The sequence below is a fragment of the Sceloporus occidentalis genome, unplaced genomic scaffold (assembly GCF_023333645.1).
Source record: "Sceloporus occidentalis isolate IW3139 unplaced genomic scaffold, rSceOcc1.0.p SCAF_1, whole genome shotgun sequence".
In the NCBI taxonomy this organism is placed as follows: domain Eukaryota; kingdom Metazoa; phylum Chordata; class Lepidosauria; order Squamata; family Phrynosomatidae; genus Sceloporus; species Sceloporus occidentalis.
The window spans coordinates 17,161,424-17,265,695 of NW_028316981.1; the positions used below are offsets into that span (position 1 = coordinate 17,161,424).

The window sequence follows — 104,272 nt, forward strand, 5'->3', positions numbered from 1 at the left end:
TACAGGTGATATTGTTCCTTACAATATCTTATTTTGAACCTTTGCCTTTGTGCCACTAGTGAGCTTTCTGCTTCCATGTGCTGAATCTATGGTGTGTTCACACTTGGAAAAATACTTTTTTTTTAACAGATCTGGTCATTACACTTCTAAAAAGATACAGGTCAGCTGGAAAGTTTCAGAAAAGTGTAACTAGGTTGCTGCCACATTGCAGATTTAATGCAGTTTGACACTGCTTTAATTGTTATGGCTCCATCTTATGGAATTGTAGGACAATTTTAAAAATGAATGAGATAAATTCATGAAGGATATTGATGCCCACTATACATTATCTCTAGTATCAAAAACAGCATGTCTTGTGTGTACCGCTTTGGGGAATGAAAGCAAGAAGCTGTTGGGTGTGTGTGTAATTAATGGGATTATTTTAATTGTATGTTATATTTTATCTAATGTTGTGAACTGCTTTGATCCTACAGGAAAGGCGGCATATAAATAAAACATTTATTATTATTATTATTATTATTATTATTATTATTATTATTATTAATGTCCGGCATATCCTGCAGGTCAGTGGTTCTAAAAACTCAGTCATCTCAATAATTTTGTCTTCAGTTCCTAAAATCCATGACCCCTGGTCATGCTGGCTGGGGCCTCTGGGAGCTGAAGTCCAAAATACACAGCCCAAGTTTGGGAACTGTTGTTCTAGGTGTCTAGTTGTCCACTGCAAGGAAACACACTTGACTACATAGGTTTTTGATCTGATCTTACATTTTTAAGTTATGAATGCTTCAGTGTTCGCTGGATTGAACATCTCTCTTTTCTGCTCTGTCTAAAATTAAAATTATTATTTATTTATAAAATTGTGTAAATACAACCTTTTGGGCCTTGTTGTTGTTAGCAGCCGAGTTGTCTTTGACTCAGGGCAACCCTGTGGATGAGACATATTCAAGACTCCATGTTCTCCACTGCTCTCCTCAAGTCCTGCAGTCTCATGCCTATGACTTCCCTCATTCAGTCCAACCATCTGATGTGCAGTCTTCCTCTCTTTCTTCTAACCTCAACCTTTTCCATTATTATTGTCTTTTCTAATGAGTCATGCCTTCTCATGGTGTGGCCAAAGTAGGACAAACACAATTTTGTCATCTTGGCTTCTAAGGGTATTTCTGGCTTGATCTATTCAAGGACCCATTGATTTGTCCTTTTGGCTGTCCATGCTATACTCAGCACTCTTCTCCAGCACATCTCAAATGAGTTGATTTTCTTTTCATCCACTTTTCACACTGTCCAGTTCACATCCATACATAGTGATGGAGAATACAATGGTTTGGATGATTCTAATTTAGTGCTCAATTGTGTATCTTTACTGGTTGACACTAATCTCTTGTGATCATAGGCTCAACTGTATTTAAGCCTAGCCACTTTGGCCACCTAGAGTATCACAATATGACTTTTGGTAATTTGAGAGACAGAAGCTGTGAGTTTTTAAAAAATAATCTTTAAAGGTTATTTATATATAGAGAAAGTTATATCTAAGGCCTCCAAGGTTGATTCAGCCTTCCATCCTTTTGAGTTGGTAAAATGAGTACCTAGCTTGTTGGGGGCAATTGGCTTATGGACTTTAAATTGCCTAGAGTGCTGAGTTCACTTTTAAGCAGTATAGAAATATAAGTGCTATAGCTATATAGTCCCATTGGCGTACTACTAATTATTTCCCTTGCTCCATTTCTGTTTTGGCTTTTGATGTCTCTTTACTTGTTCATTTTAAAACAATTTCAAAATGATTCTGCTTTAAATGAAAATCATTTAGAGATAAGCACCAGAATCCTGTTTTACTACCTACATTATGTAAGCTTTCCATATACTTAGCATAGACACTAAGAAACCTTGTTAGTGAATCATGCAGATGTGTAACAGGATATCGGCAAGAGCAATGTGCATTGGAAGTGATGAATGTTGAAAATCCTCCCGGCAATTATAATATTGTTACTAGAGCATGAAAAAGAAAATTAAAATCATGATGTGCCATTGAATTTAGAATGTTGTTGACTTTATTACCTGGATGTGAAAGAAACTTTTATCTTAATAGGTCCTCAGCTGTTTTCATTAACTGATGTTTTATCAGAATCTGTCGTAATTATGATTAAGATGTATGCAGCGTATTTCAATGTATGTATGGCATGTTTCAAATGTAATTAACATTTATATTTCAATTTAGAAAACTACTTAAATCACCATTATTTGTTTCTTTGTGTCACTAGTGTGCATGAAACACTGATGATTAAATACATTCAGCTAAAGCGATTAATCAGCCCAATTTTCTCCATGTGTTTGTAATCTTATTTTGTGCTGTTTCTTAGAGGTGCTCTGTGTATTTGCTCTGGTTTCAGCCATCTTTAATATTTTTTCTAGTTTGTGTGTACTGATATTTCTATTAAATCCTAAGAATGCCACTGTAACCCCCTCTTCTTATTATGCAAAGGCCATTTCAATTTTCAAAATCTTTTATTCTAACAAAACAAAACAAAACAAAACGCCAGTTCAGAATGTGTTCAGGTTTTTGGGAAAGGTGGACTCTCGTGCAATTTGGTAATGTTTCTCACTTGTCCATCTCCTGCCACATTCACATTTCTGGTCATAAAGAGAATAGTGAAGTCCCTGCAGCAAGGACTGGCCCTACCCTAAGACAGAGTGAGCAGTGTCCTCAGGCTACAGCTGCTGAGCGAGGCAGGCAGTGACATCACTAGGGGGTGCAGGGCGTGTGGATCACACTGGGTGACACCTAAACAGGGTTGTCTGCCTTCCAGTATGTACTGCCATGCCTCTCCACGGGTAGACCGGGACTCCTAGAAACTAAAGGTCTTGGTTCACCTGCCTAGGGCAACAAGGTGGCCAGCTGGGATGCTGCCTACACACTATGGTGAACTAATGGAGGTCTGTCCCATTGCTGAATGGTGCCTGGACCCCTTTGGGACTTGCAAGCAAGGTGAGTAGACCTGAAGAATCTGGGAGATGGGTAGTCCTTTTGGGTGTTCCAGTCCACCAGCCATTGGTGGCAAGTAGACTAGAGCCTTTCTCATCCATAGTGGCCTGATCTATTCTTTGAGTCTGGGGGTCACAGCATGACTTACCACATTGGAGTTAAACCAGCCCTAGTGATGCACTGGAAGCAGGAATAGCCTCCCAGATGATTTCCATAACCAGAGAGGTATTTTCCTTCTCTATGTAGAAATCAATTCTTCAGAAAGGAAAGAAATAACTGAAAAACTCATGAGTGGGGCTGAATCAGTGCTTGTAAAAATCTCTTGAGTGTTGGCGTCTTGGCTTCTTTCCCTTCCGACACAACCATGGAGAGACTGCATGTTTTGGCTTGACTGTATGTTTTTTAAAAAAAATGAAACACAAGTGTTACCTTTGAAACCAGACAAACTGTTCAAATTGTTCACCTGCATTGCAGAAATAAAGCATTTTGACACCACTTTGACTGCCATGGTTTAATGCTATGGGTTTGTAGCTTTTTTGTGTGACACTAGAGCTCTCTGACAGATGTGATTAAATATCTCACAAAACTACAAATACCAGAACTTCATAGCATTGAGCCATGGCAATTAAAGGGATGTCAAACTGCTTTATTTCTGCAGTACAATGCAGCCTTAAGCCTTCACAACAGGGGATCCCCACACTGAAATACTATTTAAATGACTGTGCAGCTGTGTGAGCTAGTCCTGTCTCTGGTGGCTGGGTGATTTTAGGAATTGCCTATGAACAGGCAAGGTAAACAGCACTTGTCTCCAGAATCCCTCACTGAGCATGTGTGAATAGCAAAACAGAGAGAAAACAGGAAAACAGATTAAGCCTAGCATGGTAACGGAGTATAATTCTGTAAGTATGGCCACCAAAAAAAAGGTAAGTGGAAGATGGTGAAAGAAAAAAATCATCCCTTGTGCATTCTCTAAGTTTTCAAGTGGTATCTAGAAGGTTCAAACTGTTTTTGTTTACTTGTGCAGGGAGTACCTAACTTCATTGTTTCATGTTCAGCTGGGCATATATGGTTATTTTTGGATAAAATGTATGAGGAAACACATTGAACCGCTTTTCTTTGTTTGGTGCAGGAACCTATCCCTATTCTTTCCATGTTATTTCTGCCTCTCATGCCACATTTTTTACTATAGAAGTAACACCTAGAAAGGCCGGAATCCTCTATCACAGTGTTACATAACTTTATGCGTGTCCTGATATGCACTGGTACTCCCTAGCTGTATTCCAATGCCCAACAGGATTCTCCCTAACTGTGTCTTGATGCACAAAGGAATAGTGCATCATTCTCATTGTCTGTTGGTAACATGCACATTAGTCACTTTGATGGCTCCCCTATATAGGATACAGATATTAGAATAAAAGAATCAAGGAGTTGTAATAGACCACAAGGGCCATCCAGTCCAACCCCTGCCATGCAGGACTGACAACAAAGGCATCCCCAACAGATGGCCATCCAGCCTCTATTTAAACCAAAGAAGGAGACTCTACCACTCTCAGAGGGAGTGCGTTCTATTGTAGAACAGCTCTTACTGTTAGGATGTTCCTCCTAATGTTTAGATGGAATCACTTTTCCTGTAGCTTGCATCCATTGTTCTGTCTTGTAGTGTCTGGAGCAGCAGAAAACAAGCTTGCTCCATCCTCAATATGACACCACTTTAAATACTTAAACAGGGCTATCATATCACCTTTTAACTGTGTCTTCTCCAGGCTAAGCATACCTGGCTCCCCTCATAAAGCATAGTTTCCAGATCCTTCATATTTTGGTTATCCTCTTCTGGACACACTCCAACTTGTTAACATTCTTTTTGAATTGTGGTGCCCAGAACTGGACATTTTCCCAGATGAGACCTGATCAAAGCAGAACCGTGGAACTATTACTTCCCTTGATCTAGAGACACTATCAATTGATGCAGCCTAAAACTACATTGGCTTTTTTAGTTGCTTCATCACCTTGTTGACTTATGTTCAACTTGTGGTCTACTAGGTCTCCTAGATCCTGTTCACACGTAGTCTCAGGTGTCACCCATCCTATATCTATGCATTTCCTTTTTCTGCCCTAAGTGCAGTACCTTACATTTCTACGTGCTGAATTTCATTTTGTTAGCTTTGGCCCAGCTTTCTAATCTATTAAGGTCATCTTGAATTTTGATCCTGTCCTCTGGGGTATTAGCTACTCTTCCTAATTTGGTGTCATCTGCAAATACGATAAGCATTCTTTCATCCAAGTCATTGATAAAGATGTTGAATAGCACTGGACCCAGGACAGAACCCTGTGGCATCCTAATAACTTCTTTCCAGGATGGAGCCATTGTTGAGCACTCTTTGGGAGCCAACCAATTACAAATCCACCTAACAGACACACTGTCTAGCCCACATTTTACCAGCGTGTCTGCAAGAATATCATGGAGGACCTTGTCAAAAGCCTTACTGAAATCAAGATATGTTATATCTACAGCACCCCATCGTCTACCAAGCTGGTACATTTATCAAAAAAGGAGATCAGATTAGTCTGGCATAACTTTTTGTGATTATGGCATTGCTTTCTAAATGGTCACTGAACTGCACAATTTAATTCCCGTGGATGCAAGTTCACTTAGTAAGATGCAAATATCCAACACGTTTACTGGCCATAGTTATTTTATTAGGTGAAGTATATTTATAGGAACTTTTCCCTAACCCCCCTCCCCAACACACACAAACAACAAATTCAACACAAGAAAGATTATTTTTGCAAAATCTTGCACCATTTTGTAATAATAATCTTTACCTCAAAAAGGAGTATATAAAAAAACAAAGTAGGTTGGGATCCATACACTTTCCACATTGGTCCACACTTTCATTACAGTAACTTTAGAAGCTTTAAAAGAGGGAACAATCTACAGTTGGAGATCGAATGATGGAAAAGTCTGCAGTTAATGAATTTGTCTTTAAAACATAGGTGATAACTGGAACCCTAGTAGCAAATTTGGTGCTGGCCACCAAAGTTTGATAGTACATTTAGAGGTAGTGTGGCCCAGAATATTTCAAGGGGTATCAATGCGACTCTCCACTAAACCTAAAAGTCTGAATTCCCTTCATGGATAAAGGGTGTTCTGCTCAGGATTCAGCAGATCAGATTAGCTCCCTGCCACAGCCAGAAATAGGGCCTGATCTTCCCAGAGAAGGTGACTGAATGGAAAGTGAAGATCATCTTGTTTGTATCAGCGTCAAAAAATTTCACGCATTTCTCATTGCAGTTGAGGGATACTCGGATCTTGCAAAGGTTACATCTCAGTATCAAAGGCTGCAGCTTAGGAGAAGTAAAAGCCACAAGGTGGGAAGGTGAGACACCCATTGGTTTTCCCACTGCCCAAATGCCCTCATCTGGACAAGGGAGGAAGAGTCCCTTCCTCCTGACCGACTCTCTAGCAACTCCCACAGCCCACATTGCCTTTTTTTCCTGCTGCATAGTCACTTCCACCTCCCACCAATGGCTTCCTGAACTGAATGCCTCACAGCCCAGTACACAGCGCATAAATTCAAATCTCTCTGGGTTGTCAGGCAGGAGGTCTTGAGTGCTTCCCACAATCACACTCTTCAGATTGCTGGACAGGATGAGTGATGGATAGGCTGTGTCTTTATCCAGAGTCACACTCACTACAGGGGAGAAGAGAGAGGAGAGGGATGAGTAACATCATGGAAAGATGGTGGTTCAGTGTTGGGTCATAAAAAATGGCAGCTTATCTTATGATGAACCTGCTTCGTTCCTAAGCTCTTCAGAGGAGACCCTCTAGATATAATTAAATATGAAGTCCTGTTTGACAACAGTCCGGCCAGAGAGAGAAGAAGGAGAGGAGCTGCTTGGCAGCCATTTTGAGACCGTGTGCTTGAGACCGTGTGCTCATTGCTGAAGGGGAGGAGCTTCTGTGAGTCACATCTGTGAGTCACAAGGGGGCGGAGCTAGCAGACTAGCTTTATATACCAACTTCCAGAGCCTTCCAGAACAGTCCGGCCAGAGAGAGGAGAAGGAGAGGAGCTGCTTGGCAGCCATTTTGAGACCGTGTGCTGGAGACCGTGTGCTCGTTGCTGAAGGGGAGGAGCTTCTGTGAGTCACATCTGTGAGTCACAAGGGGGTGGAGCTAGCAGACTAGCTTTATATACCAACTTCGAGAGCCTTCCAGAACAGTCCGGCCAGAGAGAGAAGAAGGAGAGGAGCTGCTTGGCAGCCATTTTGAGACCGTGTGCTTGAGACCGTGTGCTCATTGCTGAAGGGGAGGAGCTTCTGTGAGTCACATCTGTGAGTCACAAGGGGGCGGAGCTAGCAGACTAGCTTTATATACCAACTTCCAGAGCCTTCCAGAACAGTCCGGCCAGAGAGAGGAGAAGGAGAGGAGCTGCTTGGCAGCCATTTTGAGACCGTGTGCTTGAGACCGTGTGCTCATTGCTGAAGGGGAGGAGCTTCTGTGAGTCACATCTGTGAGTCACAAGGGGGTGGAGCTAGCAGACTAGCTTTATATACCAACTTCGAGAGCCGCGCGCCTAATGGCGCGCGAATTTTAGTTTTCTTTAACTGAACAACTCTGCTCAAGTGGCATCAGGTTAGAATCGGATATTGAAATAGAACCTTCCCTTTAAGTGTAAGATAGCAGTCAGTACATTCCTTTAAAGAAGTATTCCCAGTAGATTGACTGTTATACTCATTACTAAAGACTTTGCAGTATGGACAACGAGGGATCTGCTGCAGTCACCTGCAACTCTTGTGGGATGTTTCTCTTCTTGCCTACAGAAGTGGAGAACTTCACATGCACCAAGTGCAAGTTGGTAGCACTCTTGGAGGAGAAAGTGCAGCAGCTGGAGTCCAGAGTAGCTACACTTCAGCAGATTAGGGAACAAGAGGATTTCCTGGACACAATAGAATTAACCATCTTGGATGAGTACCACGCAGAGGAAGATGCTACGGTGGAAGAGGTCACTTGCCAAACAGAGGAGGCAGACAGCTGGAGGAATGTCACAAAGAGAAGTAAGCCAAGAAGGAATTGTTCGGGGAGCTTGCAGCTAGAGAATCGATTCCAAGCTCTTTCCCTTATCAAGGAGGATGAAGAAGAGCAGCATGGACAGACTTCAGGGACGGAGCAGGGGAGCCTGAGAGTCCCACCCGAGGGAACAGTCGCTGCTAAGCCTCGGAGGAGGCGTGTGGTCGTAGTGGGGGACTCCTTGCTGAGGGGTACAGAAGCAGTGATTTGTAGGCCTGACAAGATGTCTCGAGAGGTGTGTTGTCTTCCAGGTGCAAAGATCCGTGATGTGACAGAGAGGCTGACAAGACTGGTTAAGCCTACTGACCAATACCCCTTCCTTTTGGTCCACGTGGGAACTAATGATACTGCAAGACACAGCATTCAGAACATCAAAAGGGATTACGAGGCGCTTGGTAGGAAGCTGAAAGGAATGGATGTACAGGTTGTCATCTCGTCTCTTCTGCCAGTTGAAGGGCATGGTCCAGGAAGGGAGAGGAAAATAGCAGATGTGAACAACTGGCTTCGCAGATGGTGCCGCCGAGAAGGATTTGGATTCTTCGATCATGGGCTGCGGTTCCATGAGGAGGGACTTCTTGCAACAGACGGGTTGCATCTCACGCCAGTTGGAAGAAATGTTTTTGCCAACAGTCTCAAGAACTTGATCAGGAGAGCTTTAAACTGAGTTCCGAGGGGAAGGGAGACAATATTAAGGAAGGCGAAAGGGATGGCGAAAATAATCAAACTGACACAGAGGAAACAAGGCAAACAGTGCAAGGACCCAACAGTGGGAGGCAAAAAAACTTGCACAGGCAGCAAGTAAAAGGGAACCATGGTCTGCGATGTCTCTACACTAATGCACAGAGCATGGGAAATAAGCAGGATGAACTCGAACTCCTAGTACAACAAAGCAAATATGATATAATAGGCATCACTGAAACCTGGTGGGATGAGTCTCATGATTGGAATGTGGAAATAGAGGGGTATAACCTTTTTAAGAGAAATAGGCCAAACAAGAAAGGAGGAGGAATAGCACTATATGTCAGAGATATTTACACCAGTGAAGAGATCCTGGACATCAGTCATGGAAGCCAGGTGGAGAGCATCTGGATAAGAATCAAAGGGGAGGGAAACAACAAGGATGTCACAGTGGGAGTCTACTACAGACCCCCAAGTCAGACTGAGGAATTGGTTGATGCCTTTCTAGAACAGATGACCACACACTCAGAAAGGAGAGATGTAGTAGTGATGGGCGACTTCAACTACCCTGATATTTGCTGGAAGTCAAACTCAGCAAAATCCTCAAGGTCTAGCAAATTCCTCACTTGCCTGGAAGACAATTTCATGGTCCAAAAGGTGGAAGAGGCAACAAGGGGGTCAGCTATTTTAGATCTGATCCTAACCAACAAGGATGACTTGGTTAATGGGGTGCAAGTGGTGGGATCATTAGGTGGAAGTGACCATGTTCTCCTGGAGTTTGTAATACAGTGGAAAGGAGAAGCCAGGCATAGTCAGACACGCATCCTAGACTTTAGGAGAGCGAATTTCAGTAAACTTAGAGAAGTATTGAGGGCGATTCCATGGTCAGAAATACTAAAAGATAAAGGAGTTCAGGATGGATGGGAGTTTCTCAAAAGAGAGATACTGAAGGCACAATTTCAAACAGTTCCAGTGAGAAAGAAAAACGGGAGGTGTCTCAAGAAACCAGGATGGATGACTAAGGAACTTTCAACTGATCTAAGTTTGAAACGGAACATGTATAAGAAATGGAAAAAGGGGGAAATCACAAAAAAGGAATTCAAAGAAATAGCAGGCATGTGTAGGGGTAAAGTCAGAAAAGCTAAAGCGCAGAATGAACTCAGGCTTGCTAGAGAGGTTAAGAACAATAAAAAGGGCTTTTTTGGATATGTCCGCAGCAAAAGGAAGAAGAAGGAAACGGTAGGGTCACTGCGTGGAGAAGATGGCAAAATGCTAACAGAAGACAGAGAAAAGGCAGAATTACTCAACACCTTCTTTGCCTCAGTCTTCTCAGAAAAGGCAAAGGGTGCTCAACCTGAGGATAATGGAGCAGAGGACAGAATAGGGGAATTTCAGCACAGAATAAGTAAAGAGATAGTAGAGGAACACCTTATTAATCTAAATGAATTTAAGTCTCCGGGACCAGATGAACTCCATCCAAGGGTATTAAAAGAACTGGCAAATGTAATATCGGAGCCATTGGCAATCATATTTGAAAACTCCTGGAGAACAGGAGAGATCCCAGCTGACTGGAGGAGGGCAAACGTTGTCCCCATCTTCAAAAAGGGGAAAAAAGAGGATCCCAACAATTATCGTCCAGTTAGTCTGACATCAATACCAGGAAAGATTCTGGAGCAGATCATTAAACAGAGAGTCTGTGAACATCTAGAAGGCAATGCCATAATCACAAAAAGTCAACATGGGTTTCAGAGAAACAAGTCATGCCAGACAAACCTAATCTCTTTCTTTGATAAAATTACCAGCTTGGTAGATGAAGGGAATGCTGTGGATATAGTATATCTTGATTTCAGTAAGGCCTTTGACAAGGTTTCCCATGACATTCTTGCAAACAAGCTTGTAAAATGTGGGCTAGACAAAGGAACTGTTAAATGGATCTGTAATTGGTTGACCGGCCGAACCCAAAGGGTGCTCAACAATGGCTCCTTTTCATCCTGGAGAGAAGTGACCAGTGGGGTCCCACAGGGCTCTGTCCTGGGCCCAGTGCTATTCAACATCTTTATCAATGACCTGGATGACAGAATTGGGAGCATACTTATCAAATTTGCAGATGACACCAAATTAGGAGGAATAGCTAATACCCCAGAGGACAGGATCAAGATTCAAAATGACCTGAATAGACTAGAAAGCTGGGCCAAAGCTAACAAAATGAAATTCAACACAGAGAAATGTAAGGTATTGCACTTAGGGCGGAAAAATAAAATGCACAGATATAGGATGGGTGACACCTGGCTGAATGAAACTACGTGTGAAAGGGATCTGGGAGTCCAAGTAGACCACAAGTTGAACATGAGTGAACAGTGTGATGCGGCAGCTAAAAAGGCCAATGCTATTTTAGGCTGCATCAATAGAAGTATAGTGTCTAGATCAAGAGAAGTAATAGTGCCACTGTATTCTGCTCTGGTCAGGCCCCACCTAGAATATTGTGTCCAGTTCTGGGCACCACAATTCAGAAAGGACATTGAGAAACTGGAGCGTGTCCAAAGGAGGGCAACAAAAATGGTGAAGGGTCTGGAAACCATACCCTATGAGGAACGACTTAGGGAGCTGGGGATGTTTAGCCTGGAGAAAAGAAGGTTAAGAGGTGATATGATAGCCCTGTTTAAATATTTGAAAGGATGTCATATTGAAGAGGGAGCAAGCTTGTTCTCTGCTGCTCCAGAGAACAGGACCCGGAACAATGGATGCAAGCTACAGGAAAAGAGATTCCACCTGAACATTAGGAGGAACTTCCTAACAGTAAGGGCTGTTCGACAGTGGAATGCACTCCCTCGGAGGGTGATAGAGTCTCCTTCCTTAGAGGTCTTTAAACAGAGGCTGGATGGCCATCTGTCAGGGATGCTTTGAATTGGATTTCCTGCATGGCAGGGGGTTGGACTGGATGGCCCTAGTGGTCTCTTCCAACTCTATGATTCTATGATTCTATGATTCTATGATTCTATGACTGGTACATAGGAGGGCTCCTGATTTTGTTGTTCTGGCAATGGAATGCACTCCCATAAAAGTTACAATTAGCTCTTACCACTGCCTTTATGAAAAGATGCAAGGACATTTGTGAGAAGAGTTCCAAAGTCTGTACTAGTGCACTGTAACAGTGTTTTTAGACTAACTGAAAGGGTGCAGATATGTCCAAGCTTTCAAGATATTTTCAAAAAACAGGTGACTGAGGAAATGGGCAAGATGGAGACAGTTTGGCATTCATGAGTGAAATCTATCTTTTCAAAAATGGAGGGCCCCTATCTTTTTTTCTTCCAGCACTTCCAGGGATTTTTCTTGGTGAAACCAAACAACATGTAGTGGTTTGAGTGTTTGGACTGTGACCCTGGAGACGAGGGTTCGAATTTCCTGTAAGCCCACTAGGTGATTTGGGCAATTCACACTCTTTCAGCATCGGAGGATAACAATGCCAAGAAAACCCTGTGGTATTTTAGCCTTAGGGGCTCTAGAAGTTGGAAATGACTTGAAGGTGCACAATAACAACAACTAGAGCAAAACCCCTCACCTACTAGAGTAGAGGTGGGCACTTCAAAGGGTCCAGTGGCCAATTGTCTATCCTTGGGACTATCTATGGGCCGAACTGCCTATGAATGGAGTGAAAATTGGAAGTGAGTGGAAATCCACTACTGGTTTTGAAAAAACAGAAGCTTTTGGATGTCAAACCAGGCAGAGGGTCCTGTGACTTATATAAAAGGTGAATGCCCCCCCCCCCCCCCCCCGGGGCAGGCTTATAGGAAATGCCATTCACTCTTTTTGGTCAGAAAATACAGTTAAGGGGAAGAGGGATGGCAGCCTTAAAAGTAACTTTGAGACCCCACTGTGGTAGAACCACAAGAGAATTTCTTTGGTGGCCTCCTGTTCTTTGAGGCAGAAAATATAAGAAAAAGTCTGGGTAGTTCTCACTACCACACTTGATTTTTGTAACATCTTGCCTGAGATCTAGAACTTTTGAAAGTTTTCACATATTTTTGTGCACTTTCCTTGGACAAATACAGGAATTACAAAAATATAAATTTTGTACAACAGACTGCCTGTGTTCTATGTAGTTGATGTTTTAAAATAATGTTTTGTTATCTTGTATTTCTAAAATAAAATTTGTTTTCAGAGAAAGGAAAATGTGATCTCCCAGGGTTAACAGTTTAGAGTATTAAAACTGTTCTTTAGGTGAAAAAATTGGTACAGGTTGAGTTTCACTTATCCAAAATGCTTGGGACCAGAAGTCTTTTGGATTTTGGAATACCTGTATATGCATATACATACATAATAGAGATGGAACCCAATTCTAAATACAAAATTCATTTGTTTCATATAAACCTACACACACATAGCTTGAAGGTAATTTTATACAACATTTTAAAATAATTTTGTGCACAAAACAAAGTTTGTGTACACTTAAGCATCAGAAAGTAAAAGTGTCACTATCTTGGCCACACATGAAAAAGGTTTTCCTTTTTGGAATATTTCAGATTATTAAATTCTGGATAAAGGAGACTCAACCTGTATAGAGATAAACTTCAAAAACAACAACATTTCCCTTTTTCATTTAAGCCTAGAAAAAATTACCTTTGGTTGGTTCTGTCCCAATAGATTCCAAAGACTCTGTTATAGGAAGAAGACAGCAACAAATTTAATCAGACTCTCATACATGCAAACAGCAAAAATGATCTCAGCTTGACATTGCCCACAGGAAAGGCTGTGATTCCACCTTACCAATGTAACTATATTGATAGATATCTGTTGTTGCAGTTTTACTGACAATGCCAACCCCACAAAACCTACCTTTCCAGGCTATCAGTGTTCCCACCAAAGCATTTCTGAAATGCTGCAGATCAGTGCTCTTGCAAAAATGTATGGAATCCTGTATCACAGTGTTATGGTAGGTAACTTTACATCTACTTAGTATCAGTCGTCCCTCATAGCTCTCTCTACCGTGTTAAGTTAGCCATGCTGTAGTGATGTTGGGAGCATGAGGGTGCAAGGAGGGCTGAGCATCTGTGAGGGATTCTGGCAGGCTTATCCAGATGATTTTTAAATGATGAATTTTAAATGTGGATTGTTTTAGAAGGTGTATGTGTTACTGCAGAAATAATCCAATTTGATAACACTGAATCTGCCATGGCTCAGTGTGATGGAATTCTGGGAACTGTAGTTTTGTGTGACATTGAGACTTCTGTCTCATAGGGCTCTGGTGCCACAACAAACTACAATTTCCAGAGTTCCATAGCATTGAGCTATGGCAGTTAAAGTGGTGTCAACCTGAATTATTTCTGGAGTGCGAATGCAGCCTTATTTGTCCTTTTTAAACTGTTGCATGTTTTAATTAATGTGTTTTAACTGTTGCTGTGTATTGTTTATTTGTTGTTGTTCCCTGCCTCAATTCATGGGGAGAGGTAGGTAGGAAATAAATATTACTGTTGTTGTGTTATCATGTGTGAACCAAGGTCATATACTCCATGGGAAGGAATGTGGATGGGAGAAGCGAGGAAAGTTTAAAGGAGTTATAGAATTGAAATTTGGCTTGTTAATTCAGATTTGGCAAAAACTGTGCTGCTGTGCTGATCTTTCCAATGAACTCTTTCTGGTTTCATCCATGGAGTGTGTTCACTGAGTTAGATAGAGACAGGACATTACACTTAGCTATGTAGCAGAGGCACTATGAAACATGTTACTGAATTGTGAAGGTGTAATGCAACACCAGCAAGAAAGTTGTGATGTGCACTGGGCTCTACTAATGCATATCAGCGCTCTCTAGTTAGTGTCATGATGCAAAATGGTCCCAATGTGCGCTGGTAATTTTTCTGGCTTACTCTATGTAGTAACACAACAGCAGCATTTATTGGAAACAGACATTAGAGAACTGCCCAGTTCTAATTCCTGCAGAAGTCCACTTATGAAGACTTATGTTCCCAATAGGATTCCAGCTGACATCTGCAGCACTCACCTAGTTGTTGGTTGCACAAAGACCAAGCAGCTGAAGAGACACCCCTCAGGGTCTTGCCACAAGTGCTTGTCCCAGCACATCCCATTACCAGGAGAGTGTTGTTGACATCATCTGCCAGTGCCCCGATTTGCAGCACTTCATGAATGCTACCAGCCTGAAAGATCTGCTTTTGGGGTCACATTCAGTCATTCACAACTGCTAATTTAAATCCTCAGCAGTTATAATACCGTAATTGTCAATGCTGCAGTCTTCTCATAGCAACTTACCCCAGTTCTCAACAATAAAACATTTTTCTTTTTTTTTAAAAAAATCTGAATGCTTCAAGTAGTATTCCAAAGGCACAACATACAGTTGGCCCTCAGTATCCAAAAATGATGCTGATGCTGTCCAAAAAGTGGACATTGGATTTGCCATTTTATATAAGGGCATTATTTTATTACCCCGTTGTACATAATGGGACTTGAGCACCCACAGATTTTGGTATCCATGGGACGGTCTTGGAACCAAACATCAGTGGATACTAAGAACCAACTGTACACTCTTCCACCCACTTTGTCATTGCCTCAAGCTCCCACAATAGAGTGTGATCCAGTGGTATAAGGCAACACTTGAACTAGATGATACCTTTTAATAACTATTTATTGAAATTACACTTCTGTTACTAAAACAATGAGTACAGTAAATATGTAATGAAGGCATGAAGTTATCTCTTAGTTGTGTTTGTTGGAATCATCAAATCTTTTTTGGAAGATGCTACAAGGACCATTTAGTCCAATTACCTGCCATTCAAGAATACATTACAGCACTCTTAGAAGATGCGCATGTAACTGTAACCATTGCTTAAAAACCTCTAAAGGAGAGTTGTTCCCCCTGCCACTGAGGCAATCTATTCCACTTTCAAACAGTTCTTATGGTCAGTAAGTTTTTCCTAATGCTTAGGTGGAATCTCTTTCCTTTTAATTCAAACCCAGTGTTAGATCGTGTTCTAGTTTCAAGAACAGAAAGCAAGTTCACTCAGTGACATTTCTTCAGATATTTAAAAATTTATCATGCTCTCATGTCACCTCTCAGTCTTCTCTTCGCCAAGCTAAACATACCTAGCTTTCTAAATCGTTCTTCATAAGATTTGGTTTTCAGATCTTTATTAATCTTGCTCTCCTTCTTTTGATATATTCCAGCTGGTCAATATCCTTCTTAAACTTCTTGCAGAGTGCCTTCAATTATTTTCTGACATATAACAATCCTAAGGCAAACCTATGACGAGGCCTTCTTGGCAAGATTTGTTTGGGGGGGGGGGTTGCTATTGCCTTTCTCTAAAACTGAGAGGTCCAAAACACACTGCAGAAATAATCCTGTTTGATACACTTTAAGTGCCCTGGCTCAATGCTAGAGAATTCTGGGAACTATAGTTTTGTGAGACATTTAGCTGTTTCTCTATCAGAGAGCTGTGGTGTGACAATAAACTGTAATTCCCACGATTCCCCACCACTAAGCCAGGGCAGTTAAAGTGGTTTCAAACTGGATTATTTCTGCAGTGTGCTTTGCATGCCTAAGGTGGCTTCTGTGGCTGCTCTCAGGCTGTGGAACTCTCTTACACAGGATGTCCAGTTGGTCCCAGCCTATCTCTCTTTCCGCCGGCAGGTAAAGATATTTTTATTTAGGAAGGCCTTTTGAATTTTAGTTATGGAGTTGTAGTGTGTGTGTAATGGGGTGTGATGAAAATTTAAATTATTAAATGAAATTGTAGTATAAATATGTTCTAAGTGTTTAAAATTATTTTAAACCATGTTTTTCATAATACAGTGGGCCCTTGGTATCTGCAGGGGTTTGGTTCCAGGATCTTCCATGGATACCAAAATCTGTGGATGCTTAAGTCCCATTAAATAAAATGATATTTAGAATTTTATTTTTAAAAAAATATTTTCAAGCCATGGGTGGCTGAATCCATGGATGCAGACTCTGTGGCTACAGAGTGCCAATTGTATGTGTGTGTTCTGTTTTCCTTCAAGTAATTTCTGACTTATGGTGACCCTAAGACGATCCTACCACAGGGTATTCTTGGCAATCTGCTTCAGAGGGGGTTTGTCTTTGCCATCCTCTGAAGCTGAGCACTCAAGGTCACCCAGTAGGCTTTCATGGCCAAGTGGGGATTCAAACCCTGTTCTTCAGAGTCATAGTGCAATGCTCAAACTACTGTGCCACGATTCTCTTTTAGGTTTTGTGATAAATGTTTTAGCTGTTATGGTTTTTAAACTATTGTAAGCCATCTTGGATCCCATTTTGGGTGAAAGGCAGGATATAAGTGCAATAAAATAAATAAATAACACCACCCAGTGAGTTTCTATGGCTGAGCACAGATTCAAACCACACCCAGCACTCAAATCACTATGCCACACTGGCTCTCTACCTCATTAAGTTATCCTTGTAATGTACCTTCATTGCTAGGAAAATAAACAAATTACAAATAACTCTTCATTTATAATTAGCTACTTCCAAGTCTTGACCTGAGCTGTCTTTGATACCTTTGCAGTTATTCATAACTGTTTCTAAAGCAGATGTCTTCTGAGAATAAATTCTGATTCTCTCTTGCATTTGGAGGGGAAGGTGCACCATATAGCCTACTGGTTTCTTCTTACACCTAGAAATAAGAAAGTTATAGTGAACATATGCTACAGATGATTGGCTCTCTCCCACTGTATAAATATCTAGCTTCTCCCCTCCCCCCCCCCCCCAAAAAAAAAAAAAAATCAATTCAGGAGGAAAACATGAAATACTGTAGGCGGAGGCTGCCATTTGCTAATTTAATTTGATTTAATTGACTTAAGTTGCAGTCTTAAGTCTTAGTAAGGGGACCTATGTCTGGGAATTAGAATTGAGCAGTTCCATAATACCTGTATCCAATAAAGGGCTGCTGTTACACTACTACATAGGAGAGCCAGGAAAATTACCAATGTGCATTGGAATTGATACACAATGGAACCAATGTGGACTGGTCCTCTTGTTCATCAGGACACCAGTTAGGGAGTTTCAATGTGCACTAGGAGACGGTTGCTGGTGTCTTATTGCAATTCACTAACAGGGTATCTTAGGGTCACTGCTATGCAGAAAAGCATGCATAAAGTTACACAATGTTCACCATGACAGGATTCCGGCCATTTAATGCCTATCTTTCTTCAAATACGAGTTCCAAGGCGGCTAACAACGAGTTGAAACGAAATACAGTTAAAACTATGGAAATACAGTTAAAACTAACTGTATGAAACTGTACAGTTAAAACAATGAGATGAAAGGAAATACAGTTAAAACTATGGAAATACAGTTAAAATTAACTGTATGAAACTATAAAGTTAAAATAATGAGTTGAAACGAAATACAGTTAAAACAGATAGTCACGTTAAAATAATTCAGTTTTAAAAACCTGAATATATTTTAGAATATAAACTGTACAGTTAGAATATAAACAATTGACTAGTTATACTAAGATATGAAAATGCAAAAATGCATCCCAAGGCTATACTTTTGGGGTCCAGTGCTTCCTGGCCCCTATTTTTTAGGACTAAAGTCAATCAGTCACACCCCCTGAAGTCTCTAAGGGGCACAAAGCAGCCATTTTGAATTACTGTATATACTCATGTATTAGTCTAGAAATTGAGATCAAAAAACTGACCCCAAAAACCTGGGTCGACTTATCCATAGGTCAATGTAACTACTGTACTTTAACTCTTACATACATAAAAAAGAGCCATCCGGAGCAACCAAAAAGAAGAATAGAGCCCCTCTACTCTTATCCACCCAGCCTTTAGGATGAGCACAAACAGTTAAGCCTGCCAGAATGTTCTGAGTTCTTTGGCATCATTTTCCTTTGCATCATCCTTCACATCCTTTGTTACATGCCCTAAGTTTTACCCTCGACTTATTCACACATCATATCAAAATCCATAATTTTGGCCCCCAAAACCTATCCTCAACTTATACATGAAGTCAACTTATAGTTGAGTATATACAGGTATGTATGGTATTGAGGGTGGGGAATAGACATGCACTCACTTTTTTCAAAAGTAGAAGTGACAAGAATCACTTCCCACTTCGGAAAAAAAGGCCTCCTGAACTAAAAGGAAGCCTGCCTTCCCCAAAGAAGATCCCAAATAGCCATCTGGCCAATTTCAGGCCAAGATTTTTGGGAGGGTACTGTGGGTACACAGTAGGCCAAAAATGGCAGGTATATGATGAGTGTGGCCCTTCAAGGTCTTAAGGAGAGCCAAGCCACAATCCTGTGTGGCTCAGACTAGCCTACTACAGTCAGCCCTTCTTATACACAGATTTTTTATACATGGATTCAAGCATCCACGGTTTGAAAATGTTCAAAGAAAATATAAATTTCAAATATCAAAGCTTGATTTTCCATTTTTTACAAGGGACACCATTTTGCTATTTCATTATATTTAATGGGACTTGAGCATACACGGATTTTGTTATACACGGGGGATCTTGGAACCAAACCCCAGCATATAACAAGGGTCCACTGTAGCTTGAGAGGCAGAACTAAGCTATCCTGAGCCATTTACCACCCTCTGAACCTGTCAAGAGAGACATGAAGGTTCCTCTAACTGCCTTTCCATGCCAAGTGCAGAGTGATGGGTTGGAAGCACATAGTGACTGGCTATGTTCCCATAGCCAGATGTGAAGTGACTACATCATTCAATGAGGTCCACTCTGGAAATCTCTGAGGCTGATGTAATTAGCTGATGTGGCTAAATCGAGGGTAAAACTTAGGGGCATGTAACAAAGGATCAAAAGGATGAAGCAAAGGAAAACAATGCCAAAGAATTCAGGCAAACATAACGGTTTGTGCTCATACTAAAGGCTGGATGAATGAGGTAATAGGGGGTGATGTCAGATTACGCTCTTGCCTTTCACCAGGTGATGGTTCCTTAAAAAAAAAAAGTTAAAGTACAGTACATACACTGACCCATGGATAAGTTGACTCGGGGGTTTTGCGTCAATTTTTGACCTAAATTTCTACTTATACATGCCTTATGGATAAGTATGTCTTATTTTGGACATTGTGCAAGGGACTATTGACTAATGCCTACTGCAGCTTCCAAAAACCTCTCTCCCTTTGAACAGCTGTCAAGGTTACTACTGCAGCCATTTACTGGCCAGTGGCCAGCTACCAGGCAGCACCTTCCAGTTGCAGTTGCTGTCGTGGAAGAGAAATTAGGTTGTGTCCAGGATCTCTGGAATCTGGAAGAGTGACCACTTTTTTCCCCCTGGGCACTGTGGTACTGCCTTGTTTCCATCCCCCCTCCTGAGGTTTGAGAGATGCTGGTGGGGTGGAGTGGGGTGCGAGAAGCAGTTGTATATACAGTTATACATGCAGAGCATTATGTTCTGCACTCTTCAAAGTAGTCTCTCACAGCAGCAGAAATAGAAAGGTGAGTGAGAAAGTGTCCCATACCTGTTAAGGGTGCTTCCAATGTCCTGGGAGACAGAAAAAGAGAGTAGTGCACATTAGCTCCTCAAAGAGAATACACAGTGGCTACAACCTGGCATGGCACAATATAATGGCTCAATATAATGCAATAGTTTTGCATGTTACAGAACTGCTGAAAGCCCTCTCAGTCAGAGACTGGGGAGGATTACATTAGTATCTGGCTATATCCCTGTAACCAGATGTGAAGCAATTACATCATCCATTGAACTCTGCTGGGATCCTCCAGAAGTCTTAGTGGTAAAGGAATCATTTCATGTCTGGCAACAAGGATGTAGCCAGACAATTCTGTGATCTGCCAGGCTTTCTTCAGCCATATAATAATAATAATAATAATAATAATAATAATAAAATTTTATTTCTATACCGCTATTCCAGCGATCACACAATTATCATAGAATGCTCTATGGTAAGTCTGGGAAGGGCTTTTTGATCACTGCAGAGGAAGAAAGAAAGTATCAACCTCAGCAGTGATCACAAATATGCATATGCAACCATGAAGTTAACTTAGGTCCACATGCCATTAATAGGATACCATTAAAGCTTCCTTGGTCTAATTAGAACTTGGAATAATGCTTTCTGGAGTATAATTTCCAGAACTGGCCGGCATGTTAACAAGCCTGATGTACCTTATTCAGCACACATCCTAGAGCAGTGGTTCCCAACCTTTCTAATGCTGCCACCCTTTAATACAGTTCCTTATGTTGTGGTGACCCCCAACCATGAAATTATTTTCATTGCTACTTCATAACTGTAATTAAATAGATGTTTTCCAATGGTCTTAGGCGACCCCCATGAAAAGGTAATTCGACCCCCAAAGGGGTCCCGACCCACAGGTTGGGAACCACTGTCCTAGAGGTCTTTCTGGAGAGGAGGCGCCTACTGTTCCAAATTAAAAGTCATGGTACAAGTATTCTTTTCTGTTTTTTTTTTTTAAACTACAGTGGACCCTTGTTATCCGCTGAGGTTTGGTTCCAGGAACCCCCGTGAATAACAAAATCCGTGTATGCTCAAGTCCCACTAAATACAATGGCATAGCAAAATGGTGTCCCTTATATAAAATGGAAAAAATCAAGGTTTGATACTTGAAATTTTTTTGGGGAATATTTTCAAGCCATAGATGTTTGAATCTGTTTATAAAAAATCAATGTATAAGGAGGGCCAACAGTACATTGATGCAAGAAAAGATGGAAGCAATAAAGGAGAAACATAAGAGGGTTCCAAACTGAAGATGGTGTCATGAGTCCCATAAAGTACCATGAATGAGACAGTGGTACAGCACTGTGACATCCTGATCTGGAAATACCTTTTCAGTCTCACCTGCAAAAATTCACTTGGTAGTTGTTGGCACTTTGTCTCAACTTCTGTGATGAGGTCTGTGAGATGGGAACTCTCTTCAGAGAGCATGGCAACTCTGGCTTTGTACTTCTCTTCAGTCTCTTTCTCAAGATCTGAGGTTGGTCAGACTGGTTTTCAATTTTTCTTCAAGAAAGGTGTGAATTTGGTCAAAGGGAGACTTGATTTTCTTTTTTTCTTCCTGCAACAGAGCCTGAGGAAAATATAGACCTACAGTGAAATGCCAACTCAAAGATGCAGTGGCTGCCTGTGGTCAGGCACCAGCTTCTTTCTTATGATTGATCTCCCAGATTGAGTTCTGCAGGCTAAGATTCGCTGGCACAAGAGCCAAAATGGGGGTGTAAAAATAGGGTCAGGGAAAACTTGGTTATGCCAGATGCAAACGTCATGTAGCTAAGAGACACAGTCACAGTACCAACATAAAATTACACCAGGACACAGGTAGTCCTAAGTAATTCCCAACAATTTCCTAGGCTGGGAGGGGCTTTGGTTGTCTATTGTTGTTATTGTTAATTGTTGTTATTTGCTGGGGGTACTGGGGTTTGTGATGTTTTTAACTGTTTTTTATCTCTTGCTGTGCACCGCTGTGATCCTTGGAATAGCAGTATATAAATAAAATTATTATTATTATAATTATTATTATTGTAACATAATACTAATACTAATACTAATACTACTACTACTAATAATTGTATTCAGCATACCTTCTGCTGAAATAGTACCTTTTCACATTTCACAGTAATAGCATTATGATTCCACTTTAACTGTTTTCCATCCTATAAAAAAGTTCCATCCTGGGATTGTCAATTTAGGGAGGAATATTTAGAATCCTCAGCCAGAAGGTGCTAGTGCCCCACCAAACTATAGATTCCACAAGATGGAGCCATGGCAGTTAAAATGAAACCACAGTGCTATAAGAGTGTCATGAGAAAAATTAGATTACACCTGCACTGATGATCTGGGAAAAGCCAGCACTTGGCCTCTCAATGCTGAACTGATTGATTCCTTTGAAAGGAGTCACATGTCTAAGGTGATATGAGATGTATATCTCTGGTGTCTTATTTGAAGGAACAGAAAACAAGCTTGGTTCATTTTCAATATGACATCCTATCAAATATTGTAATATTCCCAGGCTAAACATCTTTCCAAGGCTAAACATACCCAGCTTCTTACATCGCTCCCAATCACTCACCCTGCCTAGCCTCTTCGCAGTGGGGCTGAGCGAATGCCCTGCCCAGCCTCTCCAAGGCCAGCCCCTCTCCTCGGGGAAAAAAGCCTGGCTCCAGAGAGGCTCCTGGGTGTGCGATTGTGCAGCCCAGCCTCTCCAAAGCCAGCCCCTTTCCCTGGGGAAAAAGCCTGGCTCCAGAGAGGCTCCTTGGCACGCAATCACCCTTCATAGCCTTTCCCTAGCTGGACTGTCCCTTGTGGATGCAGCCTGGCTGGGGAGAAGGTCGGGTCAATTACCCATGGACCTGTGTATAAGTCGATTCAGATTTTTTGGGGTCAATCTTTTGACCTAAATTTGTCGACTTATACATGAGTATATACGGTACATACAGTTTACACCTTCATGGGTGCCTTTCCATCTTTCTTTGCCTCTGGGGAGTAAACCTTCAAGTCTAAATTGGCAAAATTTGGGTGCTTTTCACTGGTACCTGTGGCATGCATTCCAGACACAGAAGTCACCATTTAGCTGGCTTTGTTGAATAAAATGAAAAACATGCAACTTTGAAGCTAAGCAGACACTCAGAGTTGTTACTAAATCTGAGTATACCCAGAATTTATCTCCCACTTACAGAACTGGAACGAATCCTTGCTGAGTGGGGTGGTCCTTTCAGCAAACCCCAACAAATATTGATACAATGTGCAGGAAAATAATCTTTTGCAAGTCACCTGAAGAAGGCTTTGACTTGAAAAGCAACATACAATTGCATGAAAGAATTTAATGAACATAAATAGATGGGGTAGGCAGAAACAATATGCATGTGGGTCAAACACTGAAGTATCTTTTGGATCATCTCCAAGCTCACTTCCAGCTTATCAGGTGTAAACAGGAGGCACCTACCAGACAGGCTTGTCTCCCCAGTTTTTCATCTTCTATCTGTTTTAAAAGATGTTCTCTTTTTTCTTTCAGACACTTCAGCTGGACCTGCAGTTCTCCCTAAACAAACAGGAAAAAGGGTCCTTCACTTCAGACTGCTGGGAACCTTTTTGCAAAATTTATACCAGGGTTGACAAGTTTAAACCAAATAAAAACAAAACAAAACAAACAACACTCTTTCTCACTGATTATTAATATATGTATTTTAAAGGTCTGGCTATCATTACTATTTTCCAACCCTGTTACTGGAACAACAATGACAGTTTGAATTTAAACATCTTAACTTTAACAGTATTACTGTTAGACCAGTATTCAGTGTCTAACAATGAGCTTTGCTCAAAATAGCTAACACAGCAACCTTGAATTTTTGGAACTAGATAGCTGCCAGAAGCTTCAAAGGCAAGGCCTGAACAAGAGATAATTTGCTGAGCTTGCTAGCTTCAAAGTAAATAGGAGATGCCCGAGTTTTGGGATGGAATATTGGGTCAGCTTGACCAAGAGACTGGTTTGAGCCAGAAAGATAGAAAGGGAAGTGTTTGATGGGCGACAGTTGTAGAAATTGATGTGTTGGAGCAAGTATAAGGCAAGGAAGTTGTGAAGATAGGATGGAGACATCAAGAGGAAGATGTCAAGTTGACCCAAACAGTTGGCGAAGGTGTGGATCTGGGGTGACAAATAAGTTTGTGCATGTCAAGTAGAAGTGTAATATGTAATTAACATAGGAGTTGAAACTGTAGCTTGTAACCAGTCATAAATCTGGATTATGCATATATTATTGTAACCACAAACTAACTATATAAAAATATCAGCTTTGCAAGAACAAAGAATGTCTCTTTCTTTGAGGCACCTGTATGCATATGTATCTGGCTCTGGAAAATAAACTGCTTCCTGATCAAGAAAACCCATCTCTTTTACCTGTCTGTTGGCGTCCTAAGAGTGCCATCCCAAAGAGAGCTGGGGTAACACAACCCTGTTTTATATCCTAACCTTCTTCATTGGAGGCATCTAAATGCCATTTGTTGGCATTTCGTTAGTGGCACAGGCAAGTGGAAGTCCACCTTATACCTGCATATGTATTTTTTGGGACACTGTGGAGATTGGCATCCTCTTTCTTCCTTCACAATAACCAAGAATGACCCTTACAGAGAAGCGTTCCCAGGCATTGCATAACTGTCACTTTCTATTTGATGTTCTTTTGTTGCCTGTTTTATTGAATCATTTCCTGTATTGCTATGTATTTTATATGTATTATCCTACTAGAGAGGCAGGCTAACTCCAACAGGCCTCCTTGGAAGAAGATTAACCATCCATTAAGAAGCTAAGCCCTCCCTCCAGTCCATCTGCCTTGGTCCAGGCCTTGGAGGTAGAGAAGAACTGCTGGCCCTCATCCCCTTCCCCTCCACTACTCCCTTCTCCTTTTGTGTCGTGTCTTTTTAGATTGTAAGCCTGAGGGCAGGGAACCGCCTACATTATTTATAAATAAAGGATAATAATAATAATAATAATAATAATACATTTGAGCTGCTCCATGGCTGGTGAAATGTGTGTGATCATAGAAGTATTTGATTATGTCTCTGTAGCCAAGTACAGAATTATTACATCAATTAAGACCTGAGGAGGACCCCAACAGATTTTGGCAGATGATGCAATCTTTTTGCACCTAGTTACAGTAACAGAACCAGATGCTTCTCTGATTCGCTAAGATTGTGGGGGACGGCCTCAAGTCTAGGGGTGCTGAATGGCCAGCTGTAAGGTAGTTCCATATGTGTTCCACCTAATATGCTTTGTTGTTATTAGTTGCCTTCCAGTCACCCTCGACTCATGATGATCCTGTGAATGAGACAACTGCATGACGCCCTGTCCTCAGCCTCTCTGCTCAGGCCCTGCAGGCCCAGGTCCATGGTCTCCCTGATTGAGTCTAATCATTTGGCATATGGTCTTCCTTTTTTTTCTACTGTCCCTCCACCTTTCCTAGCATTATTGTCTTTTCCAGTGACTCATGCATTTTCATGATGTGGCCAAAGTACATCAACCTCAATTTAATCACCTTAGCTTCCAGGGAGAGTTCAGGCTTGATCTGTTCTAGGATCCATACAGAATTTCTGCCACTGAATGTGCTGCTACAGAACAAAGCATGTGTGTACACACACTCAAGGAACATACAGAGGTGGGTTGTAGCTATGCACACTGGGCATGCACATTTTAGTCACATACCTCTGTGAAACGATTCCATTCCACCACTGAAAAATTCCTGTGGATATTCTTGTCTCATCTGGCCAGTCACTGTATGGAATCCTGGGATTTGTAGTTTGGTGAGATATTCAGCCTGGTCTGTTGGGGTTCTGGTGCCTAACCAAATCCCAGGATTCTGTAGGACAGTGTCATGGCAGTTAAACTGGTATCAAGGTGCTCTCATTCTGTTATGTGCATGCAGCTATAGCCATATTAGTCAGTATGCAAAGGGATCTGGTAGCATCTTTGAGACCAAGTGTGCAAAAAAAAAAAAGTTGTAGTATAACTTTTCCTAGACTTCGGTCTCCACACATCTGAGGAAATGACCCTAAGTCTATGAAAGCTTATGATACAACTTCTTTTGCACGGTTAGTCTCAAAGTTGCTACAAGGCCACTTTGTTATTATTATACTTTATTTATACAGCACTGTAGATTTACACTTATGCTGTAGATTTACATCAAACTATGGCTGAGTGTGGAGACCAGGGTCCAAATCCTGGCTCAGCCATGAAAACTCACTGGGTGACCTTGGGCAGGTCACACTTTCTCAGTCTCAGAGGATGGTAATGGCAAACCCTCTCTGAAGCAACTTGCCAAGGAAACACCATGGTAAGTAGCATCACCATAAATCGCTATGGGCAAGCAATTCCCAATGTTTCCCTATGGGTAAGTAATCCCTATGTTTCCCTATGGGCAAGTAATCCCCATGATTCTCTATGGGCAATATGATTTCTCTATGGGCAAATATGGTTTCCCTACGTCCCAGCAACTAGAGGTGTCACTTAGAGAGGGATAGCTATAAGCAACAGAATGGTAAACTGGGCCTTATGCGGAATATATGTCCAGGGTTGAATGTGAAGCCCAGCCTGCTGTTGTTCTAATATTATACAAATTACTGTCTGGACACAGGTTGGGTCTTGCAGGCTCTGGAAAGAATCCCCCTGTGAGTCTTTGGCCGAATAATGTCTGTTTTCCTTTCCTACCACATGGGCTTCAGTTTCCAGTCCTTTGCACCCCTTACCTGCAACACAGGAAGAGCATGACCTATGTGTAAAGTCAGCCTCTCATGTTGACAGTATCTGAGTGTGCCTCTTCAGGCAGGACCTTTCCTCTGCTGCCCTGTGCTCTTCTTTACAACATGGAGCTTATTACAGATTCCTCTGTCTCTAGCTGCCTGACGTGCAGAAAATAAAAGCTAAAAACACTCGGAGAACTATACATCCCTGCTTCTTATCCAGGCTCCAAATGGAGGGCCTTTTGGCGTCCCTCCTGGGCAGAGGGCTGGAAATGGAGGACCCAGACTGCCCACACCCTGCCCCCCCCCCCCTTACCTGGTAGTGGCCCTGCACCTCTTCCAGCTGCACCACTTGGTGGAACTCATGCTCCTTGGCTTTGCTGCAAACCCAGCAGAGAGAGGTCTGGTCCTCTCTGCAGAAGAGATGGAGGGGCGCCTGGTGCTGGGAACACCTGCCCCTCTGGGCTTGCTCTGCTTCTCTCCTTTGGGCCTCTTCTTCTTGCAGCCTCTGGGCGATGCCCACGATGCTGGCCAAGGGCCAGTTGGGGCTGAAGTGCCCCTTGGGGGGCTGGCTGCCAGGTTTCTTCTTGCACCAAGGGCAAGCAGAGGAGGTGGAGGCCCACTGGGCCAGGCAGGGGCGGCAGAAAGTGTGGCCACACTGGGCCAAGATGACTGGCTCCTGGAAGAAGTGGAGGCAGATGGGGCAAGTGGCTTCTTCACAGAGCTCCCTCAGGGCGCCCCTGGATGCCATGATGGCGGCCCTTGGGGCTGGGGGTCTCCCTCCTTGCTTTCCCCCACAGAAAGAGAGCTCCAGGGGACCCTCTTTTTGCCCTTCTTCCCACTTGAGGGGAGAAAAAAGCCAGAGCAATTGTTGTTGTTGCACAGCTTTCAGTTTCCTTTTCCCAGGCCAAAAAGGGAAGTAGAAACTGTTGAACAAGAGAGAAGGGAGGGACTGAGAAGAGGGAGGGCAACTTTTGTTCCTCTTCTTGTTCTTTCTTTCTTTCTTTCTTTTCAATCCATGTTTACTACATTTCAAAAACAGACACGGTTAATCCTTCAAAGAAAAATGTCAAGAAAGAAACATACACACCCACAGGCCTACAACTCATTTGGTTCTCTGGGGCCTCGTTCCCACTTGCAGATCATGGGTTCTTGCATCCGCAGGATCCAACCATCCATGGGGATTGAAAACATCCCCAAAAAGCAAAAGCCCCCCAAAACCAAAGCTTGATTATGTTGTTTTATACAGTATAAGGGATATCATTTTACTACACCAATGTCTATTATGGAGACTTGAGTATCCATGGATTTTGGTGTCCATGTGTGGTGCTGGAACCAAACCCCAACAGATACCAAGGCCCATTGTACAGTGCATATCCTTGGGTTATATTCATATTCTCAGTGTATTTTTCCACCAGGTTTATTCTCAATATTCCCCCCAATGCTTCTGTGAATTAACATAGGCATAAATAGCCCAATGCCTCCACCTCATGGCCATTACTTACTACAGCCAGCAGAAAAAAGAACAAGATGATAATACACTGGAACTGAGCAGAAAGAGAGAATCCTTTGAATGGAAACAGTTTTGTGCTATTATTATTATTATTATTATTCAGACAGGGTTTTAAAACAAACAGTTTATAAAGAACCCCCTGGGATGTTGTACTGTTTTAAAGTGTGTAGTTTTTAAGTGCTTTTATCTTTTTAAATTGTATTCTACTTTTTTAACAAGTGATTTTTAAAAAAAAATATTGTAATAGTTTAATTCTATTTTAATGGCCACCTTTGTATGTTTTTAATCGTGCTGTGCTTTTACATTGTAAGCCACTTTGAGTCCCAATTTTGGGGGAAAAGTGGGGTAATAATGATAATAATAATAATAATAATAATAATATAATTTGGTTTTCCTTGCAGTTTCATTGACGTTGTATATATGATGCTTGCTTCTCTTGCTTCGTTTGCATGAACTGCTTTGTCTGAAGTCTGGTTTGAATCCCAAAGTGTAAAAGATATATGATTGAATATCAAAGACAGACTCATCCATGCCAAAGTATTTGCAGTTTCTATGTATGGGTGTGAAAGCTGGGTAGTAAATAAAGCTGAGAGGGACAGAATACTTTCGTTAGAAATCTGGTGCAGTACAAGAGTTGTAGGCTGCTGTCATACTGCAAAATTAATGCAATTTGACATCACTTTATCTGTCATAGCTCCATTCTTTGGAATCCTGGGATTTGTAGTTTGTTGTGGCACCAGAATTCTCAGACTGAAAAGGCTAAATGTCTAATAATAATAATAATAATAATAATAATAGATTTTATTTATATACCGCCCAATCACTGGGAATCCGAGCGGTTTACAATAGAGGGGATAACAGACAGTTCCCTGCCCACAGGCTTACAATCTAAAAGACACGACACAAAAGGAGAAGGGAATGGTGAGGGAGGGAGGGGATCAGGTCCAGCATTCTTCTCTCCCTCTGAGTCCTGGACCAAGGCAGATGGACCGGAGGGAGGGCTCTGCTTCTTCAGGCTAGCACCTGATGGAACTGGGCCAGCCTTCTCTCTCCCTCAGAGGCCGAAAGATGACAGTTAGGGAGGGAGGAGCCTCTTTCTTCAGTCTAACAAAACTACAGATCACAGAATTCCACAGCTTTGAGCCATGGCAGTTAAAGCGGTGACAAATTGCATTAATTCTGCAGTGTAGATGCAGCCTTAGTTTCTAGTTTCTGGAACTGTTCATTGTATTTTTTTTCCATTCCAGATATGTCTATATGAAGGGAATAAATGTGCAAGGTAATAAAACAAATTGTAGGCAAATTTTTGTGTACAGTCAGCCCTTCTTATACACAGATTTTTTATACACAGATTCAAGCATCCACGGTTTGAAAATGTTCAAAAAAAGTGTAAATTTCAGATATTGTGATGTCCTGCCAGGACTGATTGAATTTCCCCCTGCATTTTCTTTCGTGTTGGTTCAGGCCATAGATTATTTTAGTGTAGAAAAGTCATTGTATTAGTTGTGGGAGGAGCTGTAGGATTCCCCTGCATTATTTCCAGGTTTGGTTTGCCCTTTCCCAGCATGCTGTGCTGTAGCTAGAGGTTTTTAGTTGGGGAACAATCTTTGCTGAGAGCAAGCAGAGAGCTGTCTTTTGGTGGCAAGCAGGCCCAGACAGCCGGAAAGGGCATTTCTTACACCTCAGCCAAATTAGTTACCATCAGCAAGAAAATAGAGGAATTCAGGAGCTGAAAGACCCTGCACCAGCTCCATTGAGTGAGGAGAGCAAACCATCAGACCCAGAAAGATGACAACCTGAAGATTGCTGCAACTGTAAAGTACCTTTTGTTTAGAGCTGGGGAGGAGAAAACTCTTTATTTTGTCCTTTAAATTAAATTTCCCCCCTTTTGAACTTTACATTCAGCTTCAGAGCCTTTTTTGGGTAGAAGAGTTTGATCTCACCAGGGTACCGGCGTTGCACACCCAAACCTGCCACCACCTTTAGTTGGGTGTGTCTTCACAAATATCAAACCTGGATTTTCCATTTTTTATAAGAAACACCATTTTGCTATGTCATTATATTTATTGGGACTTGAGCATCCACAGATTTTGTTATCCACAGGGGATCTTGGAACCAAACCCCAGCATATAACAAGGGTCCAATGTACAGTATATATGTTTATGTGTATTTCTTGGGGAGCAAGATTTCCATAGCATTCATCAGATTCTCAAAGGAGCGCATTGCCGTTAAAAGTTTAAGAATAATTGGACGAATGAGTCTCCATATCAGGAGAAAGGTGGGATATAAATAATTAAAACAATACACTCATCCCTCCACATTCACTGGGGTTATGGGCACAGGACCTCTATGAATATGGAAAAACAGCAAATAAGAAAAACACTATGTTTTTACCTGAGAGAACACCTCTCTAGGAAGTGTTCTCTCTAGGAATCTCTAGATCCTCCAGTGCAACTCTGCGGTCAACATTTGACAGACATTGACCATAGAATTGCACTGGAGGAGCTGCAAATGCCTAGTGGAGTGTTCTCTCTAGGAACCTCTAGGTCCTTCAGTGTGACTTTAGGTTAAAGTTGACCATAGAATTGCACTGGAGGACCTAGATATTCCTAGAGAGAACGTATTAATAAAATCTGTGAATAATCAAATCTGCAAACGTGGAGGGACGAGTATAATAAATAACTATAATAAAGAAAGGTCTACTGGACAAGACAGTCTAAAGGGCAAAACAGACGGCCCCGATAGAGTGGTTTGCTGCCGGCCCTTTGAGCGCTGGATTGGGGCTGCAGCAACTGCATGTCATGACCCCAATCTAGCGCTTTTCTGGTGCTAAAAGAAGCAGCAAAATGCCACTTCTTTTTAGAGCGGCAAAAAACTCTTGCTGCCATGGTGGTGACTTTTTGGCATTTCTTTGGTGCAGCACGTCTAAACACTACACCAAAGAAATGGCATGATGCTGGCGTGACCCCGGCACATATTGTGTGTGGTTGCCATGCCCTCTCCACCCCAATGTCAGCATATAATGCCGGTCTGTTTAGCCCCTTAGAAGCCCATTTAAAAGCAGCCAAAATTCATCTCATTGAGGAAACTGCTCTGTAATTTCGAATCTGATTTGTGGGACCCAAAATATGTTTGTAGAATATGCCACCAATTGGCACCATATATGTATCCTCTTGACAATTCAGCAGAAACTGACAGCCAGTGGCTCAAAGAGTGGCACCATCTGAACAACCCCCTAGTCTGCATCTGATTTCTTTTCTGAGTTTCTGTTCTGATTAATGACTGAGCCAAGGCATGGAACTATTTCAATGTCTTCATTATCCATTTAAAGTTATGTAAACCATCTGTGGTCATTATTTTTGTTTTCTTAAGATTCAACTGTAAACTTGCCTTTGCACTTTCTTCCTTGACTTTCTTCATTAATTGTTCCAAGCCACTGGTACTGACAGACTATAATGCCAGAATTTAGAAAATCTTTGGTCTTCACTCAATCTCTTGTGAAAAGACAGACTGATTCTCAGGGAATATAAAAATGGTTTTACTCCACAGAAATAAATGCATTTCAGTCCCATCAAAATCTGCACAGGGAACAATATATATGTTTTAATAGTTAGAAGCAACGCATAGACTAAAGAGAAGGAAAAAACTATATGTGCATGTTTCACTCATATTAATTTGTATAAAAAGTATAATAAGGAAATAATATATTAACCCAAATCAAGTTATATGGCAGCAGACTGCAATGTCCTCATGGCGGGTTTGTGAAGGGTTGAAGAAATGTTATGAGCTTTTACAGTTACAGTAAAAAGAATGAATGGACGAAAGGAAGAAAGAATATTTACCTAATTTTTTTGTGTCAAATATCAGCTTAATTTGTCAATTGTATTAATTTTACTAACCTACTGCCTCCATTAAAAACAAACAAAAGTAAAAATTTATAAAAATAACTGATAGCAAAAAAGGTACTCAGCACTTGCTACTTTTGTATGTGGTGAGAACATGCAAGTGAATGATGTTGAGTGGCTTAGAGAAAGCATGCTACCATGCATATAGGCAGAAGCTGCCTTTGTAGCTGCACTGAACTCTAATGTTGTTCACTTTGTGCCACCACATGTTCAGAATACCTATTGCTTTCCAGAATTCTGTTGACAATGTTCTTGAAGAAATTCAGATATAGAAGAAGACAGTGTTCGTGGGACGAGAGAGTCAGTCATTGTGCATGAGTGTTCAGACAGATTTCGGAATGATAAGTGTGTATAATTAAAAATGATTATATTTCTTCTTAGAGTTTTGTGAATAAAAGCATTTGGTTACTGTTATCATGGTGAACTTAACCATAGATATTTGCTGAGCCTCAGGATGGTTTACTAAATCTGAAAGGTACTGTATGTAAAAGTATTGATGTTGTTGATAAGGGTGCATCATCTTCAAAGCAAAATAAATTTTCTTCTAGTCATTTTAAAAAGTGCTGCCATTATAGTAAGCACTATCTTTTGACTAGCTTCATGTGTAGACAAACAATTACCACAATGTGTGTTGTGCTACTATATATTACCCCATGAGGCCAGGAGCCATCAAAATTTTTAGGTTTCATCATGATATGTTCCTTTACATTCGGGTGAGACCTTATTACAATAATGTATCATTTGGGGATAAAAATACAACCCAGATTGCCTTTTTTGACCTTATTAATTTATATGTTTTATTTATTTATCGTTCTCATTGCATTACTAGTATAAACCACTAAAATAAATTTAAAGTCAATATTTCTATTGCTTGTGTTTCTTATAAGAACCATACATTCATTTCCCCTCTCATCACCATTAGTTTATTTCATAATTCATGAGAAAAGAAGAGGCATAATTTCAATATAGATAATTCATTACAAATATGTCACATTCATTGCAGCCATATAACACAAAGCAGAGCAATAATAATAATTATAATAACAACAACAACAACAGCAATAATAATAATATATGCAGAATCAGGTACCACCTTGAGTTTTCATCATCAGATGTTCCTTTGTATTCAGGTCTGGCCTAAATAATATAATGTAGCATTTGGGGATAAAAATACAACCCAGTAACCCCAGACTGGAGGACAAGATGGAGAAGACCTGCACAGCTACCATGTATTTCCCTTTGGTGCTCAGGTAGGTGGGCACAAAGGACACCCAAACACTGCAAAACACCAACATGCTGAAGGTGATCAGCTTGGCTTCATTGAAGGCCCCTGGTAGCTTCCTGGCAAAGAAAGCCAGAGTGAAGCAGATGGTGGCCAGAAAGCCCATGTAGCCAAGGGCAGAATAAAACATGACTGCAGATCCTTCATTACACTGAAGTGTGATCTGTCCAAATTGGGAGTGCATGTCAGCATCAGGGAAAGAGGGAGAGATTCCCAGCCAGATCATACAAATGGCCACCTGAACACCTGAACAAGAAATGACAATGGAGTTGGCCAAGGTCTTCCCCAGCCATTTCCTCATCTTGCTCCCTGGCTTTGTGGCCATAAAGGCCACCACCACCATGACGGTTTTTGCCAACAAGGAAGAGACAGCGACTGAGAAGATGGTGCTGAAGGCAGTTTGTTGGAGAAGGCAGGTCACCATCTGTGGTTGACCAATGAAGAGAAAGGAGGATAAGAAAGAAAGGAGGAGGGAGACAAGGAGCATGTAGGTGAGATCACGGTTGTTGGCTTTGACCATGGCAGTTTCTTGGTATTTAAGGAAGATTCCTAAGACAAACCCTGTGCTTAGGGATAAGAGCAAGGCAAAGAAAGCTATGGTGATTCCCAAAGGTTCATTATAGGAGAGGTAGCTCAATACCTTGGCAATACATTCCATGTGATCTTTATTTGAATAATTGTCATCTGGACATTGGTTGCAGTGGTCAGCATCTGAAAAGAGCAAGAGGACCTCCGGTATTACTATAAACTAATATGACTTATGATCTGCAGTCTTTACAATAAGATAAGTGCAGAAAAGATGGGGCCCTTCAGATATGGTTGGACTGCAACTGCCTTGGCCAATATAGTTAATGGGGGATGGGAGTTGCAGTTGTTGCAGTCCAACACCACCAACAAGGCTACATATTCTCTATTCCTCCATCCCTCCTATGCTAACTAATAGCTTTATAGTTTTAGTTATTTCTATCCTCCCATTTATCCATAAGACTCTAGGCAGCACAAATGCAACTTTAGTCTAAGCAGTAAGTTTTATACCTGAGCAAGATTTGAACTTGGCTGACTCCACTGTTGACTCCACCCTTCAGCCACTTCACTACACTGGCTAGTTCAAAAATAAGATTCAAAGGAATCATAGACGCAGTACAGACCGCCAGAAAATGGTGGTCTGCAGGCACCCGTTTTAACCCTGGAGAGATGCCACAGCCACCAGAACGTGTGATGTCCCTCCGGAGTAAAAAGAACCCAGTTCTTCTGGGTTGTTTCAGCGGCGCTTGTATTATGTGCAGATGCTATGCATCTGTGACGTGAAGATGGTGGTGGTTGCGTGGGTGGGACACTGCCGTTAGGCTGTCTCCGATATACCGTAGGGTTCAGGAGCATGCAGTTAATGCGCGCTCCCGACTGTAGTATTGCCGCCACTATGCGCCTTTTGGCCCACGTGTTAAGGGCAATATTCTACCTTTTCAGCCTGCTAGTGTTTGATATCTTCTGGGAAGAGCATTTCTCTTTGTCTCACCACATTCATTTCCTTTGTATCCTGATAACCAGACACAAAAACGTGAAAGGATCCAAGTTCAAAAATATATTTTACAAAGCTTCAGACTTCATGAGCCTAGATCTTTGCCCCTCTTCTCAGGGGCAGTTCTTTGCTTTGTGGTCACTTACCTTCCTGTGTGGAGATGGTTCCTTCTGAACATGGGGCACAATCATAGCAGCAGATAGGTTCTCCTTCCTTAATCAGCTTGGAGTATCCAGGGTAACAACTTTCAGTACATCTAGAGAAGGGCACCATCTACCCATAAAGAGTAGGAACATCCACAAAAATGTGTTAATTTGGAGGTTTATCAGAGGAAATACATTAAAAGGACAGAATTGTATGTATGAGCAGAAAGAGGCTTCAGGGCCGTGCCTGACAGTCAACACTTGATCACCTGAAGATTGTCTAATGCCTTTCAGCCATACAAAGGGCCAAACAAGGCCCCAAAACTGGTCTGCACCTTTAAAACACCAATGATATATGCTCTCCCAGTATCATTGTGGTAATCTGGTTCAGATATTGCCACTCTGATCCTGGGAAGGCTGCAGCTGGATGACCAGCATTACCTGGTGGAACATCCTTCATGCACATCTGATACATGTCTGGCTCTTTTAGCGCAATAACCGCACTAGAACACACTCAGCACATAGTAGTGAGACAGTTTTCATGGGGGGGGGGTTAGGGATAATGGAGGGGCAAAACAGTTTCTATAAAAGAGGTTTTTGGAAAATGACTCAAAAGGTATCAAAAACAAAAAGGGCATAGGTAATGATAAAAAAAAAATCCCAATTATTGCATTAATGAGCGAGGACAAGTGTAGCTACCTATGTATGTTTATTCCAAAATGTATTGGGATTTCCAACTGTTAAAATGGTTGAGAATAAGATTACTATTCAGCTATAATCCTGTATCCTTTCTTTCCTTTCATCAATAGGGATACTAAATCTTTGCTAACTGCATGTTAGTAATATGGTATCATCTGCCTGTCTTAAATCACTAATATTTATTTCTCAAATTTTCACACCTCTTTCCTCCATGTCTAATCTCACTACAGTAGAGTCTCGATTATTCGACATAAACTAGCCTGACTGATAGCCGATAATCCAGAGGGTGATTTGTCCCCAATGACTGTGCGCACGCACCCGTGCCTCCATTGAGGACCCTCCAATCCTCCCCTCCCTCTTTCCCTGCTTACCTGCTGAGTCTTGCTTCCTCTGCGGCGGAGAGGACTGGGCCGTGTACCCAGGCCTCCTATGAAGCTGTGGAGGAAAGGACTGGGCTGACCACCCAGGCCTCTTCTTGGCGGCTTTGTTTTCTTCAGCCCGAAGGGAATCTGCGGACTCCCTTTGGGCTAAGGAAAATGAAGCTGCGGAGGAGAGGACTGGGTCAAGCGCCCCAGTCTTCTCCTCCAAGGAAGGAGGGAGGGAGGGAGGGAGGGAGGGTGGGTGTTGGGGAGGGGAAGTGAGGGACATTTATACCCAATTATCCAACGTCCCCTGCTTCTTTGTGAGTGCGCCGCCTGTGAGGCGTGCTCACAAAGAAGCATGGGATGTCGGACAATCTAGAAGGCTGGATAACCAAAGGATAGATAATCGAGACGCTACTGTATTTGTATGACATGGTCTGCATAAAAATTAAAAAGATAGGGTGATAACCATGCCTGACCCTCTTGCCAATTGGAAACCATTCTGTTTCTCCATATTCTGTCCTCACTGCGGCCTCTTGTCCTGAGAACAGGTTATGTATTCTATTTGGGAGCAGCCTTGGATCTCATTCTGGGAGAAAGGCAACATACCAAATGGTTTTGGTTTTCTGCTAACCAAATCATTCCCACCTCATGTCCAGTTCCACATATTTTTCTTCCCTTTTACTGTTCTCTTTGCCCTCCATTCCTTCTCACACTTACGTATTCCTCTGGTCCACAAACCTATCTGTTATGAGTTGACCTGGACTGCAGAAAGTTCTCTCTTTCTTCTTCATCCAACTGCCATGTTCCCAAAGAAATCACACAGATTGGTCTAACAACAGAGCCATGTGATGCATCCCCACACACTAATTCTAATATTATAATAGCATCAGGCCTTCCTATTTGGCACAGAGAGAAGCCCCACTTTAATTAACTCTAATGAATTCTAGAACTTAATTCACCAAAGTATCTTTTTAGCTTCAGTATCTAGACAGTTAGGTGAGATGGCTATCATGATTGCAGAAACAATAATTTATCAAGTTAACCAATTAGTTAATCCTAAACTTTGGGTTCATCATAAGTATGCTGTATTTTTCTTAATGTCTAGTTTGCCCTTGCCCTGTCTGTCTGTCTGTCTGTCTGTCTGTCTGTCTGTCTGTCTTCTGCATTTGAAGTTTGCTGACTCTTCTCTTTGAATACTCATTATAAAATTATTTTCAGCCAGTTGTTAATTTGTGAAATTTGTATTTACACAAATACTGTATTACTTTCATCCTGGCCCATTAGAGCATGTTGTGGTTTTGAATGCTGTGTGGAACATAAGCTGGTTTTCCCCTTTCCTTTAATGTTCATGTGGTTACCTATCATGACATCTGATTATGGACAAAATCAGATTTTTAACATGTAATATTTACAAAAAACAATCCAGAGAACAAATTTTGCAAGTCACAGTAAACAAACAATGGAGCAACGATTGTTGGTTTGTTTAGTTTCTAAGGACCTTGTGGTACTCTTCCACCCATTTACCAAGTGGTAAAAACATTTAAAGTCAATAGAGTAGAACTCAGAGTAGATGTGGCTGGGATTTCCTGATAACGGATATTAAAGAGAAGAAAAGAAATTTTCCTCACCTGATTAAACCATTTGGACCATACAATGGCATCCTGGTCAATGGTGACCTTGATCTCTGAGGAGGTCTGTCTCTTTATGCTCCCAACTTCCACGCCACCAGTGGACTTGTTGGGAAAAACTACCCAATTCATGATATGAAAATCAGCTGCCAGGTCCCCATTCTCATCCAAATAAATTCCATCCATGGAAGTATTATAAAGCTCAAAGGTTCTCAGGAGAGGGTGAAGCTAAAATGAGACAAGAAAATGTGTATATATTTCAGACAGAAAAACCTGTTGTATGTCATGGCCCTGCCTCTTTGGAGCTTTCATGTCCAGTGATCTTTCTTTTTCATCTGTAAAAAGTAATCTTCGGCAGTTGAAATTGTATCCAAAAAGATTTTGGCCACTAGTGCATTTGTTACAGAATGGGTGCAATATGATCCTTAGGTGAATGCCCATTAACATCCCCGCTACCACATTCCCACTCCCTGAATTTTACAAGAACAGTTCATTACTAGAGTTATGTAGACCATACTGAAGCAATCCCTTCTGGGTCACAGTTGCTGATGTGTCTTATCAGGAGTGGGCCTGACTGATTCAGGCCTAAACCAGGATATTACTCTCAATGAAACTAATGTTTGGAATCCTCTTGGTGTATTACATGGTTGCAATGACACTATTATAGGCAGTGACAGCAGAAGGGAAAAGTCTGGAAGCCCTGCGGCTGACAAAAAAGATGAAAGGTACTGTAGGGGGACATCCGTTCACTAATGCCTCCATCATTGAACGCAAACAAGAACAAGTTCCCCTATTCCCACATCAGACACATGTCTATTCTGGCTACCACAGAGGAGCAAATGATAGTCAGTGAGCTGGTTAGTACATCAATATAATGCCAGGTCAGTCTCAGGTGGGAAAAATATTTCAGAAGGTTGTGTTACTTATTGCCTTATATCTTGGGATCTATTAAATATTCAAACAACATTTCTATTGCTTTCTGTTGTTCTAACAGCTGCCAGCACTAGCTGCAATATTTTATTCCAACTGCCAAATGAGTTTCTTTTTAATTTCAGGGCACATTGGAACCAAAAAGTACCTTCACTCTTTTCTTTTTTCATTTTTAAAAGAGTTAGGGTGCATCATTGTACCATGGAATTTTGTATTACAGCACCAAAACAAAACAAAACAATCAGGAGAGAGGGAGAAAGGAGAAAATCACCATCACTTTGAATTATACTCACATACTGGAATGAATACAGTTGTTTCAAAATAGGTGTAATAGGAATGATTTTATGGGGGAATGACCAGAAACACAATACCACATCACACACCAAGTGAAATTTCCAAAAACCATTCATAGGTAGCTTTAAGTAGAGCTAATTGGAGTAACCCAATCCATACCACCTGACTTCCCAGGAATGGTCTTTGCTGGCTCACTTCTTTTAACTGTGATATTGCACAGCGGTTAAAGCATTCCATTTAATCAAAGGACATTTGAAAGCCAGAGACATGTAGCCATAGAGGATCCAGGAACCTGTCTCACCCCTTTCCCTCAATATATTTGTTTTCAGCAGAGGTCTCAGACAGGCCCCATCTGAAGGCAGCATGGGAGTACAACTTGCTTGGACTCCTCTCCTTGCAGAATTACCAAAGGCTGCTCTGGACACCTTAATCAGCCAGCATGGACATTGATCAAGGCTGAGAGAGGATTTCCTTGGATATTTCCAAGGATCTTCCACACAAATTGAAAAATATCCATCACAGTAGAATATGCTCCTACCCAAAAGTACTTTACTATGTTATATACATAACATGAATGATGGAGTGGAGGCAAGGAACTTTATCTAGTAAAATGGCAACACTTTGCTGAAGGAAGTTCTTCCACCCCAATTTGTCAAGCCCTTGAGAGATCAGTCCCGTAGCTGGTCTGCAAAGTTCTGGTGGACAATTTAAGATCAATACAATGGTGGTGGAAAAATAATATTAGTTTTCTGTCATCGTCATCGTTATTACAGAACAGGACATGTCCACCACCTATGTTTGGATGCAATTGGTTTGGGGATCCCCATCACCACTGCTAATTTAGCCACTGTTCTTACTATTCCATCACCTGAAAAACTCTGGAAAATGAAGCAGCCAGTAGCATTACATCGGTAGGAAGACAAGCTGTTATGTCAACAGCCTGACAAGTACACTAGAAATCCAGGGCCAATGTAATGGCAGTAGAAAAATAGCATTAATTTTCTTGCATCAGAATCACAGAACAGGCTATCACAAAATGTATCCCAGTATATTGAGTTGCAGTTGATCTAGATATCTCCTCCACTGCCATTCTCATCTATCACTATCTTTCTGTCACTGCAAGCACTCTAAGAAAACCAGGAACTCCCCAGCAAGCAGAAGACACCTATATAAGCCATTGTATCAACCACCTGGGTAAATGTCCTATCCCATGAATCAAGCAGAACTTCTGTGCAGGGTTTTACCATCAGGGTAGCCAATAACTCTCTAAGAGCAAACCAGTTGTGGGCCAATGGAAAAATGGAGGATGCAGTTCTGACTCACATAACTCCCTGCTCCCTTCCAATCCAGAACAGAAAGACTGAGTGATTCGTAATGGGATTCTATGAAGGCAAAAGAATACCTGCCATGACTGGACCCTCTGCCTGTCTCCATCTGTCATTCTCATCCACTTCAATTGGGAGGAGTATGCAGCATGCAGGGTCTGTGCCACAGCCTGGATAGCATTGTAAATACTGTAGGCGTCTTGAGAAAGGATCCTCTCAATCATATCCCGAGGAAGCTTCTTCAAGGTGTCTTTTTCTGAACATCTCTTCCAGACTTTCACGGACCTCAATGACCTTGAATATAAACAATGAAATGCTGCTTCCCCAAATTGTTCAAGATAAAGCATAGATTGGTCAAAGTCATCATAGTGTCTCCTTTTATTCATCTGGACGGAGAAGGACAAAGAAACGTGTTTGTGCTGGAGATCCATCACTCTGAACAGCAATCTCATGTCCAGGTCCTGCAAAGCTGTTGCAATCCAAACTTTCCCCACAGTTGATTTTTTAATCTTTTCGGCTCCTTGAATTGTAACCACTAGAGTAAGCATGGCCTGAGTGTCCACCTGACAAACAGTTACATTGGCTTTGGTCTTTATAATATACAAAAGCATGTTGAATTTGTCACTGCTTAAATATGATCCTTGAGCATTTAATGCAGGAATTGTTTCTGAGAAGGCAATACAAACACCATTCTTTGTGGCTATGGACATGAAGGTGCTCAGGAACATTTTACCACTGTCATTCTCTGGAGCAAAAAGACCAATCCAAGTCCACCTGAAATGCAGGAGCAGTTTGACTATGCCCAGATAAGGAGGTTCTTGCTTTGGGACCATTCGGTGGAGGAAAGGGAGCTGACTTTTTCTGCTAAATGCATTACTAAGGAAGCCGTAGCTAACCTAGTAAAGAAAGGAAAGGATTGCTGCTCTGATTTGATTTTAAGAGGAACCTAAAATATTTGTAATGTAACTGTATTATTAATTGGCTTTAACATTTTCGGTCTTTATTATGCTAGGTACGTTTAAGAATTTTTATGTAAAGCTGAACTTGATACTCTCTTTTGCTTTCAAATACAAAACTGAATTATTTGTTCATTTAAGATTGTCGTTAAATGATATAATGCTAAACCTGGAGATTTGCTGGCAGCTTGCACAGGATTTTGTTTTCCTCCCTTCCCACCTTTCAGTTATCAAATTAGGATCTGGAATAAGGAAGGGATTCACTCCACTTGGTTTTGCAGTTGGAAGTCCATGACTGGATATCTCCCACACTCAGATTTATAAAATTAAACCAATATGCTATAAAATAATTAGTACAAATACTAGTATTCTGAGAAAGAGCAAAAAGTCTGGTAGATCTATGGGGATAAAATGGGGGGGGGGGAGCAAAGAGGTTTTAACCTTTAAAACTAATCTGGAAAGACATCACCCATTGTTTTTGTTGCCAGGCTTTCTAAAGTTCTTGGTGCTGTCACCCTATACATACTTACTCAGGAGTAAGTCTGAATGATCCCATCCTGTGTGTGGGACCTTTCAAGTACAGAAGCAATACACTCTATCTAACCCCATACTCTTCTCAACTTTCCCTGCTGTCCTCACTCTATTCTCCTCTCCCTCCTATCTCAGAGCACTTCACTTTTACCCCATATCCACATAAACACAGAACCCTGATCATTCACTACCCACATCAACACTTATGCACACAAACACACACCCTCCTCAGTCATTTGACTATACTCTTGGACTCCCATACAAACACATGTGATGCCAGTTGTCAGCTTTTCTGAGCTCCCAGTCTTTCTTTTGATCAACAACATCGCTTGCTCCTCAGGCCACCCAGTCTCTCTCTTCATTCTCTGTGTGTGTGTGAGTGCTTTCAACTTGCCTGTCGATCTATGGAGACATATGTAGACCCCATTAATTTCATAGAGTTTTCTTAGGAAAAGAACAGAGGTCATTTTGGCAGTTTCTTCCTCTGAAATACAGTCCATAGCACCTGGTACTTGTTGGTGGTCTCTCATACAAATACTAACCAGATATGACCCTGTGTAGGTTCCAAGATCAAACAGGATATGATGCCTTTAGGGTATTTAGGTTCTTCTTTCCTCCACAGTATTCTCCAGCCCCCAACCTCTATTTACTCTCCCAGCTCTGCTCTCTAACTCTCTCCACCCCCATACCATTCTCAAATCTTCTCTGTCAATCTTTTTTTCAGATAAAGTTTATTAATAGTTTAAAATATTACATTCAAATTATAAACATATTACATACATTCGTTCAATATTGACCCTCTTGTGACTAACAGGCATGAAATCCCCTCTACCCACCCCCCTCTTCTTCATATCTTCTTTGTCTTATCTTATCTATCCCCATACATCTTCAATTACCATTACAACAACATGTCCATAGGGCTGGGTCCTGAGTGAGGAGGTACTTTGTTGTCATTCTTTCTTTGGGTTCCCTTTGGAGTTTATCAAACGAGAGGAATTTATCTTAAATTTGAATGGAAAGAAAGTGAGGCTAGAATGCATTCACTTAAAGTTGCTAGTTTCGCACAATTACATGAATACACATTGCATTTGAACTGGCTCCCCCTTGCCCGAAAATGGCATGCCATTGCCCGAATTTGTGTGTGGCGGTCTATCACGCAACAACGTTAAACCTCATAATTGCGTTCAGATTGCCATTGGATTACACTTCCAATTCCCATTGTCTGATAAAATCCTTTCTTTCTGACATTCCCTAACTTCCTTATATTCCCTTGTATTCCTTCTTCCTTATCCCTTCTAGCTTCTTACTCATCCTGTACCCTCTCTTCGATCCTTATCTTTTTAAAACCTGCTATTATTCAGCATCTCTCCAATGACAACACTATGACCCAATCCACCCAAGCCTCATGCAAATGCAAATAAATATATTTTTCATTGCTGCAGGAACAGATCCTCCTCTCATTGTGGAAGGGGTTTCCTGCTAGCAGAAGAATGAAAGATGATTGTAGTAGGGATGTGTTACCCAAAGAAAGGTGGCGGGGACTGGGGGATCCCCACCAATGGTGTTAGCTTCTCTTTAAATGTTGGAGGAATTTGCTTAGCTCAAAGATGTTTGTGAGAGGCTGGGTAATCGTTTTAGGCTTGCAGATTATTTTCACCTATGGATACTATTACTAACTGAGGAGGACTCCAAGTTTGGGTGAATTAAAAAGATTTTTATTCAGAAATATGTAAAAGTGCAAACAGACACACAGCAATAGTTCAAACAGACCACACAGACCTAACCACACAGAGCTAACTGAAGGAGAGCTATGGAAACCAGATAGCAGAGTTTTAGGGGCATAGAGAGGCAATATTCCTTCATGTGAAGAATAGACTGTGGAAAGCAGGGAGGCGCATTACAGACCGCCCCTTTGGGGCGGCCTGTAGGCACGCCTTTCCCCGGTGTATCAGGGCCTCAGTGGCCAGAACGGCAGCCGCTGAGGCCCCGATCCACCGCTTTCCAGGCCGTGGGGAAGCAGCAAAAGGCCCCTTCCCCACAGCCTGGAAAGGGGTGTCCTTGGGGCTTCAAGCCCCAAGGACACCCCGCGGTGGCAGGGAGGAGGAGAAAGGGGCCGCTTGGCCCCTTTCTCCTCTGCATCGCTGGGTGCAGCCGTCTGAAGGCTGCGCTCAGCGACGCAAAGCCAGGAAGGAGCTCCGAAACGGAGCTCCTTCCGGGGCCACGGAAAGGGCGCACTAGGCGCCCTGGCACAGCCCCACTATGTCACAACCGCGCCGCCTCGTTTGGAGGCGGCGTGGTCGTGATGTAGTCATGGCAGCGGCCATGTGAAACGGCTGCCACCATTTTGTACGTGCTGAGCACGTACTAGGGTTGCGGGGTGTGTGGAAGCGTCGCCGCTTCCTAACCCTAGTACGTGCTCAGCACGTACTTTAAGGCCTGTCTATAACGGGCCGGAGTGGCTCAAACAGAGTCTGAGAGAGACACAGTAGAAGAGTCTTTCCATGCAGACAGTCTTCTCCTTGCACATGGGGGTCTCTAGGTATTCAGTGTTTTGAAGAGGTTAGATTCAGGAACTATTTATATTTAAGATCTTAGCCTGAAAGAGGTCTTGCATTGTAATAAAGAACTGATGGATCTTTCCAGGTTCGGCAATGGGATTCTGGAACAGCTGATGGCTTAAACTTTGGAGTAATAAAAACAGTGATTAGATTTAGGACAACCCCAGAATAGAAGTTGGCTGGGAACATGGAGAAGGGTAGGTTGGAAGCATTAGGTTACTCACATTTGCCTTTGTTTTTGGCTCAAGAGGATATACAGAGTGTTAGGGGTGGAGGAAAAGGAGTGATTAGCAAACACATTTGGCTTTCATTTTGGTTTTACCTCCACCTTCCACCCATAGTCTTTGGGTCTATGTGTGCTTCCTATGGGAAAATCTTCTGGTATTCAAAGCTCATTGTGACCTCTTAAGAGCATGCCCAGTTCCAGATATATGTCTTTGTGTGGTCTCTTTGAACTACTGCTGTGTGTTTGATTGCACTTGGTCGCTTAAAAAGACAAATGAATGAGTTCAAATCAGGCCTGAACTTTCAACTAGAGGCCAAAATAGCTAAACAGATGTGAGCAGATATATCAGAAGACAACATGGCTCTTCAGAAGATTATAATGCTCAGTAAAAATGGAAGGCAATAGCAAATGAGGAAGGTCACATTACAGATTGGTTCCAGAAAGGAAGTCATGGCCATGAGCTTGCAAGAGCTGAATGAAACTGTTGATGAGGAGGGGGGCTCTTTCAAGTTTTTCATTCATAGGCTTACTATATCAAGAAGCCTGCTTAACAGCAAATAACAAGAAATTATACATATTTCTCCAAGGGAAAGATGCTTGCAGAACTTTATCTCTCAGGGTGGAAATAATCTATAGGGCCCTAGATAGGATGTACCTTGACTATAGGGCACTAGGATGGGATGTACCTTGACAGGTAAGGATGCTATTTGCTATTGACTCTGATGTCCACAAAGCAACATGACTTCAGTTTACCCTGAGTCCAATGCTACTTCTTTATAGAGAAGCTCATCCTACAAATATCCAAACCTCTTCATACCTGTGGGGTTTTGAAGATGCCCAACATGCTTGAAATCTGGCTGGAAATATCAGAGTTGCCCCCTTCAAGAACCGCCAAGAGGTTACTCTGCCTTTCGCAGCTATAATTTGGAACCTTCTGTTGTCCAGGTGAGAGTAGGTCTATCATGGCCTCATAAGTCATTCTTTCATTGAAATAGCTCTCATAGACATTGTAGCCCAAGGTGATGTTGGGTAAAAGCCTTGGATTCTGATTGACTTCATGAATTGCAAACAAGAAGGCCAGGATCTGCCAGTAGTGCATGTTCTTGATACTACAAGAAAATAGAGGTCATCAGATATTTACCCTCTGTTTAGTGAAAAGATATGAAATTCCGGTCTTATTTAATAAAATAGAAGATCTGTACTTCAGTACAGATTGCACTACTAAGCGGCACCTTTGGTTGGGGCATTTTTCAGAGAAGGAGTAGAATAAAGTTCCCCAACCGTCTGCCTAGAAGCCTTGAGCCGAATCGTACTCCTTCAGTCACCACAATGCCCAACATATGTTTCTCTTTTATTTCTATGAATTGGAAATTCAGAAAACAACAATGACAATAACTTTATTTCATGTCATCCATAGTTTGTCTCAAACTCCGGTCCTGAGAGTAAAGCACCAGAACTGAATCCCAGCATTTTTGTGTGTGTGTGGAAGATGGGACCTTCTCCTTGTGAAAAGACACATCGACATTTGTCTGCTAACAGCAAAAGTCCCATGGTTTGCAGGGAGAATCCTGTCTGAGAAGGTGCTGTCATACAGTTTTGCCTCTTAAAAACAAAAACAAACTTCAGAGGGATGCGGGATTAGTTTTCTCCTCTGTAAACATAAGCCATAAACTCTGTTTTTGTGGACTGCATCAAATGAGGGATGATGAAATGGACTGCAGTTCAAAACAGTCTGTGCCAAATAAACCTTGTTAGTCTTTAGAAAGCTATGAAACTAGGCTGTGCACATAGATACATGTCATGGTCAGCATTTAATCCTGTTTGTTTTTAACATACTACAGATCTCTTTGGTGGTTTGGAAGAGCCTATCACCCCCCCCCCCCCAATTAAAAACTTTAAACATTAAAAACTTCAACTATGCCATGTAGTTACAGTAGTCTCACAACAACCCACTGTATTTGGTTAGGCTGAGTGACTGTCATTCTAGCATTTCCTGCAGAAAGAACTGCACATTGTTATCACTCTTTCAAATAGCAAACTCTGCTAAAGACTGAAGGAGAGCAAAGGTTAAGAATATGAAGTAAATTTGCTGATGGTGGAAGATATGAGTAATCGTTGACTATATGAATGTGAAAGGAACAAAAATATCAAAATGGGGCAAATTTCTTTGTATTTTGTACCTTTTAGAATTTTCCAGACTAACAACGGTGAAATGCATTATGGGAGGTTATGGTACCGATAAAGTGGACTGCTACCCATTAAAGCGTATGCCAGAATTAACCTGCTGATCTTTAATGCCACACAGGCATTTTGTTGTAATTATTAAATAAAGACGATGATCTGTTAATAATAATGCAAGGATACTCAAACCTGATAATATAGAACCTGTTTTGTTGAAGTGATTGTTCTATTATGCATCTTCATTGAGATTAAAAACCAAAATGACTGAAATTTTTATTTTCATTTCCTTAAAAAATAAATTCAATTGGTGAGTGCCAAAAGAAATGAAGTTCATACAGTGCCTCTGGGGGAAAAGAAGGAGTTATCTGAAACTTAGGAGTTTATCACATGTGAGGAATTTCCCTTAATTTCGAATGAAAAGAAACTGGGGCCAGAACGCATTCCCATGAATTCGCTAGTTCAGCGAATTTACGTGAATTCGGATTGCGTTCAAACTGACTTTCCATTACCTGAAAATAGCTTGCCATTGCCCAAAATTGTGTGTTATCATCTCTCACGCAACAACGTGAAACCCCATGAATTGCGTTTGGACTGACTTCCCATTGCCCGAAATTGCGTGTGGTAGTCTATCATGCAATAACATTAAACCCCATGATTGCGTTCGGATTGCCATTGGATTATACTTCCAATTTCCCTTGTCTGATAAACTCCATAGTGAAAGCCTCAGCTTGGAAAAAGTACAAAAGTGGCAGACTGTGCCCCACCTAGATGACACTTTAGTAGTTCTTTCCCCTGGAAAATAACAGCCTGTCTTAGCCACAAAAAGCACAACTGAAGCATATGAAATCGGACTCACAATTTCTTACCTAATAAAATTTGTATGAGGAGGTTGGAAGAAAACATATGGACGAAGGATAATATTTGCTGTCGCTGTGATTCCACTAATCATGTATTCTCCCGGCCTGTAATAATTAAATGGGTTTGTATGATCAGCCATCCATTTCACTGGGCATTTTCTCTTCAGTTTTCCATAAACATCACCGTGTGGCACCATAATCATCCACCATATCATGTGGGAGACACTTACCCATTTAAGGTTCCCCATCTTCACCTCCTCTCTCTCTCTCATCTGCGCACACACAAATGCTTTGGATCAAGTCTCAGAGCTCAATAATTAGAATGCAAAGCCTTTCACAAGAGCAGGGCTGCAACTAGCAACTTTACTAAAACAGGTCAAGTCTAGTCCTGGCCTCAGATGTGAATGGAAGGATCACCCTGTCTTCCTTTAGTCTCATCTCTCAATGGGACAGCAGGTATTTAAATGGTCTAGCTTGTGAGATTCCCTAGATGCAGAATGGCCAAGTGTTGCTCTTGTTTTGAAGTTGCTCATATTAGTTTCAAAGGTGATCTTTGGACAAACATCCCTGTTTTTGTCCAAATATCACTTTTGAAACTGATATAATAGCCAGTAATAACACTACAAAATCTATAACCAACCAACTAACATACAACCAAGAGGCAGAATAAATCATGACCATTTTGATGATTCCCAGGGAGCACAAATCACTCTTGTGGCATAAGAAGCAAATTAGTAATTAGTGATTCCAAGTGGAGATGTGCAGCCAAGGAAAACATGCTTGTGGAGCTCAGCGGTGTAGCTGTTTTTCATTTGCCAGAACAGTTTGGTTGAGCTTTGGTTAAGAAAAAAAAAAGCCATGCCATATACAATGTTTTGATATGGGGAGAGGTGGGTAAGAAATAATAACAATAACAATAACAATAACAATAATAATAATAATAATAATATGTCACACTTCCAGTACACCTATTGTGATACATACACTCATCTGGTAAAGAGCCAGTCATGTTTCTCCCTGCTTCTGCTCTTAGGTAAAGTCAAGTGCCTCTGTCCTACAAAGAAGGCAATGGACATTTGTCTGAACTTCAGCCAGATCTCTGAAGAGTGGGTCATGGAGAGTAACCATTCTGTAATCCCCAAAATGGGAGTTCTTTAGTCCCCATATGAATAAGCTGAACTTTGGCAGCTTTAGTTGCTGCAGTGAATAGGTGTCAGTAGTCTAGTGATCAGCAGGCTGACCCAAAGAAAAAGGGCAGATATTAAAGCCTATATACATTTCCATTTGATAATCACAAAGTATCTTATATCTAAATAGCTATGGTGTCACTAATTAGCAGGTCACATTTCTGGAGCATGTGTACTGGCAGGTCACATACTGCTATCCCATAATGATTGTTGGCATGGTAATCTTAAAAGAGAGGAGGGTACCTCTGAGCAGAGAGGTGTATTTTAGGCCCTGTGACATCAATTTGTTGTTGTCATCGTTGTGCGCCTTCAAATAATTTCTGACTTATGCCAACTCTAAGGTGAATCTATCATGGGGTTTCTTGGCAAGATTTGTTCAGAAGAGGTTTGTCTTCCCCTGAGGCTGAGAGAGTGTCACTTGCTCAAGGTAACCCAGTAGGCTTTATGGCTGAATGAGGAATTGAACCCTGGTCTCCGTAGTCATAGTCCAACACTCAAACCACTATGCCACTCCTGACTTTCAAAATTCAGAAAGTTTCTATGACTTTGGGGGGGGGGGGGCTATTGATTGGTGTCAGGCATCTTCTATGCATTGGTGCCAGTCATCTACTCCCCTTCCATTAGGCTTTGTATTTCACCCACAATCAAGCATGTACAACACTTCCTACTTTGTCAGATTGACACTATCCAGGGTCTCTAGTTATATTCTTGTAGGCCAATAGGAGTGGATGGGAAACACACATACTTTTTCTATTCATATTGGCATTATATATCAATACTCATTTCTACATATTTTCTATTTTTCCCCAGCATGACTTATTAACTGTGCCTCCCAGAAAGCAGTGGCATCATGGAGGGTGTATGGGAGGTGCAGGCTGCACTGGGTGATACCCAAAAGAGGGTGACACCTGGTTGGGACCTCCTTCCCCTTTGGGGTAGGAGGAGGGATTTAACCTTGCTCTTGCACTTCTTTCCTTGACTTTCCTTAGTAATTGTTCTAAGTCCATGATGTTTTCCACAAGTAGTATGGTGTGATCTGCATTAGATTGTTCATGTTCTTCCTCCGATCTTTACTACTACTTCTTCTAACGGGTGAAACACATGGGCCAAATTAAGCAGTTTCCAACTGATTTGAAGGCAGAGTGTTTAGATGAAGCACACCTCCAAAGTGGGTGGAAACTGAAGCTGTGCTCTGGGGTTAAAAACTGGAGCAAAAAGAGCCCAAGATATTCCTACTTAGTCCAGAAAATGTGCATCTTCCACCTTGCATATAAATGCCCCAACCTGAGAGCAGTTTTGAAAGACTGATCCATCCTAACCCTAACCCTAACTCTAAAGCTGTCTATAAATGCACTGGTGCAGGTGCACGTTAAAAAAGGATGGATCCAGAATGGGATGGTGGCAATGCAAAAAAGTGAAAGATATAAGTACAACATACACAAACCAGACAGCTCAAGAGGGGGCTTGGGGTGAAGGGGGCATGTATGGGGAGCATGATTATGCTCTGCCAGTGTTTTACTGGGCACACCAATGCTCTGGTGACTTGTACCAGTGGAGGATCGCAAGTGTGGCTGATCAAAGATGAGGCCATCCAATGGGATGGTATCTAGGCAGCAGGCGGTCACCGGCAGTGTGTTTGTGTGACAGCATGCATGATGGGTAGGTGACAAAAATTCTTTACCCAGCCTGATGCTGTACCATGTGGTTGGGCCATGTGCACACGGGCTGCCTTGGGAGCAGCTGGTGTGGATGGTGGGGTTTCGGCACACTTCCAGAAAATGCAGGCTGGAGCCATTTTTACCTACTCATCTGTTCCACCCCTAAGTCTAAACCTGTTCTTTGAATGATATTGTATGCAGAAAAGGAAGTGTGCCGAAACCCCGCCATCCACATCAGTTGCTTCCAAGGCAGCCCATGTACACATGGCCCAACCACATGGTACTGCATCAAGCTGGGTGAAGAATTTTTGCAATGATATAGACACTGAACATCATCAACCCTTTGGTCAGCTGAAGGAGTCACATTTGAAATTCTGAGTGTTCGGGGTATCACCAAAATGACTGCTGCTAGCAGTAAGCATGGCTAGTCACAAACTCACGTTTTCTAGAAGGCAAACTGTGAGGACTGAGAGATAAGTAACTTTGGCCCGTTCTACACGGGCCTTTTAGTACGTACTGTGTATGTACTAGGGTTGCCCGGGGGTGTCTCTTTCAGACGCCCCCAACCCTAGTACGTACACAGTATGTACAAAATGACGGCGCCCATTCTACATGGGTGCTGCCATTAGGACGTCATGGCCATGCTGCCTCCAAACGGAGTGGCACAGACGTGATGTTCTGGCGCCGTGGAAGGGCTCCTGTGACGCCCTTTCCACGGCTCAGGAAGGAGCTCCGAAACGGAGCTCCTTACTGGTTTTGTGTCGCTGGCGCAGCCTTTACATGGCTGCGCCAGTGACACAAAAGAGAAAGGGGTTGAGCGGCCCCTTTCTCTTTTCCCCACCGCTGTTGGGGTGTCCTTGGGGCTTGAAGCCCAAAGGACACCCCTTTCCAGGCTGCGGGAAGCGGCCTTTTGCTGCTTCCCGCGGCCTGGAAAAGCAGCGGATCGGGGCCTCAGGGCTGCCGCTGTGGCAGCTGAGGCCCCGATCCATCGGGGAATGGGGCAGGTACAGGCCACCCCAAAGGGGTGGTCTGTAAACTGCCTTTCTTAGGAAACTGAGCATAAGGCAGAGGTGAACTCTCAGGGCCAAAACATAAAACTACTCATATTAATCTGGTTTTGTGGTATATCTGAACATTTATGTCACAGAACCCTATGATAGGCTTCCCCTATGATATAAACACGCAAAACTGGGAAGACAAAAATGTCTACACTGACCCAAAAGGAGAGAAAATATATTCACAGTATGTGAGGAAAAGATAGAAAAGTTCCACTCTTCCCCATTCCACTTTCTGCCCATGAGGGTTCTTCTTCCTTGTGTCCTGCCACACCCATTAGAATAACAATGGTCTTCTGCAACACAGGCCAAACATGAATGAGAGCTAAATTAGTGCAGACCCAAACAATAATTTTAGTTGGGATTTTTTTAAGGGGGAATGGTATTTGTGTGGAGAGAATCTGGTAATCTGGAGGCTGTCATTGTAGAAAAGGACTACCATAGTAGTGCACTTGTCAACTGCAGGGAGTTGACTATATGGTCCCTTTGAGCTCAATGATTGCTTTTATTACTGTCTTGCCATAACAACTATTGGCTAAGAAGTCAGATGCAATATTTAAGTTTCATCATCAGATGTTTCTTTACATTCAGGTGAGGCCTTAGTACAGTGGGCCCTTGGTATCTGCCGGGGTTTGGTTCCAGGATGCCCCCTGGATACCAAAATTTGTGGATGCTCAGGTCGCATTAAATATAATAGCATAGTAAAATGGCATCACTTCTATAAAAGGGCAAAATCAAGGTTTCTCTATGATAATTTGTATATTTTAAAAGTATTTTCAAGCAGTGAATGCTTGAATCAGTGGATAAAAAATCCGTGAATGAGGAGGGCTGACTGTACAATAACATAATAACAACTCAGATTGTCTTTTTGGAGAGCAGAGGAGGTCTTAATGATGTATACGTTTTGCATATTTGTTTTTCTCATAGTGTTACTTGTCTAAAGTACTGAAGTAAATTCAAAATCAATATTTCTATTTCCTGTGATCCTTCTAATGTTGCAATACATTCATTTCCACCCGATCACCATTAGTGTGCTTCATCATTCATGTGAAAAGAAGAGACATACATATGCTTTAGTATCTGTTTAAATACTTCATTCAAAAAGGAGATCTCAGGTTTATTGCAGTCACATGGTACAACGTGGAGGCAACATAATAAAAAGAACATAGGCAGAATTGACAGGAATTATCTTAAATTTTCACAATCAGACATTCCTTTCTATTCAAATCTGGCCTAAATAATATAATGTAGCATTTGGGGATGAAAATGCAACCCAGTAACCCCAGACTGGAGGACAAGATGGAGAAGACCTGCACAGCTACCATGTATTTCCCTTTGGTGCTCAGGTAGGTGGGCACAAAGGACACCCAAACACTGCAAAACACCAACATGCTGAAGGTGATCAGCTTGGCTTCATTGAAGGCCCCTGGTAGCTTCCTGGCAAGGAAGGCCAGAGTGAAACAGATGGTGGCCAGAAAGCCCATGTAGCCAAGGGCAGAATAAAACATGACCACAGATCCTTCATTACACTGAAGTGTGATCTGTCCAAATTGGGAGTGCATGTCAGCATCAGGGAAAGGGGGAGAGATTCCCAGCCAGATCATACAAATGGCCACCTGAACACCAGAACAAGAAATGACAATGGAGTTGGCCAAGGTCTTCCCCAGCCATTTCCTCATCTTGCTTCCTGGTTTTGTGGCCATAAAGGCCACCACCACCATGACGGTTTTTGCCAACAAGGAAGAGACAGCAACTGAGAAGATGATGCTGAAGGCAGTTTGTTGGAGAAGGCAGGTTACCATCTGTGGTTGACCAATGAAGAGAAAGGAGGATAAAAAGGAAAGGAGGAGGGATACAAGGAGCATGTAGGCGAGATCACGGTTGTTGGCTTTGACCATGGCAGTTTTTTGGTATTTAAGGAAGATTCCTAAGACAAACCCTGTGCTTAGGGATAAGAGCAGGGCAAAGAAAGCTATGGTGATTCCCAAAGGTTCTTTATAGGAGAGGTAACTGAAAACCTTGGCAATACATTTTGTGTGTTCTTTATTTGAATAATTGCCATCTGGACACTGAAAAGAAAAAAAGGTAGGCACATCATCACTTTATGTTACAGTATTTGATAATTTGTGGTCTGTTATACATCTTGAAAATATATGCATGTGATGTGGGCTATATATGCTATCTTAAGTTATTGTAGCACAAGGATTGGCAAGTCACACCCAATCAGCCCAAGAAAACCCCATGATAGATTCACCTTAAGGTTGCCATAAGTTGGGAACAACATGAAGGCACACAACAACAACAACAAATAGGTTTTTATCTTTTAAAGTTATGACTAAGTGTGCTTTTAATTGGTGTAGGTTTAATGTTTTAATGGAACTTTAACAAAATATTTAATTTATTCATAGTCTGCCATTCTCTTGCTTTAAAGGTAAAAGGTAAAGGTAGTCCCTTGACATGAATGTCTTGTCGTAGCCAACTGTAGGGCGTTGTGCTCATCTCTGTTACTAAGCTGAAGGGCCAATGTTTTCTGAAGACAACTCCGGTGGTCATATGGCCATCATAACTACATCGAATACTGTTACCTTCCTATTGAAGTGGTACGGTACTTATTTATCTACTTGCATTTGCATGCTTTCCAACTGCTAGGTTGGCAGAAGCTGGGACTAGAGACAGGAGCCCACTCCATCACTTGGGCCTTGAACTGCCAAGCTTCCAATCTCCCGATCGTCAGAATTGGCATCTTAACCACTAAACCACTGCATGCCATTGATTTGCTTTAGGACCCATTTATTTGTCATTTTAGCTGTCTAAGGCTATCTATAAAATTCTTCTCCAGTACCACATTACAAATGAATTGATTTTCTTCCCATTTGATTTCTTCTCTGCTCAGAGAATTTGGAACTATTTCAATGTTTTCAGGCATCTGCTTTAAAGTTTAGTCAATTATCTGTGCTTATTATTTTTGTTTTCCTAAGGTTCATCTGTAAACCTTCCTTAGCACTTTTTCTTGACTTTCTTCAGTAACTATTCCAATTATTTGCTATTTTCTGCTAGTAGTGTGGTGTCATTTGCATATCTTAAATAACTGAAATTGTTGAGGTTCCTGCCTCCAATCTTCACACTTCCTTCCTCTGAGTCTAATGCTGTTTTACGTATCCTATGTTCAGTGTTCCAGTTAAGTAGATAAGTGATAAAACGCAGTCCTGCCTGACCCCCTTGCCAATTGGAAGCCATTCTGTTTCTCCATATTCTACCCTGATGGTAGCCTCTTGTTGTAAGTCCAAGTTATACATCAGGACATTCAAATGATGTGGCATAGTCATTTCGTTAAGAGCAATGCATAGTTTGTCATGGTCTAAACCGTCAGGTGACCTCTAGATAGCATTTGAAGTTAAAATACATTCAGAGTAGATAGAGCGATGAACATCTTTTTTTTATGTTGGCGGTATGTAACTTCAAGTTCAGTACAGGGTGCCCTTCCCTTATGCGGGGAATCCATTCTGGATCCCCCGCATAAGGGAAATTCTGCAATGCTGAAGCCCTATTTAAAACAATGGGGCTCGTGCATGCAGTGTGGCATGGCACGTGCGCCACATGTGCATGCACCATTGCCTTTTATGGTGAGCAGCTTTCAGCATAAGCTGAAAGCTGCGAAAAGTGTGCCTGTATATGACGTGGACATGCTGTAGTAGTAATTCAGGCTACTGGGCACAGCAAGAAGAGGAGCCTTTACATCTTGTGCATGCCCTTCCTTAAGAACCATAGTTGGCCACTGTGGAATATAGGTTAGTGGAACAATGGCTTGATCCTATAGGCATATCTGTTCAGTGGTAAGGGACATGTTCTACATGCAGAAGGTCCAGGTCCAACCCATGAATCTCCCATGATTTCTCCAAGGTCTCCAGATTAAGGACAGCCCTTTCCCTGAAAAACTGAAGGAACTCTGCCACTCAGAGTAGACCGCATTGTTCAGTTGACAAATCTGGTAGTAGATTATTAGGAGGACAATACATCAGCAAAGGTAATTAATATTTCTAGTATAGTTGTCCCTCTGTATCTGCAGAGGTTCTGTTACAGACCCCCTCCTGGGATAGTAAAAACGTTGGGACCTTAAATCCTATTAATGTCAATTGATGCTCCAATCTGTGGATGTTTAGCCCGTTGATATGGACTGGCATACTCCTGTCCCGGGAATACATTATGAATGTGTACTTTTATTAACCACATCTGCTAATCCCATAGTTAATGATTTTATATTTTTATCCTGCCAATTTCCCCCAAAGTCCTAACATCATAAATGAAGTGTTCCCTTTTTAAAAATGATCTTCTTAGTCATGTGGTCTGTAAAATGAAATCCCTATTTCTCGCTCTACTCTCTTCGACTGTTGAAAAACACCTCTTATATAGTCAGGTTCAAATTCCTTACCAGAAATAGTTATCCTACCTGAGTTCTTCCTATCTTATTAGGACCTGCTACATATGACACTTTTGGAAAATTTGCCACCCATAAGCGAATGTTTGTTCTATTCCACAGGAGCAGCTTTTTTGGATTCGAGACACTTACCTTCTTGAGTGGAGATTGTTCCTTCTGTACATGGGGCACAATCATAACAGCAGACTGGCTCATCTTCTTTAATCAGTTTGGTAGATCCAGGGTGACAGCTTTCAGTACATCTAGAGAAGGGCACAGTCTAAGCAAAAAGAGAAAGTGGATCCAGCAGTATGTGATAGCTAGGGTTCAAGGACATAGCTGTGTTAGTCTTGAAAATCAGTATTTGCAAAGAGATCTTGTAGCGCCTTTGAGACTATGCCTCTGAGGAAGTAGCTCTAGTCTATAAAAACGCATGCTACCAGTTTCTTTCATTAGTCTCAAAGGCGCTACAAGAAACCTTTGCATACTGATAATTGGGATATTTTACTTATTCATGGAAATAAATTAGGGTTATTTACAGTGGGGTCTCTTTATTTTCAGACTTGCCCTAATGGTGGCGTGGACGCGTGAATGCACCACCATTGGGAACAATAGGACTTGAGGTCTCTCGCATTTTGGTATTTGAAGGGGGGATGATCCTAATCACGCTAATAATGTGAATTAAGCATGGGAGGAGGACACTTTCGTCCAGTGTGACAAGGATGGGGCTTGGACGTATTCTTCTACAGTGCCTCCATTCTTTCCGGGAGGGGTACTCTCAGAGGTTGGTGCTGTCTGACTCCTTTGCCATTGGCTTGTGGGGTCCCTCAGGGTTCAGTCTTATCCCTTATGCTATTTGAAATTTAAATGAAACTACTGGGGAGTGGATTCAAACCGATTGGTGGCTTGGAGTGGCCTTTGGCAGCTCCAGCCTTGATTGAGCCCTAGCAGAGCAATACTGCGCTGACTGGATCCTGTGGTCCCAAGGCTGGTTGCTGCCACAGTCCAGAGTGGATCTCCAGCAGTTTTCCCCACTCCTTTTGTGGTGAGTTTGGGCCACATTAGCTAGCCTCGGTGCAGCTTCTTGCCAATCCAGGGTGTGCGTCATCTGCACACCACACTTCGGCATTTTTTTCCCATCTGTTTCAGGCCTGGGAGAGTTTTTCCAGTGTTATGGTGTTAGGTGTCACTAGCATGTGGATGATACATACCCACCTCTATTACTCCTCCCCACCTCTTTCAAAGGAAACTGTTCCTGGGTTAAACTGGTGCCTGGCCGCTGTAATAGACTGGATGAGGGCAAACAAATTGAAGATTAATCCAGAAGAAGATAGGCAGTCAAAATAGAGATTTGGTTTCAGCCATGTTAGATGGGGTTACACTCCCCTTGAAAACATAGGTTTGCAGTGTTACTGAGCCTCACTGCCTTCTGTTTAATATCAAGAAATTGGGGTAATAGCAATAGCAAGTACATTTCTATACTGCTTATCAGTGCACTTAAGCACTCCCTAAGTGGTTCACAAAATGTAAGCTACCCCAGGCTCTGAGCCAGTTATCCTTCTGGCAGCTCAAATGGTTGCTACACTCTCATGAGAATGAAGCAAAGTTTGAAAGGCTGTCTGTCTAGCGCTACAGCACCTAGATGCCATGCCTTCGGTGAACTCCAAGTCTCAAGTCTTCCACAATGAAGTGGGTCTCTGAAGAGATTGCGGCAGGATAATTTTCCGGCAATTTCCCCAGCCACCTCATTCTTTTCAATGTCATTTTCCATCATAGTGACCCGTGTGAGACAATGCCAGATTTGGATTCCCCTATCTAAACTACAGTGAAACCCCGGGGTTTCCAATAAGAGAAGTTGCTAATTTGGCTGATTTGGAGGGGTTTTTGTCTAAATTTAACCTAATTTGCATACCCCCCCAACATTCCTGGCAATGGGGAAGTGAACCCGGTCAAGCCAAAAAGCCGCTCCGTTGCCTCTTAACGGCACATGAACCTGTTTCTAAAAATCCTTATTTCTCCGCTTCCCTTCTTGCTATACAGGCATACAGGCTGGGACTCCTCCTAGCCCACACCTCCATGCAGCACATTAGCCCCCACCATCCATGCATCATGCTCACGCTGTAGCCCCACACACCAATAAATATATCCTTCCTCCTAAATGTGCCCTCTCTCTTTCTCTCTCTCTTGCTCATGACATGATTTTAAAATATAGTGCCTGGGGCACCTGATGCCAGATGGCTCGCCCCCTGAATCATGCCAAGGGTGCATGATGCACCTTTTGATTTTCTTGCACCCCCTGATGGATACATGTCTACCTGGTATTGCATGATGCCAGGTGGGGAAGCTCCCTATTTCTCAAGGGATTCACCAGCCTTGTAAATAATAGAGTAGTGGTTAGTGTTAGATTACAGTTCATACCACCTGGCATGGAAAAACTCCACTTTTTCTCTTTTCCTAATAATCCACACATAGGATGCCCTTCAGTCTCCATATATCTACTGTCTGTCTGTCTGTCTGTCTGTCTGTCTGTCTGTCTGTCTATTGTGTGAAAAAAAATGAGATCCAGACACCCGAGGTTGCCCAGGACCCCAGGAGGGGGTTGCCATTCTCCAGATGTCCTCCGCATTTCTGACAGACCGCTGCCCCACAATTACTTTTCTTCACGATCCTGATGGAAGCGGGATGATCCTCCACAAAGGTCCAGGTACTGCTCTTGGTGCCCTCAATGCTGCCAACGGACAGCCATTCTGCAATTCAGATGTCCTGGATGCTGTTCCTGCTGTCCAAGAACCTCCACAGTTCTCCAAGTTCCAGACACATTGTGCCCCAGCCAAGATCGCATTCCTGGTTCAGCCTTGGCATCCCAAGTCACTGGTCCTTCGGTTCCAGATCCCATCCACTCCTGTGGCTGGTCATAACTAAGTCATGATATTTTCCCGGACTCTCAGCAAGGCTTGTGCTGGACATTTTCTATACTCTTTTGCAAGCCAGATACTGTTACGGGACAGTTCTTTTGACCATTTTGCCAGAGGCTTGAACTCAAAATCACATCCTCCTGCATAGAATCCTGGGTTTATTGTGGCCAATGCACAGTGATACTATAGAAACTATGGACTCATTTACAACACTACTTCAAAGACTCTTTCTATATGTTTCTTTTGCTGTAGTTTAATAATGTATATTATTGATTGATATTAATGTACATTATGCTTGTGCTTGCTTTCTATTGGATTTATGCTCATTACTATCATGTGGTGTGATTGAGAGTGATGCTGAATGAGAGAGACATTGATAAAGATGTTGAATAGCACTGGCCCAAAACAGAGCCCTGTGGGACCCCACTGATGATGAAAAGGAGCCATTGTTGAGCACCCTTTGGGTTCGGCCAGTCAACCAATTACAAATCTATGTAAAAGTTACCTTGTCTAGCCCACATTTTACAAGCTTATTTGCAAGAATGTCATGGGGAACCTTGTCAAAGGCCTTACTGAAACCAAGATATGCTATATCCACAGCATTCCCTTCATCTAATAAGCTGGTAATTTTATAAATTAAAAAAAGAGAGAGATCAGATTTGTCTGGCTTTAGCAAAAAAGAGATCAGATTTCTATACAGCCATTTTGGAGTGCTCCTGGATTCATGGTTGAGCCTGGAGGCCCAGGTTTCAGCAGTGACCAAGAATGCTTTTGCACAGTTAAAGCTAGTGCACCAAATATGCCTGTTCTGGAGAAATCAGAACTGGCCACAGCAGCACATGCCTTGGTTACATCCTGTTTGGTCTACTGTAATGTGCTGTATGTGGGGCTGCCTTTGAAAAGTGCTGAGAAACTTCAGTTGGCTCAAAGAGCTGCAGGCTTCTATTTGTTCTGATGCTGCGTTTCAGGAAAACCCTTCCTCATGAGCTGATTCTTCTAGTTCTTTTTTTCTGTGGCCAAAGTTGAATCAACACAAGAAACTCTGACCTCAGAAAAAGAGAAACAGAAGGTTCAGTTTGTGAAGAAAGGTTTTCTTGAAACGTGTCAGCAGGACAAATAAAAGCCCTTTTTTGAAAAACAGCATAGCTTAACAGCATATTGTTCTGTAAAACTACCGGAGAACATCTCTTATTTTCCAGCATTTCATGGTCTTTTGTACTTCAGCTCCCTCTCCTTTCTCATCAAAGAGCTGTAGCCAAGTTGTCAACTGGAGCTGGCTACAGGGAGCACATGGCTCTCTTGTAGTCAGTGATGAACACTCATCCCTCCATATTTTCTGGGGTTAGGGGCACATGACCCCCGTGAATGTGGAAAAACCACAAATAACAAAAATGCCACGTTTTTACCTGAAAGAACACCTCTCTAGGTGCTCCAGTGCAACTCTGTGGTCAACAACTGCTAGACATTGGCCATAGAATTGCACTGGAGAACCTAAAAATGTCTAGTGGAGTGTTCTCCACTCCAAGTAATCTCTAGGTCCTTCAGGTGACCTTTGGTAAATGTTGACCATAGAGTTGTGCTGGAGGGCCTAGATATTCCTAGAGAGAACATATTAATAAAAGCCATGAGTAATCAAACCTGCAAAAGGCAAAGATACAAATGTGGAGGGATGAGTGTATTCAAATCTCAAGTTGAGTCTCAAGTCTAGGAGCCAGTTTTAACAGACAAAAAAGGAGGTGATGGAGGGATGTGTATCTGTGTGGGGATGGAGTTTAAATAACTATAAAATCAAGGTGATGGGCACAAAGTGAGGTAAAGAAAATTAAATTATGTATCATAGATGTTGAATTACTGGGTTCTGGTCATAGGTTTAAAGAAATCGTATATTGTATATTATTTGTATTCCTATTCTCTTTCCTTTGACTATAAACTAATTGAATAGGAGTTATTTATATATGATGCAGTACAACTTAAACTTGCTATCCTATACTGATTTAATATGAAAAAGAATCAAGTGATTTCCCCACCTGGTTAAACCCCTGCGGCCACACAATGGCATTCTGATCAATGGAGAGCTTGATCTCTGAGGAGGCCTGTCCATCTGTTCTCCCAATGCTGATGCCAGCAGTGGACTTGTTTGGAAACACCACCCAGTTCACGATATGAAAGTCAGCTGCCAGATCGCCGTTTGCATCCAAATAAACTCCTTCCATTGAAGTATTATAATGCTGGAAGTTTCCCAAGAAAGAGTGAAGCTAGAATGACAGAGAAATGCATACAGTGAAGAAACAGGGCATCCTGGTATGGGCTCTGTCCATTTGAAGCAATGGATGTAGTGATTCATTCACTACTGGAAGTACTGATTCTTTCAGAGTGCCTAAAGTAAATTTCTTCATTGTTATGGCTATATCTGTTCAAGGCCTCAGTTTTGTTGCTAAGATTTTTCTTTTGCTTTACAAATTTTGAGGAAAACAAGACTTAGAATAATTAGATATGTAATTTGGAGGTCTGATCTGCACTACAAAAATAATGTACAGTACTTTGACACTGCCTATAAACAGATCCAGGCTGATTGCCACATGATATAGCCAACAAAATCCCCATTCTGTCTCAGCCACCTTTTCTTAATAACCACACGAAAGTGCAGGATGGATAATGACAGCACTTTACAGACCCCCCACTTGTCCCTCCTCTTGATTTAGAAATGAACTACTGATAATGCTATGCCATGTAACTGTCTGGAAAAAGAAAAGTGATACCTGCCATGCCTGGATCCATTGAAGTGCTAACCTGTAGCCAACCACCATCCCCCTCTGCTTCCGTTGGGATGAGTATGCAGAATGTAAGGCATATGCAACAGCCTGTATGGCATTGTAAATACTGTAGCTATCTTCAGACAGGATTCTTTCAATGGCATCATCAGATAGATTTTCCAAGTTCTCTTTTTCTTTGCATCTTTTCCATAATTTTACAGATAAAGTATGCTTTGAATAAGAACAGTGAAAAGCTGCTTCCCCAAATTGTGTGTTGTCAAAGAGAAATTGATCAAAATTGTCATATCGTGGCTTTTTCTTTGTTTGGATTGAGAAAGACAGGGCAGCATGAGTGTTCTGGAAATCAACCAGTTTGTAGAGCAACCTCATAGTGAGGTCCTGCAAAGCTGTTGCAATCCAGACTTTCCCCACCAATGATTTTTTAATCATAACAGCTAGAGGAATGATGATCTGAGAGTCCATCTGACAAACAATTACATTGGCTTTAGACTCCATAAGATAAAAAATCAGCTTGAATGTCTTTTCCCAGTCCAGTCTAGGGATCTGGTCTGAGAAAGCAATGCAGATATCATACTGCTGGACCAGAGTTGCAAAGGTGCTCATGAACTTTACCCCACTGTCATTGTCTGATGCAATGAGACCAATCCATGTCCATCTGAAATGCAGGAGCAATTTGACAATCTCCAGGAAAGGGGGCTTTGGAACCATCCGGTAGAAAAATGGATATTGGTGTTTATCTTTAGGAACTTGATTTAGAAAACCGTAACTGACCTAGTAATGAGAGACAGAGATGATATTTCAGTTATTTAGCATCTAAGGCCAACTTGTGATGAGAAAAAATGTCTCAGGAAATGCCAGATTTTATCCTTGTACAACTAGATTTTATTTTGGAGAACTATATGATCTTGTCCTTATCTTGAAGTAAATTCTGGGAGCTTCTGGCATTACCAAATATTTTTAAAGTCCCCCTCCCAGTTAAATTTAAAATACCCCAGTGCTTTCCAAAATGAAATGAATTGGTTATTTGTAGTGCTTCTACTATCTCAGACTCTGTAAATATGGCCACCAAGTAAACACAGCTATTCTTTCCAAGACACAAATGGGCCAAATGTAGACGCCCCCCCCCATCCTCACAGAAACCTGTCTTCGTGGCACAGGGCCAAGTCTCCGAATTGTGGGTGGGCTGTTTTCATGAAGCATGGCCAGTTCTGAACAGAATCTGCCCAATCCCTCCCTTAAATCAGCTTTTAAAAAGTTTACTTTTGCTCTGTTTTTTGTTGGAAAATCCAGAGGACTCTGCAGTGACGCCAGGCAGATATCTAAATACGCATCCCTGCTGTGTCACCTGGCACCACCACTGGTGACAGTGGTCCCTCTGAGGTCTTAATGAGGCACCATCAATCACAAGGTGGGCACCTCATTGTGATGTCAGAGAGAGAGAGAGAGAGAGAGAGAGAGAGAGAGAGAGAGAGAGAGAGAGACCTGTGCCAGCAGTGGCACTGCCAGGCAACACAGCCAGGAAGCATGTGCAGACAGCTGCCTGGTGTTACAGAATGTGGGGGTAACATTGGCAATCTGGAACAGCTCTGGTGAAAAGTACTGTGAAAGCAGCCTAGAGTATTCTGACTGGTGTAGATAAACAGAACGAAAAAGAAAAAAGAAGAAGAAGCATGTATTCACAGTAGAATTAATAACGAAAACAAAGTCCCACGTACTCTTTATAGTCCACAAACGTTATTATCTTAAAAAGCCCAACATGTTTTGGCCTTATCACAAAATGGCCTTTTTCAGGGGCTTTTACCAGCGATTTAAGAAGTTGTAGTCTGCACTCTTGTCAAAGTGGACACTCTGAGTATTAGACGGAAGGTGTAGATGAGCCCCAAGTGAGGAAAACCTTAGCAGTAAACCTTAGCAGTAATTTGTTGCCTCAATCCATGGAGAGAGGAGGATTAAGAAATAATAATAATAATAATAATAATAATAATAATAATAATAGAGGTTTGGCTCCAGCATGGATTCACATCCAGGGATCGATTGGCCTGCCTGCTCATAGATGGAAACTGACTCACCCAGTCTGCCTGCTTTGGAATGCCATATTTGGGATTCTACATGGACTCACGGTTCCCCTGCTACCTGAAGGTAGGGCAGACCATCTGCCCTGAACTGGGCATGACCCTGGTAGCCCGCACCCCAAAGATCCCAATTTTGCCTCCCAAACTGGATCTGCCTGGCACCCATTCCTTGTCTACCCCCAACTGTATCAACTGGGCCATAACAAACTACAAGTCCCAGGATTCCTTAGGATGGAGCTATGACAGTTAAAGCAGTGTTGATATCCCTCTGCATACTAATCTAGTCTAACATGGCCATGCCTTTGAATTCTAATGGCCCCTCAAGTTATCGTGTCAGATTGCAAAAGTGGATGTATGTATTTAGGCAGGCGTTTGGTTGCTAGATTTTATTTGAATGCTGTCTTAATGTTTATTCTTGTTTTGAATTAGGCTGTTTTATCAATGTTTTAGTTATTAGTGGTGTTTATTTTTAACTTTTGTATAAAATGTTTTAACCTTGTATTTTTTAAATATATTGTAAACCACCTTGAATCCCACTGCGGGAGAAAGGTGGGATATAAATCTTGTAAATAAATACACCATTTTCCCACCCTCCAAATTCATACCTGTGGAATTTTGTAGCTGCTCAACATGGTTGAAATCTGGCTGGAGATTTCAGAGTCGGTCCCTTCAAGAACTGCCAAGAGGTTATTCTGCCTCCCGCACTTGTAGTTTGGAAGATTCTTCTGGTCAAAAGACAGCAGATCTATTAGAGCCTCATAAGTCATTCATTCATTGAAATAGTCCTCATAGATGTTGTAGCCCAGAGTGATGTTGGGCAACAGCCTTGGATTCTTGTTGATCTTATGAATGGCAAAAAGAAAGAGCAGGATGTGCCCAAACCTCATTCCTTTTATACTGCAACAAAATGTGTATCATAAACTTTTATTCTCCAGTTAGAAAAAAAATATATGACAAATTCCTGTATACTTTAGTATACGAGCTACAAATCAGAGAGGGGACCCTCCTCTTTTTTTAAACCAGTTTTTTGCATTAATGTGTAGGACTACACCAATATAGGATTAAACCAGAAAATTAAGTAGCAAAATACAGGTCAGATGTTATGGTCATTAACTTTATATAATAATTGTTCATTATTTTTAAAAAGTGCTAAAAAGTTAGTTTTTGTTTGAACTTATGTTAACTATAGGATTTATTTCTGAAAGGCATTTCTTGCACTTTTAAATAAAGTGATTAAAAAGAAGCAACATACAAGGGGTACTGGTCTAACAACAACAACAAAACAACTGCCAATAAAGTCTTATAGTTAAAAGGCTTATAGTAAATTCAAACAGTCCAGTTGTGGTTCCAGTGAGAGAGTTGGAGAATAGTAATAATAGCCTACAGTCGATCCTGCACATTTGTGGATTTGACTTTGGTGGATTTGATTATTCGTGGATTTGATTAATATGTTCTCTCTAGGAATTTCTAGGTCCTCCAGCGTGACTCTGTGGTTAATTTACATTAAAAGTCTCAGTGGAGGACCTGGAGAAATATACAGAGCACACTTCTCTAGGCATTTACATGGTCAATTTCTGGCAGATGTTGATCATAGAATTGTGCTGGAGGACTAGACAGGTGTTCTCTCAGGTTAAAAAATTAGGGTTTTTTATTTTTGTTTTTTCCACTTTCACAGGGATCCTGTACCCCTAACCCCAAGAAATGTGGAGGGCTCACTGTAAGTGTGTTATTATGTATGTGTGTGAATGAATATTCAATTAAAAAAAAAGAAATGTTTTTTTAAAAGTCATTTGGTTTAAACTAAGGAGTAAGCCATGGTTTAAACCACCCAATTCTGCATGTGAAAATCATTAGCACAAATGCGTGCTTATCCGGGATGCAAGCACTTCAATCATTTTCGGGATGCAAGCACATAGGTCCCCGTGTGTAAACTCCCTAGAGCAGTTTTTTTATGTAGTTCAGTGTTTATGCAAATGTTCTCTAAAATTGTGATAACCAATTCTAACCAATGAATTATCATTTAGCTTAAAATTCTAGGCACAGTCCTTTGGACATTTAACAGTAGCTTATTATGCTATGAACAGTATATTATTTCATTCAACATAGATAATATTTTAAGCTGTAATATGTGATCATGAACACATTTGCCCAGAGGTAATGCTACATTATGCCTGCAGTTTCTAAATGTGAAACAAATTCACTTTCAATAGACCCAACCTATGTCCTATGACCATGTTTCCACTATTATATGTTCTCATGCTTAGGGTGCATGAATGAAAGCACTCTTTCTTTATTAAACTGATTAAAAACAAAACAAAACAAATTAGGTAGCTAACTTAATTCATTATAGATATTCAACTCCTTTATGCCAACAATGGGGACATCATACATAGCTTTGAGTACATCACATGGAGTTTTCAGGTGGTCATTCATTTCTCTTGCACCCAGAACCACACAACCTCAGTCATATCTGAAGGGTATTTTTAGATTTGGAAAACCGAATGCCAAATGTTTGCTGGAGATCACTAAAGTGTTGGATTGCTTTTAAACCCATGCTTTTTTAACATTTCATAAATGCAAATACAGTATTGATGACATTCTTGTTCCTAAATGCACAAAAATGCTGCTTACACACACACATACACAAACACACACATATACACAAGTCCATGCACATACACATCCTTCCATTACTACAAATTGCTTAAGGCTCTTGGCTTGCTTTTGACTGAAGATACTCTGATAGCCTGTTCTGTAGTGATTTCCAAAGGAGTATGCTACTAAATTGATGACATGTCTCCAAACTTTAAGGGCTGATAACATAAAAGAGAATGTTTAATGTCATTATGCAAGGGGATCTTGCAGCACTTTTGAGACTAACTGAGAGAAATTGGTAGCATAAACGTTCATAGACGTAAGGCTACTTCATCAGATACATGGGATGAAGTGCCTAGGGACTGACCCTTAGGAGCAGGCTATATTTGTGAATAGCAAAAGAAATGCAAAACTTGGTATGGTGATGAGGTTCACAGTTTTAATTAATAATTTTGGGCAAAGGTGGGAGGAAAGATGGTGCTTCAAGCCAAGGTGAGTAGATAACCACAAGAATGATGATGGAAGTTATTGGAATCTAGTGTGATGCTATCTGAGAACCAGAAAGGAGATGTAATATACAGGCCAAGAGATCCCTCATGATGGTGGGGTGTTTACTACTGTTATAATAGGGATAGTGTGCCAGGAAACCATTGTCTCTGTTCAATCTGCTGTTGTGGACCGGAGTTTGTGGATACATTCCAATTCTGCTGTTTCTCTTTCCAATCTTTACAGCACTATATAAATAAAGGTTAATAATAATAATAATAATAATAATAATAATAATAATAGTAATAATAATCTCTTCCCCACCCTCCATTGACTGCTGTTTTGAGGTCCAAGATGGAATGCCTAGGAAGGTTGAAGTATTCTGCAATTCTTTTTGTGTAGTCCCATTCCTAATGTCTGATTTAGGCTTAATGTCATAACAGAGATGGCTAAGGAACTGTATCAGTTGAAACAAAATAAAGAAAATATATAAATCAGCAACTACAGCAACTCAAAACACATTCAACAGTATTAACCAGTGCACAACCCACTATCCTAGGAATAATCTAGAAAAGCAGTACTCACAAATAGAACTTAGTTTTGGGTGGTTTGAAGAAATCATAACGTGGAGCTAATATAGCTGTTGTGGATATGACACCACTGATGAGATAGTCCCCTGGCTTATAATAATTCAGTGGGGCCTGTAGATCATTTGCTATGTTTGATGGGCATCTTGCCTTCATTGCCCCACAGAAAACCTGAGACAGCAAGAGCATAAAGAGCAAGAGAAGCATCATTCCAGTGTGCCTGTCACAATTACCATTTCCACGACTGCTTTCAGCCCCAGAGCCCTTAATAAAAAGAGGCCCAAAGAATCTTCAAACTGGCATTTTTCATTAACTGTAGAAAGTGATTGCATGTTGTTCTTGATTATGATCCTTATTTTTTTTAGTTTCAAAGCTGTTTGTTGGAGCAAACCTCAGAGCACTTGCAATTTGTTTACAATAACTATGATTTTGATAATTATAAAGATCATGCAAAATCCGTGTTGCTTTCTGTTGCTTAATGCACCAGTGCACAGACTGAGAAAATATTTTTCCAAGACTTATCAGTGGTGTCCTGTGCACTTTGTGGGGACAGATTTGTGAGCTTGGAGTGAATCTCATCTCCATATGTGTGCATATATATATATTGCATTAGGATGCACATGATTGATTTAGTTAATATCCCTTATTTATTTTCAAAGCTTATGAACAGAAAAAGATGGGTTCCCACAATTTGTCTGGATGGATTTCACTTGGCCAGTAGCAACCAAGCTTTTGTAACCAATCCAGTTCCAAAGTTACAGTCTTGCAGTGCAATCATTAATTAGTTTGTTTTGCCAAGGTAGGCTATGCACAGTTATTAAGAAATTATTCAGGGCACATGGTATTAGCTTTGCCCAGATACTCTCTCTCTATCAGTACTGTACCACTCTCCGCAGTGTTGGGACTGAAACAATTGCTAAAGTTTACACCAGGCCTTCTTTTTGCATATTGTTGACAAGATGGGAGGAGGGTATAAAAAGCATAATTCCACTTTTCTTTACTGCACAGAAGCAGCATCCTTTTGTCTTGGTGCAATTATCATGATGGGAGGGTCTTATTGGGATACAAGTGTAGCATAGGCCATTGAAAGTTCCCAATTTTGGAGCTTCTCCATAGTATGCCTTTGTCTTATAACTTGGCCAAGGACTGCCACAGTAACCATTGTTGCTCACTTCAGAATCCTAAGGTTAGGCCAAGAGAACTGAGCAGAGACAGGCTGGCGCTGCTTCAGCAACATGGCTGCATCATGATGGTGGTGGGAGGTTGTTCTTAGAGACAAAGGGCCCATTCACACTTACAATTTTGTACTGAGGAGATCAAATTTTTTATTGCCTGTTCACACTTGTGGTCTGAAGTTTAATCATTTTTAAAGAACTGTGGAAAAATAAGTAATATATGAGCAAACCCACTGCAGCAAGTAAAAACACATTCAATAGTATTAAGTAGCACAGATCAAGAAGCAGTGTGTGCTTGGTGCTTCGTATCTTGACAGTTGAACAGGTTGAGTCTCCCTTATCTGAAATGCTTGAGATCAGAAGTATTTTGAATTTTGGAATATTTACATATACAGTACATAATGAGATACCTTGGAGGTGAGACCCAAGTCTAAACACGAAATTGATTTATATTTCATACACAGTTTACACACATAGCCTGAAGGCACTTTTAAACACAATAATTTTAATAATTTTGTGCATGAAACAAAGTTTGTGTGCATTGAACCATTGGAAAGCAAAGGTGTTACTATCTCACCCACCCTTATGAACATTTTTCAATTTTGGAGTATTTTGGACTCAACCTGTATAGGGAAGGGGTAGCTGTGTACAGAATGGAATGCTTCTAAAACCCTATAATTACTCCCACATTAAGAAATTTTTGGATGGTTTGAAGAAAGCTTGTGGTAGGACTGTAATATGCCCAATGGATATGGCAGCACGGATAATGTAACTCTCTGGTTTATAACCACTGAATGTCTCTTTTCAATTTCTTATCAGATTTGACTGTTTTGCCTTCACTGCCCCAAGGGAGGTGTGGGTCAGCAGGAGTGGTATCTCTCCAGTGTGCCTACCAGCATGACCTTTCATGTGACTGTTAGCAGCTCCAGACCTCCTTTGTTGAAAGAGTCCTAGAGAATCTCTAAGCTAGCATTTTTTATTGTAGTATAGAAAGTTATTGCGTGTTGTTCTTAATTATGATGTTTATGAAATTAGTATTCTTTAAAGTAAACCCCAGAGCACTGACAATTTACAGTGACCATGATTTTGATAATTACAAAGGACAGAAACAGAAACTCCTTGGTGCCCTTTGCCACTCCATGCACAGTTAGACAGATGGAGAAAATACCTATTCAAGGCTCATCATTGTGGCTCTGTGCACTTTCCTGAGCAGATCAGTGAACCTTTGCAAGAAACATCTCCTAGATAAACACTTTTGCATTAAGATTGGTATGAGGTGCATGCTGGCCTTGTGGGAAAGGCCAGGGTGCAAAAGAGACTTCTCAGTCGCTGCTCAGCCAGCTTCTCGGGGGAAGGGGACCAGGTGCAAACAGAAAAGCTTTTCCTTGTAGATGAATGACTCTCAATCCTTTGTCCTGTTGAAGAGGGGGGTTTGCAGTGCATATACAATATAGGGGCTTTGCAGAGACCACATACTCTGGACTGGAGATTGGCAGGCTGTGCTTATCACCGCTAAAGTGTGGCCTGCAGCCGCCGGGGCTGTGGCAACTGCAAGTTGCAGTCCTGAGCTGGCATTTCCGGGGCGCAAAAAAGAGCTGCAAAAGTGGCTACTTTTTGCACCCTGGAAAGAGGCAATAGCCAAAGTGTTGCAGCTTTAAGGCGCTCCTTTAGTGCTGCATTGTGTAAACGCAGCACCAGATGAGCACCGTTATGCCACGCATCATGTGGAGTGGCTTTTGGCATCATGCTGCCATGGGGGTGGAGTTAGGGTTGCCATAAGTCAGGACCTCCAAACCGGGACAAATGTAGGACAACATTTTCAGATGTAGGACACTTTTTTTTAATGGAGGACACGTGAAAAAATTTGATGCTTTTTTAAAAATGTTAATATACATGCATGTTTCTTAGGCATGCTCAAAATGGAGGACATTCTGGCATTATTCCTAGACAGATGGCAGATATGTACTTTCCTTTCTGGCTAACCCCCTTCCCCCCATTCCAAAACACACACGAAGCACATTTGGGCATTTGCAAACTGACTCACACAGCTAGCTCTTTGCATGCTAATAATAATAATAATAATAATAATAATATTGATAATCATGGAAGGTCCCTTTGCAAAGTGACTCACACTGGGGGAAGCTGAAAATGTTCCCCCCCGGCCCAGAGGCCTACCTTTGGTCCTCTCCTCTGCTGCCTCAGTCTGCCGCTGTTGCTGCTGCTGCTGCTGCAGCCCGCTGCCCTCCTCTGCCCGCCACCTCAGTCCCTTGCCGGCCCATGTGGCTGCAGGAAGTAAACAGAGGAGAGCTCCTCCTCTTTAAGCTGAGTGGCCAATGGGGTCAGAGAGCTGGAACAGCCCCGCCCCCTGCCAGCAGTCACAGACTCCTGAAGCAGGGGGCAGGCTGTTCCGCTATTGGCCAGCCTGCTGGCCAATAGGAGGAGCTCTAGCGTCCGACAGAGCCCTACGCGCGCCCACGCAGAACTGTGAGTGTGGGTGCGCGGGACACAGGGCCCAGCTTGCGGAGCTGAACCGCGGTGGCAGCTAAGGCCGCGTCGATGGCGGCGGCGGCCAGAGGAGTGGCTGCAGCAGGCCACACAGCAACAGCTGCATTGGTGGTGGCAGCGGCCGCAAGAGCAGCCAAAGGCACCGCCGCAGCGGTGCACCAACAAAGCCCGGGGGCGGGTACAAACCCGGGACAAACGCCAAACCAGAGCAGGACCGTGTAGAATGGTCCAAAACCGGGAAATTCCCACCCGCCGGTGGGTTATGGCAACCCTAGGCGGAATTGGGGTGTGCATTGTATGGATGCCACGCCAAGACTCTGCCCCTAGGCCAGCCTTAGTGACCAGTCTTCACAGCCCCTGGTATAGATAGGAAAGGGATAGATTTTAAGTACAAAATTTACTCAAAGGCAAAGGATTCTTCCCAAGAACTGACCCTAGATACTCCTCCTACTCCATCCCCAGAGACATGCCTCCCCCACACAGTTTCAAGTGTTTGCAACCCCACCAACATTGTTTTTTCTGCTGCCTCTTCTCTCAGCCTGTGTGGTGAAAGAAAGCAGCAGCAGCAGTGGTGTCACTAGAGGGGCATGGTAATGAGGACTGCACTGGGGGGTGACACCCCAGAAGATGGGTGATACAAATTTGGCCTCTCCCAAAGTTGTGGGCTGAGAACCACTACATCGGGTGCTTCCACCACACACCTCTAGACTCTGTTGCCAAAGAGCCACTTTCCTCCATAGGAGAACAGTGCTGTGGCAGTGAAGGAGAAGGATGGGCATGGCCCTCCAGACCTCACTGTCAATCTATCACTCTGGACCTCTCTGTTGTGGTGCCTCAGCACTGCAGCGCTCCAGACCTTACTGTCAGTCTGTTCCTCCGTAACTCACTGTTGTGGCACCACTTTCCTTCTGTGAGAAATGGTGCTGTGGCAGTGAAGGAGGAGGCTGGGTGTGGATGTCTGGAGCTTGCTATTGCGGTGCCACAACAGTGCAGCCCTCTGAACCACGTTGATGTGGTGCCACAGCAGTGTGGCTCTCCAGGCCTCACTGTGGTGGCACGGCACTGCAACAGTGCTGCTTTCCTCCTGAGGAGAATGGTGCCATGTCAGTGAAGGAGAGGGTTGAACACAGCCCTCTGGACCTTGCTGTCACACTGCCGTTATCCTCCTGAGGAGAACAGTGCCATGGCAGTGAAGGAGAGGACTGGACACGGCCCTCTGGACCTTGCTGCCGCAACGTCACTTTCCTTCTGAGGAGAATAGTGCCACGGTAGTGAAGGAGCAGGCCAAAAATGGCCCTCCAGGCCTTGCTTCTGCAGCACCACTTTCCTCCTGAGGAGAACAATGCCACGGCAGTGATGGAGAGGACTGGACATGGCCCTCCAGACCTTACTGCCACAGTGCTGCTGTCTTCCTGAGGAGAATGGTGACATGGCAGTGAAGGAGAGGGCCGGGCATGGCCCTCTGGACCTTGTTGCCACGGCCTCACTTTCCTCCTAAGGAGAGCGGTCCACAGCAGCAGCAGCAGCAGCGGAGAAAGGGCAAAGGCGCATCTTCACCCCCTTGGACCTTTCCACCATGCTCTGGTGCGGGGGGGGGGGGGGGACATAGCCAGTTTGGGAATCATTGCTCAAGAGGGTTTCTTTTTAATTTGAAGACAAATTGGAACAAGAAAGACTTCTCTTACTAGTATACTGCACCAGTTCCTCAGTGACAAGTCATGTTTGCTCCATAATTTAATTCTAAGGGAGGGGGGGCGAGGGGGATAAAAAATAACAGGGATGAGAAAATTTGCCCATAAACCATACGACCACCAGAAAAAAAATACTCCAGTAAAACAAAACAAAACAGTTGCAAGAGCCATAGTGCAGATCAAAGAAAGAGCTCAAAATAGCCTCCTAAAAGAATGGAAAGAGTGGAGGTGACAACAACTGGCAAAAATGAAGGATCTAATCAGGTTATTCCAATCCCTCCCTGCACCAGGCCCAGAAGGTGGAAAAGGAAAGCAGAGATGGCTTTGTGTTGTGTGGTGATTGTGTCAGCAGCTTGAGCCTAGGGCTAGGCTGCATGGTGGAATTTCACTTTTAACCAGCCTCTGCGGCTACTTGGAGGCCTCCACACCAGCTGGGGCAAACAAGAAGGAAAAGAGAGCTCTTCGCTTGGTACTGGTACTAATACTGAGGTTGAAACTTAATGGTAGAAACAGTGCAGTGATGAACGGGTTGAATTTGCATGATCAGAGCACAAATTAGTAATATGCATGTTTATAACAATTTGCATAACATATGTTCTTTCCTCCTTTACGTTTTGCACAATAATTTGCATAACATGCAAATTAGATTCCAGGGTATGAGGGCTTGAATATGGTAACCCTAACAGGGAAGAACAGGTGTGTTTGTCCATTTGGACATCTCCCCCCTTGTATAGACAGCCCCCAGTATAGGGAGCAATGGATTTAAAATACAGGGAAAAAAAGATTCCATCTAAACATTAGGAAGAACCTCCTGACAGTAAGAGCTGTTTGACAGTGGAATATGCTGCCTCCAAGTGTGGTGGAGGTTGTTAAGCAGAGGCTGGTTGACTGGCCATCTTTCAGCAGTGCTGTGATTGTATCTTCCTGCATGACTGGATGCCCCTTGTGGTCTCTTCCAACTCTATGATTCTGTCAATGATCACATAGAAAAACTGATGGAACACCCTGGGCACTCTCTATGGCTCCATGCACAGGTGCATAGATGGAGAAAGCATGTTTGTGAAATTCAACTCTTTGGTAATATGGTTTTTAATGTGTCCACAAGGGAGAAGATTAGTGAATGTACCACATTTTAGGAACTAAAGAAACAACTCCAAATGAACATCCAAATGTCCTCCTCAAAGTGGTGCAAAGACACTATTATACTATGTGTGCACATCCAGATGCACAGGAACACCACTGGAAGCCTGTGTAGTCATACGGAATCAAAAGAGGCTGCCTAGCCTTCTGGTGCAAGGTCTTGTCTTTGTGGTGTTGATAGAGTGTATCTCTTTGTTGTTTATGCCAGAAATCATTTTTGTCTTTCCAACATAACACACTCACTTCAGGACATCCAAAGTCCAGTTCATACAGAAATTGTTTCTGTTCTCCCGCAAAGTTGCTACATTGAAAATTAGGCCCACTGAAGTATGATTTCTAGAATACTTGAAAGCACAGATGCTCTCGCTACTTCAAAGTACACAAAGTATAGTTGCCTAAGAGCATAAGAATGCATTTGAAAAGTGTTGTGTAAGGTCAAATAAATGACTTAGGCTATTCGCTCAACAGTTGGTTGAAAAAAGAACTGAGAACAGGGAATCAAATTCAAAATCAAAAGGCACATAAGACAGTGATAACTGTAATGCCATCTTCTATTTTCTCACTTCTGAAACACAGACAAACCCATATTCATCTTTATTTAGCACATCAGTTTCCATTTCCAGTCCTGGCCTGTGTAATTAGACATTATTTTTTAATATTACTATCACTTTATCTCTTATGTAGACATTCAAAACCAAAACTTGTTACCTCCAGCACCATGTCCTGATTTATAGAAGGAAACCTTAAGATAAATTCTGATCAAGAGTTACTCACCCCTTAGTCTACATTGTTCTTTTTATCCTTTATAAGGTTTTACTGATTTATATGTTTTGTTTCTTTGTTTTTCTCACTGCATTCTTTATATCAACCAATAAAATAAGTTTGAAATCAGTATTTCTATTTTGTGTACTCCTTCTAGTTTTTCTATATCTTTATCCCACCCATCACTATTGACTTGTTTCATAATTCATGTGAGAAGAGGAGACCTATGCTTTAATATTGGTTTAGATAAATCAATCAAAGCGGAAGATGTCTGTTTCATTCTATGGGACAAAGCAGAGGCACAATAATAAAAAGGGAACAAAGAGATTTAGAAACCATATTGAGTTTTCATAATCAGATGTTCCTTTGTATTCATGTCTGGCCGAAATAATATAATATAACATTTCGGGATGAAAATGCAACCCAGTAACCCCAGACTGGAGGACAAGATGGAGAAGACCTGCACAGCTACCATGTATTTCCCTTTGGTGCTCAGATATGTTGGCACAAAAGATACCCAAACACTGCAAAACACCAACATGCTGAAGGTGATACATTTGGCTTCATTGAAGGCCCCTGGCAACTTCCTAGCAAAGAAAGCCACAGTGAAACAGATGGTGGCCAGAAAGCCCATGTAGCCAAGGGAAATATAAAACATGACTTCAGATCCTTCATTAGACTGAAGTGTGATCTGTCTAAATTGGGAGTGCATGTTAGCATCTGGGAAAGGGGGAGAGATTCCCAGCCAGATCATACAAATGGCCACCTGAACACCAGAACAAGAAATGACAATGGAGTTGGCCAAGGTCTTTCCCAGCCATTTCCTCATCTTGCTCCCTGGCTTTGTGGCCATAAAGGCCACCACCACCATGATGGTTTTTGCCAACAAGGAAGAGACAGCGACTGAGAAGATGGTGCTGAAGGCAGTTTGTTGGAGAAGGCAAGTTACCATCTGTGGTTGACCAATGAAGAGAAAGGAGGATAAGCAGGAAAGGAGGAGGGAGACAAGGAGCATGTAGGTGAGATCACGGTTGTTGGCTTTGACCATGGCTGTTTCTTTGTATTGAAGGAAGATTCCTAAGACACAACCTGTGCTTAAGGATAGGAATAGGGCGAAGAAAGCTATGGTGATTCCCAAAGGTTCTTCATAGGAGAGGTAGCTGATAATCTTTGCAATACATTCTGTGTGTTCTTTATTTGAATAATTGTCATCTGGACACTGATGGCAATAGTCAGCATCTGAAAAGAAATAAAGGCAGGTAGAACATCACTACATGTTATTTGATAATCTGTGGTATGTCATATGTCTTGAAATATGTAGCCATGTGATGTGTTAAGTATGAGAGCGTACATTATTGTGGCACAAGGATAGTTTTTAAATGGCACATGGCCCCAGAAAGCCACATAATAGGTTCGCCTTAGGTTTGCCATTAAGTCGGAAATAACTTGACGACACACAACAACAACAACATGTCTTTATGTTTTTAAATTATGATTGAGTATGCTTTTAATTGTTGTAATGTACTGTTTTAATGGAACTTTATTTTTCTATATTTAAATTAGTCATAACCTGCCATTCTCTTTGTATAGGGATACAAGACACCTAACAAATTTTAAAGAGTACAACTTAAAATAATACAAACCTAATTAAAATGTAGCTATAGAGTATCAAAATCAATTATTACACAGAAAAATTTAAAATGTATTAATAACCATATACAAACTTTGACATCAGAATTACACAACATTTAAAAGCCCAACTTTCATCCGTTTGAAAAAGTCTGATGGCACAGACTTTTTAGCTGTGGCCGAAATGAGAGCAAGGATGGGGCCTTCCTGGTATTTTTAGGGAGGGAGCTCTAGAGTCTTGGAAGGAGCCACTGAGGAGGCCTTTTCCTTTGTTCCCACCAAGCGATCCTGAGAGAATGGTGGGACAGAACAAAAGGCCCTCTCTGGATGATCTTAGAACTTTAATTGGCTCATAAAGGGAGATATAGGCCCTCGACAGACGGGCCTTGTAGCATGGAATGAATATGTGCTAGGGTTGCCTCGGGATGGCTCTTACAGACGGCCTGCAACCCTAGCACGTATTCCGTATGTCAAAATGGCGGCCATTTTGACATGATGGGCGCACAGCACCCAAACAGCACAGCGCGGGCATGCCATCTTCGCACCACATCAGGCCGTTTGTGGCAGCTGAACCGCAGTGCAGGAAAGAGCTCCAAAACGGAACTCTTTCCCGGAGGGCACCTCATTCCCGTGGCAACTAGCGGGAACTCCCCCCCCCCCTGGATGCGGCTCCCAGGCTGTCCTGGGGCATGAAGCCCAAGGACAACCCTTTTTGGAACCAGGGAGAAGCGGTATTTTGCCGCTTCTCCCTGGTCCCGAAAAGCACCATATTGGGGCTTTTGGGCTGCTGCTGTGGCTGCCCTGGCCCCAATACATGGCGCAAAGGGGCAGCTGCAGGCCGCCCCAAATCGGCGGTCTGTATCCCGCCATAGTTCTTTGAATAACCTAGACACAAGCCATATAGGGCTTTAATGGTAAAAACCATCTGATTCCCAACAAGCCTAAACCTGACCAAAAGGTGATCTGTCCATGAGAATGGAGCAATAATAATAATAATAATAATAATAATAATAATAATAATAATAATAATAATACTGTTTATTTATAGCCCGCTTTTCCAAAAAAAAATGATCAAAGCGGGGTACAGCATAAATATAAGCAGTATACAATATAACGACATACAATATAAAAACATGGGGTAGAAAGATGCTACATTCCCAGATTACCATCATCCCCTCCTGTACAGAAAACAAGGTCTAGAGTGTGCCCAGCAGCAGGAGCGGGGGCAGATACCACTTGGGAGAGACCCATGGTTGTCATGGTAGACATGAAGCCCTGGGCCGGTCCTGACAGGTTAGCATCAGCATGGATGTTGAAATCTCCCAGCAGCATAAGAGATGGAGACTCCAACACTGCCTCTAAGACCATTCCAGCTAACTCAGAAAGGGAGACAGCACTGCAGCAGAGTGATACACCAACAGAATCCTTAATTTGCCCTGGTTTCCCACCTTTAAAGAAACACACTCAAACCCTGCAGACTGAGGGACAGGGTGCCAGGTCAGGGAGATATTATTCCCCTAGATGAGTACCACTCCCCTTCCTCGGTCCCTAGGTCTTGTCTGCTGCTTCACAGAGAATCCTGGTGAGCAAAGCTGAGAGAGATTAACCCCGAACCGCAGCCTCATCTATCCAGGTCTCTTTAACACATGCCAGGTCAACATCTTCATTCAGGACCATAGAATCATAGACTCATAGAGTTGGAAGAGACCACAAGGGACATCCAATCCAACCTCATTCTGCCATGCAGGAACTTTCAATCAAAGCATCTCCGATAGATGGCCATCCAGCCTCTGTTTAAAGACCTCCAAGGAAGGAGATTCTACTACACTCCGAGGGAGTTTGTTCCACTGTTGAACAGCCCTTACTGTCAGGAAGTTCCTACTAATGTTGAAGTGGAATCTCTTTTCCTGCAGCTTGCATCCATTGTTCTGGGTCCTGTTCTCTGGAGCAGCAGAAAACAAGCTTCTTCCCTCCTCAATACGACATCCCTTCAAATATTTAAATAGGGCTATCATATCACCTCTTAACAATCTCTTCTCCAGGCTAAACATCCCCAGCTTCCTAAGTCGTTCCTCATAGGGATTTGTTTCCAGACCCTTAACCATTTTAGTTGCCCTCCTTTGGACACACTCCAGTTTCTCAACATCCTTTTTAAAGTGTGGTGCCCAGAAAACACAATATTCCAGGTGGGGCCTGACCAAAGCAGAATAGAGTGGCACTATTACTTCCCTTGATCTAGACATTATACTTCTATTGATGCAGTCTAAAATCGCATTGGCCACATCACACTGTTGACTCATGTTCAACTTGTGGTCTACTTGGACTCCTAGATCCCTTTCACACATAGTCTCCTTAAGCTATGTATCCCCCATCCTATTTCTATGCATTTCATTTTTTCTGCCCAAAGTGCAGTACCTTATAGTTCTCCGTGTTGATTTCCATTTTGTTAGCTTTGGCCAAGGTTTCTAATCTATTCTAATCTATTCAGGTCATTTTGAATTTTGATCCTGTCCTCTGGAGTATTAGCTATTGCACTTAATTTGATCTTGTCTGCAAATTTGATAATTATTCTGTCCTCCAAGTCATTGATAAAGATGGTGAATAGCACTGGGCCCAAGACAGAGCCCTGTGGGACCCCACTGGTCATTTCTCTCCAGGATGAAGAGGAGCCATTGCTGAGCACCCTTTGGGATTGACCAGTCAACCAATTACAAATCCATGTAACAGATGCCTTGTCTAGCCCACATTTCACTAGCTTGTTTGCAAGAATGTCATGGGGAACCTTGTGAAAGGCCTTACTGAAATCAAAATATGCTATATCCACCGCATTCCTTTCATCTACCAAGCTGGTAATTTTATAAAAAAAAAGAGATCAGGTTTGTCTGACATGACTTGTTTCTCTGAAACCCGTGTTGACTTTTTGTGATTATGGCATTGCTTTCTAGATGTTCACAGACTCTCTGTTTAATGATCTGCTCTCGAATCTTTCCTGGTATTGATATCAGACTAACTGGACAATAATTGTTGGGATCCTGTCCCGCCCCCCCCCCCCTTTTTTTGTGAAGATGGGGACAACGTTTGTGCTTCTCCAGTCTGCTGGGACATCTCCTGTTCTCCAGGAGTTTTCAAAGATTATTGCCAATGGCTCTGATATTACATTTGCCAATTCTTTTAATACCCTTGGATGTAGTTCATCTGGTCTTGGAGACTTATATTCTTTTAGGTTAAACAGGCATTCCTGTACTATCTCTTTATTATTCTGTGCTTAAATTCCCCTATTCTGTCCTTTGCTCCATTATCCTCAGGCTGAACACCCTTTGCCTTTTCTGAGAAGACTGAGGCAAATAAAGTGTAATCCTGCCCTTTCTCTGTCCCCTGTTAGCATTTTGCCATCTACTGCACAGAGGGGCCTGCCATTTCCTTCTTTTTCTGTGGACATACCCCCAAAAGCCCTTTTTATTGTTCCTAACCTCTCTAGTAAGCCTGAGTTCAGGACCAGTCCTTAATGGCAGCTGTTTTGTCATTCAGCAACCAACAGCAGCATTTTCATCCTCTGGAAGAGGAGGTTGTTACCATGACTATCCTGATTATTTGGAGATGGATTGGGGGTGACTAACACCTTATCATAAACTCTTATTGCTATTCTCTCATTACTGGAGTACACTGTGAATACATATTTTTTATTAACTATGGGCCTGAACAAACAGGCCAAAATAAAGCTGCTTCGGGTCACTTTGGAGGTATGCTGTTTAAATGCTGCATGTGTCCTAAGAGGCCGGAAGCCACGGCAAAGCCACACCCCAGTACTAAGGACTGGAGCGTGACATTGACACAACTTCTGGCCCCTTAAGATGTGTGTGTCATTTAAACAGCATACCTCCAAAGTGACCCAAAGCAGCTTTATTTTGGCCTGTCTGTTCAGGCCCTATAGTCCAAAACACACTGCAGAAATAATCCTGTTTGAGACTACTTTAACTACTCTGGCTCAGTGGTAGGGAATCCTGGGAATTGTAGTTTATTGTGTCACCAGAGCTCTCTGACAGAGAAGACTAAATGTTTCACAAAACTACAGTTCCCAGAATTTGCTAGCATTGAGCCAGGGCAGTTAAAGCGGTTTCAAACGGACGATTTCTGCAGTGTGTTTTGGACCTGCACCTGCTAATCCTGTAGATACTGATTTTATGTTTTTATCCTGCCATTTTCCCCAAAGTCTTGACATTATAAATGAAGTGTTTCCTTAAAAGTAAAAACCTTCCCAGTAGAGTGGTCTGTAAAATAAAATCCCTATTTGTCTCTCTATTCTAAGGCCCACACTCCAGCCACTTTACTATATTGGAGAGTTCAGAAATCCCCTTATATTGTCAGGTTCAAACTCCTTGCCAGACATTGTTGTCCTATCTGAGTCCTTCCTATCTTATTGGGACCTGCTACATTGGACAGTTTTGGAAAATCTGTCAACCATAAGTGAAAGTTTGCTCTATTCCTCAAAGGCAGCTTTTTTGGATTTGAGACACTTACCTTCTTGAGTGGAGATTGTTCCTTCTGTACATGGAGCACAAGCATAACAGCAGATTGGCTCATCTTCTTTAATCAGTTTGGTAAATCCAGGGTGACAGCTTTCAGTACATCTAGAGAAGGGTACAGTCTAAGCAAAAAGAGAAGGTGGATCCAGCAGTATGTGATAGCTAGGGTTCAAGGACATAGCTGTGTTAGTCTTGCAAATCAGTATTTGCAAAGAGATCTTGTAGCACCTTTGAGACTATGCATCTGAGGAAGTAGCTCTAGTCTATAAAAACTCATGCTACTAGTTTCTTTCATTAGTCTCAAAGGCGCTACAAGAAACCTTTGCATACTGATAATTAGGAAGTTTTACTTATCCATAGAAATAAATCAGTTATTTATATTGCAATTATAATTTATTTGTAAATATTTATTTTCAATATTTGTGCATTGGGAAAGAACAGCAGAACATTCTTTGCATAATTTACAAACAGAGGTTTAAAACTATGAAATAAAATGCAAAACAAAATGAAAAGGACCTCAGAATACACAGAATAAATCCACAGCACAAAAACAATCCCCAACCATCAGCACCACTGTTAAAAATATATGATAACTGTAGGTGTTTGGGAAGACACTCCATAATGAATGGCAATGCATAAAAAGCCTTCTCTCTAGTAACCTCTGTCTGTTGGCCTTTGCGCCGCCCTCGTCATGTGCTAGGGGTTGGCTGAAGACGCAGCATCCATACTGGCTTCACCCCTAGCACGTGATGGAGGCGTCAAAATGGCAGTGCCCTGTACAGACGGGCGCCGCCATTTTGACGTAACGGCCGCGTCACATCCAAACGGTGCGGCACGGCCGTTATGTCTTGGTGCCGCTGAAGGGCGCTTGTGGCGCCCTTTCAGTGGCACCAAAAGGAGCTCCATATCGGAGCTCCTTCTGCCGCGGCCTTTAAACGGCTGCACCAGTGATACATAGAGAAAGGGCCTGAGCAGCCCCTTTCTCCCTTTCCCCACTGCTGTCAGGGTGTCCTTGGGGCATGAAGCCCCAAGGACACCCCTTTCCAGGCTGCGGGGAAGCGGCGTTTTTGCCGTTTCCCCAAGGCCTGGAAAAATGGCAGATTGGGGTGTCTGGGGCTGCTGTGGCCGCTGAGGCCCTGATCCGTCGGGGAAAGGGGCTGGTGCAGGCCGCCCCAAAGGGGTGGTCTGTATCCCACCTTTGTTTACATGTGCACTTCAACATGTGTACACAGGTGACTAGAAACATGGGTTTAAGATACCTCTACCAGAAATGTGGCTTACAAAAAACAGATTTATGCACTGTATTTCAGTAAAAAAAGGGAACAGCTACTTCTAAAATGCAGGTTCTGTTGGTTCTGCTCTAGGGCTTTCGATACATCCAACCATGGCATCCTCCAGAGGCACCTCTCTGGGATGGGGCTTGGAGGTACTCTTCTACAGTGGCTCGATTCTTTCCTGGAGGGGCGCTCTCAGAAAGTGGTGCTGGGGGATTCCTGCTTGACTGCTTGGCCATTGTCCTGTGGGGTCTGTCAGGGTTTAGTCTTGTCCCCTACATTTTTAAACACCTAAATGGGAGAGTTTTTCTGAGTTATGAAGTCAGGTGTCACTAGTATGCTTATGATACCCAGTTCTATCACTCCTTTCCTCTTAATTCCAAGGAAACTGTTTCTGTGCTAAATTGGTGCCTGGCGGCTGTAATAGACTGGATGAGAGCAAACAAGTTGACGATTAATACAGAAAAGACAGAGGTGTTTGTGGCCAGTCAAAAGTCATCTGGGAATAGATCCTATTAGGGTTTCGACCTGTATTAGATGGGGTTACACTCTCCTTGAAAACATAGATTTGCAGTTTTGGAGCATTCCTGGCTTAATCTCTGAGCCAGGTTTCAGCAGTGACCAGCCCAGGAGTGCTTTTGCACAGTTAAAGCTAGTGCACCAAACGCGTGGTATGTGGGGCTGCCTTTGAAAAGTGCACAGAAACTTCAGTTGGCGCACAGAGCAGCAGTCAGGTTGTTAACTGGAGATGGCTACAGGGAGCATACAAGTCCCTTGTTGCCAGTCATGTATTCAAGTCTTTTACTCCAAGTTTCAAGTCAAGTCTGAAGTTCCTACCTTCAATTCTCAAGTTAAGTCCCAAGTCTGGGAACATATTTTAACGGGGGGGGGGGGGGGAGGTGATGATGGTGGGATGTGTATGTGTTAGGCAAAGAAAATTAAATTATATATCATAGCCATTGAATTACTGGACTCTGGTTATAATTTTAAAGGTCAGAAAAGTGGATTGTGAAGAAGTGAAGGAAAGCTGCTTATTGGGCCTGAACAGACAGGCCAAAATAAAGCTGCTTCGGGTCACTTTGGAGGTATGCTGTTTGTTACCCATGCTACAATATAAATTTTGGAATCAACGATAATCCTTGGATGACCCCTGGCCAGACTCCAAGCCTGTCCGCCATTACTGGCAAAGCGAGAGGACATGCACACCTCCCCTAAGGGAGTTCCCATATTAACATCTCAGAGGGTCCAGGGAAGTCGCATGAAGGGATTATCTCAAGGCTGGGAAGAGTGAAAGGATTGCCTTCCCTGAAGCTATCAACCTCCTCCTTGAACCTATTGTCCAAGTGGCATAAGCCCTTTATACTATCTAAAGCAGACATCCAGGTGAAAAGAAAATCTTTAGAACACCTTTGTTTCGGCCAAGCCAGCCTCATTGCCTCAGGCCAGATTTGGCCTATAAAAAGTCCCCACTTTGGCTGCTCAGTGCACCATTTTCAAGGTCCACTTGCTCCACGTCAGTCAGACCTCTGTTTTGGTAGCCGGCATTTCTGCTCAAACCCAGGTTGCGGAGCAGACTTGTCTCACTGTCCATCACTCCATTCGCTTCCCGGAGGGAATCTACATTCTGGTAAGCATCTCCATTAGTAACGCCTGAAATCTGTTCCCATTTTCCAACCCTAATTTTCCTGAGTCCTGAGTGTGTGTGTGAGTGTATGCGCAACACATGTGCTTTTCCCCTGCTTTAATAAATTAGGCATCTAGTTATTAATATCCGTCTCAGCTTTATTTATTGGGATCCCCTGGTCTACTCCGTATACATATTGGGAGGGCGATTTCGGTGGGCTCTTGTGGCCAGCGCCTCTTGCAATATTTGAGCTAATAACAACATAATAAAATTCCCCTACGGACCCTTGGCTACACTGTTTAAATGACACTTGCATCTTAAGAGGCCAGAAGCTGCACCAAAGCCTCTTAGGATGCATGCATCTTTTAAACAGCATATCTCCAAAGTGACCTGAAGCAGCTGTATTTTGGCCTGTCTGTTCGGGCCCATTGTTTCTATTCCTATTCTCTTTCATTTGACTATAAACTAATTGAATAGAAGTTCTTTATATACGATGCAGTACAGCTTAAACTTGCAATCCTATATTGATTTAAAGTAGGAGTAACCTCAGTTAATTCAAGGTGGGATATATCTGTGTGGAAATGTGTAAGATTGTCTGATAAGAAACATGAAATGGAATCAAGTGATTTCCCCACCTGGTTAAACCCCTGCGGCCACACAATGGCATTCTGATCAATGGAGAGCTTGATCTCTGAGGAGGCCTGTCCCTCTGTTCTCCCAATGCTGATGCCAGCAGTGGACTTGTTTGGAAACACCACCCAGTTTACGATATGAAAGTCAGCTGCCAGATCACCATTCTCATCCAAATAAACTCCTTCCATTGAAGTATTATAATGCTGGGAGTTTCCCAAGAAAGAGTGAAGCTAGAAGGACAGACAAACACATATAGTATATTGAGGAAGCTGGGCATAGAATCATAGAATCATAGAATCGTAGAGTTGGAAGAGACCAGTCCAGCCCCCTGCCATGCAGGAAATCACAATCAAAGCATCCCCGACAGATGGCCATCCAATCTTGATTTGGGCTCTGTCCAGTTGATGTAGTGATTCTCTCACTATTTCGAGAGTATTGATCCTTTCAGAGTGCCTCAGAGTAAATATCTTTTCATTGTTATGGCTATATCCGTGCAAGGTTTCAGTTTTCCTCCTAATATTTTTCCAGTGTGCTTTATGCAGTCGATTTGAAGCAGCATTAAAATGCAGGAATCTGACATTTATTTTCTGTGAAAATGTATATTTTTACTGTGCATGTGGTCATGGTGGGAATTAAGATTTTCTGACACAGGCATCAAATTGCAGGATTGACAGGCATTGCTTCATCAACAGCAGTGACAACAATCTAGCTATGCATAAATATACTTTGGATGGAACAAATGCAATTCCACCAGCATCACAGTATTCATAGCCTGATACTCTGTCACCATCACTGAGAGAAAAGAGGTGCATAGGCTGAGTGAATGTTGCCACATTTTCAGCAACAGCTCAGTCGAGCAGAATACAGAAAGTATCCCTTTGTGCCTCATTGCATTCTGTGGGTGACTCCCAAGGATGGAACAGAACCAACAAAAGAATATAGTTTCCCAAATTTATTCCAGTCCAGGAATCTACCTATGTCTAGACTCAATTTCCTACACAGGAGAATGAGAGAAAAACCTTGGCTGAAAAGCCATTTTCACTGGGTGAGGTGTTTATTTCCCCCAAACTTGGAGTGTCTTTATTCCTGAGTGGTGGGGCTTTGGTGAGTCATAGTGATGGAACTGACAGCATAGCTGTTTAGAACTGTTTCATAGGCGCACACCTAACAGTGTGTGAATTTTCACATTGAGAGAAGACTCAGAGCACAGAGCAGAAGGAGACCTGGGCGCTGTGTTTGAGGGTTCTCTGTTACTTTTCAACTGTTTTTCTTTAAGGGGCTAAGTGGTGGGCTTTTAGTTAGAGCAAGTGAGTCAGAGACTTGCTTGGAGGAGGAAGCCCAGAGTCCTGTTTCATTGACCACTTTAGAGCTCAGTATGGACAGTGAGGGAGCTGCTGCAGTCACCTGCAACAGTTTTGGGGTGCTTATCTTCTTGCCTATGGATGTAGGTAACTTCATCTGCACCAAGTACAAGCTGGTAGCCCTGTTGGAAGAGATGTTCCAGCAGCTGGAGGCCTGGGTAGGGACACTTCAGCATATTAGGGAGAAAGAGGTTTTCCTGAACAGCAAGGAACAGATGGTCCTTGATAGGAAAGACACAGAGGAAGTTTATACAGAAGAGGTCACTTCACATACACAGCAGGTAGGCAGTTGGAGGAAGTAGGGAAACCAGGGATTGTTCTGTGAGCTTGCAACTACAGAATCAATTTGAAGCTTTCTCCCTTATCATGGAGGATGAGGAAGAGCAGCAGGGACAGTCTTCAGGGACTATGCAGGGGACCCTGAAAATACCACCACAGGGAACAGTTGCTGATAAACCTTGGAGGAGGCATGTCATGGTGGACTCCTTGCTGAGGAGTACAGAATCAGTGGTTTGTGGGCCTGACAAGATGTCTCTGGAGGTGTGTTGTTTCCCTGGGCAAAGATCCGTGATGTGACAGACAGGCTGACAAGACTTGTCAAGCCTACTGACAAGTTACCCCCTTTTTTGGTCCATGTGGAAACCAATGATATTGCAAAGCATAGCCTTCAGGATATCATAAGGGATTATGAGGCTCTGGCTAGCAAGCTGAAACAGGATGCACAGGCTGTCATCTCATCTCTTCTCCCAGTTGAAGGACATGGTCCAGGAAGGGAGAGGAAAGTTGCATATGTGAATAACTGGCTCTGCAGATGCTGCCGCTGAAAATGATTTGGATTATTGGATCATGGTCTGCGGTTCCATGAAGGGGGACTTCTGGCAAGGGATGGGTTGCATCTTAAGCCAGTCGGCAGAAACATTTTTGCCAATAGTCTCAAAAATTTGATCAGAAGGGTTTTAAACTGAGTTATGCAGGGAGGGAGACAGTACTTTGGAAGGCAGGTGTTCATCGAGGGCTGGAGATAATAGTCAAATGGTTATAGAGGGAACAAGGCAAATAGTGCAGGGACCCAGCAGTGGGAGGAAGAAAACTTTCCACAGGCAATTAGGAGGGGAAATCAATGGTCGTCAATGTTTGTACATTAAAGCACAGAGCATGGGAAATAGTCCAGATGAACTTGAACTCCTAGCACAACAAAGCACATATGATATGATAGGCATCACTGAAACCTGGTGGGATGAGTCTCATGACTGGAATATAGGAATACAGGAGTATAATTTTTTAAAGAGAAATAGGCCAAACAGGAAAGGAGGAGGAATAGCCTTATATGTCAGGAGTATTATCCAGAACATTGATCCTGGAAGCCAGGTGGAGAGCATCTGGATAAAAATTAAAGGAAGGGAAACAAAAGGGAGGTCTACTATAGACCTCCAAGTCAGATTGGGGAACTGGATGATGCCTTTCTAGAACAGATGACCACACACTCAGAAAGCCTCTTTTAGATAGACTAAAAAGAGTTTTGATTAACTGGATACATATGAACCAAAATGGCTTTTTCCGTAATACTAAAATTAAGGATAATATTAGAAATTTGTTAAATTTGATTGAAATACATGAAAAAGCTATTGACAAAAAATGGCAATGATATTTTTAGATGCGGAGAAAGCCTTCGATAATATTAGATGGGATTTCATATTTGGGGAGTTGAAAAAGATGGAGGCAGGGGGAAACTTTGTAAATTGGATTATGAAGATATATTCTACACAAGAGGCATGCGTATTGATTAATGGGGATAAAACAAAGATGTTTAAAATATCCAAAGGGGTTAGGCAAGGATGCCCGCTTGCTCCATTATTATTTATCTTGACTTTGGAGATTATCTTGAATAAAATTAGAAGTGATGTGTTAATTGAAGGGGCGCGGATCAAAAATAAAAATATGCAGAAGACCTTGTTTTGACTATATCTAATATTGTTGAGTGTAGTGATTGTTTAATGCAAACTCTTAAAGAATATGGGAAAGTAGCGGGATATAGAATCAATCAAACAAAAACAGTGATGTTAACAATGAAAATTACGGACAATGATATAAAGAGAGTGGTGGAAAAAACGGGGTTTCAGAAAAAGAAACAAGTAAAGTATTTAGGAATAACTTTGACCACAAAGAACACAGAATTATTTCAGAATAATTATAAGAAAATCTGGAAGGAAATTAAAACAGATTTAAGGAAGTGGCAACACTTACAAATTTCATGGTTAGGAAGGATAGCTATGGTAAAAATGTCAGTACTTCCCAAGATGTTTTTTTGTTTCAAAACATTCCCATTATTACAAAGGATTTGGTATTTGAGGAGAGGAATAAAGATATATCTAAGTTTATTTGGCAAAATAAAAAACCTAGAATAAAATTAAAAATTCTTCAGGATAAAATTGAAAATGGTGGGTTAGGCCTCCCCAATCTAAAATGGTACTTTTATGCATGCGTTTTGGATTGGATGATGGATTGGTTTAAACTTGAAAATTACAGAAATCTAACGACGGAAAGTTTTGGACTGAAATTTGGATTCCATGCCTACCTATTCTATGATAAGAGCAAAGTAGATAGAGAGTTTAATAATCACTTCATTCGTAAAACTTTGCTGCGTATTTGGTTGAAGTATAAAGCAAGATGGTGCCCAAAAATTCCCCTTTGGGCATCCCTGGGAGAAGCCTTTTTGAGGAGAGAAGTGTATAGTGAAAATAAATGGATCCAATACAATTATATAATTAAGCTAGATCATGGAGAGCAAAAAATAAAAACACAAGAATAAATATCTAGGGAGGGTTTCCCGTGCAATTGGTTTGCATACAGGCCATTAGTTGAAAGGTTTAAAATGTATCAAAAGGTAATTGGCATTGGTACATGCATTCCGGAATTAGAGAAAATAGTTAAGGAAGAACCAAAAATAAAAATGATATCTAAATTCTATAACTTGATTTTGAAATGGGAATTGGAAAAGGAGGTTGTTAAAGAATTTATGATTTGATGGGCAAGGGACCTGAACCAAGACATTATGGTGGAACAATGGGAAAGGACATGGCGAAGGAGGATTAAATATACAAATAATGTGGAAATTAAAGAAAATTGCTATAAGTCAATGTATAGATGGTACTTAACACCCTATAAATTAGCCAAAATGTAGAAAGGTTCTAAAGGAATTTGTCGGAAATGTAATATAGAATTAGGAACTTATAAACATATTTGGTGGACATGTGAAAAGGCGAAAAAAATTTGGAAAATGATTCACAGGGAAATGAAAAAAATATTTAAATTCAATATTCACAAGGACCCTAAGATGTATCTTTTGAATATAGTAGAAGAACAGGATTTGGAGAGACAGAATGGAAAGTTAATATTTGTGGCAATTACAGCGGCCAGGATTTTATATGCAAAATACTGGAAATCGGAAGAAATTCCGTCACTAGAAGAATGGAAATTAAAACTCTATGACATGTATGAAATGGATAAATTATCATTCCTCTCGAAAAATAAGACACTAGTAAATTTTTATAAAGAATGGAAGGCTTGGATGATATATGTTCAAATGGAAGGAAAAGAAACTAGATATATAGCGTTGGGGGAGTAGGATATAAATGGTCAAATATAAAGGCCACCTAGGTAGGTTTTGGAAAATAAAAGGAAATTATAGAATGTAAAGATAGATGAAAGATAAACTTGTTGAAGGTAATATATGTTTCATGTTTCTGTTTCTGTTAGTATTAATCCTGGGGAATAGAATACATGTAATATGGTTGAAGGACATGATAAAGATGATGAATACGGTAAACCAGATAAGGCTTGACAGTCAGGTATATTTGAAATAAGGTTAAGATTCTGAAGTTATTAAGTTTTAACATTATTAAGAGTTAGGTAATTAGTTAACGATGATCCTTTTTGTGAATCAGTGAGCAGTTGAGGAAGTTAAGTTTGTATTTTGTATTTTGTACATAGTATGTATTTTATGTTTGTATGTTACATGTTTTTAATGAATAAAAAATTAAAAAAAGAAAAGAATGCCTCTGCCAGGAGGTATATAGGATTAGGTTTCTAGCTCCACTTCCCAGTGACCAACAGAAATGGCTCATAGTTTTAAAAGTTTGAGAACTCATCCCAGCAACATGAGCACAGAGAACCAGCCACCCCCTTTCCAGGGAAAAATCATCCACCCTTTTGTTTCCTAAAATGTGTTTGTATTTCCCAAGCAGGGGATGACATTTAAACAGGAAAAGGACTCTAATACTGTGAACTGCAATAACATGTATTAGGCGCTGGGGGAACCAGAATGCATTTTACTTTGTAAAATTGAAATATCTTCTGCAGAGGGAATTACAGTAATGTAACATGGTAGCAAGGAGCAGCACAGTGAGTTGCAAGAGCAAAGAACAACATGACATCAGTCTATTGTACCATTACCGTCCCCCCCCCCCAGTGCCCAGAGTCGAGTGGGCCTTTGGTATCCACCGGGGTTTGGTTCCAGGACCCCCATGTGTTACCAAGTTTGGTTTTAATAAAATTTTGGGTATATGTGGTCTGTGCTATGACCCCTGACTGACCTCATAGAAGACCCGCCATTAAGCCAAAGGAGAGGAGACCACATAGGCAGCTCACCTTGCAGAGGCAGAGTTCCTAGAAAGAGATGGAATTGGAATTTCCCCACAGGAAGTTTGGGAGTCGCCAAACCAGAATCGCCACTGGTACCCAAATAAGACAATAGACTCGGCTTCACACCTGATGAGCAAGTGATCAGCTTAACGACTCACTAATCAAGTCGGATGCCCCTCCAAATCGTGTCCAGACCAAACTGCATTGTGCAAACACATTACCTGCTCTCGGCTTAACAAAGCCCAAGCAATCAACACCTTTGTCTAGCAAGTCTTCCTAGCCTCCAGCTACGTTTTGCCCCATATAAACCCAGGGTTTTCGGACCCTCCTTGTGCTATTTCTTGGATGCAAACTGGTCCATGCCAATTTGAACTCCGATCTTAGCTCCCACGGCCCTCCTTCCCCCACGCTCCTGCGGCCATGAACCACTATCCATCCAAGCTTCATCAGACTTCCCGGAGAAGACTTTTAAGGTAGTATTCCTAGTGGTGCCTCTCTTTCTCAAACCTATCTCCCGAACTTACACCCCCCCTGCTGTTAGTATTGAATGTGTATGTGTGTGTGTATGCTCCCCTTTTGCTGTGTGGTTTTCCCTGTGCTTTAATAAACGTTATCCCTTTATTGGACCTAGTTGATATTAGCGTCTCTTTCTCTTGGGGCTTGCTGGCAACCTCTGGTATATACTATTGGGACCCGATTCTGGCACGTGGGTTGTTAGGCCACCCTCTCGGCAATATTTGAGCTAATTAAAATTCCCCTAATTAGATCCTTCCTAACACATGGATACCAAAATTTGTGGATGCTCAAGTCCTATTATATACAAAGGGTCAGTAAAATGGTGTCCCTTACATAAAATAGAAAAATCAAGGTTTGTTTTTTGGAATTTTTTTTCCATTAATATTTTCAAGCCATGGATGATTGAATCCAAGGGCGAAAAATCTGTGGATATGGAAGACCAGCTGTAATGCAACAAATTAAATTTTTCCAATAACATTCTAACCTCTGTACTTGTTGCAGTGACGAAACCACTACCTTGAGTGGTTAAATGCCAGTACTGCAGCCACAAGGTTGTGAGTTTGATCTCAGGGGCTCCAAAGTTGACTCAGTCTTCCATCCTTTCCTACTTCAGTAAAAGGAATACCAAGCTTGTTGGGGGCAATTAGCTTACAGACTGTAAACCATTTAGAGAGTGCTGAGTTCACTGTTAACAGTATAGAAATGTACAGGCTATTGCTACTGAAGCATGGATTCTTGCTTCAAGGAAGGACAGGTTTGGGTGGCAGCTGTGTATGCTCAGATTTCCACCTCCAGCCCAATGTTGTTTCAGCTAGCTACTAGAATATGCATGTATGTATATTTAAAGATGCTTGAGTTTAAAATTTAAATTAATTTGGAGAAAAATTAATGACAGGACTGTGAAACATTTTCAGCACAATGCTGCAGAATCCTTCAAGGCTAGATTGGCCTATTCACACAAATAAAATATGGTCCAGAAATCAACCAGGGCTTTAACAAAATTAGTAGGAAGAATCGCTGCCAACAATAATTTAATTAATTTAATTTGTTTTATTTATATACCGCTATTCCAAAGATCATAGCGGTGAACAGCAAGTAAGCTAATTAGCAAGTAAGCTAATTTGCCCCCAACAGTCTGGGTACTCATTCTGAAGTAGTCAACCAAATCCCCATTCTGTCCCAACCACCTTTTCTTAATAACCATGTGACAGTGCAGGATGGCTAATGGGAATATTTGACAGACTCCAGTTTATCCCTGCTTTTCGATTTAGAAATGTTAATGATATGCCATGGACCTGTAAGTGAAAAGAAAAGGGATACCTGCCATGCCTGGATCCATTGAAGTGCTAACCTGTAGCCACCCAGCATCTCCCTCTGCTTCCGTTGGAACAAGTATGCAAAACGTAATGCATATGAAACAGCCTGGATGGCATTGTAAATACTGTAGCTATCTTCAGACAGGATTCTTTCAATGGCATCATCAGATAAATTTTCCAAGTTCTCTTTTTCTTTGCATCTTTTCCATAATTTTACAGATAATGTATGCTTTGAATGAGAACAGTGAAAAGCTGCTTCCCCAAATTGTGTGTTGTCAAAAAGAAATTGGTCAAACTTGTCATATCGTGGCCTTTTCCTTGTCTGGACTGAGAAAGAGAAAACAGCATGGGCGTGCTGGAGATCAACCATTTTGTAGAGCAACCTCACAGTGAGGTCCTGCAAAGCTGTTGCAATCCAGACATTCCCCACCAATGATTTTTCAGCATGTTTCAATATAGCTGCTAGATGAAAGATGACCTGTGAATCAACCTGACAAACAACTACATTGGTTTTAGTCTCCATAAGATACAAAATCAGGTTCAACTTCCTTTTGAAGTTCGGTGTAGAGAACTTGTCTGAGAAGGAAATGCAGATGCCATACTGCTGGACCAGAGTTGCAAAGGTGCTCATGAACTTTTCCCCACTGTCATTGTCTGGTGCAATGAGACCAATCCATGTCCATCTGAAATGCAGGAGCAATTTGGCAATCCCCTGGTAAGGGAGCTTTGGGACCATCCGGTAGAAAAATGGATATTGGTGTTTATCTTTAGAAACTTGATTAAGAAAACCATAACTGACCTAGTAATGAGAGAAAGAGATTATAAAGCATCACCTTGTGATGAGAAAAAAAGTCGCAGGAAATGCCAGGTTTTATACTTGTACAACTAGATTTTACAACTCTTGTACAACTCTTGGAGATCTATATGACATTATTATCATCATATCATCTTTTTCCCCTTCAAATTTTATGTACATTGTGATCAGAATACAAATGCATTATTTTAAACTCAAGATAATTCAAGATTTTAATGATCATATTATGAGGAAAGCCCTATTTAGAGTCTGGGTCAAATTTAAGATGCATATGGACTTCTAGTTGGATTGCCGAGCCATTAGGAGGCGAGAAGCACTGCTTTGTCTCCGTTGGTTTGTTGCGGGATCTGTTTAAAGTCTCCACCAACATCAGCTGGGGGCTAGTAGCATACCCAAGTCGGGTGAGACTTGGGGTGAGGGTTGGAAGGGGGCTTGAGAACCCTGTCTTTCTCGACTGTGCCGGGGAGCTGTCGCGGGGGGAAAGAGAGGGTCCTGCGAAAGCCGCAAGACAGTCACGGCGGCAAAACCCGGTCCTAGGACATCAGACTCAGCAACAGCTTTTCAAAGGCAAGGAAAACCCTGTTATTGACTCAAACAGGGTAGCTTAAGCTGACGTTTGTGTCTGGGATGGAGAGGAGTTCAGATTAAGCACCATTTGATTTTGGTCTTCCCAAGGGGGAAGGTTAAAAACTGACGGAGAGACTCTCAAAATTAAAAAAAGAATTCATTTGGATGCTGTTGACAATTATGGAATAATATATTCAGTTGCTGTTGAAGATCTTTAAACTAGAGATGATATAGTATTGCATTATTTATTGTGGAGCAGCAACTTGAAATTGAATTCTCCTAAAAAATGAGAAGGGAATATACTTTTTTTGTAGATTTTGTAGATTTCTGGAGGAAGAAAGATACATTATTATGTATGAGCTGGACACAACAGGGAAATTGAAAAGGCTCCACGGAGTGGGGAAATAAACACCAGGACCTGAATGCAATCATTTTGGAGGAATTATGGGAATTTAAGAAAAACTTTAAGGCTGAGATAAGGGAAGAACAAAAAAAATTGAGAGAAGAAATTAGATTGGACATGCAAAAAGAGATACATGGATTAGCTAAAAAGATTGATAATTTGAATAAAGACCTCTACGAAATTAAAGAGGACGTTCCGACATTGCTAAAAAACCGAAAGATCTGGAGAATAAAGAAGAGGATGTAGAGAAAGTCCAGAGTAGAGGGGAACGAATGCTCCTAAACCAGGAGAAGAAACAGAGAGAGAAGGCAATTAAAATTAGAGGTTTATCAGAAGAAGAGAACGAAAACCTAGAGGAAAAAATAATTCAGGTTTTAGCAGACTATTTGGAAACCTCACAAGATTTGATTGATATACAAATTGATAGACTCTTTAGAATTAATTCAAAAGTAGCAAAAGAAAAGGGATTACCAAGAGACATTGCAGTATGGTTCAATGGAAGAAGAATTAAAGAAAGAATTATACAGAACAATTACATGGAAGGCTTAATCATAGATGACGTGGAAGTAGAGGTTTTTAGAGACATCCCATTATACATATTAAAACAAAGACAACAATATAGATTTCTAACATCATTGCTACAGAAAAACGACGTAAGCTATAGATGGGGGAACCTAGAAGGAGTAGTCTTTGGCTTCAACCAAAAAAGATATAGGATTAATACACTGCAAAAGGCCAAAGACTTCTATAGGAAATTTTTGCAAAACGAATACAAAAATGATGGAGAGAATAAAGAAGGGGAGCTGAGACTCGTGAGAGAATTTGTACCATCTAATAAAAAGAAAGTGGGTCAAAGCTGGGACGGAGGTGAAGTTGCAGAGGAGGGAATCATAAGAGAAGAAGGGAAAGAAAAGCAAGCAGAAACACCAACGGATATAAACGATTTGGGATAGAGGAAATCTATTAAGGTGCAGAAATTAATTTAATTTACAGGGGGTCATTCAATTCTATATTTAATTCAACGGGGACAATAGTTGATCATGATTACGATTGCATCCTGGAATGTGGGGGGCGTTAATAGGGAAAAGAAGAGGAAACAAGTTTTTCACGTATTGGAGAAACGTCATTATAGATGTGGTTTGTTTACAAGAAACAAAAATTAGAAGCGGGATTCAAAAATATATTAGAAATCCTAAATTAGGCAGTTGTTTTGAGGTTTCCTTAAATAAAAGAAAGAGAGGGCTAGCAATTTATGTTAACAAGAATTTTTTGGTGAAAGAATTAAGGAAGGACCCAGAAGGAAGGTTTATAATTTTGGAAATAAATACAGGAGAGGAGACCTTAATATTGGTAAACATGTATAGACCCTTAGAGAGAAAAGATTTTTTCCCCAGAGATTAAATGAAGAATTAATGTTAGTAGATAAGGGGAAATTGATCATTACAGGAGATTTTAATGGGGTAATAAAATCCAAGAGAGATAGAAAATTGGATAAGCAGAGGAAAAAAAGAGATCATGGCAAACTGCCAAAGAGCTGTTTCGATTTGATAAAGGAACACGATTTAGAAGACCTCTGGGTTTATAAATACAATGATAAACCGGGTTTCACATATTATTCATGTGTGCATAAAGCTTGGTCAAGGACTGACCTCTTCTAAATTTCCAAAGCTTTAGCGGTTAAAACAAAAAGGATGGAACTAGATCCTAGATTGATCTCGGATCACTGCTTAATAGAAATGGAACTGGAAATAAAAATCAAGAAAAACTTTACATGGAGATTACAAGAAGTGCTACTAAAAGATGAAGATTTTGTAGAGAAATTCAGAATAGAGATCAAACATTATTTTGAGATTAATGATACACCTGAGATTCAAACAAAGGTTTTATGGGACGTGGGGAAAGCAGTCTTAAGGGGCTTACTTATGAAAAGAGAGAGAGAGATTAAGAAGGGGAAACTGGAAAAGGAGAAAAAGCTTATTGAAGAATTTAAAAGTAAAGAGGAAAAAATGAAAAAATTCCCATCTGACCAGAAATTAATAAACCAAGTGAAGGTCCTAAAAATGCAATTGCAAAGCAGTATTAACGAGGAGATTGCTAAAGATTTAAAACGGACTAGACAGAATTTTTTTGAGAATAGTAATAAAGTGGGTAAGTGGTTAGCGAAAAAACTGGGGAAACAGAAGGAAAAAAATTAATTACGAAAATTAAGATAGATAACAAAACAGTCACTAGACAGGAAGAAATAATAGAAGCTTTTAAGGATTATTTAAAAGCTCTTTACAATCACAGTGAAGAGGCTAAGGCTAAAAATAAATTGAAAACATATTTAGATTCAAAGATGGTTAAAAAAATAAATGCAGAACACAGAGAGGCATTAAACAGGGAGATAACTAAACAAGAAGTTATTAAGGCAATAGGAAAATTAAAAGAGGGGAAATCTCCAGGGGTGGATGGATTCACCGCACTTTATTATAAAATATTTAAACCAGAGTTACTAGATCCAATGATCAAATTATTTAATACCATAGAAAAAGAAGGAATACCCCAAACTTGGCAACTGGCAAGCATTACGTTAATCCCCAAGGAAGGGAAAGATAAATCTCTAGGTTCGAATTATAGACCAATTAGTCTACAAATGTAGACTATAAGATTTACATGCAAATTCTAGCCTCTAGAATGAAAGAAATTTTAAATTCGATCATTAGTAAAGACCAGAATGGCTTTCGACCAGGAAGACAAATTAAGAACAACATTAGAACCATCATAAATTGTTTAGAATATTACCAAGTTAATAGCGAAAAGAAATGTGCTTTGATAGCAATAGATATGGAGAAAGCCTTTGATAGTTTAAGATGGGACTTTCTAATAGAAGTACTAGAGTGAATGGAATTGGGAAAAAGATTTATAAATGTAATAAGGCAGATTTATAGGCAACAAAAAGCCTTTATAACGATTAATAGAGAAAGATCTCAAGAATTTGCTATAAAGAGGGGAGTAAGACAGGGATGCCCCATTTCCCCCCTCCTATTTATTATGGCAATTGAAATACTAATATCCGCAATTAACAGAAACGAAAAATTGAAAGGGATTAAAAGGAAGGGGCAAGAAATAAAAACAAAGGTTTTTGCGGATGACGTGGCAATAGTATTGGAGGAGCCCTTAATGAGTATAGATATTTTACAACAGGAATTAAATGAGTTCGGAAAAAATGCAGGGTTAAGGATAAACAAAGGAAAAACAGTAATGATCACCAAAAATATGAATAAAGAGGAAGAAGAAAGGTTGGAAGAGAAATCAAGATTTAAAGTGGAAAAACAAATTAAATACTTGGGTATAAGATTGACAAAAGACAATTTAAAATTATTTGAAAACAATTATAAGGAAATGTGGAGAGAAATTAAGGAAAACTTAAGAAGATGGAATAAAATGAACCTCTCATTATTAGGCAGAATTGCTGTAATTAAAATGATGGTTTTGCCCAAATTAATGTTTTTATTACAAAACTTACCAGTAGAGATAAAAGATAAGCAATTTCAGGAGTGGGAAAAGGAATTAAAACAGTTTGTGTGGGGAGGTTATAAACCTAGAATTAAATGGTCCGTTCTGAAAGAGACGTTCTGAAAGAGACGAAAGAGAAAGGGGGATATGCACTCCCAGACCTGAAGATTTATTATTGGGCCTGCAGTTTGACCTGGATACAGAACTGGATCAAACTAGAAGAGAAAGAGATTTTGAATCTGGAAGATGTGCAGCTGAGGTTTGGGTGGCACGCTTTTTTGAGCTATGATAAGCTGGGAAAAAACAAGGATTTTAACAACCACCCGATAAGGAAATCTCTTCTGATTACCTGGAAGAGGGTCAAAAACTATTTTATTTTAAAATAAACAGTGAAAATGTAAGAACCCTACTTAGTTGTTTTTGTTGTTCCCTGCCTCAGTCCAAGAGGAGAGGTGGATTAAGAAATAATGATAATAATAATAATAACAACAACAACAATAATTATTATTTAAAGAGGGTTGGCTCCAACATGTATTCACATCCAAAAATTCGTTGACGGGTCTGCTGACTGATGGAAGCCAATTCATCCAGCCTGCCTGCTTGTATACCTTTGGGATGCCAGACCTGGGATTCAAACTACTGCATGGTGCCCCTGCCTCCTGGAGGTAGGACAGACCACCTGTACCCAAACTGGACATGACCCTGTTAGCCCACACCCCCAAGATCCCACTATTAGACCCCCAGCTGGATCTGACTAACACCCATTTCTTGTCTGCCCCAACTGTATCCACTGGGCCACAATAAACTACAAGTCCCAGGATCCCATAGGATGGAGCTATGACAGTTAAAACAGTATCAAACTGCATTAATTCTGCTGTGTGGCAGGAGTCTCAGTCTCAAAGGTGCTAACATATCCCTCTCCATAGTAATCCAGTCTAACATGGCCATGGCTTTGAATTCTAGTGACCCCCTGAGTTATTTTGTCAGATTACAAAAACGGATGTAGGCCTACACCACTTTTTCACCCTCCAAATTCATACCTGTGGAATTTTGTAGCTGCTCAACATGGTTGAAATCTGGCTGGAGATTTCAGAGTCGGTCCCTTCAAGGACTGCCAAGAGGTTATTCTGCCTCCCGCACTTGTAGTTTGGAAGATTCTTCTGGTCAAAAGACAGCAGATCTATTGTGGCCTGATAAGTCATTCGTTCATCGAAATAGTTCTCGTAGATGTTGTAGCCCAGAGTGATATTGGGCAACAGCCTTGGATTCTTGTTGATCTTATGAATGGCAAAAAGAAAGGGCAGGATGTGCCCAAACCTTATTCCTTCCATACTGCAACAAAATGTGTATAACCAACTTTTATTCTCCAGTTAGAAAAAAATATGACAAATCCCTGTATATAGTATAAGAACTAAAAATTAGGGTTGGCAAAAAAGCAACAATTTTTTTACTCCTCCTTTTTTTCTCTTTTAACCAGGTTTTTTTTATTAATGTGTAGGACTACATCAATATAAGATTAAACTAGAAAATTAAGTAGCAAAATGTAGGTCAGATGCCTAAATAAACAAGCCTTCAGTTGCTGGAGGAAAGAGAGCAGGGAGGGAGCCGACTGCCTGCCTGTGGAAGAGAGCTCCACAATCTGGGAGAAGCCATGGAGAAGGCTCTCTCCTGAGTCCTCACCAACCTTACCTGCAAAGATGGTGAGACTGAGAGAAAGCCCTCTCCTGCTGATCTTATTGCTCGGGCTGGTTTGTATAGGGAGATATGGTCCTTCAGATAATCTGGATCCAAGCCATTAAGAGCTTTTAAGGTCAAAACCAGCACACTGAATTCCGCCTGGAAACAGACTGGTATCCGGTGTAGCTATTTCAGCATGGGACTGACTTGATCCCTGTAGCCAGCCCCAAAACAACATTTTGGACCCTTAGCTGTTTCCGAACAGTTTCCAAGAGTAGCCCCATGTAGAACGCATTACAATAATCCAAATGGGATGTAACCAAGGCATGTGTCACTGTAGCCAGATCCGAGTTCTCAAGGAACGGGCACAGCTGGCACACTAGTTTTAACTGTGCAAATGCACTTCTGGCCACAACTGAAACCTGGCATCCAAGCTCAGATCTGAATCCAGGAGTACACCCAAGATGCAAACCTGAGATTTCATGGAGAGTGTAACCTCGTGCATCACAGGCTGGATACCTATTCCCTGATCTGCCTTATGATTGACCAGGGGCAGGATTAAGTTTCAATTTGTTCACCCTCATCCAATCCATTACTGACAGCAGATACTTGTTTAGTACAGGGACTGCTTCCTTGGAGTTAGATGGGAAGGAGGGGATAGAGTTGGGTGTCAGCAGCAGTTTGGTGTCACTGCGTCCCAAAACTCTGGATGACCTCTGCCAGCAGTTTCATGTAGATGTTAAATAACATCGTAGACAGGACAAAACCATGAGGGACCCAACAGGCCAACGGCCAAGAGGCCAGATAGGAGTCCCCCAACAGTACCTTCTGAGTTCGCTCCTCCAAGAAGGACTGAAGCAACTGTAAGACAGTGCCCCCAAGTCCCATCTAAGAGAGGTGGCCCAGAAGGATACCATGGTTGATGGTATAGAAAGCCGCTGAGAGATCCAGCAGGACCAACAGGTACACACTCCCCTTGCTCACCTAGAGCAGTTTTATGTAGTTCACAGTTTATGCAAATTTACTCTAAAACTGTGATAACCAATTCTAACCAATGAACTGTCATTTAGCAAAAAGTTCAAAGCACAGTCATTTGAATATTTAACAGTAGCTTAGTCTGCTATAAATAATACATTATTTAATTCAACATAATAATATATTCATCTGCAATATGTGATCTTGAACACATTTGCCCAGACGTAATGCTTCATTATGCCTGCAGTTTCTACATGTGAAACAAATTCACTTTACATAAACCCAACCTCTTGGAAAAGTTATTTAATTACTTGATTATAAGTAATTCTTCCCCCTGCAAGCATGTATGTTTCATGCACATGTTCTATGACCATGTTTCCCCTATCTTATGTTCTCATGCCTTGGGGTGCATGAGCAAAAGCACTCTTTCTTTGTTAGACTGATTAAAAACAAAGCAAAACAAATCAGGTAGCTAAATTAATTAGCTATACACTATCTAATCCTTTATGGTAACATCGAGGGCATCACATGTGGCATCACATGGAGTTTTTAGGTGGTCATTCATTTTTGTCACTCCTCAATCATATTTCAAGGGTATTTTCATATCTAAATAATTGAATGCCAAATGTTTTCTGGAAATCACTGCAGAGTTGGATTGCTAAAAATTTAAGATTGAAAGCTTTTAAACCCATGCCCTGTCAACATTTTGTAAATGCAAATATTGGTGACATTCTTATTCATACACAAAAAATGTTGCATACACACAAAACACACATACACACATCCATGTACAGACCCATACTTCTATTATTATAATTTGCTTAAGGCTCTTGGCCCACTTTTGATTGTAGACACTCAGCCTGTTCTGTAGTGATCTCCAAAGGAGTATGCTACTAAACTGATGTGTCTCCAAAATTGAAGGATTAAGTACAAAAAAGGGAAGGTTTAATGTCATTTTGCAAGGAGATCTTGTAGCACCTTTAATACCAACTGAGAGAAATTCACAAGATAAGCTTTCGTAGATGTAAGTCTGCTTCATCAGATGTAGTAGGCTTTATGCGTGAATAGTAATAGAAATGTAGGCTGTATGTATGAATAGCAATAGAAATGCAAAATTTGTGGGTACGGTGATGAGATGCATTTTTAACTATGGTCATTGGGACAAAGGTGGAAGGAAAGATGTTGCCTAAAGCCAAGGTGAATGATGGTGGGAGTTACTGGACTATAGTGTAATTCTGACTTGGAATAATAAAGGAGATGTGATAAAATGGGCAAGAGACCCCTCATGAGGGTGGGGTGTTAACTAGTGTTATGATGATATGTGCTGTGTCTGGAAACCCTTGTTCTGTACAATCCACCATTGGTGCATTGGAGTTTATGAATATATTCAAATTCTATTTTCCAATTGTCCTTGTTTTTTAGTTCAAGGACTAAAAATAGTTTTTTGGTTCAAGGACTAAGATCCAAGATGATATGACTAGGAAGGTTGAGCTATTCTGTAACTGGTTTTTTATTTAGTCCCATTCCTAATGTCTGATTTAGGTTTAATATTATAACAGAGATGGCTAAGGAACTATATAACAGCTCTGTTGGTACAGAGGCTAAATGCCTGTACTGCAGCCACTCACTCACAAACCACAAAGTTGTGAGTTCAGTAATAGCCAGGGACTTTGGGTCAACTCAGCCTGGCATCCTTCCATAAATTGCTAAAATGAATACCCAGTTTGTTGGGGGCAATTAGTTTACACTTAGTAAACCGCTTAGTACACTAGTAAGTGGTGTACTTGCTATTGCTATATTAGTTGAAACAAAATAAATTATATAAATCAGCAACTATAGCAACTCAAAACAAATTCAGCAGTACTAACCAGGGCACAATCCACTATCCCAGCAATAATCTAGAAAAGCAGTACTCACAAATAGAAGTCAGTTTTGGGTGGTTTGAGGAAATCATAGGGTGGAGCTATCATATATGTTGTGGATATGACACCACTGATGAGATAGTTGCCTGGCTTATAATAATTGAATGGGGCCTGTAGATCATTTGCTATGTTGGATGGGCATTTTGCCTTCATTGCCCCATAGAAAACTTGAGTCAGCAAGAACATAAAGAGCAAGAGAAGCATCATTCCAGTGTGTCTGTCACAATTACCATTTCCATGACTGCTTTCAGCTCCAGAGCCCTTAATAAAAAGAGGCCCAGAGAATTTCCAGGCTGGCATTATTCATTAACTGCATAGAAAGTAATTGCACGTTGTTGTTGATTATGGTGCATATTTTTAGTTTCAAAGATGCTTGTTAGAGCAAACCTCAGAGCACTTGCAATTTGTTTACAATAGCGATGGTTTTGATAATTATTAAGCTCCTGCAAAATCCTTGTTGCTCTCTGTTGCATCATGAGCAGGTGCACAGATTGAGAAAATGCTTTCCCAAGAGTTATCAATGATGCTCTGTGCACTTTGTAGATAGTTATAGATAGATATTCTTGAACTGGGATGCACATGGTTGATTTAGTTAATATTCCTTATTTTTTTTCAGATCCTATGAACAGAAGGAGATGGGTTCCTACAGATCTTTTGAACGGATTTCACTTGGCCAGCAGCAGCCAAATCTTTACAGCAAAACCCAATCCGGTTCCAAAGTTCCAAAGTTACAGTCTTATAGTGAAATCATTTGTGTGAACTTGTTTTGCCAAGTTAGTCTATGCACAATTCTTCAGAAGTTAGCCCCTAGGGCAGGTGGTATTAGCTTTGCTCTTTCCATCAGCTCCCCACAACATTGGCATTAGGTCTGAAACAATTGCTTGGGTTTACATCAGGTCTTCTTTTGTTTGGTTTTTGTTTAGTCTCATTCCTAATGTCTGGTTCATTTTTTATGTCATAACAGAGATGGCTAAGGAACCATATAACAGCCATTGTTAGCAAAATGAGAGGAGGGCATAACAGCATAATCCCACTTTTCTTTACTGCCCCAAACCAGCACCTTTTCTCTTTTGTCTTGTGGCAATTGGGAGGGTCTTATTGGGCTACAATTTGGGCATAGTACCCATTTTTGGAGCTGCTGCATAGTATGCCTTTGTTTTGTAATTTGCCACAGCAGCCACTGCTGCTCATTTTAGAAATTAAAGGGAAGGCCAAGAGAAATCTCTGTTCTTTCTCCCAATAGGTAACAATCCATCATGTTATTAAAGAGGCATATCAAACCTTTTCTCCCTGTTCTTTCCCTCTTTTTGATAGGGTTTCCTTATGTCATCCTTTTCCAGGACATGCTATCCTCTTTGCACAGTCTCTCTCCAGGCAGAATTTAAAAAAAATGTCTGAGGCGGCCTGCACCCGCCCCTTTCCCCGATGGAATGGGGCCTCAGCTGCCACATCACCAGCCCTGAGGCCCCCATCCGCTGCTTTTCCATGCCCCAAGGACACCCCGACAGTGGCGGGGAAAGGGAGAAAGGGGCCGCTCAACCCCTTTCTCCTTTGTGTTGCTGGCGTGGCTGTTTAGAGGCTGCGCAAGCGCCACAAACTCAAGAAGGAGCTCCAAAATGGAGCTCCTTCCAGCTCAGCGGAAAGGGTGCCACAGGTGCCCTTCCGTGGCACCAGGATGTCACATCCGTGCTGCTCCGTTTGGAGATGGCGCGGCCATGACGTCATAATGGTGGCACCCATGTGAACAGGGCACCGCCATTTTGTATGTACTCCGTACGTACTAGAGTTGCAGGCGTCTAAAAGAGACGCCCCCCAGGCAACCCTAGTACGTATGGAGTACGTACTAAAAGGCCCATTTAGATCGGGCCTGAGTTTTCTTACCAGTTCCACCAGACTGGAGGAAGTGGGCAATCAGGGGGTAGAGCTCTGAGGAATAGAAAGAGATGTGCTAGGTTAAAGCAGGGCAAGGGAATGTCCCAAAGCTGTCAGCCTTAGTCCTGTGGGGATACTGAATAACTTGCTGGCTTCCTCTGGGATGAAGCTGCTGCCATTGTCAT

General features: G+C 41.7%; 3 protein-coding genes and 2 pseudogenes across 4 annotated transcripts; all 5 read right to left on the reverse strand.

Annotated features, from left to right (window-relative positions):
* Positions 1-5,652: 5,652 nt before the first annotated feature.
* Positions 5,653-28,105, reverse strand: LOC149320978 (zinc finger protein RFP-like; annotated as a pseudogene). Its single transcript, XR_016280425.1, has 7 exons — positions 27,231-28,105; positions 23,631-23,726; positions 21,530-21,758; positions 20,177-20,199; positions 17,241-17,356; positions 13,341-13,376; positions 5,653-6,669 (listed from the first exon to the last, which is right to left on the reverse strand). The product of XR_016280425.1 is annotated as a zinc finger protein RFP-like (transcript).
* Positions 28,106-33,414: 5,309 nt separating this feature from the next.
* Positions 33,415-38,160, reverse strand: LOC149320979 (vomeronasal type-2 receptor 26-like). Its single transcript, XM_089514468.1, has 3 exons — positions 37,969-38,160; positions 35,280-35,406; positions 33,415-34,325 (listed from the first exon to the last, which is right to left on the reverse strand). The coding sequence occupies exons 1-3, from the start codon at positions 38,152-38,154 to the stop codon at positions 33,415-33,417; spliced, it is 1,224 nt and encodes a 407-aa protein (XP_089370594.1). The 5' UTR covers positions 38,155-38,160.
* A 1,700-nt stretch (positions 38,161-39,860) lies between these two features.
* Positions 39,861-45,887, reverse strand: LOC149320980 (vomeronasal type-2 receptor 26-like). The gene is made up of 3 exons (XM_089479571.1): positions 45,606-45,887; positions 41,096-41,413; positions 39,861-39,887 (listed from the first exon to the last, which is right to left on the reverse strand). The coding sequence occupies exons 1-3, from the start codon at positions 45,885-45,887 to the stop codon at positions 39,861-39,863; spliced, it is 627 nt and encodes a 208-aa protein (XP_089335697.1).
* Positions 45,888-52,823: 6,936 nt separating this feature from the next.
* Positions 52,824-62,537, reverse strand: LOC149320981 (vomeronasal type-2 receptor 116-like; annotated as a pseudogene).
* Positions 62,538-75,170: 12,633 nt separating this feature from the next.
* On the reverse strand, positions 75,171-84,716 carry LOC149320982 (vomeronasal type-2 receptor 26-like). Its single transcript, XM_089481843.1, has 3 exons — positions 84,528-84,716; positions 80,990-81,116; positions 75,171-76,081 (listed from the first exon to the last, which is right to left on the reverse strand). The coding sequence occupies exons 1-3, from the start codon at positions 84,711-84,713 to the stop codon at positions 75,171-75,173; spliced, it is 1,224 nt and encodes a 407-aa protein (XP_089337969.1). The 5' UTR covers positions 84,714-84,716.
* Between the last annotated feature and the right edge of the window lie 19,556 nt (positions 84,717-104,272).

Bases quoted from the DNA above. Each gene is read 5' to 3' on its own strand.
- LOC149320979 (XM_089514468.1), bottom strand. From the start codon at position 38,154: ATGGATGGAATTTATTTGGATGAGAATGGGGACCTGGCAGCTGATTTT. The intron at 35,407-37,968 runs GTGAGGAAAATT...CTTTATGGGTAG, and splicing joins GGTCCAAATGGTTTAATCAG to ATGGTGCCCTTCTCTAGATG. The intron at 34,326-35,279 runs GTAAGTGACCAC...TGCTCTTTTCAG, and splicing joins AACCATCTCCACACAGGAAG to ATGCTGACCACTGCAACCAA.
- LOC149320980 (XM_089479571.1), bottom strand. From the start codon at position 45,887: ATGCACTACTGGCAGATCCTGGCCTTCTTGTTTGCAATTCATGAAGTC. The intron at 41,414-45,605 runs GTATGAAGAGGT...TTTCTTTACTAG, and splicing joins GCATCTTCAAAACCCCACAG to GTTAGCTACGGCTTCCTTAG. The intron at 39,888-41,095 runs GTAACTGTTTGT...ATTGTCCACCAG, and splicing joins TTATAAAGACCAAAGCCAAT to AACTTTGCAGACCAGCTACG.
- LOC149320982 (XM_089481843.1), bottom strand. From the start codon at position 84,713: ATGGAAGGAGTTTATTTGGATGAGAATGGTGATCTGGCAGCTGACTTT. The intron at 81,117-84,527 runs GTGGGGAAATCA...CTTTTTGCTTAG, and splicing joins GGCCGCAGGGGTTTAACCAG to ACTGTACCCTTCTCTAGATG. The intron at 76,082-80,989 runs GTAAGTGTCTCA...ATTTCTTTTCAG, and splicing joins AACAATCTCCACTCAAGAAG to ATGCTGACTATTGCCATCAG.